Source organism: Citrus clementina, unplaced genomic scaffold (genome assembly GCF_000493195.1).
Source record: "Citrus clementina cultivar Clemenules unplaced genomic scaffold, Citrus_clementina_v1.0 scaffold_2, whole genome shotgun sequence".
NCBI classification, from domain to species: domain Eukaryota; kingdom Viridiplantae; phylum Streptophyta; class Magnoliopsida; order Sapindales; family Rutaceae; genus Citrus; species Citrus x clementina.
Genome location: NW_006262688.1, coordinates 27479379 through 27619582, shown reverse-complemented (window position 1 = coordinate 27619582; position 140204 = coordinate 27479379). Strand labels below are relative to the sequence as shown.

At 33.5% G+C, this 140204-nt stretch overlaps 18 protein-coding genes and 1 long non-coding RNA gene across 35 annotated transcripts; 10 read left to right on the top strand and 9 right to left on the bottom strand.

Moving 5' to 3' along the window:
• The first annotated feature begins 1832 nt into the window (after nt 1-1832).
• LOC18053499 (MLP-like protein 34) lies at nt 1833-2562 on the top strand. Its single transcript, XM_006448168.2, has 2 exons — nt 1833-2076; nt 2212-2562. The coding sequence occupies exons 1-2, from the start codon at nt 1890-1892 to the stop codon at nt 2484-2486; spliced, it is 462 nt and encodes a 153-aa protein (XP_006448231.1). The 5' UTR covers nt 1833-1889; the 3' UTR covers nt 2487-2562.
• A 3592-nt stretch (nt 2563-6154) lies between these two features.
• LOC18053498 (phosphomannomutase/phosphoglucomutase) lies at nt 6155-8947 on the bottom strand. Its single transcript, XM_024192045.1, has 6 exons — nt 8399-8947; nt 8038-8301; nt 6889-7405; nt 6588-6787; nt 6390-6502; nt 6155-6299 (listed from the first exon to the last, which is right to left on the bottom strand). The coding sequence occupies exons 1-6, from the start codon at nt 8945-8947 to the stop codon at nt 6155-6157; spliced, it is 1788 nt and encodes a 595-aa protein (XP_024047813.1).
• Nucleotides 8948-10723: 1776 nt separating this feature from the next.
• On the bottom strand, nt 10724-11819 carry LOC18053497 (protein C2-DOMAIN ABA-RELATED 7). The gene is made up of 3 exons (XM_006448165.2): nt 11686-11819; nt 11391-11486; nt 10724-11023 (listed from the first exon to the last, which is right to left on the bottom strand). Exons 1-3 carry the CDS (start codon nt 11806-11808, stop codon nt 10724-10726), a joined length of 519 nt encoding a protein of 172 aa, XP_006448228.2. The 5' UTR covers nt 11809-11819.
• A 6790-nt stretch (nt 11820-18609) lies between these two features.
• Nucleotides 18610-20217, top strand: LOC18053496 (uncharacterized protein At4g22758). Its single transcript, XM_006448164.2, has 2 exons — nt 18610-19444; nt 19814-20217. Exons 1-2 carry the CDS (start codon nt 19213-19215, stop codon nt 19999-20001), a joined length of 420 nt encoding a protein of 139 aa, XP_006448227.1. The 5' UTR covers nt 18610-19212; the 3' UTR covers nt 20002-20217.
• Nucleotides 20218-24011: 3794 nt separating this feature from the next.
• Nucleotides 24012-24810, bottom strand: LOC18053495 (MLP-like protein 34). Its single transcript, XM_006448163.1, has 2 exons — nt 24625-24810; nt 24012-24191 (listed from the first exon to the last, which is right to left on the bottom strand). The coding sequence occupies exons 1-2, from the start codon at nt 24808-24810 to the stop codon at nt 24012-24014; spliced, it is 366 nt and encodes a 121-aa protein (XP_006448226.1).
• A 3751-nt stretch (nt 24811-28561) lies between these two features.
• Nucleotides 28562-28902, top strand: LOC112100765. The gene is made up of 3 exons (XR_002907049.1): nt 28562-28587; nt 28679-28774; nt 28875-28902. It is a non-coding gene; the product is annotated as an uncharacterized LOC112100765 (long non-coding RNA).
• A 2956-nt stretch (nt 28903-31858) lies between these two features.
• Nucleotides 31859-32615, bottom strand: LOC18053494 (MLP-like protein 34). The gene is made up of 2 exons (XM_006448162.2): nt 32394-32615; nt 31859-32263 (listed from the first exon to the last, which is right to left on the bottom strand). Exons 1-2 carry the CDS (start codon nt 32578-32580, stop codon nt 31899-31901), a joined length of 552 nt encoding a protein of 183 aa, XP_006448225.2. The 5' UTR covers nt 32581-32615; the 3' UTR covers nt 31859-31898.
• Nucleotides 32616-38009: 5394 nt separating this feature from the next.
• LOC18053492 (DELLA protein GAIP-B) lies at nt 38010-40483 on the bottom strand. The gene has a single exon (XM_006448160.2). It carries the CDS (start codon nt 39998-40000, stop codon nt 38216-38218), a length of 1785 nt encoding a protein of 594 aa, XP_006448223.1. The 5' UTR covers nt 40001-40483; the 3' UTR covers nt 38010-38215.
• Nucleotides 40484-49871: 9388 nt separating this feature from the next.
• Nucleotides 49872-56906, bottom strand: LOC18053491 (protein BCCIP homolog). Of its 11 annotated transcripts, none has more exons than XM_024191266.1 (11): nt 56744-56901; nt 54271-54415; nt 52580-52663; nt 52383-52456; nt 52031-52255; nt 51418-51627; nt 51244-51309; nt 50988-51101; nt 50771-50827; nt 50163-50283; nt 49872-50089 (listed from the first exon to the last, which is right to left on the bottom strand). In XM_024191266.1, the coding sequence occupies exons 1-10, from the start codon at nt 56864-56866 to the stop codon at nt 50185-50187; spliced, it is 1197 nt and encodes a 398-aa protein (XP_024047034.1). In that variant the 5' UTR covers nt 56867-56901; the 3' UTR covers nt 49872-50089; nt 50163-50184. The 11 variants fall into 11 exon arrangements, 10 of the variants coding, with proteins under 10 accessions (XP_024047034.1, XP_024047035.1, XP_006448222.2 ...); XM_024191267.1 differs by having other exon boundaries at nt 49872-50062; XM_006448159.2 differs by having other exon boundaries at nt 50182-50283.
• Nucleotides 56907-63079: 6173 nt separating this feature from the next.
• LOC18053490 (tubulin-folding cofactor E) lies at nt 63080-68252 on the bottom strand. Of its 4 annotated transcripts, XR_002907290.1 has the most exons (17): nt 68065-68252; nt 67585-67948; nt 67342-67506; nt 67160-67206; nt 66330-66476; nt 66138-66212; nt 65947-66056; nt 65698-65840; nt 65552-65613; nt 65090-65197; nt 64965-64999; nt 64729-64794; nt 64429-64520; nt 64280-64356; nt 64109-64186; nt 63558-63718; nt 63080-63338 (listed from the first exon to the last, which is right to left on the bottom strand). XR_002907290.1 is itself a non-coding variant. In XM_006448158.2 (16 exons), exons 2-16 carry the CDS (start codon nt 67886-67888, stop codon nt 63620-63622), a joined length of 1608 nt encoding a protein of 535 aa, XP_006448221.1. In that variant the 5' UTR covers nt 67889-67948; nt 68065-68252; the 3' UTR covers nt 63080-63619. The 4 variants fall into 4 exon arrangements, 3 of the variants coding, with proteins under 3 accessions (XP_006448221.1, XP_024047636.1, XP_024047637.1); XM_006448158.2 differs by having other exon boundaries at nt 63080-63718; XM_024191868.1 differs by having other exon boundaries at nt 63080-63718; nt 67585-67908.
• A 248-nt stretch (nt 68253-68500) lies between these two features.
• On the top strand, nt 68501-69833 carry LOC18053489 (NAD(P)H-quinone oxidoreductase subunit L, chloroplastic). Of its 2 annotated transcripts, none has more exons than XM_006448157.2 (5): nt 68501-68720; nt 68844-68936; nt 69069-69179; nt 69266-69360; nt 69562-69833. In XM_006448157.2, the coding sequence occupies exons 1-5, from the start codon at nt 68586-68588 to the stop codon at nt 69707-69709; spliced, it is 582 nt and encodes a 193-aa protein (XP_006448220.1). In that variant the 5' UTR covers nt 68501-68585; the 3' UTR covers nt 69710-69833. The 2 variants fall into 2 exon arrangements, with proteins under 2 accessions (XP_006448220.1, XP_024047420.1); XM_024191652.1 differs by having other exon boundaries at nt 68841-68936.
• A 1636-nt stretch (nt 69834-71469) lies between these two features.
• On the bottom strand, nt 71470-75982 carry LOC18053488 (transmembrane protein 214-B). The gene is made up of 10 exons (XM_006448155.2): nt 75252-75982; nt 74907-75044; nt 74516-74704; nt 73419-73556; nt 73185-73303; nt 72971-73103; nt 72745-72874; nt 72561-72640; nt 72312-72446; nt 71470-72160 (listed from the first exon to the last, which is right to left on the bottom strand). Exons 1-10 carry the CDS (start codon nt 75738-75740, stop codon nt 71927-71929), a joined length of 1785 nt encoding a protein of 594 aa, XP_006448218.1. The 5' UTR covers nt 75741-75982; the 3' UTR covers nt 71470-71926.
• A 3430-nt stretch (nt 75983-79412) lies between these two features.
• LOC18052695 lies at nt 79413-86179 on the top strand. Its single transcript, XM_006448154.2, has 9 exons — nt 79413-79751; nt 80507-80857; nt 80947-81162; nt 82161-82810; nt 83229-83325; nt 83405-83458; nt 83538-83656; nt 84672-84865; nt 85423-86179. Exons 1-9 carry the CDS (start codon nt 79491-79493, stop codon nt 86055-86057), a joined length of 2577 nt encoding a protein of 858 aa, XP_006448217.1. The 5' UTR covers nt 79413-79490; the 3' UTR covers nt 86058-86179.
• A 311-nt stretch (nt 86180-86490) lies between these two features.
• Nucleotides 86491-88941, top strand: LOC18052694 (probable NAD(P)H dehydrogenase subunit CRR3, chloroplastic). Its single transcript, XM_006448152.2, has 3 exons — nt 86491-86830; nt 87344-87483; nt 88555-88941. The coding sequence occupies exons 1-3, from the start codon at nt 86577-86579 to the stop codon at nt 88677-88679; spliced, it is 519 nt and encodes a 172-aa protein (XP_006448215.1). The 5' UTR covers nt 86491-86576; the 3' UTR covers nt 88680-88941.
• A 3270-nt stretch (nt 88942-92211) lies between these two features.
• Nucleotides 92212-98352, top strand: LOC18052693 (putative clathrin assembly protein At2g01600). The gene is made up of 15 exons (XM_006448151.2): nt 92212-92525; nt 92620-92689; nt 92787-92884; nt 94199-94337; nt 94467-94594; nt 95017-95109; nt 95198-95248; nt 95545-95610; nt 95710-95775; nt 95893-95973; nt 96074-96154; nt 97054-97218; nt 97327-97408; nt 97514-97638; nt 97758-98352. Exons 1-15 carry the CDS (start codon nt 92436-92438, stop codon nt 98106-98108), a joined length of 1686 nt encoding a protein of 561 aa, XP_006448214.1. The 5' UTR covers nt 92212-92435; the 3' UTR covers nt 98109-98352.
• A 7018-nt stretch (nt 98353-105370) lies between these two features.
• LOC18052692 (myosin-binding protein 2) lies at nt 105371-109644 on the top strand. Its single transcript, XM_006448149.2, has 4 exons — nt 105371-107183; nt 107278-107463; nt 107562-108928; nt 109045-109644. The coding sequence occupies exons 1-3, from the start codon at nt 105611-105613 to the stop codon at nt 108914-108916; spliced, it is 3114 nt and encodes a 1037-aa protein (XP_006448212.1). The 5' UTR covers nt 105371-105610; the 3' UTR covers nt 108917-108928; nt 109045-109644.
• Nucleotides 109645-117963: 8319 nt separating this feature from the next.
• Nucleotides 117964-122545, top strand: LOC18052691 (putative receptor-like protein kinase At4g00960). Of its 2 annotated transcripts, XM_006448148.2 has the most exons (6): nt 117964-118277; nt 118424-118563; nt 119451-119661; nt 121219-121453; nt 121563-121713; nt 121990-122545. In XM_006448148.2, exons 1-6 carry the CDS (start codon nt 118214-118216, stop codon nt 122401-122403), a joined length of 1215 nt encoding a protein of 404 aa, XP_006448211.1. In that variant the 5' UTR covers nt 117964-118213; the 3' UTR covers nt 122404-122545. The 2 variants fall into 2 exon arrangements, with proteins under 2 accessions (XP_006448211.1, XP_024046381.1); XM_024190613.1 differs by lacking the exons at nt 117964-118277; nt 118424-118563 and adding an exon at nt 118916-119360 and having other exon boundaries at nt 119392-119661.
• A 4046-nt stretch (nt 122546-126591) lies between these two features.
• Nucleotides 126592-127621, bottom strand: LOC18052690 (HMG-Y-related protein B). Its single transcript, XM_024191259.1, has 2 exons — nt 127430-127621; nt 126592-127336 (listed from the first exon to the last, which is right to left on the bottom strand). Exons 1-2 carry the CDS (start codon nt 127538-127540, stop codon nt 126815-126817), a joined length of 633 nt encoding a protein of 210 aa, XP_024047027.1. The 5' UTR covers nt 127541-127621; the 3' UTR covers nt 126592-126814.
• Nucleotides 127622-132853: 5232 nt separating this feature from the next.
• LOC18052689 (phosphoglucomutase, cytoplasmic) lies at nt 132854-139675 on the top strand. 2 transcript variants are annotated; one of them, XM_006448146.2, is made up of 18 exons: nt 132854-133055; nt 133924-134005; nt 134407-134462; nt 134988-135101; nt 135256-135318; nt 135714-135833; nt 135953-136053; nt 136559-136618; nt 136720-136819; nt 136930-137087; nt 137173-137268; nt 137572-137635; nt 137756-137837; nt 137944-138119; nt 138193-138269; nt 138766-138898; nt 139038-139154; nt 139250-139675. In XM_006448146.2, the coding sequence occupies exons 1-18, from the start codon at nt 132975-132977 to the stop codon at nt 139319-139321; spliced, it is 1752 nt and encodes a 583-aa protein (XP_006448209.1). In that variant the 5' UTR covers nt 132854-132974; the 3' UTR covers nt 139322-139675. The 2 variants fall into 2 exon arrangements, with proteins under 2 accessions (XP_006448209.1, XP_024046826.1); XM_024191058.1 differs by lacking the exons at nt 133924-134005; nt 134407-134462.
• Nucleotides 139676-140204: the final 529 nt, after the last annotated feature.

The following is a 140204-nucleotide window of genomic DNA, read 5'->3' as shown; positions in this document are numbered from 1 at the left end:
AATGAAAATAGTAAAATCAGTCGGTTCGGTTTTCGGTTTTAAAAAAAAAAACCGAAATACCAAGCCGAATATCAAATAAACCGAATAAGCAATCCCTAAAGTCTAAACTAAACACCACTTCTGATCTTCAGCCGAAACCGAACTCGTGACCTTCAGCCGCTGGAATCTCGTCCCCATTGCTCATCGCTACAGCTGCTAGTCGCCGTCGCTGCTCGTCGCCGAGTCTCCGCCGCTACTATCACGTGCTGCAGCCGCTGTAATCTAAATTGGTAAGGGAGGACAGGTGGAAGCGTATCATTCTAGCTTGACTGTGAACATGACGAGACGGTTGCATCATAAGCTAACGCGTTCCCATGCAGAACGCAAAGGCCAATCTCCAGCGTTATGGCTTCAAAATGAACCGGATGAAATGTTATTTAATTTAATTTATACGCCTCAAAATTTGGATGGTTGAAAATAAAAATCGATTTCTTTTTTTAAAACAGAAATATGAAACTTTCAGCCACTCGGCGTTTGCCCAAGTAGTACGCCGTTGCAGAGATCAATAGCTGGAGTCCCGTATGTCTGAATTATTTTTCTTTTTTTCTCGATTCATAAATGTAATTTAGGATAATTTCAGTAGATAGAAAATGTATAATTATAAATAGGATTCTAATTATAATAATAAGTTAGTGTAAAAACAAAGAAAAGGAACTCTATAATTTTTTTCTTTTTTTTTTCTTTTTTTGGAATAAAATGAGGAAAATGCTTGTTAGTGTAAATAACAAGTAGCTGAGGAGCAATTGGGATTTGGAAGTTGATTGATGTTTATTGCTTTTGTAGTTTTGTTAAAGTTTAAAAGACTTTTTGCTTATTTATTTTGATTTGAACTTGTTATTTGAACATGTTATGTGTTCTTGAACATACTTTGAGACATATTTTGATTTTTTATTTGTTAATTTTTTATGTTTGTGGTAGATTTATTAATTTAAGGTTTTAAATTTAAAAAAGCCCAAAATAGGCCCAATAGGCCCATAATTAAAATAATCGAACTGAATCGAATCAAATTATTTCAATTAATCGAATATTTGATTATTTCGGTAATTTGATTAATCGCGATTATGATTTTAAAATAATCGTAATCGAACGATTATAAAAAATTTAGTAAAAAACCGAACCGAACTTAACCGCGCCCACCCCTACACCTAGTACCTTAACTAAACCACGTGCTCCAAATATTAAAAAAAACACACCTAAATGTAAATTTAGTGCAAACTCCCCTTAAATATAAATTTATTTGTTTGAATGAACAAATCATAGCATTTTCACATTGTTAGGACATATGTTTGTGGCGGGAACTGATGCTGCTGCGATAGTTCAGATAAACTACTGAAAAATCCAACTATTATGAAGAGAGCCGAGAAAGAGGTTAATTAATATTGAATTCAAATATAAGAGAATTAGTTTAATTAATATTGAATTAACTGGTTTCGCCTTTGCAAATATATTAAATTCATTACCCTGAAAATTAAAATTGAGAAGAAAGAAATTCTGAGGGGAAAAAAATGACTTGCTCACAATCTGTTTGGTGGTGGGGGAAAGGAATTCTCTTTTAGGGCCCCGATGTTTCCATCATAAGATGCTTTTGTATGCCCTCCTCATTAAGTTGATCTCCTTTATCAATGACATTTCGATATCTAACAGGACCAACACAGTGCAAGTTGTGTTTTCTTTGAACAATAATTAACAAAATGAGTCATTGATTTTGTCACGGCACGTGCACATACGTAGACTAACTTGTATATATAAAGGCAAGAAGCCAGTGTATTTCTTCATTGCATCCAACTGTTTTAATTTGATAGTCAATTAGTACTGCTAGCTGGTTCTTGAATATCATCAAGAAGCAAAAAATGTCTCTAACTGGTCAAGTGGAAGCTGGAGTAGAGATCAAAGCTCCAGCTTCTACGGTTCGTGAATATTTTTGCAGCAAGCTACATCACGTGTCCAGTGCTTGCCCTGATAAAGTACAGAGTGTTGATTTACTTGAAGGTGAATGGGGGAAAGCTGGCTCAGTCATCTTCGGTCGTTATGCCAACGGTAAGCCAACTGTATAAGTAATTCATAATTTGATCATGCATATATCATATGCACTTCATTCCAAATTACTATTTCAAATATCGTATTTGAGTGTGAATTGATCATGCATGCTTTCTTTATTGTGTAAATTGATAGAAGGGAAATCTGATCTAAGCTGCAAGGTGATAATGGAAGAGATAGACTATGAGAATAACAAAATAACTTTTAAGGTGATTGAAGGGAATCTATTGGATCAGTACAAGAGCTTCTGCTGCTTCTTCCAAGTCACCCCAAAAGGTGAAGGCAGCTTTGTTACCTGGACTTTAAAGTACGAGAAGCCCAATGAGAACGTTCCAGAGCCCGCGGCCATGCTTCAACTCTGTGTCGATGTCACCAAAGATGTTGCCGCCAAACTTATCCCCCAAGCATAAACCCATGAGTATGATCATAATTATTTACGTTCTGCTTTTTACAATAAAATGAACCTCGATGTTGATACATGTAATACCGGGAAATCTATGTCTATCGTGTGTGTTTTCGTGTTCCTATAATGTGTAGTACTGTATATATATATGAATAATAATAAAAACGTTGTGACGTTCGACCAGATTGTGTTTATGTTCTCCATTGTGGCTGACTTGTGCGTGGGTACGTAGCATAGCCTGAATGGTTATGAGAGAGGCAGAACGAAAATGTTCCTGACCAAAAAAACATTGCTTGCAGTTGATCCCCGCAAAGACACCGATGCTCACATAAAGCTTCCGAATGTGCAAGCTTTTATACTACCTATGATAAATGCTTGGAACTTGAGAATCTTTAAGAAATAAGTAAATACTTGTTTTCAGTTGTACCTCTTCAATTGCATAATAAATAAGTTCAGGAGTCTTCGTTTCTGAATTTTTTGGTACATGACGAGAAATAAGAGGTTTGTAAATTTAAAGAAAAATAATGATATATATCTCAAATTTTTTATTTTAAATGATGTGGCATTCTTTATTTGTTGATAATTTTTTATAAAATATAAGTGAGTTAATTGTATTATCTCACCAATTAATTAATGAATGTCATATCATTTGAGATAGTTATTTAGTATAAAAAAAATTAAAATGTGTAACAATACTCTTTAAAGAAATAATTATTTAGTATAAAAAAAATTTACATGTGTAACAATACTCTTTAAAGAAAGTGATTTTCGTATTCCATCTATGCATTTTGGTTCTCCATTCTTCTGTTCCTCTGTTTTCAAGCTTATAAAACGGTAGGGAATAACTGATAAAACCCAAAAATAATGGGGTAAAATGTCATTCTCCTAGCATTTTTACTTTCAATATAATAGAGTTGTCCATCGAAATAACTTTCAGTTAGTCACCAATCTTTGTAACATTCTTTTCGTTCTTCATTTCATTTTTACTTACTTCCCCCTTTCGCCCTTGTATAAACTCAATAGCTCCATCCAACTTTATGCAAAAAACTGAGAAGCAGAAAGGGAATATAAATTGATCTAAATATATTATACATAAACAACCATAAATACAATGGATTAACTTGGAAACTATATGATTGCGGACGGATCATGATTCTCTCCTGATCTAATCATGTTCTGAGTAAATAACTCAATTGTTGATTGGTTGTTAATGAATAAAAAAATAAAAGAAATTAAATCTTACCCATACACTACTATTAAAAGACACATGATAAAAGATTTTTAAAAGCTCAGTAGAGCTCAAATCAGCAGAAGATCATATTCCGATTGCTGACACCTTAACCTTTATCTGACAAAAAAAGGAGACTTCCCCTAATTTTCTATAAATATTAGATAGAAGCAATTAATAAGATCAAAAACTCATCACTGCGACTCTTTAACATGAGTAACTGGTCAAATATTTTTTACTTAAGACTAATTTCGAATGTATTTTCTGTGAATGGTCCGGGAGGAATATTTCTTCTCAACTGAAAAACAAGGGGTAAACTTAAAGAATCCTTCCTCCCACCATATTTTGAATATAATCTCCTTTTCGCTTTTGTTATAAAGGCAATAAGCTGATCAGCATCATGTCCTTCTCCAATAAAACTTTGGTTCAGTTTTGTCTGAATCGATCTTTTATTTCCTTTCAGGTTTGTTTCATTATCCCTTTTTTTGATATTATCCTTATCGGAAGAAGTGAGGGAAAGCCTCGCCTATGGAGCTAGTTTTAAAGATTGAGAGATACTCAATTGCCCTATTTAACTAACAGTGCTTGTGAATTTACGTACTTAACTTGTGCCCATTAGCCAAATTGAGATCTAAAATTTATATCGTAATTGATGTTTTGTCGTTTTACGTCTCACTCGTTGATCATTGCTATATCAAAGTCACATTAACGGTAGTATATAAAATCAAATATCTAACTTGTCACAGGTGGTAGTTATTGTTAGCCTGTGATTAATTATTGATTAGATTGTCATTGTTTTCTACTCCAGTTTCCACTTGAAATCGAAATATATATAACCGCATGCTAGTTCGCTTAGATTGTAATGCATTTCAATGCAACTTGGGATTTGTTTAAAATTAAATTAACTTGATGGTTTCGCCTTAGCAAAATAAATTCTTGCCCGGAGATTAAAATTGAGAAGAAAGGCTAAGAGGCAAATTAATGATTTTCCCACCATCCAATAAATATATTTTCTTGGAAGAAAGATTTTAAAACACTCCGTTATACTACATTCATTTAATGTATGTATAATATATGTGTATTTATTTTAAAAAATTATAATATAATTAATAATTATATTTAATTTATATTCACATGTCATATATACATTAAATTGGTATGATACGACAGAACTACTTTAGAATCTTTGCTCTGATTTATCATACTCTTGAAGGAAAAGAAGCCTAATAAGGCTCAAACTTGCGCACTCTGGAGGGCATGAATGAATGTCACTAGCCTACAATCCCAGTGAGACTTATCGATTGATTCACTTTACAGCAAAATGCAAATGGACTCGGATACTGCGATACCATTCCTTTCCCAATTTGGTAGGAAGAAAGTTCAAAAAATGTTCCAAAATTAGCTCTTTTCTTTCTTTCTTTCTTTTTTAAAAAAGCCAAAGTAATGGATGCATGAATCTGATTCCTTTGGTTCTTTGAGTGCTAAAGCTTGTCAAAGAATATACTTTTAATTATCTATTGTTGGGGATATATACAAGGGGAACGGCGATTGTGGATAATTGAATAGATGTTAGAAACTTTATTATAATAGAAATAATATGTATAGAATTGTGTAGGTGCAAGTATAATTGTAGTAAATAAACTGCAGAAAATTAATGTGTGTTTCAAGGCAAGTTTCCTTGAAATGTTATTTGTCCCTAATAATTTAATGATATACCTGAGTTCAGCAAATATGTATGTCTCCAGATATAATAAAGCAATTAGTTGTTTGTCTGTATTGTGCATTAAAAAACAAATAATGTTGCAAGTCTGTCAAGAATTGATATATTATTTCTACAGCTTGTACCGTGGGCATAAATTCATGGCTGAAATCATTTCATTTATGTTGTGTAGTGTGGGAGTCGCTGTGTTTATGTTGCAAAAAATCAAAATATTATACATACATAATTCGGTACTTGCTATATTATGTAGTATAGTAGTATTACTGAATTGCAATGACGAGCCAATTAGCGTTATGGCAGAAAATTAAAACAAGTCAACACAAGTTAATACCAAACCACAACGTCAATGTGGCGTGAGATTAATCACATCATTGAAGTCACCATTTATCCGTCATGGGAATTTTAGCTAGTACTAGTAATATGACAATCTATACAGATATTCTCTCAGAATACTTTTTTTTTTTTAACCTGCAATGATCATATAATGAACTCCTCCTGTACAGTATATGGAAATTGGAAGTACTGTTCAGAATCTGTATAGCCTAGGCATTAGCTACTTTCTGCGTACTTCTCGATCTGAGAAATGTCAAGCACTTTGTCCATTCCACTTGCTAAAAGAAACCTGATCGCAATTCACAAGAGTCAACAACCATATATATTACATCACTTAAATTAAAGCTTTGAAAAACAAAACAGGGTTAAAAAAAACAAAAAAAAAAAATTGATCCTACTTATCTCTGAGAGATTTTGTAATAGACCGGCAACCCCCAGGCACCATCGATTGGACGTTTACAGCAATATTTGGGTTGTGAATGCTCTGTCTAAGATGTATCCATCCATATTGTCCACGTTCTTCATCTGTAACTTTAGCCCTGATGAATTTGCAGAAATTTAGAATATTTAATATTGAAACCGAAACCTGCCTCAAATTGAAATTTCCTTTAGAGTTTTTATGTTTATACCTGTACATGCGAGCGTCAATGGCAGCTGGAGATTCATCTGAGTCCACAAGGCAGCCTTCACTCACCCAGCAGTCGCCGCAGGAATCTAATTCCCATCCTTGTAGCCTTCCTCCCTGCAAGTAATTAATCAAACGTTCGTACTATTAAACAAATTGTTTCACTAGCTGAATGTGAATTAGTTTTCTGCAGATCAAGTACCTCGATGTATTTCCGGAATTCTTCAATGGCTTCAGATCCTTTTGCCTTTGCATACCTAGGCTCAGAGATAATGTTCATTCTTAGTTCGATCGATTCTAGTGGCTCTTCAAGATCTTTTATGAGACTACCAATGCCTTCATCTGACCCTTCAAGCTTCATCCGTACCATCTGAATAATGATTTTTACAACCAAATAAGCTCCTGTAAAAGGGTAACAAAATCCAGGTGAGGAACAATGGGAAATCAGAAGCATTAATGACATTTTTCAGAAGACGTCCAATATATGTATATATATATATTACCGTCATCAAGGAAATAATTCTCTTTAAGAGCACCATGCCCTGATGTTTCCATCATAAGATGTGTTTCAATGCCATCTTCATTAAGATGAACTCCCTTATCAATCACATTTCGGTAACCAACACGATACAGGCAATGGTTTCCTCCTCTATCTGTAATAAACTTGGTAAGCGGCATGCTTGTCCGAGCATCAGTCACTATAGTAGTTCCAGGGTGTTCTTTCAACACAATGGCAGACATGAGAGCTATAAGCTTGTCACCATTGATTGGATTGCCTTTGTTATCAACAACCCCGCTGCGATCAACGTCAGTATCGAAAACAACTCCGAGATCAGCATTGTTTTCGAGCACAGCTGCTCTGGTTAGAGCCATTGCAGTTTTGTCCCCAGGATTCGGAATGTGGTTAGGGAACATCCCATCTGGGTTGAGGTGTAAAGAGCCAAATGTGTCTGCTCCCAGCTTGTCTAACACATCCCATGTGAAGAAGCCTCCTGATCCGTTTCCAGCATTCACAATTATCTACAATTGAGGTGCAATAGCAACATCATCATCTTAGACTTTGCTCAATAAACAATGTTAACATGTATCCTAGAAGTAAAACATATTTAGATTCATAATCTTAGATTTTAGTCTAAGAATTATTATTTTTATTATTATTTCTGTAATCGATCTAAGAACGAGATTTAAAACTTGTACATATTATATACTACCCAGTACCCCTAACCCCTTAACGGTAGCCAAATTCTGAAGAAAAAATTTTGGTTTCTTTTGGATGGGCCGAACTTTTGATTTTGGGCCCAAAAATGGAGCACTCCCGAGGAGGATTTTAGTTGATCGGATGCTGCGATACGCAAATCACAAATATCTCTAGATACACCTTTTCTTTGTCAAAATGTTAAAACTTCCAATGCGTGAATAAATAAAAGGGTGCATTTCAAAACTTAGGCCCAGACTGCAATGGAACAAAAGCCCAAATTATCAGTCAGCACCACAACAATGCACCATATCTCATTCTGCGTAGTTTGGACCTCAAAATCTTATGAGAAGCAAATTGTTGGAACGAGGATAACGCAAGATTTGGTGGCACATGCATGAATTGTGTGTACGGCCACAAGCTAATAAGATACAAACAAAGAAGTGAAGAAGGGAACCTGAAATCCTTTGATTGGTGTCTCATAATGCAGGGGATGATTCACTCTCTCCTTAATGATGTCTCTGAGGTGTTTTGCATAAGCACTCATGAAATCAACTCTCGTGGGAGGATTTCTCGGCACTGTAGACACTTTGGTCAGCCTATTGGCAAATTTCCGGGCAGCTTCGCCACATATCTCCTCCACCACGGGCGACGTTAGCCCCCCTTTCTTAGTGAAAAATTTCAGACCATTTCGAGTGTAAGGTAAGTGAGAAGCAGTCATCTGTAACACAACAATATCTTATCTCATATAAACTAATTCAAAATGCAAATTCCATGGCGATGCGATTAAAGTTATTCACTTTATACATATACCCTACCATTATTGATGCATCATAGGCAAATGGAGGCAGCAACGTGCTCATGAAACAAGCTGGAGTAGTAGCAAGTCCCATGTCAAACACCAAACAACCAGCACGAGCTAGGCCAGCAAACACTGCCACGCTCAATGAAGGACCTGACACTCGAGGGTCTTTGCCAAGCGATACTTTAACATCCTCAACAGGACGTCCGCGTTCATTTTCCAAGCTTCTGATTACCCATTCTCCAAAACTCTCCGCAATGGCTTCCACAGCTGACGGTGTAAGGTCAACTGTTCGACCTTTTTCGCCTTCCAAGGCAACGCCGCGAACATCGGACCCGTTTTGGAGCCTCCGAATCCTGTCCATTTCTTCATCAACCACAACTTCGTTATACTTGTCTGTAACAGAAGATTTTACGTGTGTAAATTTTATTGAATGCGACAGAAATGGAAGTTTAAGGCCAGTTATTTGAAATGGTTTTGGGCATTTTGGCCCTGGAGACGATAGAAAGCTTGTTCTCGAGCTGTTGCTTTGCAATGATATTGAGGGTGTTGTAGTGGAAGCCATGGAGTCTGTTAAAGTTGAAGCTGTGTTGGTTTGTTTGAAGTATCTGAATGGAGGATTTTTTTCAAGAAGGAAGCAAAGTTGAAAGATAAGAACAGCCACATGAATTAATTAATCACCCTACATTCTGGGTGAAGGAAAATATCTTTAAATAAAATTCCAAAAACAACGATATTTTTCTTGTATTATTCAGGCATTAAATCTTTTCGTTTTTTTGTCCAATCTTAATTTTCATGGGATAGATAAATGACATATTCTTTCAGGCTGCTGTAGTGCCGTAGGAATTAGGAAACGTGCCAGACAAGAATAATTGAAATGAGAAAATCTGAATTCTTAATTATCCAAAACCCTGGAGCATGAAAATTAAGATGAGGATAGTGTGTGTAAATATTTCACTTTGGACCAAAAATCCACTATTGTTTATAAGTTATAAATTATAACACACTCTTTTAAGGGCATTTTGGCACAACGTTCTTTTTTTTTTCAATTCATTATAAAAACAAAGTTGATTAAATTTATGCACAACCCTCATGATATGATTAAATTTTAAAATAGACCTCATGTTTTAACTATTTCGGTAAATCCCCCAATTTTTTTCGTGCTAGCTCGCTCGTGGATGGTTTTATACTTCTGTTATTGATGGTTCATCTAAAAACTCCAAATTGGCACAACCTATACCACGTCTGGCAATACATTTTATCTGGAAAATTCATAGTAAATCAAGATTTTTTGATTTAAAAAAAAAAAAAAAAAACCTGTGAAGAAATGACCATATAACAGAGATGCCTCTGGCATCTAACTTAGAAAAATTGAACAACAAATTGAATTTAAGTAGTATTTCAATGAAACATTAATCTTGATGCATGCTGACAAAGTAACAGATGAGTCTTTATACACACAACTGAATAATCTAGAATGCGTGCAGCCTAAGAAAATTTGGTTGTAATTCTCAGCTGAAGGCCATAAGATAAAAAGCGTCTCTCCATGTTCATCATTCAGTAGTAATTTGGTCTTTGGGAATTTGTTGAACTGCTGTAAGAGTACTGCTTAGCAATCTGCTCAAGGTCCTTTTCTTCTTCGTGGCAACTGGCATACACACAAGGTGACGTGTGTGTGGTCGCATGATTGTATCTGCGCTGGGCCTGGATCAGTGCACTGATGGTTGGGACTCATTGCGTTGGGCTCAAGTGGGTCACTAATCTTGACAATGTACAAAGTTCAATCTCACAAGTCACATATTCCTTTGTCAACATCTCATTCAATATTTGGCTTTGGCAAGAGACGCTGTAATTAATGAAATCTAAGGCTCAAAACCAAATTACTGCATACAAACATGGAAATATATAGGAAATAAAGAAGTGTTGAAAATATACATCTGATGCTCCAAAACAGAGAGAAGTTCAGAGGCAGAGTTGAGCATATGTAGAAAACCAAGGCTTCAAATAGATATATAAACTCCTCAAGTAACTATACAATGTAAGATCAGAATTTACATGGTGAAAAAAATATAGATATTTCATTAAAAATTCACATTAATTATAGCAAAACTGGAGGTTCTCCGTCCAACTTAATTGAGCTATATGACTCAAAGTGCCAAAGTGGCGCATAAGAGTACATACTAATTATAAATAGCGTAGTTTCAGACTCTCATATCCACATTTGTCTTAGACATAGAGAACAAATTAATCCATGCAAACGCAATATAAAAATAAGTTTGATTCTACAAATGAAAGTACATAACAATAAACTTTAACAAATTGACAAATTTAGAATTCAGGATTAGATGAATCCCAAACCCTTACAGCCCGGAACTTCAACCCAATCAAGCTGTATCTCCACTTCCCCACACTCTACGTTGTTCAATCTAAGACTCATATCTTGGGTTATTTTGCCGTTGTTCCAAATAATGCTGCTCTCATCGAGAAGGCAATTTGTCCTGGTTGGCTGAATTTTCTTGATTGCGCACCCGTTGGGGAGGTTTTCCAAGCCCATCTTTAGACATGCTATATAAGGTTTAATGTCTATGTTTGCTTCTCCCATCTTGTCATCCACACTAAAGGTGTCTTTATCGTAAACTGTCTGCACAAAAAGTTTTAGATCTCAATTATGAATCAACGGATTTACTTTTACTTGACTACTAATATTTTTTTACTTGAATTTGGATTAATGACTTATGTCTATTCGATTTTGTGCTGATTTTTATGTTGCATTAAGAATCACATTGTTATATACATGAATTTTGCTTGTTACAATGTCGTTAATTTTGTTGAGTTTTAGGAATATAGATTTAACTTATCATAGAAGAGGTTTGAAAATTTGAATTCCACTCACATTGTAATTTGGAAAGAATAAAAGGAACACTTAATTAAAAGTAATTACATGGGTCCCTTGCTGGGTAGAGTGGCTAACAATGGATCAAAAATATTCAAAAAAGGAGATCACTTACCAAATGAACTGGAAGATTGGGGTCTCTGATTGGAAGAGTCAAATCGCAATTCCAAACAGGGTTGCAGTTACTATTTATCACGTGAGTCTTCATTTTCTGCCATATTTTTCATACAAGAAAAGAAAGGAAGAAAGTAAACAAAAAATGCATGCATTTCATGTACAAGAATAGTACACGTCCCAGGTTTATGCGTAATTTTCTTTCATCTCATTTAACCATTTTGTAATTAAATCTCTCGGGCCATATTAACAAAATTAAATTGATTCTGGGCAAAGACGAATAGAAAATTACATGCCTGTTTTCCCATGGTAATGACAACATAAGGATCACTACTAAGAGCATCGCGCACGGCAAGATTAATGCCTCTTTTTACACGGATTTTTAGCAGGCCAAGCATGCTTTCGACTGAACGAGACATTTTGTAGACAAATTAATTAAAGATGATTCAATTAACAATAAACCTCTGGACTTTAATTTTTTTCCTTTATTGGCAGTTGAAATAACCCTAACCCCACTTTTGAGTAGTTCTGCTAAAAAAAACAAATCACGTATATATAAACAAATAAATAAAAACTCTACGGACATTAATGAATGGTCGCTCAATCATTGGACAGTTATACAAAGCATGCATGCCCACGTGGAATCTGTAACGGATGTGTCTATAATTAATAAAATTAAGCTGCCTACAGTTTTATCAAGATTAGAAATGTTAATAATAGTCAACATTGTTAATATTGGCTTTGTGTCCCCAGCGCTTTCATCGCTTTGCCCACATTTATTTTAGGCAAAAATGGAATAGATCAATGCTGAAACTACGGGTGCTCTTGAGGTTTTAGCCAACGGTTTTAAGGGCCAGATTGGTAATATTTTAGTTTTTAAAATAATTATTATTAGATGTGTTATAAAAATAAACAGTTGTGAAGATATTCAATTAAATGTCTGAAAAATTTATTTTTAAAAAGTATTGTGAATTTTAAAAACTGTCATATATATATTTTGGTAAATCTTATTATTAAATTATTGTAAGAATATAAATAACTGAATTAGACATAATATTAAATAATATTTATTTAAACAAAATGTATATAAAATATTTTTTACTATGTATTTATAATGATTGAAAACTAAAATAAATATTTTATATTATTAATTTTATTTTTTATTTTGTTATCTTAGTATAATTGTAAATAAAAATAATCTCTTTAAAAGTACTGATTTTATTTCTTAATTAATAAGGATAATTTTAGATTTTTATAATATATATGAGGATATATAGAATTGTGTTAAATACAAAACTGATTATCAAAATTAGATTTTGAAAAACTACTTTTTTATTTTTTTAAAATCTACTATAGAATGAGATGATTTTACCAAAAGAGAATTCTAAAAACATTTACCAAATAATAAAATTAAATTTCAACTTTTTAAAATTACTTTTATGGTGCGTTTACTTCATGGGAATGAGAATGAATTGAGAATGAGAATGAGCTAGAATGAGAATGAGATTTCAATGTTTACTTGACAAAAATAAATGAGAGTGGAAATGTACTGGAATGCCATTGATGTGTTAATCAATTTATCAAAATACTCATAGTATTAATAATTAATAAAAATAATTAATTTATCATTATTAACAATATTATCATTATTGTTTTTGTTGTTGTTGTTATTATTATTAAAATTTATTAATTTAGTTATTATTAATTATTGTTAATATTATTTTTATTAATATTATCATTATTAACATTTATTATTATTATTATTAAATTTTATTAACTTTATTATTTTAGTTATTATTAATTATTGTTATTTTTTTATTAATATTATCATTATTAACATTTATTATTATTATTATTATATTTTATTAAATTTATTATTTTAGTTATTATTAATCATTGTTATTTTTATTTTTATTAATATTATAATTATTAACATTTATTATTATTATAATTATTAAATTTTATTATTTAGTTATTATTAATTATTGTTAATACTATTTTTATTAATATTATCATTATTAACATTTATTATTATTATTATTAACTTTATTATTTTATTTATTATTAATTATTGTTATTACTATTTTTATTAATATTATCATTATTAACATTTATTATTATTATTATTAAAATTAAATTTTATTAATTTTATTATTTTAGTTATTATTAATTATTATTTTTAAATAATAATAATAATGATAAATGTTAATAATGATAATATTAATAAAAATAATGATAATATTAATAACAATAATTAATAATAACTAAAATAATAAAGTTAATAAAATTTAATAATAATAACAACAATAAGGATAATATTCTTAATAATGATAAATTAATTATTATTTTTATCATTATTTTTACTGTTAATAATGAAAATAATAATAATAATAATAATAATAATAATAACTAAAATAATAAAGTTAATAAAATTTAATAATATAATTATTATTATTAATAATGACATTTAAAATAATAAAATTATTTGTGATTTGAATAAGGGTAATTTAAGAAATATGAAAAAATTAGAAGGATAGAAAATTAAATTTATGTTTCATTCTCATTCCCACATTTTCATTTACAACCCCCCATGGGAATGGTTCCTTATTCTCATTCCCAAATTATATTTTGCTAAGTAAACATATGTTTCATTCTCATTCCTCAAACCCATAAGTAAACACACTATTAAAACTCTCAAAAATAATTTGAATCCGGTCTTGAGTATATCTTGTCCATCCAATTTTTTTGAAAGGGCAGAAATTCCCAAAAACAATCTGAATCATGCCTTTGTAAAAAGCCACCGAAATACCGAACTATGATGCGGTGAAGGTAGGTTATTTTATTTTATTTTATTTATTTTGGATAAGGGGTAAGGTAGATTGTTCCGGGTACATTTTTGGTTTCCCCTCATTCTAATTTTATTTTTTTAATACAGTCCAATTTAATTTGAAAAAAAAAAATAACAAGACAAGTTATGGTTCTGCATATTTCTCAATTATTGACTACTAGGCAACAAATATATTACCAATCGACTCCTGAGGGCCATTACGCCAAAGTCACTTATAGACGGTGATTAAACTGATTTCTCCTCACTGGATGTTACCAGAATTGTCCAACAGAAACGGGGACCAATGGGAATCTTGTCCTTTTCCATATTTTCATCATATAATCCAATTTCGGACCATTGATTATAAATGGTCATCAGAAATGTGACCGACTCGGCCCTTTCGCATCATATTGGATTCTTGCTGATTAATTGGCTGCGAGTATATGTGATTGTGTTCTTTCTTGGTGCCTTGCAGACTTGCAGTCACATATCTTCATATGCATGTGCAAAGATCTCAATTTTGCGCAGGAATCTTGTAGTTATTTCATGCACAATTAATTTGCAAGTTACCGGTAGTAAAAGCAGAACCGTGCAATGACCTCCCGCTGACCCATCGGGGTCAGTAAATTGGTCGGAAATACCAAAAAGTAGTAAGGACTGAAAAGATCTGCACCTACTTTATCAGCATTCAGCGACTTGTGGGCTAGGTCTAAATTTTTAATTTTTTTCACATTTTTGCTGATATATATATATATGTGTTTCATTTTTGGTCTTCCCTTCGCTAATTCAAGTGCAAGTGTTAGCTAATAATTTCACAACTTAAACCAACCCACTGTCACATGTGATTGTACTTCTACATCTAATTAATATACCAAAGGAAAAAAAAAAAGGTATGAGAACATTTTTGGAGGAATTATTACGGAGTGGTGTAGGATTAATTACTTACAATGACCAACTATATTAAAAAGAAAAAAAAAATAGTCTAGCCGTTAATCTTGATAGACTTTAGGTGAGATATGAGCTATATATTCATTGCACCTGATAACTCAGAGTTAGTCGCCTAACATGCATTTAGAATGTAAAACGCAGCAACAATTTTGTTGCATCGGTAAAAGCAGAAGCAAATAATGGGGATCCAATATTGAATATTGAATACTCCCAATCACTGTATATGATTTGAATGTCCTTATTTGTTGAACATAAAGCCGAATTTCTGATCAATTTGCAGCCCCTTTTCTTGACCATTGGCATCGGATGGGAATCTTATGGGAACAGAGAAGACAATTCGTGAACAAACAGCAAAAGATGCATATGGGTAAAGAGAAAAAATATGTTGCTAGAATTATCCTCCCTGAAAATAAATAATACATCATCGCTGCCCTAAACATCCGGCTACTTCTTCATTGTGATCACAGAAGAAATGCTACAAGAAGAAGTGTATACATACATTAATTGTTAGAAATATATGTGAATGATAAGAGTCATGCTTAAGTCCAGATGTGTCGATTGTAAAATTCAGGTCTTAATTAGAATTAGAATTTACAGCTAGCGCTATGCAACTCTGATTATACTAGTTTAAATTCAGATTTTGTAAAATCCGAGTGTCCGGGCTTAAGCACGTACCCGGGGAAATGACTTGCTTGAATACGGAACAGAGCGGCTCGGCCGCTAATAACACATCTGGAGCTGCGGACTAAAATACGGAACGGATTTCAAGGGCTGGGCTTAGAAGCCCAGATTGGTTGATGATTCCAAGAGTCGGTTACGGCTGCGTCTTTGAGTCATAAAAAGTGTGTTTGAAAATATCTCTTTTAGATAGTATTTTGAGGACCTACGACGTTAGGTAAATAGACAATAGAGGCTCAACGTTAGCATAAAAACAAATTGTTTGCCTCGTTAAACCGAGAAGCTGCACGAACCGACCCCTTTTCCTTTATTTTATTCGCTGTGATGCCTGTACCACACAACCACTGAGCGCGTTTCCATGTTGAATTTTTTATTTTTCTTTTAATGTGTACTTGATTGACCCATTTGAAAAGGGTCCTCTTCTGGAAGGAATACTAGAAAGTAGAAATTAATGGCATTCCCTTGTTGATTTAAAATAGCTTGAAGTGTATCTGACAGATTCTAGGAACCGAATCTGAAATAAAGCTGGCAATTGAAAATATATAAACGGAATCAAATGGATGGTTTAGCCTTGGACGCATGGCTTAAGCCCAGGGAACTGAGTATCTAATACTTGCTTAATTTTGCTGTGAGTTGGAATATCCTCCTCGTTTATGCTTCTTGAAGCCAAAGTAAACTTTGACTCGAAAATGAGTTGTGTGAACAAGATTTGAGATCTTTTCTCGGTGGTGGTGGAAAGGACAATGATTCCAATGCCCATGTGAAGAAAAGATTTCCAGATGGCTAAGCGGCCGTACTGGCGGCCAGTGGCCCAGTGCCATGATAATACTGGCTCAGAAATATCATATATACTTCATAAAAACATGTAAAAAAGGGTATCCTAGAATAAAATCTGGATAATATTAATTGTTAAAAAAAAAAGGCACTCACTGATTGCTTTTTTTTTTTCTCTCTCATTTAAGTAAGACAACAAAACAATAATTTACAATTTTGTGTGCAAAAATAGAAATAAAAAAAAAATTACTGTCTTTTAAGACATTTTACTAATTTTACATTAATGGAAAACAATCCCAAATCTGAATTCAAACACAAGTCATTTAATTTTCTCAACAACTTCATATTAATGTTGAGATCGACTACACCAAATTTCTGTTTTATTACCTCTTAGTCCTTGCAGATGTAACCTTGTACCAGACCATATTCAGTGTAAACAAACGCTCCATTAGTACATATTAATTGGGTTAAGAGTACAGCTTAATTATGTAGCTATTAATTAAATACACTAACTAAATTGGCTTTATTGTATGCTCTCGTCTTGCACTCCAAGGCGGTGTGGGGGTGAGAAGAGTAAATTAATTATATTTTGAGAATACTAATTATATAACACTCCTTGAGAGAAAAAATATCCAAATCCTTGTTCTCTTTTGCATGTGAAGTTGTGAACATTGAACATGGAAGTGTGTTTTTTTTAAAAAAAACACACTTATCTAGAGATCTCTTAACTACTATAGGAATAATTTATTTTTATTTTTACAGCTTCAAAAGGAATCCATTCTGAAACGTTGAAAGGTTTTAAAAATTTGCTAGTTTTTTTCGGTAAGAGCGTGAACCAAAAGTAATTCGTTAACACAATGAATCGATAGGTGATTATTCTTGTGCATATATTTCTGTTGACTTATACAAGAGTTATGATATTTTTATTATCAAAATAGTGATTTAAAAAAAAATCATCCGCTCAATAATCTAATCTTTTCATAAATAAAATTCAATAAATGATTGCGGTTAATAAGTTTAAAAATAAAAATAATTAAATCCTAATCAAAAGTGGACCTAACGAGTTTGACTCAATTAAAACATTATCTCATCATCTGAGTTCTGTTACATTTTTAAAGATCTTATATCACATGTCCATTAGCTCTAGTATGTAATTAGGATTTAATCATTTTTATTTTTTAATTTATTAATTACCAATCACTTAAATAAATTTTACTTAGGAGAAGATCAAATCACGAGAGGATTATTCAATTTAAATTTTAAACCAATAACCGATCTGAAATTACTCATTTCTTTCATAATTTCACTTCATAGTATTTGATAAATGTATAAATTAATAAACAATAATATTTAGCAACCATCTATTCATTTAATTAAACCATCCATAAAAAATTATAATTCAAATAAAGAAATTATCCTTGTCCATGAACATGAAAGAAGAATTAGTAAATATTGGGATTAGTGACGAATGTATATAAGATAAAAAATAGAGTAAATTTCGGCTGTTCAATTGAACACCCTACAAGCTTTAAAAGGAAAAAAAAAGGAAAAAACTCTTTGTGTTATTAAAAGAAATCCAAATTAACCCAAATTAGTAAAAGCCAAATATTAGCAACAAAAATAAAGGACCATCAATTCATTCAGGGAGCTCCTATGTTATAATTAATGTAACATACACACTCAATAACAACCACACAAATAATAAGTCCATACAATTTATGTGGTTATTATTGAATGTGTATATTACATTAATTATAACATAGCATTCGCCATTCATTAAACATCAAAACAATTGGGTATTATTCGAGGGAGATACTCGCGATGTAGGTTGCCTTTTCCTGGGCTGATTCGGTGGGATTTATGCGGAAGGTCGGCGTGATTTATTGCCAGTAAGGCCCTTGTTTTTTTTTTTTTTAATTAAACAAACAAAGCAAAAACGCATTTAAGCGAAAAAAAAAGAAAGGAAGAAGCCTTCTTTCAGGTCAAAATTACACGTATTCAAACCGTACACGCTGTCCCCCTCCAAGCCCTAACCCTAATTTTATCTCATCTCACCGGCCACTTGCCTCAATGTGATTTTATTTTATATTAATTTTTACTATAAATAGCCAACCAACGAAGAAAACTTCGATTGCCCACTTCAATTCTCTCCCGCAACATCAAAACCCATCTCTCAATTCCCTTCATTGAGTTTCTTTTTTCTTTTTTTTCCCCAAGATTCAATCTTGATTCAAGAACCCAAAAGGAAAAAAGACGACTCTTTCGGTTTATTATTATTCTTTTTCTGGAATTGATTTGTGAAGAAATTTTTTGTGAATGGTGGAAACAATTTTGAAGAGTAGTAATTTGATGCTCTCCCTTTGTGAATCAAGGGCGAGCTCACCTCTTGCTTTTGCTTTTGGATCTTGCAAGGAAGGCTGGTACTACCGCTGCCTCGGTCTCGACCCATAAACGCCATATTTTTTTTCTGTTTTGTACCCCTTTTTGAAGCCCGCCAATAAAAAGACGAAGAAGAGATAAAAATCAGATTTTTTTTAAAATAAAAAAAACCCCAATTCAAGAGTTTTTGTTTAGATCTTAATTAAATTTTGCGACAATGTTGTTGTACAAGCAAAAGAAGGCTCAAGCTGTCAAGGGAAACAGGATCTTGATCAGCATTACTGTGCTGGGAAGCGCTGGCCCGATCCGTTTTGTGGTGAATGAAGAAGAGCTTGTTGCTGCTGTTATTGATACCGCTTTGAAATCTTATGCTCGTGAAGGGAGGCTTCCCGTTCTCGGCTCTGATCTCAACGATTTCGTTCTCTATTGTTCAAATGCTGGGTCTGGTGGTAAGTTTATTCATTACTCTTCTCTTGGCTATTACAAAGATCTTATGATTGAGTGGCTTCTTATATATTTTTTTTCTTTTTTATTGGTTTATCTTTTGAATACCCATCTCTATTTTATTTTTATACAAATATCTGAAATTTTGCGGATTTTCGTGTGTGATTGTTTTCTTTTCCTTTGATTGTTTGTGTTCTTGTTGTAGAATAAATTATCGTTTGAAATTTTGAATGAGATATCTGTAACTGAACATATTTCAATGAATCTATTAATCGCTCTGTTATATAATGAAATATCTCTCAATTTAACTGGACTGATTGAAATTTTTTCTTGATTGAGAAACCTTTCTTTAATTGGTGTTGATCAATTTGCAGCACTGAGCCCTTGGGACACAATTGGAAGACATGGAATGCGTAACTTTTTGCTATGCAAGAAGCAGCAAACAGAGAAAACAGCAGAGAATGGAAGATTGGACAATGCCATTGCTCGTAGAGGAAGTGGAAGCGGGAGTTGGAAGGCATGGATTAATAAGTCCCTCATGTTTAAGATCCCTTCCCATTAAATTGCTTTTACTTAATTTAAGGAAAGATTCATCATTGCTAATGATCATGAATCCTCTCCTCAGTTTCATCTACTTCTGTGAAATTGAACTGTGTAATGTTGGATTATCAGTCACTTGTATTGGCTTTTTTGTGTTTTTGTTTTTTGTTTTGAGTAAACCTGAATGATCACTGAAAAATAAATTGCAAACTCTTTTGAGTTGCTGCTTTGGAATAAAGTTGAATTCTTTCAATCATTTCATTAATCCTTTGAATTGTCCTCAGTTTTGGTTGTTTTGGTGATTTTCTGGCACGTATGTGACATATGGCAACTTGGCAGTGTTTCTGCAAATTCTGTGATTTGAATTCATCAAAATTATGACGGTGATGTTTGTGATGTAAGCATTTCTTTTATTTTTGATGAATTTAGAAGCAGAGTCTAGGTTTTAATTGAACTGACTAGAAGATGAAGCATGTAGAATAATTTTTGTTAGTGATTCATAGTCTATGTGAGATGTTTGGTGAACAAAACTTCGACACTTGTAATGTTTGTGGTGAAGAACAATCTCTATTAGGTCTCTTATTGAGAATCTACTGTACCTTTACAGCTCCATCTGGCTTGCATAGGAGTGAAAGAGCCGGTGAAAATTTGTATTATTATCAAACAGTAGCAAATGATATGAAAATTTGTGTTATTATCAAACAGTAGCAAATGATACGCAAACATGAAAAGATATGTAAATATTTTACACTTGATATGTATGAATCTTTTTCATGACATTTGAGTTTCCTTGGATCCTGTCATGATCTCTACTTACCTAATTTTTTATTTTTTTACTTTTTTTCGGTAAATAGAGATTCTGTCATAGCATTCGCTTTGTGCAGTAAGGTAAATAGAGATCCTGTCATAGCATTCCCTTTGTGCAGTAAATCACTAAATTTTATCGTCCTCCAGCTTCCAGTTACTTGTATTTGTTCAGTTAAAAGATTGTATGGGGAAAAAATTTTGGTATATCATGTAGCATAATAAGAAATGTTGATGGGATATTTGAAATGAAATTCTAAGCATCTGTTTTTCAATACTTTACTCAAAATTGGAGCTGGATACCTAAACTCAGGCGCGGAGTTCAATTGTGAACTGGAAAATGGTTGGTGATATGTCATTTGTCAAGGGAGTTATTAACCTAAGAACAGTTGAATAGTTTAACATCAGGCTTCATATTGTTATGTCAAGTGCCTGGTAGCACATTTTTCATGTTATAAATTTTATATGGGTGACATGGTCTTTTGAATTTGCCGAACAGCTTTGATGCATTTTGATTTCACATCAGTGCGTTTGCATGCCGAATGAAACTTAAATTTGTGTATGGTTGGCAATAATCAAGTGTGGTTGCTATCAAAGTTCTTAATTTTATATGGGTGACATGGTCTTTTATGTTTGGGAAGCCATGGCTGGCTTCTTTCAATTCACAGCTGTTGTGGGATGAAATCCGGTATGTTTGATTGAGAGTAAATATTGCCTCAAAAGTAGAACATTTAACCTATTATACTCTAAAGTCGGCTAAAGCACAATATTTCTAGATATATTCGATATCACCCTGATGAAAAGGGATATATTTGAGATTTGAGGGGATATCCTTGGATTGTTGAGCAGTTATAGACAAATGCATTTTTGGAGTTCATGTTATGTAAGATGTGGATCCCCTCTTATTTCTCCTTTGTTTGGTCCTTTTCAACTGAACTTTCGTTATATCAATTCTCTAACAACCAAGTGTCTAACATGCATTGGGTCAGTGCCGTGTTAAAAATTCACAAGCCAAAACAACCAAAAAAACAACAAAAAAAATCCTGCTATGTGCCATCAACTTTCTGGTGGGGCCTTTAGGCTGAGGCGATATATTTCCCCCTTTGCCTTAGGCAAGTACCAGTGTGTTGTACGAATATAATTACTTATTTGTCATTATCATTTTCATAATTAGGCCCAAAAAGTTGCTTGTCGCGCTTTTATTTCTCTTCTTTCATTTATATATCTATTTTTATTTTACACACACACACACATAGAGAGATATATATATATATATTCTAGATTCATCCTCTATGCTATTTTTTGTGTAGGTTACATCAATCTTTGAAAACACACACTAGAAATGAGAATAATGTTTCTCTTTACTAACCAAGTATTGCTTGACATAGTTCTTGTAAAATTGGAAAAAAGAAAAATGAGGAAAAATAGTAGATTTTTGGGAGTAATAATTTTCAATTTCAGAAATTAATTAATTTTTTTTATTCATTTCATATAAAACAAAAATACTGAGATACGAATTCTTATGTTTCAACTATAATTACTTGCAACTATGTAAGTGTAACATGATTTCAATACTGATTTAACTCTATGTCTCTATCATAGTAAAGAAAATAAAAACAAGAAAAAAAATGGTTATTTCTTTCAAGCTAGCAACTTGCTCTATATGTAATCTTAAGTTGCTGATAAAGATCCTACTGAGTGTATTGTTGATATGGTGGAAGATTTGAGAGTGACAGTCACATAAATACAAGCTTAAAAGAGAGTGATGAGATTGTGGTGCGCCTAAGGTAGGCAAAAGATATTCCTAAAGATTTTTTTTTTGAATTATTATTATTTTTTTTTTCAACTTGTGCATAGTAGGTATGATATGGTTGAGAAGCAAAAAGGGGAAAAGAGAAGGGATTGACAAATTATAAAGCAAGTCTTTGGTTTGAAATTTGCTCACTTCAGTGTGATTAGGCTCAAAACGGATAGGTGGGTGTAAAGAGTTTGTTATGTATTCTACTTTAATCTGAAAAAGGGGTTTTTGAGAGATATTAGAAAGTTGTTAATGGAGTGGAGATATTTTAACCCCACAATTAATAGAGTGGTTGCATGGAACAAATTGCGCAACTTGAAAAGAAAAGAAATAATTATAAAAATTCACATTGTTTTTAATAATTTAAAAATAAAAAATATATTTAAACAATTAATCAATTAAGTCCTCAAAATTGTTTAAACTTATGGCACAAACTACACGTTTTAGATAATTTGATATTTCATGTTATAAGGTAAAATACTCAGACTAGGTTAAATAGCGTTAGTTTTCAATAATGTCCAAGAGGCATATGTAAAGGAAATGATTTAATGAATTAATTGTTTAAATTTTTTCTTTATTTTAAACTATAAAAAATAGTATGAATTTTTGGAATATAATTTTTTTAGAATGCAGTGGATTCACACTAATTGTAGAGTGGAAATATCTCCGCAAATGTTAATAGCTCAAATTATATCAAAAAAAAATTCTCAAATCATTTTATTGGCTCGATGGGCCGTAACCTGCATGCAATTTCCTTAACGAGTCTTAAATTATGTTCAACTCAAATGATTCACGATACGGCAGCTTTATTTACCCCCCAATTATTCTCTTAAAAGCCCCAATTTCCCATCTCAAAGTGGGCGCAAAAGAAATCAAAGTGAAAATCTAGCATATAATAACGGATGAATAAACATGCTAGACTCTATCTTATGTATAGTTGAATCTTCATACTTTCAGAGGAGACATAAAATCCAATAATAAGATTATACATTCAAAAGATTGAGATACAACCTTTGCAGATGCAACATTACTCCACATTAGAGTTTTTTTTCTTTCCCCAAAATTTTTAAACATTGGACAACAAATGCCATGTCATCATTCCTGAAAATAATCTTGAACATTTTTTGCACAACTGTGAGATATACATGTCAAGAGTAGCTTAGAAATCTAGTTTTATTACTATTTGAGAATATATCTGCCTAACCCACATTTATGGGATGAAAATATTCAGAGCCATAATGGGGGAACTCAAACTTGTGACCTCAGCTTTATTGGGGGAATAAGTACAAGTGCACCACTAAGTCAAGTGCTCAAGGCCTTGGTGGCCGATATCTAACACTTAATCAGACAAGAACCTAAAAGAGACGTGCATGATTATTATAAAACAAAAATATTATTGATTGCCAGATGAAGTGGTTTTGCTTTCAAGATCAGCTGGAACAATGAACATCTTCATTCTGCCTCTCATATTTGGAAGTCCAGTGCACCAAGCTTCCCTTGTCCTTCGGAGTCACTTTTAGCAATTGAATAGAAAGCTCTTGTGTTTCTCCAATATAATGGCATCTGAACAGCCTCACGGTGAAGGACCATGTTGTCCTCAAACCATAAAACTGATTAATTTTAGCCAAAGTAGTTGTCAATTAAGAAGCATGTGAAAGTGGAAATTAAGTGCGAAACACTGATCCTCACGGACAATGAAAAACTGATAACAACTTGAAAGGAAACTACTCCAACTAACAATCAATTTCATGCAAATCACTATTATGAGGAGACACAATATTTATTAAATGTTCTAAGCATGCTTGTCTAGCTAAATAAATGTGTTACCCGTTTAATAGCCATGTCGTATTATCACTATAGCAATTGATTAAGGAAACGTGAACAAACCCTGTAAACTAGCATGTCATAAAAAAAATATTCTTGGTTGGAATAACATGATTAATAATTAATAGTATACACATATATATATTCCCTCTTTTTGTGCTACTCCTAGGGCGGGAAGAAGATAAGAAAACGCGAAGCGTTGGTGTACTGTGGGCTTACCCCGCAAAATCTCCAGCAGATGACACAGCCAGGCTTCCCCCTTTCACCTTCAAGTAATTCACAACTTTCTACGCTTTCAGGGCTTCCAATGGTAACGATATGTGGCCTGCAGCTAAACACTTTATGAATTTTAGCAGCTGGAGCCTTTACTTCGACTATAGTTTCCAACTTACCAACTCGAGACATGTTACCAATAATTACTTTCAAAAACGAGATTAATCTTATAAATCATCGCGTTGGATTAACAGCTATAAGTTTGAGTCAGCTATAAGGTTCAAATAATCTAATTTAACAGCTGCCCTTGAGTTGGATTATTAGTTATATTAGTTAAATTTCCAGTCGGCCAATCACATTATGGAATATGGAGGCATAGTCTTCTTCTTCATCCTATTTTCCGAACTATATTTGTGATGATGTGAAAATATCTATATAATAGTAATGTTAGGGACTCTAACAATTAAGTTCCAATTAATATAGCAGTCATTTAATGGATGACAAGATATTTATTAATTATGAAATTTATCACATAAGAAAATAAATGACACATAATAGTTAAAACTAAAATCGAGACTCAACTATTGAGATCTCAATCTTATCTGCTTAAATTTATATAATTTTTAAAGTTTTTGATGTGTAGTGGGGAGTACTGCTCACCCAAGATTTTATGTCCCATGCAAGCATATCTTAGGCCAACATTCACAATCCTTTTAATCAATAACCTGAGGGGGGGGGGGGGGGGGGGGGGGGAGCAATTAAGAATCAATAAATTTAAAGGGTTGAACAGCCACGTCATTCTAGGAAATTTACAGTAATAATCATTAAAGTTTTGATTTTTTTCATCTTAACCCCCCAAAAATATTTCTATCAACATTAGCCATAAAACAACTTTTGAGACCAAAATACCCCTCCCTCATCTCTCCCCCAACACTCCCTTTCACTCATCTCTCCCAAACCGATCCAACTCCCATCATCGGCGGCGACATCAACCCTCGTTGGCGGCGGCTCCATCTCTCACCGGCATCCGATCTACGATCTACAACCTTCAACAAAACCTAGGATAGTCATTTTTCTTATTTTCATTAATTTAAAATGAGATTTTAGAATAATAATAGTTATACCTTGAGAATAATGGTGGTGGTGGTGATGTTTGTGGTGGTTGGTGGTGTTTGGGAGTATTGTTTTTCGATTTTGGAGTGTTGTGGCTTAATTTTGGGGGTGGGGAGGGAGGGGGGCAGGGCGTGCGCGCGCGCCCATCACTGGGCAGCAGCGGGCACTGTCGCACAAAAAATTAGAGTGTCCTTTTTTTTAACGAGTAATTTTTTTTTTCTGTAAATGTAATGTAATAATTTTATAAATATTACAGATACATGGCAAAATCAGAATCACCGAATATCGAAGTAGGCAAGATGTATTTTCGTTATGCCGATCACTTTCCTGGTCGAATTTTGAGCATGTGTAAGTTATCTTCGGTCGTAAAAGCCATCGAGGAAAAATTAACGAAGCGGCAGTTGAGTATGTTAAAAAAGGATATATTTGGGCATTTCTTGGAGTGTCGAAGTTTTCCATTTAGTGGGGTAATTTTGCACAATCTTTTACTGAGGCAAGTGGCCCATGAAGAAGATAGCTGTGAGGATCAGTTATGATTTCAAATTGGTGAGCATTTGATTCGCTTGTCAATTGTCGAATAGTGCTTGGTTACTGAATGAAGAAATATGTAAAAGAGTGTTTTGGCATAATCACTTCATACTTCTTCTCATTCTTTTTCATTAGTTTATTTTTCCTTGAGAAAGCGCCAAATCTTCTCTATCACAAAATCTAATATTGTTTATTAAGAAAACAATTAAGGGGTAAACAATGAGTAATAAAATTTTGAATATTGAAGGCCTTGATATGTAGTATTATATACAAATAAATTATGTGTAAAGCTCTTTTGTCTTGCAATCCAAAAATAGCTAAGCAACTTGAACTTATCTTCATGCCTTTGGTTATTGTTATTTTATGGAAGGTTATTATAAGGCCTGACACATGGGTGTTGTAGCCCTTAGGACTTAGGAGCATGTGGTTTCTTAAACTCTAAATTTGGTGTTGATACCAATCAAAAAAATAATGAAATGGAGTAGAGGCTACGGAATACGTATTTTGGTGGTGTACATCGTAAGATTAATGTGAACCAATTCGATGCAGTATTTAAGGAGTTGAAATTCGAGGAAATGGACGATATGGACGCATTAAAGATTGCGCTGTTTTATTTTGCGGACAAAGTACTAAATGCAAGAAAAAATCACTGTCAAATCAATTTCCTTTGGCTTGACCAAGTTGATGATATACAGTACTTCTGAAAGCGTCCATGGGGTCTATTGTCATGGGAAATGATTTACGAGAGTCTTGACAATGCACTGTTCGAGAAAGACGAGAAATTTAAGAAGACTCGGTTGAAAAATCCAGATCATAACATTGAAAAATACAATCTTTACGGCTTTACGTCTGAGCTTCAGGTGCGGTTTTTTTTGTTTATTAATAAGTTTTATAGTATTAAATATTTGATAGTTGTTTTATTTGATTTTTCACTTTGGTTGTTGTAGGCTTGGATTTACGAAGCAATCGGAGGGTTGCCATCAACATGGGTCGTCAAAACGAAGAATAAGATTCCCCGCATTCTGCAATGGAAGCCCATGGCATCTTCGAGAATCAACTTTGCGGAGGTTTATTCGTTCTTCAACGACGAATTTTGTCTTATAAGTAATATGTATTATTTATTTTTTTAACTTTACTAAATTTAAGTTTGTATACTTACTTAAAATTTTCAATTGAATTTATGGCAGGGGGACGTTTTACAAACTCTTGAGCCAAATTCAAAGGAGAGTAGTAGAAAATATTAGCTCTCTGTGAAGGATTACTTGTCAAGCATTCCAGACTGGGTTCATAAGGTCGGTATACTCTAAGCACTAAAAATTTTTTAATTTCAATTTTTGACTTTTCATTTACTAATTTTAAATGATACTTTATACAGCACCAACTCTCAATCAACGCGATGCCGTCGGTTACAAGGCAATCAGACGAGCATGACAATCATGACGACATACCAAACCCAATACTAGAGCAGTGTCATGACACTTCTGAGGATGAGGTGGTTGTTGATGACCACTAGCAGCAAACAGACAACTCTGATGACGCACGGGATTCTGAGGTTATAAATAATATACGATATTTTTCCTTTATAAATTATTAATTTTTTTATTGTTATTCTAAAGTTTTATTTTTTTCTTTTGTAATAGTCGAGGACAAAGCAGTTTAATGATTACATACAATGACGGTTGGATAAGATTGATCGTAACGTGTATGAAATAAAGTCAGAATTAAAAGATTTTAAAGAAACTGTTGTTGGCTTCATCGACACATTTTCTAAACGTCCAAATAAGGATTCTCCCACTGCACGCTCGTATGCGGTGAGCAAATTTAAATTTAATAATTATGTTCGTTTAACTTTTAAATTGATAGTTGTTTAATATGTTCTTCTTGGCGAATGGACAGGCCCTGGATGACTATGGAGTGTATACTGACGTGGGCAATGAAAATTTGTCTACGCCCACGTCATTGTATAGTTTCTACGTGGATGTTAGTGGGGAGAGTGTGCAGGTGTTCCCTGAGGTGCCTCTGGGCGTCAGTAAGTTCGGCCGCGTGTACATACCGTCGTATGTTTATAACAGTCCTTACATGATTCCTCCGGTCAAGCGAGGACAGAACGTCCGGCCTTTACCTCGACCCCAAATCATGGAGCATGCGATTGACATGAGTACGAGTGTGGATGTAAATCCACTGAGAGGATTGGAGGACTCTAGTCTGTTTGCTGAGTTTGATCGATGGTTCACTGGTGATAGCAGAGTCCGCCGAAAAGTCTCGCACCCGCGGTCATTCTTTCAAATAATTTTGGGTATAGCTTCGATGGGATGGCTAGGCGATGAGGTATTTATATTTTTGAAGTTCTGTATACTGTTGTGGATTTGTTTCACCAAAATTTTTCTTTTAAATCGTAATATAAACTGTTTCTCTACAGCATATTCACGAGTATCTCCGCTTGATTAGCGAGAAACAACGGCAGTATCCAAATGCCTTACTCCAACGTGTCACACATACTGACACATTTTTTTGGGTAACGTGCCTACAAAACGTAAAAATACTATTTAATTTTTTTTTAATTATTGCCTTTAAGTTTTGTTAATTTATGCATTTCTTGGTTATCTATGTACTAGGTGTTCTTGAATCAGTTATGGAATAACGGTTATTGTGCAGTCGATTCATTGGTATTGGACGACCGCTTGAATAGTTATCTTTGTGGCCGACAGCACACAATGTCCAAATCAATGACGGATGTCGATATGGTATGTATTTTATTGCATTTCACATGCTCCATAATGAAAATATTCGAGTTGTCGCTTTTTCTTTGTTGTATTTCAATTTCATATATAACGAACATGTTTTTCAATTGTTATATACAGTTACTCATCCCTGTTAACTTGGACGGCGCGCATTGGGTACTAGCACGAGTTGACTTTTGGAAAAACAAAGTCTGGATTTATGACTCATTACTCACATTTCGCGACGACAAAAGGTACAAGTTGAAATTCAAGTCACTTAAAGTTATATTCCCTCGATGGTTGGAATATGTTGGCTTCTACAACATCCGACCTGAGCTGCGGAGTGCAGACCCCTGGAAAGTTGTGGCAGTTAAGAGCGCGCCACAACAAGAGCCCAGAACTGGTGATTGCGGTGTTTTTGTATTGATGGTTACGATGTATTTAATGTTCGGACTTAGATTGGAGTTTAACGCTAGTCATGTCGAGTACTTTAGAAAGTAGATTGCGGTTGACATATTTAATGACGATATTGTATTGTAAACCTATTTAGTAATTTCAATGTTGAAATTTGATTTTTTATTTTAATTTGCGCACTTAAGTTTATATAATTTTAATGCTCGCATTTTAATATTTAAAATAAAATAAAATTTTATGACATATAAGTGTACAATACACAAAAAACAATAACAGTTTTAACCAACGAAATACAAAAAATAATAACAGTTTTAACCAACGAATAACACACAAAATACAACTAACTTCGAGTCGACGCAATGGGACTCTTACATCACTTACGATTGTGGCCCAGTTCATGACACCGAGGGTAACGTCCTCGCCAGCCGAGGGTATTCTGAGCTCTTTACGACGGCCAGGTGGTGGTGCTTCAACTGGTGGGTATACTTGCATCTCCTGAATTTCATCTGGAACTTCCCAATCTTGAAATCAAACTTATCTCTAAAGGCAACTTTGCGTAGTTGTAATATAAACTCATTCTTCTCAGCAAATAGCTTACCCACACTGATATCATCTGAATCACAACTGCTAACAAAGCTTGAAGCAACCATGTTCGAAGGCAAAGTTGGAGCAAGACTTTGAGCTCTTACAATCCGCCGGTTAACGTCCTCGCCAGCCGAGGGTATTCTGAGCTCTTTACGACGGCCAGGTGGTGGTGCTTCAACTGGTGGGTATACTTGCATCTCCTGAATTTCATCTGGAACTTCCCAATCTTGAAATCAAACTTATCTCTAAATGCAACTTTGCGTAGTTGTAATATAAACTCATTCTTCTCAGCAAATAGCTTACCCACACTGATATCATCTGAATCACAACTGCTAACAAAGCTTGAAGCAACCATGTTCGAAGGCAAAGTTGGAGCAAGACTTGTAAGGGGGTCAATTCGCCTTCTCGATCGAACCATAGAAGGACTAGGTCTATTGCCTCTGTTATTCACAGGAGTATTGTCTTCACACTCATCGTCGTGTTGAAACGACGGAACATTCGAAGGACCAGCTCCTCCATCATCACCATCATTATTGAAATGAGTGCCCCTCGTATTATTAGAAGGTTCTGCACAAACATTATCCCCCTCAGTCTCATGATGAAAATCATCATTGTCCCGAAAATCATTGTTGTGATACGGAGAATACCGTTGCTCCAACGACGTCGTTATTGGAAATACCGTTGCTCCAACATCCTCTAACGTAACGCCGTTATCATCAATGTTGTCATAATTGTTGTGGATTGGAGAGTAATATTGCTGCAGCGATATTGTCTTTGGCAACACCTCTTCATCATTATCGGGGTCATACATATTTGCCCTAAACGAAGTTTCTGTATCGACATGTGGCTCAATACCTTCGCTCGGAACTCGAGGTGATGTGGTCACGAATATAGGAATGCATCCAAAATTGGCTACGTCGGATGCCATATGCAATACAACCCTCACCATTTTATCATCAAATATATCCATGGGCAGTGCACATATACGATATAATGTGTTACTAGACTTTAAAGTTGTCTTCATTGTGATACTATATTCATTAGGGTTTATTTGTAACACCTCGTATACTCTTGCCAATAACTGATCAAACAGACAATTTTTCCCAACCAAAAAAGCTCAATTTTTACCATTCACATACTCCATACGGCCATCCTCTAATGTCTCCCACCAACCATCGTAACACAATTCAAGTACAACTGAATCCATTAAGCCTGAAATTATATAAAAAAAAATTATTTGGATCCGAATCAAATTAATACAGTTTTAATAAATCTCCAAGGCTTTGTGCGACAGGTGCCTGTCGCCAGATTCACCCACGACTCAGTTCAGCAAGTTCAGAAAATAACTCATACCACTAAGTGATGTCGATTAATGTTGGATTCGGATAAATTATGATCGGATTTCACTTTTACCGTTGTCTTTTGCCGTCGCCGTTGGTTGGTGATTCAAGAGTGGAAAACTGCGTTTGGTTTGACGATATGGGAGAAAGATTGTTGTTTTTGGTCTCTAAAAAAGAGTAATTTGGGGAGAAAGGTTTGTGTTTGGCTAATGTTGATAGAAAAAAGTTAAGAAGATTAGTTGTGACTTTGTACGATACAATCTTTGCACATATTCATTAACATTTGATACTTCTTTGTCACATTCACCCACCCTAACATTTGAGAGGGTTAGTTGTGAAAATATCAAAATATTTATGGCTATTTTCGTAAATTTCCCGCCAATCTAACCCACCCTAGTAAATACACACAACCACCAATTAAGAATCAATAAATTATAGCCACAAATTATTTATCACAAAAGGCATAATAGTATAGGTTGAATGAGGTTGAATAAAACATTAAATAGTCCGCCTCATTTATTTTCATTATGTAGTGTTTTTATTTAATCAATCCCATCATAGAAAGTTTGTGGCTCTAGCATTACTGAGATGGAGACTCGATCTCTTGACTATTTACGTTTACTAGCAGCACTTGATCAGTATCATCAGCTCGGGCCTCTTCGTGCTGGATAAGGTATGCATCAATGTTTTTAACAATATTGATCATCATTTCAAGAACCTTGCTTTCGAGATCTGGAACGTTTTCGTTTTTCCTCTCGTATTTGTAAGTGAAACGCACCAAGCTGCCGCCCTCGTGATCATCCTTCTGAGTGACTTTTGCTACGGAATAGAAGCTCTTGTATAACATCTCCAATACGTTTCCTTCAATCAACTTAAAAATGGTTATGTAGTTTTCATTATCTACGACTTCAATTAGCTCCTTCACAATTTGAGGATTCCCTGCATCTGATTTTCGCACAACAAATTCTATTACTAAAGTTATTCAACTCATAAATCATAATAATCATCATTATATATGTCACGAGCAAAATAAAATTAATTTATGAAGAAATTGGTGTATATAGTGTAGCCTTACAACGGGTAAAAGTCCAGCAGATGACAGCGCCTGGCCTCCCCCATTCGCCTTCAATTAACTCACAACTTTGAACGCTCTGAGGGCTGATACTTGTAACAATATGTGGCCTGCAGCTGAAGACTTCATGAACCTTATCAGCAGAAGCCTTGACCTCTATTACAGCTTCCAACTCACCAGCTAGAGACATTTTTGTTAATTCGAAATAAACACATGCAAATTCACTAAGAGATCAGAAGAGATCAAGCAAATTTAACTGGGAGGCCTTGAGCCTTTATATAGCAATACTAGGAGTCCGTCTGGATTCTTTCACTCTCGAGAAGCAAATTTAGTGGATTCCCATGTCATCATTTCACCTTCAAATTGATTTAAAACGTAACAGGAACAACATTCTTCTTAATATTTTATTTTCAGGTCAAAGGAGAAGAATTGCCAACGTTAGGAAGTGGACAGACAACTTTGCAAAAAGTGCAGGGCCAGAGAATACAAGATAAATGTTCATCACCAGTCACTACTTTGAAAAACAAAAGCAGTTAGGGCTGGCTATTATTATATATTCCAGTGGCATATATTCTATCTCACGTCAATCTAAATTATTTTTTGGTTTGTATAGAATACGTATGGTATATTTATTCATTTATTTATTTTTTTCCAGTGTTTACTAGACTGGTACTCGTAGCTAGTTTAAGTAGTAAAAGAGGGATGGGGTTCGGATGCTACCGAGGATTGGTTGCTGTCAAGCTATTAAAAATTATTTCTCATTTTTCGCCATAAACCTTGTTTTGCTGAGATACACGAAATCTTGAACACTGATACTACTTTTGGCACCTCTTCAATATTCTTATAAAGCCCCCTTTTTTTTTGGGCATTAATAGCATTTTTCACATGAAAAAATTACATAAAACTACAAATATAAAACGAATTAAACCCCAATCCATATATTTTCTTTTTGAAATTATCTCTTCACAGTTCACACCCACACATCATGAACTCCTTATTCCCAGTGTCTAATATATATTGGATTCAATTTTTTTTTTTTTCAGTTCCAAAATGATTTTGAAGTAATTAAAAGAAAATGTGCAAGTAGTTTATCAGATCTTTATTTAAAAAAATTAATAATAAACAATAAATTTTATCAAATTTATTGAATTTTCTTCACCAAGTGGGCAATTATCTTATCTCCAAGAAGATATAACCAGTAATTAAAGTCAAAATGATAAAAATCCCAATAAAGTAATTGATTGAGTGTGAAGAATTAGTAACAAAATGAAATTATGTTTGATTTTACTTAAATTTGTTTTTGTCCTTTTACGTAATTTTAAATAACAACAGAGCTATACACATGAAAATAGGGTGTCGGGTGAGTTTTCGGGAGCCCACCCAATCTTGATAGCATTTATAGCCCAAAAAAATGGTCGGTATTTTATTAATGGGCCTCAAATTTGGCCTACTCATCCAGTTTGTCGATACTCCCTCTCTCCGTTTTGTTTCTGAATGCTTTACGTACGATACTTGATCCTTTGAATTCAACACACGGACATGTACTTATAAATTTCGGGAAGAATGAAATTTTTGTATGGGAGTTCAAGAATTGGTTTTCATTTAACCATTAACTACTTACTATTAACTATTTGAGATTTACATAACCATACATTACCATGATCTGTAAGTAGTATCTTACTTAACATTATCCGCAAGTGAGATGGCATCCATTAATTAATAATAAGCCTCACTTGATATTAAAAGAATGAGAATTATTTGATAAAGGTAGTAGTTTCCTTTTTTTTTTTTTTTTTTTTTTTACAGGTTATAAATATAACTTAGTGGCAATCAAAATTCTTTTTTCTAACTATGTGATGATGAGTTTGAATCTTAAATCTTTTATACCACTTTTAATGATTTCACTAACTGAACAAATTAGTATTCTGCGACCTTATCTTATCTTAATTCTTTTTATCTTGCAGTAACTATCAAACATAAGGCCAATGTGAGTGCAGTGAAGTCAATAACAATTAACAAAGTCCCCGACATAAGAAAGAAAAAGTGTATCAGAATCACGAGCAATTCTTGGGTCTGACCAAATCACGCCTATCTCCCTATTCTATTATTTATGCAACTGTTAAAATTACAGCGCCCCCAGCCTCCCTTCTAAAACAAGCCTATCAACACTTGTCAGTTTTGACTTATCTTGCCTCATCCATTTTGTGTAAAATTAGTAGTTTCTTTCCATTATTAGAAAAAAAAAAAAAACTGCACCCTATTGTTATTGTTATTGTCATTGCCATTTTGCTTGCAATAATAATGATGCCCTATTACCAATGGGTCTTTGATTTAATGAGAGAAGTCTTGCACTTACAATGTTGAGTGTAAATATTCGAGCCTCCATAAGAGCATTATAGAGGTTAGTTTCAGTACTCCCTCAATTATTAACTAATTGAGTAAAGACAGTATTTCCCTTACGAAATTTAATTGGAATAAGCACTCCTCGAAGTAGGCACCTCTCGAATATTAGAGATGATTTTAAGTATTTGAACTATTTGGGCAAGTGCGTCAGTGAGTTAATATATGACGGTGGTCCCAGTTGTTTAGTACGATTATAAATATTATAAGTGTAACGTCTAATGTAATATCAGTAACAATCTCTGTATAACAGAACTAAGAAAATAATGATGCACTGTTGTATGGATTTGTTTAAGATGGATTACAAGTCATCAGTCGGTCGCAATCGCGAGCCATTATTTCTGATTTTTGTTAGTCTAAACATTCATCATGTTTTGATGTGTACATATATAAAGAAATTAATTTATTAATGCTTTCTTGTGGTCCATTGTGATATTATTAATTGTTTGTCATGAATGTCATAATCTTGACCTATAAAAAAATTCATTAACAATCCTCCTTTGACTTGGCTTCCCAATAACATCATCGTATAGGGATTTTAGAATCGCTGCCTTAATGCGCACCACCACACAATTATAATATTAATTTAACCCCAAAATTTCCCCTTTTTATTTTTTTAAATATAAAGTTATCAATTCACCAATTACCTCAATTTCATCACCTATATAAATCGTATACATCAATTAAGTTTGGGTTTAAATAAATTGTTAGTTCGCTTTACATTTATTTCTTACTATTTTTAAAAGTTTAAGGGAAAAAAAAAATTCCGAAAGAAAGGAAGAAAAACGATAGTATTTTTTTCCCATCTTTTGGAAAATTATTTTTTTGAATAAAGTGGAGGAAAAAGCTGATCTCTCAAAAGATTTAAAATGGAATGTGAATGTGATTATGAATGAAGTGGTGGGGGTCAGCTCAGAATTCCCAACCCATGCAAGTTGGCAAGCAAGTTGATATGTGTATGTGAATTTTCAGTCTCCATTGCCTTCCTTTTAAATAACCAATAACACATGCACAATTTTTTTTTTTAAATAATAATAACAATAATATAGTAATGGGTAAATGCAATGTTGTGTGTAAAATGAGAAGGTGCATGTTTTTTTTTTTGCTTTCATTCATTTTCTCATCTACTGGTCTATTTGCACTTATTAATGCCCCCTTATTTGTTGACAAATCCTGAGCCAACATCTTCTTCCTGTTGATTACTTATTTGATTTCATTATCTGTCTGCCTACAAGATTGAATAGGATGAACTGTCACCCCTCTCTCCTTTTTTTTTCTTTTTGTTATATAATTAGGTGGATTGGCGTCCCATGTTTCACCTTTTTTTTTTTTTTTTTTTTGCTCAATTTGTAATGAGATCCAGAGCTGATGGCAGAAGCGGGGGAAAAAAAGAAGATGTAATGTAATTAGTGGTGGATACTGCAATTTCATTTTATACCATGCATGCTTTCTCTTTTCATAAACTTTGGTTTCATTTCGTATAATATAACAGCACATGGGATCTCAACAATTGAGTTTCAATTTAAATTCTAACTATAATGTATCATTTGTTTATTGGATAATAAATTTCATAATCGATAAAATATTAATTTTACTGTCTAAATAGATTAATGTGATTTTTAGCAAGAACTTGCAGTTTAAATTTAAGAAAAATGAGTAGTATACTACATTTAGATGAGACAATTAAGCAAACAACGTCACTGATAGGTCCATCTAATACAATTTATTTTGGATTGGCCAATTATGAAGGCGAGAGAGAGAGAGAGAGAGAAAAAAAAAACTTGAATTTTATTTATTAAACACACATGCATGTTACATGAGATTCAAATCTAAGACTTAAGTCTTAATATAACTGTTCATTATCCAGTGAAGCTTAACCTTAATCTTGGAGAAAAAAAAAGAGTAAAAACACTTGGCATACATGTATTAAACGGTCTTATTTCTATTAAGAATACGTACATATAAGAATAACACTACACATTTCAAGTAATTTTTTAATATGTTCATCTATTATAACTTATAAAAATATTTATTTCTCAATATCATCGTTCAATTGATAAACTAGTAGACTACTTGAAAAACATAGTATTACTAAAAATATAAGTGAAAATTTCCTAATTTTGCATTAAGAAAATAGCAATACGCATGAATGCTTTAGTTTGGATAAAGAATCTCGATTGGTTGGTTGGTTTTTACCAGTCTACTACTTACTTAGATTAGATCACCTTTTATCTTGGGTCAAGAATTACCTTATTATGTATGTATGTGATCTTTTTAACTCTTTGAGGTTGATATAAACAAATAAAATATGTAAGTGAAAACTTTTTTTGATATTGTCAAATCTAAAAAAGAAAGGTTGGTTCGTTACTAATCGTCAAAAGTTGGAAGAAAACTATTAAAGCAAGGGGAGATTAGATTAAAGTCGTTCAAGAAATAATTAAAAACGAACCCTAGACAACTACATTACATTAATGTGATCGCGAATTAATTTGTTTTCATTGTTGCATGGCTGGCTGGCTCTCGAAAGAAAAAAGCAAGCTAATAATAAGGAGCAGAGCAGCACTCGAAAAGCGGCAAATTAAAAAAGCAAGCGGGCAAAAAGTGGTTTTTATAAGAGAGAGATCGATCAATCAATAAAAACACCTTTGCAAGTAAGCTGATGATGGTGATGATGATGATGACAATAACAATAAAAAGCATAACCTTTCCAAAGAAAGTGATCAGGGAAGTATCACACACACATAATAGTAACCATCAATAGGCGAACTCTGCTCTGAATAATTAGGACTCAGGAGGCAGCGTTTTTACTTTCTTTTGCTTTCACTGTTGTGTTCTTTGTTATTATTATTATTATTTGCATTTTTGTTAAATCTCGTCCAATATTTCTTGCTAAATGTTTTTTTTTCTCTTTTTTTAAACTTTAAAACAAGAAAGTTTATCGAACATAATTCGAAATAATATATCTTCCCAGTTTTTGAAATATAAAAAAAATTCTCCTAAAGAACATTAAGAACAACAACAACAATTTATAGAAAATTCTACTTTTTTTTATTACCACCAACCTACACACACACACATATGTATATATATATACTACACGTCAATCTTTTTTTTTTTTTTTTTTTTGATTCACCCCGGAAAATTACAAAAGACCCCGTTTTCATAATAGACAAAAATAAAAATCCTAGAAAAGAAAAGAAAAGAGAAGAAAATCTCTCTGGGAAAAAAAAAAAAAAAAGAAAAGAAAAGGAAACGGATGGACAAGAAAATAAAGAAAAAAGAGACAGACGGAGACGGGGCGGAGGTGGTGGGTCTATTCCCAGCTCACAATCGCACATTCACAACCATTTGATACCCCACTAACCAGTTTCTTTTCTCTCTCTTTGTTTTTGGTAACCTAACTCGTGAGTCAGCTCAGTGAGCAACTACCGCTTTGCAGCGAGTTTCCAAGCCGAGGTGGCAATGAGCGGGCGCGTGTACCAACCGAGAGTGAGACACCCATTATTCTCCTCAACTTTATAACCGTCTCCGCCGGCGAACAAGGCCAACAACATGCTAGCTTGCTTGTACGCATTCGACCCAATGTGGGCCGGAATGAATCCGGCCGAACCGAACCTCGTTCGCCACTGAGCCAGCGTCTCGTGTCTCTCGACCCGGTCCGCTCCTTCACAGGCCACCACATTACAAATCTGATTCCCCAAGTACGCCTCGGTCATAGCCTTATGATTCTCGGGACTGTTAACCGACCCCTCCAACGAGTCAAACATAGTCGAGTAGTAATGCAATGACTCTGTGAACCGGTCCAAGAAAACCGGACCGTTATGATTGGCTTCTTGCTCTGCAACGGTGAAAATATCCGCCTTGATGTTCTTAACAACAGAAAGCACTTTATCAATAGCACCCGGTTGGGCCAGCAGCTTATGCAGCTCGAACACCGTGTTGACAGCCACTGAGTCAACCTCACTTGGTTTGATTTCCAACATAGAAGCATCAAGATCGGCTAAGCTATTAGCAACGAAGCCCCTGTATTCAAACTCAACATGAATGCTTTCAGCCAGCTGAGCCAACTTCCAACCCACTTGCTGCAACTGGTCAGTGTTGTCAGCCGCCGGCGGTCCGATCCCGGTGAGACGAAAAGCCGGGGGGCCACCGGGTCGGAGAGCTAATGCTTGCATCAGAGCGGGCCACTGCATGCCCTGATTCATAGAGAAATCAATGACGTGGACTCGCCTTTTCCCGTCAAAAGCTTCAAGGATGGCTTGATTGGCAGTGAAGTGAGCGAATTTCAAATACGGGCACGTTTCGTAGAACTGCATCTCGAGAAGTTCCGAGAAGGAATGATCGATCGGGCTTTGAGGGTAAAGCCCGTAAATACGACGAGCTAGGGCTTCGGCGAAGTGAGTGGCTACTTTGCCCATGGCGCCGGCTTGGGAAACTGCCAGAAACCGAATCTGCTTGACAAATGCTTCTGCTAGAGTGAGGTTGTTCTGTTGAACGGCTTCAGCGCAAGCCATCAGGGCGTGGACGAGCCGGATTCCGTTCTCTTGGGAGTCAGCGAGGACGATCGGGCGGGTTGACTCGGGCGGGTAGAACTCAGAGGTTTTCAAGCGCTTGTTCTCTCTAGTAGTTGTTGAGGATGAGAGTGACGACGCTGATGCTGACGATAGACTCAGATAATTATTACTGCTGTTTTGAGAATTGTTAGCGCCATACATGGCCTTACCAGGAATCGCTTTCAGATCGTAGTCCGAGGTACTGGGTTCTTCCAAAACGCGCTGATGGCTAAAGTCAAGGGACGTGATTGTCGATGATTCGGCCGGAGCAATGAAGGAAGAGTCGTCAAAAACGGAAGGTGCGGGCACCGGATCTAAACCCAAACCCGCGGGCATGGTGGGATTGAATTCGGTGAGCATGCTTTCGAGCCAAGTACATAAATTAGAGGGATCGTAGTGGACGGTATCAGAAGCCAAATGGTTGATACCATCCGCCTGAAAAGCACCCATAGCTTCTTCAAGCTGTTCAATCTTTTGAGCAACTTCAACCATATCCGAAGATCTCACGTTGTATCCCAAAACGGCCAGAAGCTCATCCATCCCGCCATCCGTCTGCTCTTCTTCCCACATCTTGCCTTTGCCGGACGGCCTCGCCACGCAGGATGGCGGAGGAGGAGGTGGTGGCGGTGGGTCCAGTTGGCTGTGCTCCCTCTTCATGGCCTTTTTTTTCTTATTTGATTTGGTTCGATGTAATTTTGGTGGGTGTGAGTGGCGGAGCTCAGAAAACAAAGAGAAGGCTTTTAATCAAGGCTGCGAATGGGGAAGAATCTGAATTCTGAGCATTGGGGATTGGGGATTACTCCGTGCTAGCACTGCCACTTGAACATTACAACAGAACAAAATATAAAAAAATGTTAAAAATCCATAGACTCAGGTCAGTTGAGAGAGTGAAAATAATTAGAAGAGAGAAAGAAGAAGTAAAAAAAAAAAAAACGCTCGTGATGTGGCGCGAGGTCCAATGAAGAGAGGGAAAGAAAGAAAAAGACACTAAAGGGCTATATATTGCCTATTACCAAGCAGCAGCTGCAACTACAACTACCGCTCAAAGCTTTTTGCAGATAAGATGCTAAATATGCAATTTTTATTATGTTGTTGGTATATAAGACTAAAAACGAGTAAACGGCCACTTCCTTCTTTCTTCACTTTTTAAGGTAATAATAACTTTAAGGGTGTTTTTGGTACTATAACACTGTATTATTACATTGTATAATACTATGTTAACAGGAACGAGGCCGCTATTTATGTATGCAGTTGTAGTACAAACTGTTACTGTTATTTTTTTAAAAAAATTTATATGTTAATTTTATAATATAAAAAAATGATTTACTAACATACTACTCTTAAATGATAGAATATTACAATATCACGTTTTGTTATTTCAATAATATTATACTTTAGTATAATCATATTATAATATTTTAAAAATATAATATTATATGATTATATAATATAATATAAATTATATTTATATTCTAAAAAATATAATATTCAATTATGAATTTTTTTCTATTTATTAATGTCAAATATAACTTTTTAATTTAAAAATTAGTATTTTAGTAAATTATAAAAGATTAAAATAAATTAAAATGATTTTATGTAATGAAAGTGAAATAACGTATTATTATCTATTTATTAAATATTTAATTTAATTATTATCTTATATTATTATTTAAATTAAAATTTTTATTTGAATATGAATTAATATTTAATAAATTTAAATTTATTATGCTTTATTAAATAATAAAAGTTAAATGATTATAGGTTAAATGCAATAAAAAAATTATAACCAGACATAAGAATAATGTTTTAATGTAATGCAAATTACCAAAACGCGCCCTAAGTGCAGTATTTTTTTTTTTTTTAATATTTCAAGCTGAATTTAGTTTCAGTTCATGCCTCTTAAAAATATTCCCAATTCCCGTCTACGGCTCTTTGGTTTTTATTTTTTGTTTTTTTTTTTAAATTTTCTCGAGTAAATTGAGGTTGCAGGTATAGTCTTTATAGGTTAAATCTAGGATGTTATAGGTTAGGCTTCAGTTTCTGAAAAAAATAGGAGTATAAATTCCAGATTCATTGTGGCAGGAGTATGAACATGGATCGGTCATTAATTGGAGTAGGTTTTTGATTCATGGTTTCAAATTTCAACATCTAATCCTACTTTTGAGTTTTTTTTTTTTAAAGAAAAAATAAATCTAATTTTCAATTGAAAATAGAAATTCAATAATAACAAATAATAATAATGAACCGGTTGGTTCCTTTAATTTAATTTGTAGATAGGTCGGTCGGTCCACGAAAAATTTAAGAATGATGTTGCTGAGTCTAGGGATGACAATTTTTTCCGATGGGATGTAATTTATTTGGGACGGAATTGAGACATATTTTTGTCCCATAAAAAAATTTAGGGACGAAATTGAGACATTTTTTTATCCCAATTACATATGCAGGACGGGAGTGGGATTGAAAAATTCCGTCCCATCCCGTCTCATTACCGATTAAGAATAAAAATTTTATCTTTTGGGACGAGATTGAGACATATTTTTGTCCCAAAAAAAATATAGTGACGAGATTGGGACGTTTTTTCATCCCATTTGCATATACGGAATGTGACTGAGATTGGTAAATCTCATCCCATCCCGTCCCATTGCCAACCCTACTGCCTGAGTCGCAATTGCTATCGTCAAGCGTTGGTCAGTGACAAAGTAATTTTAATCATTGATCTACAATGAACGAAAATTTTTTGGTATGAGATATTTATAAATTTGAATAGATATGATAACAAATATTCTAACTGCTAATTTAACATAAAAGGATGCTGAAATTAAGTTGCCTTTAGGGGCTACATCGACCGCCCCGGACGGTTGACAATTAGAGGTTGCGGACGAGGGCTCGAGGTGGTCACTCGTGACTCGTGAGTATCTTTCTACTTTAATAGTTCAAAATAATAAATATTATGAGAACATTTATATATTGGGATGCTTTTTCAGACTTCAAAAAATGGGAAGAGTGAAAAATGGGCGTTACCATATCAAGTTTATGAAAGGCGAATTTAAATCATGATATGCCTTGGTGTTTAATTCAGAAATGAAATCATTGATTGTCACCGGAGGGAGAAGCACATTCAAAGAATCTGTTGTCCCAACATGGATTGGCAATTCATGAAGACTTGCCGTAATTGAATTTCCATATCAATAAATTCTACACATAATTGGAAGCCCAAGGCCCACAATAATTAAGAAAATTTCCCACAAGAGAAATAGGAATAAAAAGAAAAAAAGAAAATTAGATCATTATATTCATTAATCCATAGAAGAGTAATGATAGACATTTTAAATTTTGTTGTAAATGATATGATAAGTAATGTAATATTCATTTAAGCGGGTGATGATTTTTCACTATGAGAAATATATTTTTTTAAATATTACATTTGAAGAATTGAATAGAAACAAAAATCTTACCTATTTAACAAAATGGTTGTCCCTTGTTGTTATTCAAATTCGGTGATCATAATTTAAAAGTGTATATAAATTCTTGGTTCGTCATAATTTAAAAAGAGATTATCAATTTCTTTCATTAAATTTTATATATACTATCTACTACTTTATTGTTTTTATAATAGGCAATAATCTTTTAGTACCACAATTTTTAGATATTACCATTATTTTTAAATACATTTTTATCATTTTAAATACATTTTCATTCGTATTTATTATAAATTAAATATGTGAAAATTACACAACAAAGACTATTGAAAGAAACTCAAATCTAATTCCTAAAATTAGATAAAGGGAAACTGTGCATATACGACTTAAAATACAGAGATAATTCATGATATATATTCATTTCTATCATTTTCATTTTCCTTTTTTATTTTAAGAAAATTATCAATCATCCACAATTCCACATGAATTTTATCTCATTATAAAAAATACTATAAAGTTTGAATTCGTTAAATTATCTACTTAATATAAATAATTTGCATCAATCATCTACAAAAAGACAGAATTTTATTTTAATTAGTTTATTTTTATTTTGTCATTTTGAGTAGATAGTTAATACATATTTACATATTGTGAATAATAGGTGAACAATTTAAATTTTTATAACATTTTTTTCAACATGATAATATTTAAGTGGATGGCTGATAATTTTGTTAAATTTTATTTCAAAATACTATATATATATATATACACACACACACACAACTTTTAATATAATGATTAAAAGAAATAAAACTTCCATTTCATTTTAACGCGCTTTTTTTTTCTCGCTAAAATTAAAATGTTACAGAAATTGGCATGTGCACGTGGCGCGTGGATGCATCTTTGTAAAGGACTAATCAAAAGTCGGACCTGCCCTACATGAAGGAGACCAATTGACAAATACTACTCCGCCGTTAACGTCAGCCACTCCACAGGCCACAGCCATCCGTCCGTCAAATGGCCCCCCGGTAAAAACATAACGGCGTTAGTAACGGGCTTTTGCCTCCTGATGTTCCACCATTACAATTTACATGACTTTTTTCCCGCACAAAATTGGGGCCCACCTCGGATTTAGTTAATATTTCTTTATTGTTTTTCTCAGTGAACGAATAACTGTGATGATGAACAGGCAGCCAGGCATTAGGCCCCGCAGGTGAACTGACACCACCACGACGCCACGTGAACCGTACACGTGGTAACGGGCCCCGCTTCTGAGGAGATGAGTAAAGTTTTGCGTTAGCTGTTCACTACTGCCACCGGTGCTACTGCGTTTACTGAGTGGCTAGGGCAGAGTCGGACCCACCGTCCCACGTGATTGTTACACGTGTTGACGCGACCGTCTGGCGATGGGGTCCGCCCCCAAGGGAGATCATTCCCGATGTTTTGGGTCCTGCACTCCTGCTGAGACTTATTTTGAGAGCCGACTCTTGAGATTCTTGGGCGCCCCAATTAGGCGATTTCTGTGCTTTAATTTTGTTTTATTTTTATTTGAAAGGAGATTCGAGTGATTTATAAGAAAATAAATATTTTTACATTAAAACTCACACAAAATTATTACTTTTAAAACGCTGCTATTTGAATTACAGTAAGAAAGAAAGAAGATATAAATACAAGTAACGTGGGGAGGGCTAGCTACGTTACGGCTGCTGTAAGGTGACAGCCTCCAAAGTATAATTTATGCTACGATAATATAGAATACAAAAAGATAATATTATATATGTTACTGTATCAACCTTGCTGTCTTACTACTGTTTATATAACATTTTCTTTAATTTTATCGACAGATTCGTAATGTAATTTTTATATATTTTTTTTCAACATTAATTTACTAGTTTAAATTAAAAACAAATGGAATAAAATCAATCTCCAGTATTAAAGCACATTTGGGAACTTAGAGTCTTCCCCATTTGACAGCTAAATTATTCCAAAAAGATTGCAACTCTCGTATAATGTTTTGCTTAAAAAAATTGATGACATAGATACACATGCATTGTCATGTTACGTTTTAATTTTTTTAATCCTTTGTAAATTATATGCTTTTGTTCTTTAACTTATCATATTTGATCATTTATTTTCTTTAATTAACATGAATTTTCTTAATAATGTATTGAGAATTTGTCATCATAACAAAATAATTTGTTATTGATTGTTTTATTTATTTGGTTACATCACTCTCATGCACCACCATACAATTATTATTTTTTCAAGATAATTTGTCATTTGTCAAACTTGATCAATTATACTTTAAAACATTCATATAAAACAATCAACCAACAAACATGTAATAAAATAATTTTGGCACGTAATTTTCGTAAACATCGTTTGTTGAACATTTGACGTATACAATATATTGAGGACCAGCGCCGGGCGTGAACTGAGTGCATATACTACCAAACGATTATTACGAACACAGAAATTATCATCAAAATGAAAAATAAATATTCAAATAATTTGATGTAAACAAACTTATCTACGAACGATTAGGCGTAATGATAGGCTTACGTTTTGCTTTGAAAATGAAATTAAGAAGAAGAAAGGTGTTTAATACCTTCTTGGCTAGCTTGGTTGGCATGTCCCTGCAATTCGTCCGTCTCTTTCTCCAACATACATATATATAATTGCTGCCCAAACAAAGTTCCAATACATGATTGTTCTGATAAATGATAATTATATGATGCAACTCACTACGATCACAATTTCGAAGTAAGTGGATGTCACAAATATCTAAGTCAAATACGTACAGATATATCAACATTTCCAGCATTCTTATCATTATAATAATATCAGGTTTTCTTGTATTTCTCATCTTAGAGGCGAACGAATGGTGGATATCAAAAGGACAAAAAGGGAAAAATAATAATAACTTTGCATCCCTAATTTGTTGCCAAAAATAGGAATCTTTAGGTGGCTAGTAACTTTTGTATATTTAGACTATACGTGTGTTGTAAAAGTAAGAAGCCCTTTCGTTTTCAATCTTCACTTCAGTGGCCTCACTTAAAGTGTTCATGTTCCCCTGTAGGGTCAATAGTATTTACGAGACGATACATAATGTATAAGCTCATATCTGGGACGATTTTTTTTTTTTTTAAATTTTATTATACAAAGATTATTATTGATATTACGTCAGACATTATAATTATAATATTTATAATCATTCAGAAATTGTTATTGATTTTCTCAGGACACTAGAAAAGTAGAAATTCTTGAAGTGAGATTAGATGCTCGCAGTGGCACGCGCTCTCTGAGAGAGTGTTGGTTGGTTTTGTACCATCGAAGGCTACGGGACAGCCTGGCACTGCCAGTGAGGGTCGTACCAAGTAGGTGGGTGGCTTACTCGCCGACCGAAGCGTGCACCCGACGCGCTATGTGATCTGTCACTCTCCTGTCTGGAAACGGCGGGGTTCCTCCTGCGTGCTCGTGGGCCCCACTCGAAAGATCTTTTCCCCTCGCTGCTCCTCAGAGCTTAATCCCCAAATTTTGCGTCAGTAGCTAGTAGTCACCTAGCCTAGGCTAGCCCCCCCCCCCCCCCCATTGTTTTGGTGATTTCAAACTAAAAGTCAACACTATTTTTCTTTTTAACCTTACTTATTACTATCCCCCCTTTTTTTTTTTTTTTTCCTCCCTCCACACGAAATATCGATATATTGTTACAAATAAAGACCTACGAATAATCACAATTAAGAATTTTTATAAAAATATATTATTTAGTTATTTTCACTCTCACTAATATTATTAGGAGATATTTGTTATACTAGGGGAAAAGGATGAGGAGGGCTTCAGGTAGGTTAAATTGTGACCCCATCTAATCCTTAAAAAATATCTTTAAACCTTAGTAGTAATTTAACTATGTCTCATGTATCCTATTGGATAAACACTTTTGATATTAGTCCTCAACAATTTTTTTTTAATAATTTATAATATAATAAATAAGGTTCATAACAGTCCTTCAAAATAAAAGAAAAAAACTATACGTATAACAATAATTTATACTCGTTATTTTAACTTAACTGGAGTTAAAATAAGTTTATATAATTTTATCATTGATTCTAATCATATTTTTGTAGGATATGTACGTCTACTCCAAAATAATAATAATAATAAAGAGAAAATCAAATATCAACGCCCACATAATTGAAATTAAAGCTTGAATTCCTGCGCCCTAATCCCTACTAGAGTGGAGGCCAGTGATGGAGATGTTTGGGTTTAATCATAAATTAAGCGCATGCAAGAAAATTGAGTAGACAGCAATTACCGAAGGTTCTTGACTCGTAGAAAAACTAAAAGGCGAAACGTGTGATTCATTATGAAAAGCAAGCACTATTATATTAACCATAAAGCAGTAATAGTGTTTTTTTTTTTTAATAAATAAAAAAAGAAAAGAGAGAGAATTTGTATTCACTTTAATCATAATGTTAATGAACTTGGATCCGGCTGGGCTCTTTAATAAGGCCGATAATGATGGGGTTTTGACAATACTTAATTAACATTAACTCCACTGTCCCTCGTTTTTTCTAGATTAAGATCCTACCCATTTTTCTTTTCTTTTCTTTTCTTTTCTTTAATAAAGATTAAGTTCATAATTAACCACCAAACCTTCTTTTGTTCTTATCATGAAATATTTAAATAAGATGAGACCATTTTTGACCACTTTATTTTTACCACGTGCATGCGATTTTTTTTTTTTTTTTTTGTGTTGCAATTAATCCCAGTTACCAGACCTATTATTAATAGTGCATGTGAGATTTATGGATGGATCAAAATGAGCGAAAACGGTTTTAATAAATACCGGACTGCTAAAATCCATGGGATCCTTCTCTCTACACGTGTTTCAATCACAGCAAATTCCTTCTCTTTATGGTTAATAGTTCACATCATCCCCATCCCTATACCCTTAGAGCTCGTCTCTTCTTTACAAGCATCATTCATTTATTACGGGCCTTATCTCATTCATTGGATAAAGATAAGGGAGCTGCTACCCTTACATGTAACGTAAAAGGTAGCAGTCTCTCACAAATTGACTTGTGAAAAATTGTACCTTACATTACATGTAAGGTAACAAAATCTTAAAGATAAATCAACATTTCTTTCATTAAATATTAGTCTCGGAAATTACTAAGTTCCGGATGTACTCCTAGAATTGAATTTTTCATCGCTTGAAATCTAAGTTATAATATTATTAATATGTTTAGTTTATAATAATCTTGAGATTAGTAATTAAAATAAAGAAACACAAACCTTATCCTTAATCTCGAAAGATGCAGGAAGGAACGAACTCATGATGGTCCATCGCACGTGCTCATAATTTGTGCTTGGCCCCTTTCCTTATTTTTTTTTTATTAATTTTAATTTTAATTGTGATTCATGGATAGTTGAATATCCCAGCCCAGCCTGGTGGTGGGGAAGTAGCCAGGAAAGTTGTAAACCCCTAAAAGCCTTTACCAACCATGTGCATTGTGTTCCCCCCTTGAAACTTGAATAGTTTATGAATGTTGCTTTTTTTAAAAAAACAGGTTTTGTCTCATTTTTATTTAAATCTTAAAAAAATAAATAAAAAAAAGTTGGAACCTCCCCTCCTAGCTGTTGCTTCATCATATTTTGGGGCTGCTGAAGCAAAGCTCTCTCTATGTTTGATGTCTTCAAGACAGCTTTGCCTTTAAGAAAGGGCCAGTGCAGATAAAAGGGTGGGCAACGGTTCGACTGCGAATCGAATTGAACCATCAATTTTTTTAAATAATAATAATCTGATTTTTTTTTTTAAAAAAAAATAATAATTCAAATTGAATTGATTTGATTACTAATTCGATTTTTTTTTAATTTTCTTCGTATAAACCGTCCACTTTTTTTTTTATAATTTTAAAAATTAAACCGAACCTCTGGTTCGATTTGATTTTTTCTGAGTATCGATTTTTTTAGTCCACCCCTAGGAGATAAATTTGTTTTGACTAAATGAACAATCATACACATTTTTTTATCAAATGCTATAGGCTTTTATAGCCTTTCATGTTCCCACATGTATGCATGTGACAAGGGCCCCCTGCCTTATGCTTGCATTAGTCGGAGTTTGGATAATGCACATATGTGCCACAAGTACAGTAATCCAAAAGAGACCGTCTTTGCTTTTGCTACCCACAAGTAAATAAATATTTTTGGGAACAAAAATGATTTTTTTTTTTCATGTGAACCACGTTTGAGACTGACATAAAGGGGTGAAGATACATCTCCCTGAGGATTTTATTGTTCATTTTCTGGTCAAGACAAAGCATAAGTTTCACTCATTGCAGGTGCAAGTGCTGCAAACCATGGCGCCACGTGCCCAGAGGTCATCATTTTGGTACTAAGTATTTAACTATTCATGAACGACCATGGTGTATCTTTATCCACAAAGTTGACAAAAGGGATAAGGAATAGAATTAGGAACTAACAAAATTGCAGAACACTAATAGAATTTAGCTTTATCCACTATGACATGTAACCATCCTATTATATGATTTATGAAAAATAACTGAACAGACCTAACTAGGACAATGTCAGATTCTGAAAACGAAAGAGTATACTCATCTCCTAATGCGATAAAAACGTTTAAGGGGATCATATGATATAACATAGTCAGACTACAACTACATATATCCCCTCCATAAAAGTCCAACTCTAAAATCCCAAGCCTAACATGCCCACGCGTCCAAGCAAATTCTTCTTCACGAAGCGCGCACATATAAGATTTTCGTGGCTTACACAAATCCTGAAGTTTGTGGTACTATACATGCTCCATATAATTTTTCTAAGGCATGTAGATATAGTAGGCAAACTAATTCTGCCATGGAGAATAACTTTTGGACACAGATAAAAGATAGAACATAACCCATGGAGGTACATATTTTATGTTGATAATGAAGGCTTATAAGAACTAGATAAAGTGAAAAGAAAACGTAGTTAAATATGAATGACACGAAAATATAACAACAATACTCCCTGGTAAAACAAAGGTAGATATTCTTTTGATAATTTCAGCCAAATCAGTAGTAAACATATGAAAAAGTAAAAAGAGGGCATAACAAATAACATAATCGTGCTTTATATAAAAAAGAATTAACATATTTCAAATTGCTATAAATTGTCGACAGAAAGTAGTTTGACAGTTGCTGTGGTTACAAAATTGGTACCTATTGAAACAGATAGCTGTTCTAGTGTCTCCAGAAAAAAATATGGAAGAATCTGAAGTTCAAAGTTGGCAGCCAGACCCCTGCCAGTATCTCACGACCAAAAATACCTGCAAATAAGAAAAGCCAGCAAGTTTTAAAGCTGTTGCAGATGTCTTAGGAGGAGAAAAGTCAAAGCTTAACTGAAATGATGACCCTTTACATCTCAAGTTTCAACAATTAAAGATTGCAACTCCTGGCAGAATGTTGGAATTTTGGCTGCCTCTACGGCCATGACTAACCCCATCAAACGATAATTTTTTAGCTGCAAAATTAATTGAAAACATATATTATAATGTTCCGTTACAAAAGACATCAACGTCAAGAATAAAAAGTTAGTTAAAAACATATCAGGCCATCTACATAGAAATAGCAAACTGAAGTGAAGGTGTGCCAATGGGAAAAAGAGTTAAAAGTAAAATCAGTAAAGACAGTTTTAGGATGGGATGTGAAGTTGCTTGATAATGTGAGGCATAACTTTTCACGGTTTAAAAAGGTCAAAGACGCTGCCAACCAGTATTTACTGGAGCAATGGAATGTCAGGGGTTGATTTAGAGCACCAAAGGCAGAGCTAGATGGTTGGCATTCTCTTTTGTTTAAGACTTTGGTTTAGGCTTTGCTGAACAGGGCCATTGCAAACAAGAAGCATGTTTAAAAAGAAAAGAGGAATATTTGTTGATATTTCACTGCAAAATTCAAATGAGAGGAAATGGCCCCAAAAACCAAAAGAAGCAAACAACAATATTACTTGCCTCCTGAGTTTCAACCTGCTGGGTCTGCATGGGAAAACTAAAGGACCACAAGCTAAGCTGAAAAGCATTAGAAAGAGCAGTAATTTTAAATAAGGTAGAGAGCATAAGCAGGTGTGAAGATATAGAAATGGATACATTAATCATTTGGGGAAAAATTGTAAAAATAAAATGAAAACAGGCAATACAAAGAATGTTACATAGGTAAAAGAAGCAATACCTTGTGAAAAATTTCATCTTCTGGCTTGATGTACACTATTTCATCACCACTGTCACTAGCGGACCTCCTTTTCAGGTTTCTGTTATTTTTCTGGTTCGCATTCTTGTGCTTTAGCTTTGCATCCAAAGAAGAAATTTTCATACACAGAGAGAGAACGAGAGAGATTTAGAAAAGAATTATTGAAGCCAATCATCAATAGAAAGAAATTGATAGTCAAAATATAAGGAGCAGTGGTAAGGTGCCAAGACAGGAATACCTTGTAAATTTTACTGACTAGTAGATAACACTTAAAGCGGAAGAAATTCCTTAACTCTTCTGTCGGCTTCAAAAAGTGAAACAAAAAATGTAAATTCGGTCAAGAAACTCAATTTCAGCACGTAAAGAGAGATATCAAACAAGCTCACCGTCCATACTGTAATAGTCATCTAACCTCATCTTCCGTAGCCCATGAGACTTCATCAAAAAGCGCATCATAAAGAGGTGGCAAAAGCTGAGGAGGAAGATTGACCACACGCTGCGAGACCAATAGACCTACATCATTTGCTTGTTCTCCCATAAATAATCTCAAGTCCTTTATGACATCCTTCTCTAGGCATACTTTAAGGAGAAACTCCTTGAGCTCCTTGATACATTTATGATCCTGAGAATAATAAACCCGTGGCTCTTTATCTGATACAAATGATAACACATACGAAGATTTGCTCAATAGAGCTACTGGCAGTTACCCACCGGTTAGGGATTGCAAGGAAGATTACTTATTTGCATTAGAGAGACGAAAAACAAGCAACATATGGAAGGAAAGAACTGAGATGGCTAAATATGTAATTATCTTATTGACAGGATAAAAGAAAGATAAACGGGATGAGCTTTCCCCATCCACATATGTTGCTCAAACTGCAAACAATGTTCATATGAAATGCACATTAATGATGATGGTACACTTATTAATCCTCATTTCTTATTAGAGCTTGCATGATATTCGGGATATGATTTTGGCCATCAAAAACATGTAGAAAAAAGTATCAAGCGCACAAGTTGCTTGCCTTATATCTTCTCAAATTAAGAGCAGTAACGATGGAGAAAGGTGTATTGTCATCATCACCCTCTATTTTGACAACAGTACCTACAGTGGTCTGTGCTAATATCAAGTCTACAAAACCACTCAAATCCCATTGTGTATCATCAAGGTAAGTTTGAAGTAAAATCTTCACTCCATGGAAGTCATCCGATTTTGGATCAAAGAAGACAAAATCTGCTTGAACAACTCCCTTCAGCAAACAGACCAAGCTCATATAAGTCTCAGCAGAAAACGATATCATATGAAACCAAAGTCAAAAGTCATCACTTTGATAATAATTTCAGTAAGGGAAAAAAAATAAATAAATAGTTGCTTACTCCAGAACCTTCTTCTTCAGAAGACTCGGACAGATCATTCTTCCCTTCCAGAGTGTGTTTCCAAATTCCTTTATCTAGAGAGTGCTCAATGCAATGAGCTTATTTACTAACATGCCTAGGATTTCAAGAACACAACAACTGGAAAGACGGAACTGCCTTTCAATTACAAAAGAATGAGATCAGTTAGATGATAATACCTTTGGAGTTAAGTGGAGATCCTTTCTGGTCTTTCGATTTATGGGTTTGACATCTATCCACGTGAATGGAGGCAATTTGAGCGACTGAACGAGCAAAGGGAGAGAAAGTTAATGGCTGAGGATTCAACATCCTTCGACGCCTTGTTGGCCTTCGAGGCATCTTGTTATGTTACCTATTCCAACCAGAGAACTTTGCGAGAAATAAACGTCATTGTAAGGAAGGTGTGATGTGAACAAACTAAATCTGCTGTTTTCTTTTCTCATTAATAAAGCAAAGCAAAAACTAGGTAGCATTGGAACCTAAGGCTAAGATTGCTAAATCACGTGCGGAAGCTGGAAAATACCATCCTGACATTGAAATCAACTAAAAATGAGCAGAAAATGGATAAGAATTTAAGATGGAATAATGAAAATATTGTCATTTCACTTAAAATTAGATGAAAATAAAATTTGATTCTTGATTCTCTAAGGTTTTGTGTTCCAACAACATTGACCTATTACCAGATTGATCATAATACTAAATGTAACTCTTTGAATGGATGCTAGCCTGAGCCAAGGTGCAGATAAAACAAGAGTATCACATTTTCAAGTGAATAAGTAACCAAACCAATATTGATGGCAGAAAGAAAAGTATGGTGACACAAGTTCATTACCAATATTTAGTTACAAAATTACCAACTAAAATGTACAGATCTGAAAATTTTCCTTATAACAAACATCTGTGCTCCATTTAATCAACAACCATGCTACTAAGATTCTGTGCAAGTGTATCAGTACTAGTAATAACAATGCTAAAAAGGCTGATGATGATATTGAATTCCAAATGAACCTAATAAACCTACTTTACAGTAAAACAAAGACAAGAGGGAACCACTTTAATCAGTTGGCCCTATTAAGCAATTGAGATAATTGTAGAAATGAGTAAATCAAACATGCCAGTGTGGATTCGGAAGAAATTCCCTTTCTCTTGATTTCTTATGGTATTTCTAAACAGTCCAGTTAATAATGTGGTCCTCCTCACTCATTATTTTTCGTTTCTTTTTCATTTTAACAAAAAGGAAAGGAAAAAGAAGAAGAAATTGACTGCTAAAGAAATGCCCCAGTTCAGCTACAACTGGCTCTAAAGTAGACCACATTTGCCCTTCTAAGACGTAGCCAGGTATGGAAAAGAGTAATATTATTTCTACATCATCGTCACAGGAGATGAATTTCCTGATACAATTGATCAATCGCTGATGCATACTTTTCATGGCATCATTTACCAGACTTCAATTTTATGTTCCTTTACACGCAAATAACTTTTAAATGCTTCAAATGGAATTTTCTTAAAATATGCCTACTACTGCTTCTAGCATATATCATCATCATGAACAATGTAGCGATAATCATGCAAAGTCATATACCACAAATCAGATTCATCATCTATAAAATTCTAATTATTATGAATTAAGATATCAATTTGAGCCAGAAGATATTCAATTCAAATTCCAGCACCATTCTAACTCTATCTGAGAAAAGTTTGAAGAAGTTTTAAGTTCCGGTCGTTTTCGAAGGATCACGAATCCTTTCTCACAGTAACTAGAAAAATCGATGAAGCATAAAATAAACAATATTCGACATAGAAAATTGGAACTTAAAAAAGGGCAATAATATAGTTTTCAAGAGAACACCCAAAAAAAAAAGGAAAGTACCGTTTGCTGTTTGTTCCGAAAATCGAAGAGCTACTAGCAGCTTAAGAGATTGAACCGCGACTAAAAATGGAGAGGAATAGACGCAAGACTTCTCTTTTAGATTTCGGCTGAAGAAGACAAAAAAATTAAGACTGATGGAGGGAACGTGCCAATTGCGTCCGGTACACCTCCATACTTAAAAAATTATCTCAATACCCTAAAATTTATTTTTGCCAAAATTTTCATCAATACTCTTTAAAAATTGATAAAAAATTACTAAATTATCCTCATTTTAAAACATTTCAACTCAACGGACAGCACCTCTCCCTTCTCTACTGAAGCAAACAAACACTCATCTGCTGCAATTCCCTCACTGGCATCAACTCTACCGAAACAAACATTCATTCTCCATACATGGTAAATCGAACTTCAACACGAGCAAACTAAGCCTGAGAAGGGGAAGCTGCCACAACTGAGAAAATAAAGCATAGTTCGTCACTACATAATCGCCGGAGAGAGTTGATCATTTACTGCAAAATTATCAGAATGTAACTAGTTGAGACAAGTAATTCCATGTAATTAGTTTTCTTGTTAATATTCAAGGGAAAAAAACAAAAAAGTTAGGGTTTTATATTGAAAAAATAGATTAATTAGTTGTGGGTCTCTCATAACATGTTTGAAAACAAATTTCTAGTTGTTTTGCTGCATGCAAATTGTGAAAAATTAATAGATTGTGCTGATTATAATTTTGTTATGTAACACAAGATTTGGTCGTGTAAGGTTATGTAACATTCAAGGTTGTGTATTACACGACCTTCATGTATTGCACGATTACACGACCTTCATGTATTGCATGTTTATACGACCTTCATGTATTATACAATTACACGATCTTCTTGTATTACACAATTACACGACCTTCAATTCCACATTTTGTTTCTTGTCAATAGAATCTACACATTACATTTAGTTTAATTAGGCTCACAATAAATTGGAATGGTGCATATACCTTTACCTTGTGAAATGTCATTAGTTAGAGAGATTCTTCATTTTCAATTATAAGCCATGGTAAGTCATGATATGTCTAATATTACATTGGAAATATTTTATCACTGCGAATGGTGTTCTTATGTGTATAATATTACATTAATTTCCTATAGTTGATATTTTTTTTCTTAATTGATTTCATGGATTAATTATATGCAGGCATTCCTCATGTGCTTGTATGCTTGGCCAGAGGAAGAAAGCACTTTGAAGATTAAAAAAAAAAAACTTTTTAAATGGCTGTAATATGTTTAATTGTGACTTTAAAATTACACGAATTTTTCCATTAATCATTAGATTAATTTAGTTCTTTAAAGACTTAATTTGTGCTAAGAATTTATATTTACTGCTATGCACAAAATGTCAACGAAAATTATTAAAAAAAAGAAGTGAAATTAAATTGGAATCTAAAAAAATTCCACATCATCATTGGTTTGAATTGTAACTGGTGGCATAGGATCAAATGTCTTAAGTTTGAACTTCATTGTGATTTCGAATTCCGAAGTATCTATATCAATAACTTCAGCTATCTTCTCTACCAATTCGGCATATGTTGTCGATCGTGGTATCATTATCCCTTTAGCCTTTGAACCTTTGAACTTATACTCGTCATTTTGCTCAATCCATTCACCATTGAAGAGAATAGGCACACGTACCAAAATCATATCTGATGATACAATAAAAGCAATAATATTAAATTCAAATACAAGTAACTACACGACCTACATGACCTACACGACTATATTACTTACACGACTTACACGACTATATTACTTACACGACTTACACGACTATATTTCTTACATGACTTACATGGCTATATTTCTTACATGACCTACACGGCTATATTTCTTACATGACCTACACGACTTACACGACTATATTACTTACACGACCTACATGACTAACTATATGACGTACACGGTATCAAAAGAATGCACGACTTGAAACATTTTCGCCATTAATAAGTTATATTGCTGAAAAAAATAATTAAACAACCTACATTGCATATATTTTTACGTATAAGAAAAAATGGTGAAAATAAAACATTGTAATGTGAGGAAAATTTCTAAATTTTCCTAAAAATTAAAAAATTTAAAACCCAACAACATTAACATACCTTATTGGGTTGTTTAATAAGCAATGCACCTTTAAAGAAAGAGTGGGTGTTAAAGAAATGAATACATTATTGTATTTGTGTAAGAAATTATGAAAGATTTTGAGAGATTCTAAGAGATTTTGAAAGAATCGCCAGCAAAAATAGATTTTGGTGAAAGAAATGACGAAAGAAATATGAAGAGAATTCATTGAGTGAATTTGATGCATTCATTAAGGGTATTTCTGACTTTGCTCACATTTGTTAGGGTATCCATAAAAATCAAAAAAGGAGGAGGTATTTAAATAATTTTGAAACTATTAAAGGGTATTTAATTAAAAACCCGGAGGGACCAGAGCACACAACTGGGCATGGTTTGGGCTGAGTGTTTAGGGAATTCGAAAAGGTTAATTTCAAGCTGCCCCTCAATGTTTTAGGAAACATCAACATAATCATTAAAAAAAAAAATTTGTCCATGCTAACAAATATTATTCATCATGTTCTTAAGAGAATAACATTGGATTACATTGTTTAAAATAGTATTTACGCTCTCTTACTTCAAGATTTGTATATAATTAAATCATTCAAAGGTTCAAATTGTAATTGCGTATTAATAACAAATGAATTGACAAAAAAAAACCCTTCTAACACACACGAACAAAGCACACGCGCACACTGCACACACTTAACACACAAACCCCTAACACACTGTTTCCAGATCTTGACAAACCCTAAGATACACACTCACACTGTCTGCTAGAAGCTGCTGGAACTGCTCGTGCCTCAGGAAGCTGGCGCTGCTACTCGTGCGTCGTGCGCGCCGCCGGAAGCCACTGGAACTGCTCACGATCGAGACCGCGCTGGTGCTGCTGCTCGTGCGTCGGTGTTGCACGTGTGCCTGGTTGCAGCTTGTGCGTCTTCAATTCACGGTGGTTTTTATGTCTATTGGATATGCTATTTAGTACTATTAATTTTTAGTGATTATTGCTGTAACCAAATTTTTTTTTTTTTTATCATAAAAGTTTAAATGGTTGACATGGCTAGAATTCTTATTGTTAAGGCATTGATAACCATATTTATTTATTTATATTCTTGAGTAATGATTAAAATTATTTGATTTGAAGATAAAATTTGATAACAATTTAAATAGAAAAATTGGACAATAAGAGTTTGTTCGTAATTTTATTAACTAGATAAATTAGACAATCAACAATTATTTTTATATGACATGTTAAAGATCAATATCTTGACTTATGTGCTAAAAGGATATAACATTAATTACATATTAAAATTATAATTTCTGTTAAAAATAATTTCGTTAATAAATGAAGGTGTAAATATTTTTTTCAAAGCATTAAGAATTTTTTGTCCTTTTATTTAAACATCAAGGTGTATTAGACATTTTTCCTTATGAATATATAAAAAATAATAATGATCTAAGGACAAAGATAGAGATGAAAATGACATGTGACATTATTTAATTAATCCATGGTTTCCAACATTATTATTCAAAGTCACAGAATTCTAGAGCTCCACTAGATATTTTTTGTAAAAAAATAAGAAATAAAATAAAAGGCTCAATTAATTTTGAGAGATCAAAATCGAATATCTATAATAAAGAAGTATTAATGAGGCACTTTATTTTTTGTGGAAAGCTCAGAACTTATTACACTTTAAAAATCGTGAGCTTTCTTTGTCTCAATTAAAGGCTGTCATTTCTTCTCATATTATTTTACTGAGCTCTTTTTGTTCAGGACACGTAGCTACCCATGTTCCAATTTATGATATATTGGGCATAAAGAAACCGTTGCAACGTGCTCTAAAGGTAGTTTCAATCTTTTGGCATCCTCCTCTAATTCCTTGAGTTAAAATTAATATGGATGACCTTGTTAGAGGAAATTCGGGAGAGGTAACTTGTGGTGCTGTTTTCAGGGGATTTAATGGGGCCTTTAAAGGATGTTTCGCAATGTCTTTAGGCCTTCATTCTTCATTTTATGCTGAAATATTTGGTATCATTGTGGCTATTGAAGAAGTAGCTAATAGAGGGTGGCAATATGTTTGGTTAGAGAGCGACTCTATTGCTGCTCTGTCTTGTCTCCAAAATCCTAGATTTGCTCCTCCATGGTGCATCCATAATAGATGGATTAATTGTCGTAGCTTGATTAAAAATATGGTCTTTAGATGCTCCCATATTTTTCGAGAAGGAAATTTTTGTAGCGGATTGCTTGGCTAACTTGGGTTTATCTTGTTCCGTGTATACTTGGTGGGATGAACCACCAATGACTATTAGGAAAAAGTTATTTAACGATGCTTGGGGCTATCCTAAGTATTGTTTCATAACTTAATCTCTTGTTCATGTGAACTTTGTATCTCTTTCAATTTTTTATTTTTAAGATATTTCCAAATTTATAAAAAAAAAGTATTAACAAGGCATAGTACGTAAGCATCAACTAGAGAAACATAGTATACACGTTCATTGATATTGAGACAGAGTACCCAAGAGTATAGTATAACAAGAAAATGGGTAAAATAAGGGTACCTCTATGATGCTATAATTTTTTTTACAACATGAATAATGTTTAAATTGTGTACCATTGGATTAAATCTAATGGTATACAATATTTTTACTAAAGTAAAAAATAAAAATAATGGTAAGCACTTTGTTAACCGTTTAAGAGGTGGAGAAATTTTTGTAAAGTCACTGTGACCACCCTTAGAGTTTGAAGTAATTTCACTTAAATAACATATTTTATTTTAAATTACTTTTCAACTCTCCTTTAAATTTGTATTGTGATAATTTTTTATAAATAAATCTTCAAAAATCTATTACCATTAAGTATAAAATATAATATGAAGTAGGTTATTTAACACAAATCAAATAAATAAATTACAATTACAAAATTTATAAATGATATAATACTAATAAATAACACAACTAAGTACATATACTCAAGTAAACGTCATAGTTACATCAATAAACTCATTGGTGAGATTGCTTGTAACTTAAAAACTATTTAATCACTCATGTTTTAATAAAATTTAAAATCACATATTAAAATGCTCATTATTTTATATAATAATAAGACCATTGTATAATTGATCATAAAGTATATATTATTTTTGTTTATCTTATAATTAATATTCTTACATGATAGGAATTTCAATTTTGACAAGGCTATATATTTTCATTTTATTTTCAAATATCACTTTGTTAATTTCATAAAAGTTAAATATAATATATATTCCTAATGAGCTTTAGTTTATGAATCATGAAAGATTATTTTATTGACATCCTTTGATTGTAATTATAAAATTTTATGTTACTAAGAGTCATTATTTTTATTACGGTAATTACTAATGACAATGAATAAAATATTGCCTCTAATAATATTTACGTGGAAAAAAATAGGAAAGAAAATCTTTTTATATTTTTATTTACATGGTAGAAAATTATCCAAGCCTTATAAAATTTAACTTTAACAAGCTTGTTTTCATTTTATTTTCAAATGTCACTTAGTTAATTTCGTAAAAGTTTAATCTAACACATATTCCTAATTAACTTTAATTTATGAATCATGAAAAATTATTTTATTATTATTCTTTGATTGTAATTATAAAATTTTTATGTTACTAAGAGTCATTGCTTTTATTATGATAAGTAATAGTGATAATAAATAAAATATTACATCCAATAATATTTAATGACAAAATGAGAAAAAAATTCATTGCATGTTTTTATATTTCCATTTTAAAGACATGGATTGGGATACTTGAACTTAAAATTTTGACACAATAATTGAGCCATTAATGTCTTATAGTCTAGTGGTTAATAGTAAAAGTCAAAACAACATTTCATATTGTCATATCCTCCGCAATTGAATTGCATGAAATTAATAGTTTAATTTTTTGTTAAAATTTTAAATTAAAATATTTCTCACTATATATTTATATAGCCATATATATATTTTTTTCATTGGTGAATAAAATATTTCTCATTTGTTGGGACTCATAATATTACTAATAAAATATATAAAAAATATTTTATTACAATAACTTCTATTATCATTATTGTTTAGGTATTAATTGTTTGTAATTAAATTCAGACAATACAAATTATTATAAGACTTTATGTAATATCTTTATATAAAGTATTATTGAAATAACATTACTTATTAATTACATTTTTTTAATGCTATTAAATATATTTCTAATACTAAATGTAAAAGTGAAAAAAATGTAAAATTGTAAAGTAAGAGGATTAATACATAATAATTTTAATTCCAAAATTATTTGTATTTCTTTCATTTTTTGATGATTTAAAATATTTATCGATTGATTAGATAAAAAATAATTTAAAATATGAAGAAATATCACAACTTGCAGATTACTTGTTACATAATTACTTATCCATTAAAATTAAATTAAGGGTGAAGATTCTAATATTAAATCCAATGATCCCATTATTGATTGTGGGATTTTTATCCATTATAATATAAATTTTCTTTTATCAATTAATTAAAAATAAAAAATATATTTACTTGCAACATGAAGATTACATGTTATGATTTAAATAACTAATTTTTTATTCACTATGTCAAATGAATGGTAAACATGAAAACCCTAACATCTACGAGTCCACAACAATCCTATTATCAATGCTGTAAAAACTCATACAATATTATAGAGAAATCCTAAATAAAAAGCTTAGAGAATAGGTATATTAAATGGTGTTAAAAATAATATATACTTCATAGTCAATTATACAACGGTCCTTAATAATAAATAAAATAATGAATATTTTGATATAAGATATTAAATTTTATTAAAATATGTGATTAAGTATTTTTTAGATTACAAGCAATCTTACCAATGAGTTTATTGATGTACTTATGACATTTACTTAAGTATATGTATTTAGTTATGTTATTTACTAGTGTTATATTATATATAATTAATTTTACAATTGCAACTTATTTATTTGATTTGTGTTAAATAACATACTTCATATTATATTTTATACTTAATGGTAATAGATTGTGAAAGATTTATTAAAAAAAATTATCACAATACAAATTTAAAGGAGAGTTGAAAAGTAATTTTAAATAAAATATGTTATTTAAGTGAAATTGCTTCAAACTCTAAGGGTGGTCACAATTATTTTTCAAAATTTCTCCACCCCTTGAACGGTTAACAATCTGTTTACTATTATTTTTATTTTTTTTTCTTTAGTACAAATAGTATATACCATTAGATTTAATCTAATGGTACACAATTAAAACATTATTGATGCTGTAACAAAAATTTCAGCATCATAGAGAAATCCGTAAAATAAAGAATACATAGTATAAACGTAGTTAAGCAAATCCATGCACATGATTTATCTAAGAAACGATCCCATACAACTGAACTGAACGCTTTTAATAAAGAATACATAACAAAGTTGCACTATAAATGGGCAAAAACGCAGAGTCTCGTACATCCCCTGATGACTACATTAACAAAACGACATTGAATGCTTTTCAGAACAACAAACAGCAGACATTACACATAGAAAGATAATTACAGAACCATGCAAGACGACTGGATTAAGTGATCAAAATAAGAGAGGATGGTGGAGTTTTTTCAGTGCCCCTTTTTGTTATGCATTCTAAGAACATGAATCATTTTGTACCTCTATCAATACTAAGAGAAATTCATAGATAACGTGTCAACAGAACAAATATATAAGTCTGTTAAACTATTATCCATTCTAGGGTTTGGAACTGCTTAGGGAGGCAATCACCCTGGTTGAACAAGAAATTGGCGTGCAGAAGCATCTGCTTTCTCAAGAGTCGGATTTTTTATTTTTTTAAAAGAAGGATGATGTCCCCATTTTTTAAAGGGAAATTATCAGCCATATACCCTTAAATGACACCAGTATCAAACGTGCTACAATACTTTTCGCTTATATCACTCGTATACCCTAAGTTGACAAAAGAGTTCTGGCGTTCACCTTTCCGCTTATTACCGTTAAGAACTTAACAGAATTTGAGTAAAATGACTATTTTACCCTTTAAACTCAAAATGAGATAAAAAAATAATTTTACCTTGAAAATTAATGTAAATTTTCAATACACATTTTTTTTTATTTTGTTATTAACAATATATTTTTTTATTTAAAAAATATGAATTATTAATGGTATATATTATTAACAATTATCCATAAAAAATATTCATTTTATACCATAAAAAATTATTAACATATTATTTATAATTATACATATTATACCATAAAAAATTCAAGTTTGAGTTTGGAGGAATAAATCTTTAATAATTTAAGTTAAATTTTGGAGGAGTAGATTCGATCGTAAAGTAATTTTTTTTTAGTAATTATTAACAATTATCCAATAAATGGGATGACATATCATTTTTATCAAAATATATCATATGACATGTCATTTTTACTAAGTAAATAAGATGACATGTCGTTTTTTAAAAATGACTAGATTACCCTTATGATGTCAGCGCTCGCAAACGACAGTTAACAGATTGATGGACGGCAGAAATGTTTTGTCAACTTAAGATATACGAGTGATACACTTGAAAAGTGTTGTAGCACGTTTGATACTAGTGTCATTTAAGAGTATATGGCTAATAATTTCCCTTTTTTTTTAATTAAATCAATTATCTTAGTACTCTCTGATTTGCGCCGATCAAAATCCAATCGTGTAATTATCTCATAATACATGTACTTATACGTCAAAACAATTTAAGCATTTCAAACCCAGCCAGAAGAAAATGAACATTTGAAATTGAAGTCTCAATGGTCTCCTGTAATTGATGTTGTATGTGGGATAGAACAGAAGACTAGCAGTAATCACTATATTGATATACCATAACACCATACAGCTTTATTGTGGTGGAAATCCAAGATCTCGTATTATCTCAGAGAAATGGCAGCACAACCCACCTGCACTTTTTTCACAAATTGAATCGAATTCAAGTAATACGAAAATTGAACTGAATGCATTTGTGGTCCCCGCAAGCGAGGAACATCGATCACAAGAATTTGAATTAAAAAACATTGGATGAAAGCTTGATGAACAGCAGATAAAAATGTGCAATGCAAAACAACATGCAGGCCTTGGAGATACTGAAATGAAGAGAAATGGTAAACATCAAGTGGTACCGTGCCAACAATGAAAGCTTTTGCAACATTGGATGAAAGTAGAATTTTCTAGTAAAATCTCATCAACTCTCATCATCTACCAGAATTGTAGACTCATTGCCAATTCCAAGGTCCATTAAAGATGCCATTTCATCATCAAGCAATAATGGTAAAGGGGAACCCTGTAGATTGAAAGACAGAATTGCTTAATGACAACAAAGCAAATTGGTAGCATAGAAAATTTTTTAAGCATGAATATTCTAAGTTATAGAGTACTCAATTAAAGAGGAAGTATCCTTGGATAAGTTCACAATTTTCTATATCAAAATCTTTTTGCATTTAAACTTTAGACAGGTCTCGGGGGAAAATTTGAAATTGAAGAAAGCTGGAAAACACAATTCAGAAGAGCCCAAAAGTTCTAACCCAAGTAAATTCGCAAAATCAAAGTGAAAAACTTAGTAGAATGACCACAGAAAAAGTAGCAGACACCATCTACCAACATCTTCTTCTTCCTTACAATGCTAAGGCATTAATCATTGTCAAGATATTATTGAGGGATTATATAGACAAACCTCCTCCTGAAGAAATAATTTTGGCTTGATCGACTTCAACTTGAAAAAGCTCTCACAAAGAATTTTTAGCTTGCCAACCTAATATGAATGAATCATTTGAAAAATAAGTATTTAAAATATGCAAATATTGTGGCCAATATGTAGGTCTAGAGAAAAGGTAGGGAAAATAACTGTGGTACTGGCTGGCAATTTCTTTGTCAGCAGGGGCTTCTCGCCAATTGATGCAGCTACACATTTCAGAATGATAGCTGCATATTCATGCATACCAAATGAGTGCTAACACTACTAAAAAGAACAGAAATGAAATCTAAGATCCATACAAATAAGTCCTGAAGACATTTTCTGATCTCCTGCTGATCCTGTTGATGGCCTCTCATCCTCAATCCCATGGAATTCCTTAAGCTCACCAAACCTGTAAGCAAGTTCAACTTGATAATAAGCATGATGAACATCATTAATGGTTTAATGATGGATAGAAATTGCCATCAAGTTTGTGATAGAGTCTAGCGGTCATTTTAACCTAGATATGGGTTCAAGCCTTCTAAGTCACTCGGCTATCCCAAGCAAGGTTATGAACTGGCCATAATTAACTGGAGAAATGTTATACTGGAGTACACTACCTAGGATGTAGTCGCTTGATTTCTTCAGGATTATCATGTAACTTTGACATAACTAAGCGAACATACCTGCAAAAAAGATTCTTTATCATATCCTTTATTTCATTAAAAGACCTGCAACGAGCTCTTGTCATATAACATCGATATCCGAGTTTTCTGTTCACCCTATGATTTTGTGATCATAAATCATGTGAAATGCCATTCTACTAATGGAGTGGAACTGAACAGAGAATAATTACCGGATCTCAGATTCCTTCCTTTCACGAGGGCTAACCTGAAAAGTTTATTAGATAAGATTATCACATGCAAAAAGAATCTTGCAAAGGAGTAAAAATGTGGATCAGATCAAAGTTCAAGAGTTCACCTCACTCCCATTTAGTATGTTAATCTTTCCTAATCGTGCAATTATTGCAAATCTGGAGATACCACCCCTTCCTGGATCAGATACAGGGTTCTCAGAAAGCCTGATATCCTTCAATGTGAAAAACAGAAGAGGAATCAGAACATAAGTCATTCACAGACCTATGATTTTCTGCTTATGTATGCATGGAAGTATATATGTTCTTCTGAGCGTATTTGTGTGAGTGTGTGTGTGTGTGTGTGAGAGAGAGAGAGAGAGAGAGAGGTATTGCTTTAGAGCTCTAATCATTTAGCTTATGACCTAGGATTTAATCCAGATAAATGATCGACCATCTGTATAGATATTTTTACCCAAAGATCCCAAAAATTCATGGCTATCATAAATGTTGAGGTTACTGTTATTCACTCATGAGACAATATCAAGCAGGTTTGAAAATTTGAGGGAGGTTCACAGGATAAACTTTACCATCAACTTCGGAAAGGAATCCAGTGAGTCAATTGAAGCCAGATCTTCAATCATATTACTCCCTGAAGCATGTAATGAGAAAGCAAAAATCAGAAAATACACAACAAATGAAACATGAGAACTGGTAGGTAGTTTTTTTGAATTACCCAGAAGAAGGCAGCACAGATTCTGAAACGGCAAGTAGCTTTCTTCATGAGATTCATGTGCACTGACCAGCTCATGTATTGTATCATTATTCGGATAATAGATACGATTCAGATTGTTCTTGTTCAGATAAAGTTGCTCTAAACTGAAAGCAGAAACTGCGATATGATAGTTGCCAGCAGAATATAGCAACTCCAATTGAAAATATTATGCTATAAATTCCTGACGGAAGAGAAAAAGTACTTTCCAACCTTCTTATCTGACAAAGCTTAAGGATTTCACTCCATTCAGCTATACAGTTATCTTCTAAGTTCAAAAGTTGCAGATTATCAAATCCTTGCACAATAGGTGACGAAACTGGCTGCAAAGCAGAGAGCAAGATAACATTGTCTTTATGTAATAATTCTACAACCAAGAATTATCAATATTTGATGAGTATTACCGTAATTTCGCTTATGCTATTCCCCATAAGATGTAGCTCTTCAAGTGCCGGCAATGAATGCTTAAGTATTTCAACCTGCCATAATAAAAAGGTGGTATTCTACAAATGAAGTACAAGCCATTACCAAAAAAAACTATCCCAAAAAAAAAAAAAAGAAAAGAAAGGTGGGGAGGGACTGGGGAGATAACCCACCTGCATCCAGTTTACACCAGTACAGTTAAGAACTAAAATGCGGATGCTTTTTAGTTGTGGCAGCCCAGTCACCTCCTTTGACATTAAATTGTTAGATAGATTGAGAACTGCAAGAGCAGGCAACTGCTCACCAATGGCACCAATATCCTGCAACGAAAGATAAATTCAACATCTATGAACACTTCCCTGGGAATGCCCATAACTCTTCACAAAGGCAAATGAACCATTACCGATTCTGATGTATGATAGGAAGCAAGATCAAAGATTCAGAAAACCTCTGTTTTGTTTCTATTTTCCTTTTGTCATATAAATGTTAAGGCATTAAAGACTCAACATCCCTCGTTTAAATCAAGCCAATATGTCCAGTATTTATTTGGCATATAACGAAATTTCAACAAGCAGCAGAAAAGAGAAGACACCATCCATTTAAATAATACAAACCCAAATCATAAATCTATGATCTAGAGAACAAAAGCATATGCAAATGGAAAAAAGAATAGAAATAAATAAATAAAAGAAATGCGTTACTCAAACCATTACATCGAGTTCAAAACTAACTATTGCTTGTAAATAATGAACACTCCCCAAGCAATTGATTGTAATTGAAATTAGCACTTCCATCTATATCTCAAGATGAAAAAAAATACTCGTTTAACAATTTATACAACAATCATGAATTACTGGCATCTAGGAGAGTTGGTAAAGATGGCAAAAAAATAACTCACTGATTAAATGAGTACAAAATTTAATGCGAACAGAAAAGGGAAGAGAGCGATAACAATACATATTTGAAGCAAATCTTACACACAGATAAATGCAGGAACACCCACCTTCCAATCTGAAAGCAAATTTCCAGTCAAATCAAGCTCCTTCAAATCTACAACACAAGCATAGAAAAGCTAAGATCAGCAATCAGCATATCAGAGAACTCTGACAAACAAAACTTTGAACCAATTCACTCAGTAGTTCCATAAAGAAAAATCAAAGAATGAAAGATATTAGGACAACTTACTCGTCACAATAGTGCCAATGTTAGCTCCAGGAGAGCTAACACCCAAATAAGGTAATGCTGCACTTGTCAACTCTTCAAATTTACTAAACTTGTCCTGAATTTTGTCTTTACCCACAAGTTCAATCGACACATGTTTGTTACTGGCTGATAGAACATACATTTCATCTACAAAACAAAAACAGTTTTAACAAAATGCTTGCCTTCTCAAGATAAAAAGCATTACCAACTCAAGCAATCACTGACCTTCCTCTTCTTTACTAGATTCACCTCTGTATCTGACTCGAAGAGCTTCAGGCAACGAAATGCCTGGGCTCAAGTTATGGACACGAACAAAGGACCCGGATTTCTGAGATTTTGCCTGGAAGTATCGGACTCCATTGATGGAACCATCATGCTTGCCATTCCCATAATCCCAATCAACCCCGAGCCAAGTGCCGGAATAGCCCTGTACTTCACCAACGTACTTAACTGTCCCAATTCTACGGGCGTCATTGGCTGAGTGGACTCTCTGTCTGAGTTTGTACGACTCAGGATTACAATCGTTCATTTGAACCGCCACTGAGATGTCTATCAGATCAGTATGATCACCATTGAGAACTTTTTATTTCTATGTCAATAATAAGATAATTGCATTACTAAATAGAAAAATCAAATTCAATATCCTGTCTACAATTCCAGTAAGAGAACGAATCCAGAATGAATTGAAAGGCAAAATACACTTACACTGCCTTTACTGAAGTCCGTTGTCAGTTCATCTACTGATTTGATTGGACCGGTCCCTTGGGTTGGCTTGATGAATTGTACTTACAGGGCCACTAAAGCCGACGGCTATGGCATTAATCGGCAATATTTACCTTCAGAGGAGTGGTTATTTTAATTTAATTGACTTTAATTTTCAGCATAAATTTTGGTTTATTGATTTAATATAATTTAATAAAAAATATTAAATAAAAAGCAAAGTAGCATGGAAAATTTAAATTAAAATATCCTACCCTTCGTTTATTTTCTCTGATTTGCTATTCTGGCTTAAACCACCCCAAGCGTCATGGGCCCATCGTGAGAGCCCAAGCCCCAATAGTTGCGGATATATTGAGATTGTTTTATAATAATTTATTTTTTTCAATTTATTTTTTTCTAAATTAGATAGTTCCCATGCATCCTCTGCCATCAATCTGTAAACTCAAAGATAAGAAAAAGAAACAAAAAAGCAACACAAAAAATAAAAAAAATATAGAGCCGCTGAAATGAGCAGCTCTTTTAGCATCCATAGCCTCAAGGCTTTGCCTTCTCTTTCTTCAACTCGATGCGTAACAAAATCATCTCCTCTCTCCATTATTTGTAAACACAAACCAAACACGAAACCCGCGAAGCTAAATAAGGTGATTAAACTTCTTCTTCTTCCTCTGCTCTTTTTTTTTTTCCCCCCCTCTCTTTCCTTATTTAATATTTTCCCACCGTTGTTTTTAGCGTGAATGAATTTACAGACCTAATGTTCACAGCAGAAATTTACAGGCATTACCCAGAAAGCTATTGATTGCTTTGATGAGAAAAAGTCTAGCATAGGAATTCAAGCCGGAGCCGTACTCTTGGCCACGGTAAGAACATCATTGATCTTTTATAGGTTTTTTTTTTCTTTGGTTGAATTTACAGAACTTGATATTGAAGCTCAAATGGGAATTTTTTTTTTCTCTTTAATTAATTTATTACATATATAATGTGTATATCAGTTAGAGCAGCCAGCACTTGCAGTAACTGGAGAGAATAATCATGAGATAGACTTGACAGTGGCTTTAATAAAAGTGGGAATTATTGCCTTCTGGTACTTCCTCATCATGCCGGTGAGTACTTTTTTTTTTATTTAATTTTTGAAATGACATCGAATTTCATATGTGAATTATTTATACATATGTTTGGTGAATGGCAGCCAATCATAATGAACTGGCTTCGGGTAAGGTGGTACAAGAGAAAGCTATTCGAGATGTATGTGCAATTCATGTTTGTCTTCATGTTCTTTCCCGGGTAAAGTTTTCCTTTCCATTTTCTTTTGAAAACATACATACCAAGCTATAATTTTCTTTAACCTTTATTGGATTGGAGGTACGAATTACAATTTTCTTTATTTATTTATTTATCTTTTTTTTTTTTTTTAATGTATTGAAAGTTCCCAATCTAATGTTAATCTTTTTTTGTTTTTTTTTTCTTTTACTTTTGAATTTGCAGTCTACTGCTCTGGGCACCATTTCTGAACTTCAGAAAATTGCCGCGGGATCCATCAATGAAGGCTCCATGGGATACACCAGCAGATCCTTCAAAAGTTAAGAATGCATATTTGAAGTTTCCCTGGGCCCAAGTTGAAGATTACGAATAAATTTGCATCACATGTGCCCCGTTACATTGTCTCTCTATCTTCTCAAACTCAATGGCTCAAAACAGCCACCTTTTTCCAGGCCAGTTTGAATGAATGTAAAGATGTGTATGCTTAAGCTACCACACACTATTTTCGCTCAAAACATAATAATCAACATAATTCATTTTAGTGGAATTCATAATGTATTTGGAGAGCTGGAGTCTTCTCACTCTAATTTTTATATATTTATATAAAGATGAAAATGAGAATTTTATTCCGTATGTCGTATTTACATTTAGAGTGAACAGCGAGATTCCCACTTTTGTGATTGTTACTCCTACTTTTTTTTTCCTTTTCTTTTAAATATAACATAATTATATTTTTATTAAAATAAAATAATATTGTATTTATTTAAAAATAATAATATCATATTTATTTAAATAATATTTTTATATTATTTAATAATATTATATTTATTAAAAATATTAATTTACGTTGATTTAAGTTAAAATTATTTAAAATAATAATATTATTATATTCATAGAGAATTAATAATATTACTATATAATACCTTTATTTGAAAATATAATATAATATTAGTATATTATATTAATTTAATTTTAATTGTATTATATTTGTTTAATATTAATAATTAATAATAATAAATCATTTATTATAAGAAAAGATTAATTTTGCACTATATTATTAATAATCATGTTTCATTTGTATTGTTTTTGTCAATAATTTTTAATTTACATAATTAAAATTAAAACAAATAAAAAGTTTGTGATGTATATAATTAAGAAGAATAATGATATAGTTACAAACTCTTATAAAAATTTATTTTGTATAAATTGACGCGGCATAATAAAATTAGTTGAATTAAATATTACTTGACTTACCTGATTTATTTATATTATTTTATATTTTCATTCAATCAATAAATTAATGACATATCAGTTTGTACAAGATAAGTTTGTAGAAGAATTTGTGACTGTATCATCACTCAATTAAGAATATTAATAACAAGTTTTGACTTATATGATTAAAATAAATTATAAAATAAATCATTTATATTATAAATAAACACTAAACAGTGGTGGCGCAAATGCCACCCCAAAGGGCGGCGGCGACTTGACTCCGCCATATAAGGCGATGCGGTGAAGTGAACCGCCACTTGAATCGATGTTACTGGCATCCAAAGTAATTGATCGACATGGCGGTGCAAAGCACCACACCTTTGAGTGGCATTTGTGCCACCAAATATTATGTTTCCACTGACAAAATTAGTACCACTACATAGATCACGAAATAATGAGTCTGATGACACTAAATTCAACATACGACAGTTTTCATCGCCACCGGAGACAGCGCTAGTGCCGGAACAATGATGCCAATGACGGGACAATGTCACCGGTGAATGTTGTTAAATTTTATAAAATTAAAATATTTTCTATATTTTTTGTTGTAAGAATACATTTGAGAATAAATATTTTTGTTTAGGATATTTTTATATTTGTTCATTTTTAGTCTAAATATTAGAAAAATAAATTAGATATTAGATAATATCCATTAAATATTTTTAAAAATATTCATATCTATATCTAAAAATTTTGGATGAATATTATCTAACCTAATTAGACGAGACTGAATATATGAACATCCACCTTGGATGAACCAGTTTACCATTCCTCCAAGGGACCACTCGATCCAAAAGCTACTAGTATTTTTCGGTCAACTTTTATGGAGGACTAAAAAGAACAAATCTTTTAACACACAACTTGAACAGGTGAAGGTACAGCGGAAAACACTTGTACCAGAAGGATAAATGAAGATCTGTTGTAATTGTATCAGAAAACTCATTTCTTAAAAGATTCTAAATGTTTCCCGCCATTAACCTAATCATTCAATTTGATCAGGATCTACAAGTGAAAAAAAAAAAATCATCAAATAACGCTATTCTTTGTAGTACACCATCATGTAAACTAGAACCAATCACAATCTTTCCTCTTATTGTGTCCTAGGGGGGTGGCTGGATTCTTCAGAAACTTAAAAAGGCCTGTATTCTGATACCGTGTCAAAGTCATCAAATCATGTCCCCAAAAAAACTGTGTAAAATAAAAGATAAGCCCTTCGCCTTTCTTGGTCAGCAGCAGAAAGTTGGAGAGAAGATAAGTATTGATAAGAATAAAATGATGCTTTGCATCAATTCCTGCCAATAAATATAAACCATCACTTTCAAATAGATGGCTGGGAGGTAAAAAACACAGAAATTTTCTCCCAATCCAGGGACTCCACGTTCGGGGACATGAAGGCAGCACCGACGGCGATTGCAATAACAGCAAGGGCCACACTTTTCAGGCAACCATGACCACTTGACAGCTTGCCAGATACAAGCTTACAATACTTATCTGCATTCCGTAAGAGTGATTGACAAGCAGCATCTGCTGTGCCACCAATTCCTTTCTCATTCTACAAGGAGGGGAGAGAGAAAAAAAATCAAAAATTTAATCCAAAAATAACTAGCATTTCCTCATATAACCAAATAATATCTCATTAGTAAAGTAAAAGAGAAACTCGAGACAATATAGCAATTCAATATCCTAAAACAACAACAGGATACCTTCTGTCTGAAACTCTTCAGAGTTGCCCTAAACGGATCAAGAGGGGACAGTTTAGCAGAGTGCTCCTTCCATTCCTCAGAAAGTTTTTTCAAAACCTTAACACTACCTTCTAGATTGGCCTCATAAAGCTTGTCCTGTTCACATACAGGTAGAATGAGAAGACTATATAAATTCTACATGGCAGGCCACAAAGGGAAATGAAGAAACCATCTTGTATCAGCATAAAGGGTTTGGTGAGAATAGCTCACCCACTGCTTGTAACAATCAGCACTTTGGGTTAAACACCAGATGAAAATGCCAGCTGCCTCATTGGATAAATCGGGAGTGCCTGTAAGAAACAGCTTTACCTCAATCTCAACTTGAAATCCTATCATTTTCCAAAAGCAACTAAAGAAAATCGACTGAAATGAAAAGGCAATTCAAGTTTCATACTTTCTCCTGCAAATTTGATAGCAAAACTCAGTATCTGCAGTGAAACTTGTTTCATTGCTTTGCTTCCAGGTACACCAGCAAGAGCCACCTCTTTTAGGGTGGGATAAATAGCCTCAAACCTTTCAGTGGCCTATATTGATTATCATATACAAAGGAAAGTAAATAAGAGCACAAAATCTATATATAGCAAAACCAAACAGCAAATTTCCACCTAGACAATACATACCTTTACTCTAGCCGAAGATGTAGGGAACGTGAGTCGCAACAGAGTCTCAAGTGCAGAAGGTGGCACCAACCGCTCCCCCTTTCTAACTGCACCATTCACCAAAATAGTACGAGCTTTTGGGGAAGACAAGATTCTGCAACCAAAAAAAATAGAAGTCACAAACTAAAAGAACCTGAAGCAAGAAAAATAATGGCAAGCTTCAGAGCTTTCATACCTCTCCACAAGCTGCAAAATTATATCCCTGGACTGTGGATTGCAATTTTTGCCACCAACTATTGGCAAAAGATTGTGTGCCCACGAGTACAACCCAACAGCCAGCTCCCCTTGAGAGGCCTATAAAAGAAAATTTGGAAACTGAGATAAGCATATTTAATGGAGAAAAATAACAAGACACAGCCTTAGTATGTCAGATAGATCCATTAGTTGTGCTAAATTGTTTTCCACTCACCTGAGCAATCATCCAAACAATTACTGGAAGCTTATCTTGTCCCTGATACTTTGCATTTTCCCTCAATGCAGGTAAAACACCGATTAAGACATCAGGTTTCCGTCTCAATACCATAGCTAAAGCCACAAAAATTGCAACCTGCCAAGTCAACATGAAAATATTGTAGCATATATGAAACTGCGGCAGAAAATGTCTGTGCTAACATGCAAGAGACTCAAATTTCCAAAACAATCATTTGAATAAATATCATGGAATTAAAGAAATTCAAGCTGAATAAAGTCTTATATAATATTAATAAATATTTTATTAATAATGGTCTAAGTAAATCAAATAAAAGAAACTTAGTATGTGGTTTTATTCAAAAGACAACTTGGTATGTAAAGCTAGACAAGGAAGAGAATGAAGCAAATTCAAAAGAAAACAATAAAATTCTAAAAATTTTATACTAATGCCTTCCAAATAGGAGAGAAATAGATAGTTAATGATGCATAGGACTAAATAATAGAAAACTTCATGATTAACTAATTTTCAGAAATAGAAAAGCAAGGAGCTTAAATTCAGAGGATTCAGAAAGCCAATGAAACATCTATGAAAGCCAATGATTATTGACTGTTAATAGAAGAGCCAACTTTGGGATGATCAATTGATAACTATAACATTATAGGGTGGAAATTCTAAGTTGGCAAAGATATATGGCAACCGAAAGGCTTCAGAATGGTATCATCAGTACCTGCTAGTCTATTAGAAAATAAACTAAGCTTGGAGCTGCAGAACAACGGCGTAACAGTCTACTTAAGCCATAGCCCAGAGGTATCACAAGTAATATTCGTCTTCTTTTCTCTCACTCTCCCCTAGTTGAGTTCATATTCAAACCTGACAGACCCCACCAAGTGCAAACTCACAATTGATAGCATCTCACGCATTTCCCACATCACTAGGCATGACTAAGATTATATATAAAAAGGAGCTAATTGTCCAGCAACTCAATAACTAAAATATGGGCAGATAATCAAAATATATCACTAAAGAATCATCCACCAAATAATGCGTGAAAAAAGTGAAAAAGGAAAGTGTGCGCATTTTTATCAGCAGATTACCTGAGATTTGGATGATGCTTGTTGCACTACCTTTTTAGAGGCCTTTGAGCTAACATTATGGGTTTCCACATCAGCAAGAATGCTGTCCAAACACCATAATACAAAGGACCCCAGCACTTCAGGGGAGCATTGGTTGATCCAATCAATTGAAGTCTTATAAACAACATCCGGAATTTGAGAAAGGGGGATCTGTTATAGAATTTAATTGCTAAGTTAGAAATACAATAACTTAAGAAGATAGATTTAAGAAAAATAATAATAAAATAAAGCTTCTCTGATCTAATTATCATTCAACAAATAAATGTTAGTCACATTTCATCCTATCTCACCAAAATGGAAGCCTGATTAATCAGCAATAACCAGACAAATGAAACAACTCCAAAAAACTTACATCGGCCATCTTAGCCACTGTGCTTTCTCTAAAAATCTTCATCCACGGGAACTGGGATGCAGTCACTCCTGAAAATGCCCTCCCAAAGTAATCAGCAAATCTCATCATTTGTATATCTTGCTTGTCCTCATAAGTACCCTAATCAAAGATTTCAAAAAATAAATAAGTAAACAAACAGATCAGATCAAATCACACGCAAAAAAGCTTAATTTACACATAATTAAAGATTAAATTATCCACATTCCCAATAAAATTGCTTAATTTTTTTAAATTTAGTGATTAAATTAATATACACTCACACAAAATGCTAAATTTATCAGTGAATTTATGAATTTCAGCACTTACAGAAATATCAATGAGAAAAGCGCTGAGATCAGTGGCGTCCAGCTTGGCAGCGGCTTCAGCAACAGTAATCTTTGGCTTCTTCGGCTTCTTCTGCTTCGGCTTCTTAGGCTCCTCGGCTTTCCCATTCTCCGCCGCCGCAACATCCGCGTCGCTGTCCTCGTCATACTCGTCATCAGATCGGTGCTTCGATCTCGCCGGCGCGCTCTCACTCGCCGCCGCCGACAACGCCGCCTGCCGAGCTCCGATGATTCTAAGATGCCGTTCCTCGGCCTGCTGTTCGAGATTTCGGAAAACGTTATTTTTTTCGCCGCTACTCCCAGCTCCGCCGTTAGCAGCGACAAGAGCGTTGCTCGGGTCAGCGCCTGGTTTCGTCTTCCTCTGGCGCTTCGCGTAGGTCACCTTCTGCCACCCGTGATCGACATTTGCGTTGTTATTGTTGTGGACTTCGGAGGCTCCGTTAACGTTTGATTCGATGAGTACTGGTTCCATGACTTCTTCGATTCGAAAAGTCGTCGTTTTCAGAATTTTGTTTGTTTTAATTTTGGTTTTTTTTTTTTTTTTTTTTCTCTCGCTTATAGACGGAGAGGAGTAAAATGAAAGAGAGAGGGAAGCGAGGGGAAGTGGGGAAGAAAAGGCCGGTAGTAGATGGAGAGGATCATTTAAGGGAGTTGACTTCGAGGTTTGCCATTTGTTTTGTACGAAATCACAGGACTGCCACGATTTTTTTAATTTCTTAAAAAGTGGAATGAATTTTGAAATTAAAAAAATAAAAATCTTTGTGAGGAATGGATGTCAAATGTCTATTGAAAGAGATGCCAGCACGTTGCTTCTACTTCTGTACGGGATATTTCTTCATTATTATTTTTTCCAAAGTCAGTGGGATTTGAATTTTTTTTTTTTTTGAAATTATTTGGGTGGTGGGTTCTTAATTGAGATTTAAATTTGGTCACCGTCATTCAAAGGTCTAGTTTGGCGACCACCGTAGTATGACCAATGCTTTTTGTATACCTAACCTCAGTTGTTCTCCATTGAAAAAAAAATCCTAGTTAGTTTATATTAACCTATATTATTTGAATTTTACAGCATCAACATGCTAAATCCACATAATAGTTTCATTCACTTATACTGAATGTATGTCTTTTTTGCTTGATTATAATGAGCTTTCTACACCAGTATCATCGTTTTCAAGTGTCCTCAACAAAACATGGAAGAAAATGATAACTAAAAGGTAAACGAGTACAAAATCTACTTGGGGATATTATTAACTCAAAACAATCTCTTAATTGGTCATGTATTAGTCACTAAAGTTCTCAGTTAGTATCTAAGTATTTAGAGCCCAACTAATATAGTGTTGATTTGTAAATTTCCCATAACTCAATTCGTGAACAAAAATTAATGATTTAGGGGATATGATAATCACAAAGTAATAGCTGCATCACCTGGGATCATTAGGAACTTTCTAGCCCCCTTTATAGAACATAATACAGTGTAATTTATATAATAATTTTTTGTGCTCTCGATTTAGGGCAAAGGTTAAGTTAATAATTTTAATAAATTAATAAGATAATATTGTGGTTCTATTCACATCGTAAATTAATGATTTTCTGAAATTACAAATATAATAGTTATGATATTTTATTAAATAAAATATGACTTTATTTTTGCTTTTTTTTTTGAAATTTAAATATAACTGGATTTCATCTCTAATCTTGCTTATTGCTTCAAGAAAATCACGGGTTGAATTCTAAAATTGCAAGAATTTTATTTTCTTATTAATTTAATTTATATTTAGTAGATTAACTCACTTTTAATTGATTAGATTGGTAAAATACAATAGATTTTTAATTGATTAAGATGTATGTTCATTGAATTATATGTAAGCTTTATAAATTAATAAACTATAATTTATCAATTAATTAATACGTCTTTAAATTAATAAGTTTTGTACAACCCTAATATTATTAATTTATAAAAATTTTACTGTACTTGAAGAAATGCTTTTTATTTCAAGTAATGAAAGAAAGTCGTAGATGAGATAGATTATCACATTCACACCATATGTACGTGTATCCATAAAAAAAACTTTATCACATACCATATCAATTTAGAATATTGTTGATGAATTTAATAAATTCCTTCTTTTTTTTTTTTTAACGACTTTCGTGAAAGAAGACACAAGGCAAAAGAAATGGGTAAAACTTATAATTCTTAAGGGGGGGAAAACACTTAAAAAGTATTTGTTCACACTCAAGCACCAAAACCATTATTCATTTATTCATTCTTATCTTGCAGACAATATACAATAGTAATGAAATATAAAGTCCTTGTAAATGGTAAACTCTTAAGCTGCTGAGAATTTTTACAAAGTTAACAGCAACATTCTATTTCCTCTGCTCAATAGCAGCTTTCACTTTTGGCATGTAATGGTCTTGAACTAGTTTCCGCTGGGGAATGCGTTATGCTGTTTGAACAAATGACTCAACAAGAACCTCATCAAAATAATATATATTTTCTCATCCAGATCCAAAAGCAAAGTAGAATTTTAGAGAAGTTCTATTTAATCATTTGTAGTTCTTTCTTCATCGTTGTTGGTGCTTTGGTTATATGAAAAATAACCCAGAAAGAATAAAGAGTTGTATTTAACTGTTTATTCAATACAAGAATCATATTTAACATATTTTTATTCAGAGTTGGTCGAATTAAGCGATTGTTTAAATCCTCATATTTCATGAAGGTCTTGGTTTATGTAAAAAAATAAATTATATAGTAGGACATAACTGTATTTAACAGGGGTATTAAGGAGAAATAATATTAAAATTTTGCATTCATATAAAAGTTAGAATATATAACTTTTTTTCGTTCAAATCTAAATATCTCATAATCTGATATAGGTCATAGAAAAAAAAAATTAAAAACTCTAAATGTCTTAAAATAATTAAAACTCAGACTTTTGATTAAAAAATTAAAAAACCATATTTTATTACAAAGATATCCGTCATTTGAATTACTATGTAAGACAATTTATTATAAATCAATAATACATAATTGTCCAAATCTTCATTCTTTAGGAAGATCTGAATTTATATATAAAAAGATAAATTATATAGTAGGAAGTAAATGTACTTAATAGGGATATTAAGGAGAAATAATAGTAAAGTCATATTAAAATGTTTTATTATTCGTATAAGAGTCAGAATATTTAACTTTTTTCATTGAGACCTAAATATCTCATAATCCGACATAAGTCATAGCAAACAAAAAAAAAATTGAAAACTCCAAATGTCTTAAAATAATTAAAATTTAGACTTCAAATAAAAAATTAAAAAACCTCATGTTATTAAAAATTTTACTACGAGGATATTCATCGTTTGAATTACTGTTAAAGATAATTTATTATAAGTCAATATTATATAATTATTTTGAATACTCGTATAGTAAATTCATTATTCGATGTACATGATTTTCGTTTTTTAAATTTTAAAATTTTATTTCCGATATTTTAATCAACGCTTAAATGAACAACAATAAAATCAATATTTTTATTTTTCATTTTCATAAATTAAAAAAATTTGCATTCATCATTTGAAAAAAATAAAGTAAATAAAAAATTTTTTGGCCTCTTCTTTTTCTTCTACTTCTTCTCCTTCTTTTTTTCTTTAAGAATTTATGGAGTTTTTTATTATTATTTTTCTCATAGCAAGTTATTGTGGGTGTAAAAATTAATATTGAACATAAATAAATAGAAATTAATAATTATATTTTATTGAATAATTTGTTTACAATTTAACTGAATTATATTATTTTAAAAATTTATTAAATCTCTTGAAATTGAGTGTATTGAATAATTTTATTGACATTTTAAGTAAATAAAATTAATTAATTTAAATAATTTGAGTAAAGATCATTTTAAAATTTTAAAAAATATACAAATTAAATTTTAAAATATTTAAAAAAAATTTATAGTACAAATAACCTCATTAAAATATAATTAGTTAACAAAAACAATTAAACTTATTCTTTTTAAATTTTTAAATTTTATATATTAACATCTTAAATAATAACTCTTATCTTTCAATATTTTTTTTTAATCTAGCACTTTCCTGCTAGCCAAACAGAAAATTCCATGCACACCAGATATTCCAAAAATTTTATAAAAAAAAAAAAATCAATGAAACCTTTAGGAAATCGTAGAATTCCCGTAATTTCACCATTTCACTCAGCCCCCACAGCAAAAAAGAGATGTTGGCTGCTTCAACAATCCCATCAATTCACTACAACACCAAGCTTCCATATATTCACCACTTGGTTTTAAACACTACTTCCGAGCCCAGAACAAGAAAGCCCGCAGCAGCAGTCTCCTCATTTCGGTATAACTATAATAATCATCATCATGGTTTGTTTTTCTTTAAGCCCCATACATACGCTGTCGGTACTGTTCGTGCAAGAGCAGGGAATGATGACGGCGCCTCTGATGCCATTCCCCAACAATCTTCATCTGTTGTAAGTTTTTCTATCCGGTTCCTTCTTGTTTCCATTTCTAACGTTAGCAACACTTCTTGAATATGGTTTTGATGGGGAAGGGATTCTTTGGGCGATACTCTGCTTGTGGTAGCTCTCTTTATAGTGATAATGCGTTATTGGCAATGGGGCATTTGAATTACTTGTGAATCGAATGATGATTTTTTGTTGAAAACTTGGAGTGAGAGTAAGGATTGTCATTGTTAGTTTTCCAATAAATTGTCTGTATTTTGCTTTGCAATTAGAGTTGTTTATTTTATTCAGAGGCATTTTCAACTGTTTATAAAATATAAAGTCCTCCTTGCTAGTTGGAAAGAAAATCAAAAATTGAAAAGCTTGCCTGATGAACGTCCATATGCTTGCAAAAGGTCTCAACAAATAAGATTTTTGACTGCCTTGAGGAAAATTAAAAGTACTATGAACTCGTTCTTATTATTTTGATAACTCAGGTGGTGTCATTTTATTTCTGTGAAATTCTGTTTTGCATGCTGATTTTGGATATCACTATTGGACAATTGACGTGGTTTCTTGGCTCCTAGTCGATCCCATATTTACACTCAATTTGATCTGAAGGACATTTCCTTTTTGTCATGTTTTGAAGATCATTTGTTTTAGTCAAAGATTTTGGGCCTTATGCAATGTCATTATGCTTTTATTGATGGTGCTACGTCAACCAGCACGAATGTTGGTCATCAGTTGAGGCTACATATTGAGGCAGCTTGTCACTTTGATTTCAGGATATTAAAGAAATAAGCAGTAGCTCTTCGACTTTTGGTGACAGTTATGTCGCCCTGTTTGTCCAGATGCTTGGTCTGGACTATGACCCTCTTGACAGAGAACAAGCAGTAGAGGCGCTATGGAAATACTCACTAGGCGGCAAGAAGTGCATCGATTATATCATGCAATTCAGTGGCTGCATAAATCTCACCGTTAACCTTCTTAGGTCAGAGTCTAGTGCTGCATGTGAAGCAGCTGCAGGCCTTTTACGATCAATATCTTCAATCAATGTATACAGAGACTTGGTAGCAGAATGTGGAGCTATTGAAGAAATTACAGGACTGCTGACTCGACCATCCTTGACTTCTGAGGTATAGAAGAGATATCTCACCATTGGAATATCTTTCCTCATAGTTCATGGTTTAGAAAAATTGAGGCACATTTGTAACTTATGCCACAGGTGAAGGGGCAAAGTATGTGTACCTTGTGGAACTTATCTGTTGACAAGAAGCACAGATTGAAAATTGCAAATACTGATATTCTGCCATTACTAATCAAATCCCTGGAAGATGAGAACATGAAAGTAAAGGAAGCTGCAGGAGGGGTTTTGGCAAATTTGGCATTAAGCAAATCTAATCACAACATATTGGTTGAAGCAGGTGTTATACCCAAATTGGTAAGACTATATGCCCTTTGTTTAACAGTAAAGATTTGGTGTTAGAAATGAAATATACTTGTCATTTCTTTCGGTGGATTTTTTTGGGTTCAATGATGTTTAAATTACTATAAGTAAAAGGAAATGAAGTAAAATAAAATAAGATAAATTTGAGGTGATTTCTCATATGAAGCTTCTGTTATGTTTGCAATATATGAGAGATAGCATCTATAATGGGCTTAACATTATTACACTGACTTAATATCTCATAACTATACAAGCAATAGGAGTTTTAAATGGCAATTTTCAAATGTAGACGTTTTTAATTAATTAATGCATTCATAACAGTAGGCATGTTATTTAGACTTTTTAGTCATTCTCAATAGTTTCTCAAAGAGTAGCATAAGTTGATTTGAGAAACACCAAGGGGTGGATTGGACAGTGTGATTCTTCGTTTTCAATCATGAGGTCAGAGGCTCAAATCTCCATAGGGCGGCCTACTTTGAATATAGGCCATAACTTCTGTAACTACCAAGATTGGAGATTTTGGTAGTACTGCCCACTTTCAGACCTGCTGTATGGGTTATGCTGTTTCTGGGTTATTAGATAAAAGAATAAGATAATTGAAATCTTGCATGGGTGATATTTCAATTTTTGACTGGTAACAATTAGGTGATGTTGGAGTTTGATGTAGACAGAGAAAGAAGAATGTTTGGAGTTCTTTCTAAAATTGAGTTAATATCTAGACATTTCAAATTTTGAAGACCAAGTTGATGAATAAGTAGACAATTACAGCATGTCTGGACACCTTGTGGAAACTGAGTGGTGCATAGATTCATTTTCATGGCCCTTCATCTGCAGACTATAATAAAGTGTTATTGCTTGCAGCAGATTCAGTTGAGAGAAATTATCACATATAGACACAAATGGATAGTATCAGTTCCACTGGGATATCTTGAGGTGTCTTGAAGACATTAATCTTGATTAGAAAGTCTAATTATTTTCAGTACTTTCTGCAGGCAATGCTCTTAAAAGCTAATGTGGAAGGATCCAAAGTCATCCGAAAGGAAGCGAGAAATGCATTAATTGAACTTGCTAAGGATGATTATTATAGAATTCTCATTATAGAGGAAGGTCTGGTTCCTGTCCCCATGGTTGGTGCAGATGCATACAAGTCCTTCAGACCTGAATTGCATTCATGGCCTAGTTTACCGGATGGTACTGAGATTGAACGAACTTCACAAGGGCCTTCTAAGTTTGGTGCCAATGAATTACTTCTTGGATTAAATGTTAGCGACAAGAATGCAAACATTGATGAAGCAAAGATGAATGCAATGGTTGGACGCTCGAGGCAACACTTTCTTGTGCGTATTGGGGCTATAGAATCGGAAGATGGAAGGAAACCTCAATCTGAATTTCCCATAGATCGGCAGCTAACTCTCTTGCCATGGATTGATGGTGTGGCTCGGTTAGTTTTGATTCTTGGACTTGAAGATGAACGAGCCATAGCAAGAGCTGCAGAGTCAATTGCGGATATATCTATTAATGAGCATATGCGGATGTTGTTCAAGGAAGCTGGAGCTATCAAGTATTTGGTTCAGCTTTTAGACCATAGTAGTGATGCAGTCAGATTGGCAACAACACATGCTTTGGAGAGACTGTCTGTCAGGTTCTACATTTTCCTCTCCTTTTCTTTTTTTACCCCCTCAAATCTATCTTCAGTAGCTAGTGCTTTTAATGCATTTTTTGGTTGATAAATTGATAATTGCTAGTCAACAACTATGGCCTTTGTTTGTAGCAGATAAACTCTTTTGTCTGAGTGGTGGAACAATATGTTCTTAGCTTATTGATGGTGAAAACTGATACTCATTTTGTTTTCCAGATTTGCTTATCAGATTCTGCCTTTCTGCGCTCATATCCTTATATCACTGTCCTAACATATATCTCTAGTTCACAGCTGTATCATCTGAAAATTAAATCATCAAGTGCTCAAGAGCGTTTTAGGCTCAATTAAGCTCAATATAGTCTTATGTGTGTTTGACATGCCACACTTCATAATTAACATTTTCCATCACTTCTTGATGCAGTCGTGGTGTTTGCCAGATTATGGAAGCTGAAGGTGTTGTACATCCTTTGGTTAACACTCTAAAGAACTTGGACATCTCTGAAAGCTTGATGGAAAAGGTAATTGTAATTGTTTTTCTTGCCTAAAAACTTTCTTAAAATTGACTTGATGATTAGTTGAACTTTTGCCATGTTGCAGACATTGGATATACTTGGTCGTATCTTAGATCCAAGTAAAGAAATGAAATCAAAGGTTAGTCAGCTCTTTCTTGCAGCATGTTTTCCATGCTACAGTGTTCTACTGGCTTACCTACAATGATGATGCTTTCCAGTTTTATGATATACCCGTTAATGGATCAGAGAAAGGATTAGATGCTGCAGAAAGCCTTGATCCTTCGATAGAATTAACTGGAAATGTGATTGAGGCGGCCATATCAGAAACCACTACCAGGTTTTTCTCTTTCTTTTTACCCTTTTCATAGTCTTACATTTTTCAGACTGCTGTTTTCTGATCACCATTACCTTATCCTCATCTGCTCATAGTTATTGTTTATTACTGTTTGTTACTGCATGCTGCTGACTTTTCATGAGATAAGAATACAAAATAAATGAAGCAGAATTAAATACATTTATTATAGGTCTTAAGCTCCAGATCTGGTAAGTTTTGAGTTTTTGTCTAGAGACGGAGGGCAAGGTTAATGCTCAGCTGTTGCATGAAAAATAGTTATATCCTCTCATAATCTTTGTCTCGAATGCTCAATCCAAAATGGTTGCAAGATATAGGCTAAATTTTCTCTTTGTCATATTTCTATGCAAGCACAACACTAGCATTTTACAAGGAAAAATTACTTTTATGGACAGACATTCTGATATAATCTCTAGAAGCTGACTTGGATAATTAACAGCTATTTCACTGGTAGCATTTCTTTTCAGTAGTCATGGCTTCCTCTCTCTTACGGCTGGGCTGGAACTTCCAATTTGTAAAGCTTGGCTGGCCTTTAGCCTGCTCTGCTTATATCAACCCCTTAACAACATTACTACTGTGGTGTAAAAATTGAAACTTTATAGGTGAATTAGCAATGCCTAGAAATAAATATTCTACTGCACAGTGGAATCAAGGTTGGCCAAACCTAGACTTCTCTAACTTATAACCAGTTTGGAATGATTGAACTGGGGAATGATCCTGCTAAGAAACTTCAGCCTTGAATCTTATTAATTTGGTTTGCTGGTGGGGCTAGTAAGAAACTCGTAGATCCAGATTAATAGTAGGAATTTTGTATTTGTAAGAATCATCTAAGTGCAAGCTTTTGATTGGACTCATTTTCAACCGATATCTTATTTTGTACACACTCATTGAAGCAAGTTTTGTGCTTGAACTATGATCTGTTGATCTTTGAGTGCTTTATATATCCATGATTTCTGCATGGTGTAAGTTGTGCTAATCCCCTGCATATTTCCTAACCCAGTTATGGGAAAGTGCTGGACTCTGTCTTCATTGGTCGCATGATTGGCATTATGAAGACCTCATATCCAGATCTACAGAGAAAAGCAGCTTCTATCCTTGAGTTCATAACCATTATTGACCCAAGCATGGACACAATTATTTCAGCTGATATTGAATCTGGTTTGGATGCCATTTTCCAACAAAAAGCTTTGGAAGGTATGGGAACAATTTCCTTTGTTGTCAGACTAAGTTTGTCCTATATTGTAAAACCTTCAGATCTCAGTTAAACCATGTTTGTTCCTTGAAGGTACAGAGCAGGCATGGATGGCATGCTTGCTCTGTCCAGCAAGAACTGCCATTTGATAATAAAATATATTAGGTGATCTTTAATTTTGATCATTCTTATTTCTTCATCTGGCAAAAGATATTAATTCTTGTATTTGTTGCAAATACAGAAGGGGAGCTTGAGCAACACAATGAAATTTGAGTTCACTGTTATTAGTTTCAGTTGTTTTATAGCACAAATGTGAACTTTTGAAATAGGAGTCATTTATGGATTTTGTAGAAAATAGTATCATCCTCAAACATGGGTCCTTTTTCTACTACTTCGGTAATGCTACATTTGTTAACTGAGTAGAGACAGATTTATGCTTTAAGTTTAGTTTAATTGGTATCATTAGTGGTATGGAGCAATATATTCTCAATATGGGACTTCTCCAAGCTGTTTCGTGCTGTGATGTTTAATGTTCTAATATGTATTTGATACACTGCAGATACAGATTCTGATATTGAAGGTCTGCAGCCAGAAAAGTATGCTCTTGACATTGAAGAAGCTTCTCTCGCAATCTCTGCAGGAGCCCGGTTACTGACAAAATTGCTTGATTCTAAGCAGTTCTGCCAAACCATAAATTCTACTCATTTCATTAAATTGCTTAGGAAAATCCTCAAGTCAAATGTCCCTCTACACTATAAAGACTGGGTTGCTGCTTGCCTTGTTAAGTTGAGCTGCCTGTCTGGCCCTGACCAAGATTTTGAAAATCCAATCAACATGGAGGTTACTCTTTATGAGGCAATCCCAAGACTTATCGAGCAGATCAAGTCCTCCTCTTCTGAAGCACGAGAAGCTGCAGTTATTGAACTGAACAGAATAATCTCCGAAGGGGTGGTAGATTCTACTCAAGCTGTCGCTTCAGAGGGAGGAATCTTTCCATTGGTGAAGCTAATAGAAGAAGGAAGTAATAGGGCTGTTGAAGCAGGCTTGGCAATACTCTATAACCTGAGCATGGACAGCGAAAATCATTCGGCAATTATAGCTGCCGGAGCTGTGCCAGCTTTGAGGAGAATTGTTCTTTCACAGAGACCACAGTGGACAAGAGCGCTCCGTTTGCTGAGGAATTTACCTGTATGATGATACGTGCAAAATACTTGAATGATAAGACTACAAGAGGAGAAATCACTTGTTATATTTAGACAATGTGTCAATGATATAAGTCAAATTCACTTTGTTCTAGAGCCGTTATATCAGTTTGGACTTGGATACAGTAGAGTGATGTTATTTCTTCGACATTGTTCTTTTTCTATAAAAAAATTGTTCTGTTTCTGGAGATTAGATGCAACTTTTAATTTTCATTTGTCCTTTTATGACTCGTCTAATTACACAGGTCGAAAATCTTTCATGTGTGATGCTTCCACTAAACTTATATCTCTAGACAGGTGAAAGCTTTAATAGCTTGTACCCATTGCTACAAAAGGTTGTACATCGAAATTTTCTATTTGCCTTGTCCTCTTTATCTTAAAAATATCGTTGCATTTAGACGATATTTCCACTTGACTAGCTTCAGCTTGGCGGTTATCTGTTCTCTCCAAAATAAGCAAACGAAGTAGAATTAGAAGCTAGCAGAAGCAGCAGACACCCAGACACCACACCATGTCTTGCTTATCCTGCTGCCATTACATAACTCGAGCTTCTCTAACAGACAACACTACTCCTTCTTCTACTTCTCATCAAACAAGTAATTCTAACAAGCCTCCAGTACCAAAAACAAAACCCACAAAAATACCCAGAAAGAGCCAACAACAAATGCCCTTGCCCATGCAGAAGCAGGACAAGTCAAAACAGCACTCTGTTATGCAAATCGAACGTGCCATCAGCGCCGGCACCTTTCGTGATGCTGAACCCAAGTATGTTTTCTTACAGCCACTCTTGATGATTGTCAATTGGTAACAACACCATGTCGATCATTTTGGACGTTGTCTCTTTAATGGTGCTTAGGAGTGCTTTGTCAAAAGCACTTTGAAACTGCCAGCTTTGTCAAAAGCACTTTGAAACTGCCAAAAGCGCTTTTTTGCCTGATTGTAGTGTTTGTTGACATAGATAAAAGTGATTTTTGGGATAAAAAGAGCATTGGAAGTGCTTTTCCGGATAAGCTTGTGAAAATTTATTTTGGCCTTTGGCTCAATAGTTTTTCCGAGGAAGCACTCTGCAAGAAATAGCTTTTAGGAATTTCTTCTGGAAACTTCTTTACCAAAAGCACTTTCTTTAAAAGCACCAATGCTTTAGAAGTGACTGTTTGGTATTTTTTAATATTAATGGTTTTCAAATTATGTTCCACCCCCCCCCCCCCCCCCCTCCCTTTCTTTCATCTATAGATAGGATGATTTGTTGCCTGAAAATGTTAATTTGCTAATAAGCAGGGATTTGGATCAAGAAAAGATCACATATAATGGTATATTGCCAGATTTGAGTGGTATGTTTGAAGGACCAGTTGAGAAGCAGATTCGTGAGACAGGAGAATGGTTTGCCAAAAACTCCGAAGAAAGGCTTCGATCATCAAGTATTGACCTTCTTTTATTTCTTCCTTTTGGTTTAAGAGTACAAGTAATGATTAATGCTATTCTTTTTTTTTTTGTTTTTCACAATGTTCTTTAATTGTTGACTTAGATGACTTTCAAAATATTGATGCAAGAGTTGGTGTCTAAACGTGAATAATTTTGCTCATCGTAATGCGGAGTTTATTTGTCTCCTTAGTGCATGTGTTCGCGGGGCCATGTAAAACATAGCCATAGTTCTCAGAGCACTCATAAACAGATTGGGGAATTTTGTTATTATAATCTAGTTGGTTTTTTTTTTTTCATTTCCTTTGGCTTAATCCTTGAAACCTCTACAGTCTTTCCTTGTCAGTCTTGAGACATCCGGCACCTGGATAGCGCCTTCTTGAGTAGCTTACCCTTAATCCGTTTGTTCAATAACAACTATCAATACCGTATCAAATGTCAATAAGTAGCATATTGTGTGAGATGAATTCATGAACCAAAAAGAGGACTTTATTGCCTAGTTGCCAAGTTCTGCTGCTCAGTATGAGACTTTTGCCGCATTTTATGTTCTGTATCGCTGGACATTCAAGTGACTCATTTCAGTATTAACTAGTAGTATATTTTAGTTCCCTTCTCTTATGTTCCTTTCTCCAGTATATCTCCTCAGAAGACTCACGTTTCAGATTTTCTAAACTTTATTAGCTCATTTGATTGTCTAAGTATAACAAATCCAAAGGTGGAGATGAACAGATAAACCTTCATTTTTATAGTGGAAAAGCATTAAATATGGTTTAAGTTTGGCCCTTAATTAATCATAATTTGCTGGGGAACATACCAAGAAGTGATTTCCTTGACTACTTAAACGAGGCTTAATTGCCGAAATTATAAGGCATTGAAGCTTCAGAAGTTTGTTAGTGAATTAGAAAACGAACATAATAGATATTTACCATTTCATGTCCGATCCTAAAAGTCATTCACCTATGTTGCCCGGAAAATCTTTCTCTGTGTTTACTTCTATGCAAGTGCAACACCTAGATTTCCGTTCTTGTTGTCAGATTCTTTGTTGTTTTTATTCTCTTATAATTTTGCAGGAAAAGGAATTCTGATGGTGATCTTTAAATGGATTCTACCAATGTGGACCTTGTCACTCCTAGTTGCTTCAGGAGTCATAAAGCTACCATTCAGCATGCCATTTCTCGATGACCTGATCATGTAAGCATGTAATTCCAAGCCTACTGTCAATGTTATAGCACTTCGCTGGTTGATAACACTCAGATGTGAGCACAGACCATCCGGCTTTATGGCGCAAGATTTTTATGTCGAAATCCTCTAACAGCATGATCTCTCATTCTTCTGGGCATATTTTGTTGTTTACAAGTTGCTATATCCACGACCAAAACTCTGTACAGTTGCCTGTTTCGGGTTCCATCATTCAAGTGTAGCAAACCCCTCTTCTGCATTCTCTAATCCATGTCTTTCCTGATTGGTCATTTCTTTCTTCAAAAATGGTAATTTAATGATCTTAACTTAGTATTTCTTTGGTCTTTGGTACAGTTTACATTCAAGCATATCTTCATTGGGTAGATGTTTTAGTGATTGACTTCTGCAATTTACTGCAAAATTGGTTGACTTATACAGTTACAGTACAAACTAAAAGTATCATCCAACAACTAATTTTTAACATTACATTTTTCTTAAAGCATGGATGCTGAGCGTTGGGGATCTACTTAGGATTATGCAAATCTTGGTCGAAAAAATGCTCTTTCCGAAGAAAGTATATTTATATATAACTAAACTACCAAACTCTTGCAATTCTGACAGGCACACAGCACCCTAGCACACTAAAGCCAATGCTTCCAAACACAACCAACAAAAGCCTACAACAATGCAACTAATCCTTTTTCCCCAAAAAAAAAAAAAAAAAAAAAATCTAACTTGACTTGTAGCGCCAATTAAGCTCATCTGCCAGAATTTTCTTGTCTTGCCCATCATTTGCGGCAGTGAAATGACCAACCAAATTCCTCGTTATTGTTCAAAAATACACGGAGAGGGGGCAAGTAAGACGGTGGCCGATGGTCTTGCTCATAACTTAGGTTTGAGTTTGACATGACAGGTGCTTCGTATGTATGGCACAACTGCTTTGACTGATTTGATAAAAGCACGTCAATGCGTTTCTTTCTTTGACCACTCAAGATGCTCATATGTATAAGGTGGTTTTTGTGATTTTATTTTATTTTATTTTTTCAATCTTTTCTTAGCTTCCAATGTTTGGTGATGCTGAGTATTTGTTGAGTTGTTTACAGTTCCCCCACTTCCAAGTTTAAATATGAAGTAGTAAGTGGTCAGTTAATTTTGCTTCCTTCATTGCTCACCAGTTTCTTGCGGCTCCTTTTGTTTTCTTTTTCCCTTAAACAAATAATAGTAACAAAACGAATGGCTTCCTTTCTTTGAATGGAAGTCATTTTCTAACTTTCTGCATCATATTCTTTTGATTAAAAGTCAACTTTACTGCTGTCTAAAGCCAAAACAATATTAATTGAAGGGACAAAACTACGTTACAGAATCTGTAAGGTACAGACTGCAGCATCAGCCGTTGGATGTGGTTGGATGTGGAGTGAGAAACTAAACAAAAGAAAATCGGATGGTGGGATGACGGGAGATGTTTGTTACAGAATCTGTAACATAGACAGGTCCTTAATGAAGAATCATTTCTCTACCACCAAACCGTCCGTTTTATTTATTTTTAGATGCTCGATATATATATATATATATATATATATAAATAACTTTGTCCGTTTTATTTATTTTCAGGTTTTATTAAGGTTTTATAATTTTGAAATACAACTTTGTTCTTAACTCTTTCCCAACCGGCAGACAACAATTTGCCACCCAATCAAGGAATATTTTTAAAAAAAAAAATCTTTATTTTAATTAATTAATTAAAAAGAAAGTTACAAGACAATGAAACATTTTTCTGTCACCCTCCCGCGGCCCATGTAATTCCAGCTCGCAGATGTTAATCTTTGATTTTTTTCCTTTTTAATTTCACTTTGTGTTTTCTATTTTTTTTATTTATATATTTTTTAAAAACAATTATAGAGTCACATACACTCATATAAATAATTTTATATAAACTAATGAGGCATAACATAATCATTTGATAAAAATAACTAATGATAATATGCAGAGCATCCGGTTATCAACATTAGTTGAGAAATATATTTGTGGCTGTGGTGTTACTCATTCTTTTTTAAAATATTAAATCTTATAACTCGTGATATATTAGACATTTAATAAGAAAAATTCAAATTTGCACCCAAAAAAAAAAATTACAATTATGATTTCCTTGAATGCCAATTGATAATTAGAAACTGAACACTAAATTATTTACGGTGCGTTTGGAGCAACTGCGTTGTTAAAGACACCTTTAAACTCATATCTTATTTTTTTTTCTAACAATCTATACATTATAAATAAGTTTCTTATCTACAATGCAGAACTTTTAGATTGAATACTTAAAGACACCTTATACATATAAATCATATTATGCAGTGCATTGAACATTTTCTGGAAGTCAAATTAATCAGGCGAACTCATAAATTATCTTAAAGTTGATTAATTCAATTGTTTTCGTCAAAGCTAATGTTTGAAATGCTTAACTTTTAAAATTAATTATTCTGAGAATTGTACTTAAACCTCCATTTTCGTGCATGCCAAACACGCCCTTCTTTTTAATTTACATTGGATTAATAAATCCCTGACAGCAAGGCCAATTCTGCGCAGCAACCAATTCCGAAAGCAGCAATGATGATGACGCATATGAAAAGATTGGCCGCCAAAAGCCAACCAAATCGGCAGAAATGCAGAATCGGAGTATTAACATCAGAATCCCTAAATTCTTTTGTTATTTCTCAACGAATCACTTAATTTCATTAATTTATCTATTTGCGTCGTCTCTAACCTACTGCATTGAAATGATCCAAAATCTTTTTCTTGTAAATTACACCTTTCTTTTATTGTTCATTTCAATATAAATAACTTGGAGAAAAACAGTATTTTCTTAAATATATGAATAATTTAAAAATAGTGTACGTATCTATTCCGACGTTAATGATAAGATTCCAACCATTAACTATAGAGATAAAAAAATAATAAAACTAGTTGAGTAAAATTATTATTTTTTATTAGCACTTATAAGTTTTTTTAAAAAAATACTATATAAAGATTGAGAAACTTATAAGATTTTAATTTGAATAGTACTTTTTTTTTATTTTCACCAAAACTTTTTACTATTAACTAACTAGACGCTACTATTAAAACTAAAACTTTTGAAACAAAAGATTCAAATCGAAGTTGCATTCTTTAAAAATAATTGAGTTTTGTTGTGTTGGCTTACTAATGTTCAATTGTTTGTTTTAATTATGATAGTAATCACTAGACAATAAATTATGAAAATCTATTATAAATTAATTCAATAAGAGATTAGGCAAGTGATGCGAGTTCTCCAATCACATTCACTCGTTCTAGACAAGGACGAGCGCGAAGATCACCGGCTCTAGATCTGCTGAATGACATGCCATTCCTTCGATTTGGGGCCTGTTTAATAGAAATTAATACACTATATAATTATTTGAAATACATTAAATATTTAGGGACTGAAGTGTTAGTACTCACTGCAGTTTACATTTTTTAAGAAATAATAAATAAACTTTTCACAGAAATCAAAAACAAAAATAAATAATAAAAAATAGAAAATAGAAAACGAAAAACATAACATCTCGTTTCTGTCTCGGATCAGTTCCTCTTTTCTGGACTCTCAGAAAAACAGAGAGAACGCAGGCCTCAACACCACGTAATAAGCATAATAAATAAAATTTAAAATAAAAAATAATAGAAAAAAATAGAAATCAGAAACTGAGAGACAGAGAGAGAGCGATCTGAGCGGCGAAGAGCAACAGCAAGTTCCGTAGAAATGGGAACGCTTCAGACGTGGAGAAAGGCTTATGGCGCTCTCAAAGACACCACCAAAGTCGGCCTCGCTCATGTTAACAGCGACTATGCGGTGCCGTTTCGTTCTTAGCATCAGTATCACTCCTCTTTCCCTCTTGTAGATTCGATTTTGACTTTGATTAGTTTTTCGCTTTTGCTATTATTAGGATTTAGATGTGGCCATAGTCAAAGCAACTAATCACGTCGAGTGCCCTCCCAAAGAGCGACACCTAAGAAGTGAGCAATTTTTCATTTTTCGTTTTTTTTTATTTTTTTATTTATGGATCTATTTTTATTAGGGATTTGTTTGAACAAAATTGAAAATTTATTGCAGAAATCTTGATTGCCACATCATCAATTCGGCCTCGAGCAGATGTTGCTTATTGCATTCATGCTCTTGGTCGTAGATTGGCCAAAACGCGTAATTGGACGGTACAGATTTTAGTTGATCCATTTATTCCTTTGATTGCGTAGTAAATTTCTCATTTTTATTTTATTTTATTTTATGGTCTAGATTTTGCTTATGATCGATCATGTTGCAAGACTATGTGTACTTAGATCTATTACAAATGTTTTATGGCAGAATTTGGTCTCTGTTGATTGTCTGTTTATACCTTTTCACATTGCTAAGGCTAAATTTGCTTAATGTAAACTATAAAAAAAAAAAAAAAGACAAAAGTTTTTGCATAAAAAGCACGCTTAATTAGTCATACGAGTAATGGCCAGTTAGCAAGTTTAAGGTTTTAAATTATTTCATATGTAAATCAGAATTGTTACTGGAGCTTGTGTTATTAGTAACTTATTTCGTATTGACATTAAATCACTTAAGTTTTGTTGCACAAAGTTTTAATTTCCTGTATTTTCTTTTGGTTACAGCCGTAATTTTTTCTCCCCTTTCTTTTAATTACTAAGATAATGAATTTAAATTAATGAATTCTTGAAGTGATTGGAGCATAGCATTTGTTTTGGCACAAAATAATTAAACATCTGTGGTATTTGCAATGATTTATCATACTGAAGCTTTTTGTAATATTCCTTGTTAATCATTGTTCTTCATGTGTCTCTGCTGTAAAATTAGCTGTCTGCTAGACTCACTGGAGATGATTTCGGAAAGGATTATACTTACTGGGAAATGCTTAAAGGATTTTTTTTTTTTTTTTGGGTCTAAAGGTTACATAAAAGTACCCCTTTCAATGAAACAGCGTTAGATTATGTGAAATAAACTTGTTTTCGGTTGATACCTTGTTAACTGGTCTTCTTGGTGTGTTACGATATATTTGGCTATACCTGGATTAAGTTTGGTGTCATGTGGTTTTTTTAATATAAGTCCCCATTTTGGTTGATAGGGAATGTTAGCATATTAAAATTTGCGCTTACAAAATTAAATTTTCACTCTTTTCTTTTTTTTCCTATATTCTAAGGCAGTTGGCAATAATTGGGCTCAATGCTCAAAATTTGCTTATAAGGTCATGGAGATCCCTTCTCCTGTGCTTTCTTATGGTAGACATGTGGAAATCATTTAGCTGGCCTTTTGGTGGTCTTCTTGTCTACAGGGCACTTATGCCATTGGTGCATCTCAAATTCATGAACCTTGAACTCCATCAATTTTTTTTGTTGGTTGTGAAAATTAAATCATGGGCGCAATATCTATGCATTTATGGTTTAGTTATTTTCAGTTTCTGGCTAGTCTGTTTTAGCGTGAATAAGGAACATATTAATATTGGGACTTTATTTCTTGTTCAACAGGTTGCATTAAAAACACTAATAGTTATCCATAGGACATTGAGAGAGGGCGATCCTACTTTCAGAGAAGAACTTCTGAATTTCCAACTGAGAGGGCGCATTCTCCAACTTTCTAATTTCAAGGATGATTCAAGCCCTATTGGTGAATTTGATGCTCTTATCCCTATTCTCAAATATCTTGACTGTCATTAATATCCTTTGATTATTGCATGCTTATATACAAGAACAAGTAGTATAGTTAATGTTCATTATTTTTTATTTGTTCATTCAGCCTGGGATTGCTCTGCATGGGTACGTACATATGCATTATTTTTGGAGGAACGACTCGAATGTTTCAGGATTCTAAAGTATGATATAGAAGCTGAGCGTCTTCCAAGACCTGTCCAAGGGGAGGACAAGGTATGCACCCAAAATTACTAATTTTAACATTTCTGTTGTGCTGGGAAAATCACATGGAAATAATACTTGATGATTAGATGTGCCCAAGGAAGAACAAAAGACGAAGAGTATTCACAAATGAAATCAAGAAATGTTAGTTTGGCTAACTTGAAAATCGGTGACTTTATTTGGGGCGATGGTTAGTGTAGCTTGAGTGATAGAAACTCACATAGTTTTACCTAAATTGAATGCAATGTTGAACTTGAGTGATAGAAACTCGTATAATTTTACCTAAATTGAATGCAATGTTGAACTTCAATGAGTTTGTTGTCTATTCAGTATTTTTTATGTAATTTGGAACTGTATGTAATTATTTGGGCTTGATTGACTCTAATCTTTGTGCATTCATTACATTTTCCCATCTTTCTCCCTTCAATGGGCAGGGTTACAGCAGAACCAGGGATTTGGAAAGTGAAGAACTCTTGGAGCAGTTGCCTGCTTTGCAGCAGCTGCTGCATCGTCTGGTTGGCTGCCAGGTATTGTTTTTGGTCTTGTTTAATGTTAATTTTTTCCCTTGTTCAGTTAGTGATTTGTTCCCGTGACGATTCCCTTCTGTCTTTGCAGCCAGAAGGTGCAGCTGTTCATAATTATGTCATACAGTATGCTTTGGCTCTGGTATGTCTACCATCTTTTCCTCTTTTTTGGTGAATTATAGGGTAGTTAATGCCTTTTTTTGTGTGAAAAATAAAAAATTGCAGACAAAATTGTTGATTTACCTACTATTTGGTATGAAATTGTTATCAGAACATAGAATTGCAACCCTCCTTAATTTGTCTTGGTTTTCTCTCCTCTCTCTCCCCCATTCCACGCACACTTTCTCCCCTAGTTGGTTGTGTAATGTAAAGAAATTTTCTGCTGATTTAGAACTTTAAGTGGCTCATTTTGACCTTGTCAATGCGTACAATTTTCAGGTATTGAAAGAGAGCTTTAAAATATATTGTGCGATTAATGATGGAATCATCAATCTTGTCGATAAGGTAATTTGGACTGATGGGTCATGCAAGATCCTCTTGTTTTAGCTAGATGCTGTTACACTTTGTCTCTGTTTTTCTAATTAATTTTTCATTTCTTTGCAGTTCTTTGAGATGCCCAGACATGAAGCTATCAAAGCCCTTGAGATATACAAACGAGCTGGCCAGCAGGTGATGCCAGCCATATATCTCGTTAACTTAATTTTTAGTTGAATATATGATTGACAGCTATTATTTACGTACAAAATACCTCTGACACGACGTACTATCTTTGGTTTTTTAATGCAGGCAGGGAGCCTTTCTGATTTCTATGATGTTTGCAAAGGATTGGAACTTGCTAGGAATTTTCAGTTTCCTGTTCTGAGAGAGGTATTGAGGCTATGATGGTGATTGAATAGTTTAGTTGGTTCTAGGTCACTCTCTTTGCTCCATCAAACAAAATTTTTGTTAAGTTTTTGTTCTTTTTCAGCCACCACAATCCTTTCTTACAACAATGGAAGAGTATATAAGAGAGGCTCCCCGGGTGGTTACTGTTCCAAGTGAGCCACTGGTACGTACTCATTTGATAATCTGTGGTAAAGTACTGTTGCACAGAATTATGATCCAATATCTGTTGATTTTTTCCCCCCCAAATCTTTATGTAGAATAAGGTGACTGGTTATATTATTTTAACTGCAAACTAGAGTTACGAAGGTGGTAGAAACTTTGAGTCTAGGAAGAACTTATGCAGAATTTGAAATAAATTTTAGTAAAATTAGGGGCAAGATGGAGTCAATTGTGGTCAAGGACTCAGCAAGTGAACAGTTGTTTTTTTTTTTTTTCACCTAGTTTGACTATACATTTGGGAATAGAGAAAATTGAAATGTTGATATTGATGAATAGGGATATGGCTTTGAATCAAGAATGCCATTTAATTTTGAAGGGAAAGAATAAATACAACTCTACTAGCCAGTCACCTTTTTGTTGGATTCAATACAGTTCCTTAAGGAAACATTTTGAAAGATAAGCATGGCTGAAGAAAGATTGTTCATATGGACAAGGGTTCTTTTTGAAAGAGAGAGGTAGAGGGGAGTGAATTTATGTGAAATAAGATAGGACTGTAGGAGTAATAAATCAATTATATGATGACAGGAAATTGCCTAAGATAGTTTTGCTGCATTAAACAAACATCCAGGATATTGCCTTCGAGTAGTAATTTGATTTGAGTGTTCAGACGAAAAATCAGATGTAACAAGGGCAGTAAGCAATGATATGATAACTTTTTTAAGTCTTTTACTGATGTTATGGCCTGGCCACAGTGGATGGAAATGATTCATGTCTTACCATGAACTCAATCTAGTTCTCAATAGGTGTCATTGGATTTGATTGTTATTCATCATTGTTTTTTCTTCAAAATGAATATTGTTTTGAGGATAATCTTTTTTCTTTTTTTCCCCCAATTATAAACAGCTATTAACATACAGACCGGAAGAAGGTCCTTCTGAAGATGCTAATGTGCCTAACGATGAACCTGAAGCACCTTCTTCCGATATTGTTCCTGTTACTAATATTGAGGATGGACCACCTACTCCACCAGCTCCTCCTCAGAACAACATGGACACCGGTGATCTGCTGGTAATCAATTTTATTCATTCTTATTGTTGCACCTTTTGATTCTTAACCAGAACTTCCCCCTCTTTATTGTCTATCATTATGTTCATTTTTTTTTCGGTGTGGGTTCAGGGATTGAGTCATGCTGCTCCTGATGCATCTGCAATTGAGGAAAGTAATGCCTTAGCTCTAGCGATAGTACCATCCGAACCTGGTAATGTTGCTTTTCTTGTTTTTCTCATCTGAGTGTTCCCACATCCTATTTCTGTAAATTTTTGGTTGCTTATTATCCTTACCAAGTGCTGCCCTTTCGCTGCAGGTGCTACAGCTCCAACATTTAACTCTGGTGCTGGTCTAACAAAAGATTTTGATCCCACTGGATGGGAACTTGCACTGGTCAGCACCCCCAGTACCAATATTTCTTCAGCCAATGAGCGGCAATTGGTAGACTCTTTTTCTGTTTTATCTTGTGATCAACTTCATATGTTGCTAGGTTGCCACAAAATGGAAAGAGAAGTGCATGGCTCTTTTCTTAATGAAGCATTTCTGTTAATGAATGTTAGGCTGGTGGACTGGACTCCCTCACTCTGAACAGTTTGTATGATGAAGCTGCATATAGAGCCCAGCAGCCTGCCTATGGAGCAGCAGCCCCAAATCCATTTGAAGTACAAGATATATTTGCAATGTCCAACGGTGTTGCTCCCCCTCCTTCGGTTCAAATGGCGGCAATGGCCCAACAGCAGACCAACCCCTTTGGTCCATTCCAACCTACCTACCAGCAGCTGCCACAGCAGCAACATTTGATGATGAACCCATCAAATCCTTTCGGTGACACCGGGTTTGGAGCTTTCCCTTTGAATCCCGTTACACATCCCCAAGCAAACAATCCTTTCGGGACACCAGGTCTTTTGTAATGAAGTTCATGAACAATTGAAAAGCATACTTATGTTTGGAGCAGTTGATCTTGCTGTATTTTGGAAGTAAGTGAAAGGCATTGTGGGTTTGATGGGGGCATTTGGCCCTCAAAATTTGTTGGTTTTCAGCCCGAGTTGATATGTTTTTGGTTGTAAAAGTTGCTGAGTGAATAGTAAGTAAATGGTGTAATAGTTACCAGCAGGCACGGTTTAGAGGATCATAAATATACTGATTTCAGCTGAACTCTCTTTTCTTCTTTTGCCCCTATTACTATTACCCCATCCATTTCCATACATTCAGATCATTTGCATGCCTAAATCTACTCTGCTGCTGCTGATGATTGGCATGTTGTACTTGGAAGATTATTATTTAGTTATGAGAAGCAAATTGTTGTTCAGGAGAAACTGACAGACTATATGTAATTTGATTATTATTTTTTATTATTTTGGTATGTGGCATCTATCACCAAAGAATTAATTTAAGAATCTACAAACAATTATGCATTTTTGTCATGTTATATTTATAGAATGTAGATTTTTTGAATGAATGAGATTATTATCATACAAAATTTAAGAGTAGAGTTTTGAATGAATAATAATTATTTGAGAGTACGCCTCAATCTCCTTACATATGACTATGATTTTTTTTTTCCCCTCGGTATTTTCATGAAGACGTTGTTCATTTTTGTGTTTCGGTTCGAGTCTCACATTTTGTGGGAGTATCGTATGCCACTTTCAATAAAGAACAAAGAACATTGTTTGTATCAAATAAGTTATAACTAACGACCAATGTTTTAAATAAGAAAGAATATATCAAAAAATAAAAATAAAAATAATATGTTAAGAACTACTCGTGATTTGTTATATCCACTTTTCAGCTCTTTTAGTATTTGGTTGGATACCTAATCGTGTAATGTTCCTCTGAAGTTCTTTTGTATCCTCACTGTTTGTTATTTTTGACTCGTTCGATGTTTGGTAAGGACTGTTGATGTTGTGTGTTGGGTGTTGACCATATGTACATGAAGCTTATCAATCAATCCCCAATATAACCGATTATTTGGCATCACTTAAAGATTGATTGGGTCTAGGCTTCTCATTTACTGGCCCTACTCAACCCTTTTTTTTTTTAATTTCATTTATCAAGTTTCCCAATCTTTCATCTCATTGCCTATTCGTGATTGATGCGAGGGAATTCGAATATTGAACCTTTTTCTTTCGCAAAAGACCAACTCGGTTGTTTCTTGAAAACAAATTAATTACCAAGAAAAATTTTTACCGAACCACTTGTTCAAGAAGCAATCATATACTTTTCATAATACATTTGGCACGTTTATCATCTATACATATCATGTTACGTGCTGAGTCAAATTTATAACATTTTAAATTTGCAGTTCATTTGATAATCTTCAGCAAAATTTTTACTTCATCAAAAAAAAAGAAAATAGGTACTCACAATTACAATTCATAAAATTACCCCAAAGATATATAATTCATATGCATTTAAAGTATTCATTGGATCCAGAGCAGTGTGGCGTGCGTATCTTGGCTGTGCAACAACAACATGTGCTTTTTCTGCATGTTTGAAGGTTAAGGGTTTGATTATGTTGGAGTTGTTCTGAAGTAGAACACTCTTTCATAACCACACGATCAAAGTTATAATGAATTTTTTACTATTTATTATTTTGCGTGTGTGGTTGAGATTCGTACTCCACCGTAGATCTACTCCAACATAACCATAGCCAAAGATTAATCATGCAATGATTCTCATTCATGAAATCTCCTAACAGTACTTCTTATGTCATGCCTTCACTTCTACCCACGATTGCCTAATTTTTTTGTTTTTGTTTTGAGAGGGGGTCTATTGTTTGAAAAGAAAGAGAGAGTGCCCTGGTTTACTCAAAAGCCAAAGAAGGAGGCAAAAAGCTAAAGATGGGTAAGGGGGGGAGGGGTCAGTGCCCCCACACCACACCTCTTCAAATGCTCTCAAATCACCATCATTACACTCACACTCCTCATTCGTATTCGCTCTTTTGCTTGTACTTCTTTTTCTTTTTGATACATTATTTTTCCATTTTTTTCATCTTTATTAGTACTTCTTTTGTGGTTATATTACAGCTGGTTTTCATTATTAATTTGCTTTTTCATTGTTAATCATGGAATCCTAAGTTTTTTTTTTTCCCCAAAAAAGAATAAGCTGTGCCAAATTGCCAATTGTAATTTTTATAAGCCAGCTTTGGTTGTCAAATTGACGGTAATGTAAACAAAAGTTTTAGAGTCTTGAAAATTCTGTATTAAGATTATTTTCAAATTTATGTACATACATGGAGGGATCATAATTCATAAGAGCCATATTTCAAATTTGTTCACAAAACGAGATGATAGGTGATCAAGTTACCACCAATCTGCTTGATAAAGTTTAATTGGGAATCAATCTTTGAATCAAGATTGAGCAATGTGCATCATCATTTATTGCACGGGCACGGTTGGGAGTGCTCCTGTGACTTATGAGAAGCACTTTTCCACGACAGTGCTTTTTATAAAAAATGTCAAGTAGCTTTTCTGAACAGTTACAATGTTGCATAAAAATATCAAATATTTCTCTAACAATCGCTTTTAGATATTGTATTCAGATTTTGATTAATTCCTGTATGCCGTAAAATGGAAGTTGGGAGAAAATTTTAATTTTTTAGCTTCTAGAGACTTATCAAATAAAAACCTCCTTAAATCATTAATGTCTAGATGGAAGAATTTGGTTATTTGAATATTTTCTACTTGGTGCAATTTGCGTCAATTAATGTGCACATGAGAATTTTAAAAATTCATAGCTAAAATTTATGAGTAGAATATTGTTGATCTGTTTTCCTTTAATACGAAGATTAGTATAAAAAGAATATTTCTTTCTTACAAAGTAATTATATATATATATATATAAAAGCAAATGCAAACTAATTGCATCTTTAGCACAAATTGATTGTGAACCAAAATAAGGGAAATTGTTTTCAATTAACCTTTTGCATGCAATAACCCATTGTTGTGTCCCCAAAGACACCTGAAAATCTGAAGGCAAAAAGAAGTCTTCTATTTAGTTATACACTAAGAAGATAAAAAAATATCTTAACCATTTAACCACATTCTCTTACAAAATATATAATTAAGCATGGTTTAGTTTTACATTTTTATCCTCCTAGAAAGGGAAAAATTGTTGTGAATGTGTAACCTATTTGAGTTGATTGATCCAGACAAAAATAGTTCTCCTTTATATATATATATATATATCTAACATGTCCTATTTAACATTTTCATTTGAAGTAGATATCTAATCTAAAGCCTAGGAAAGGTCAGCACATGATGCCATAAGATTATTGTATCTTAGTGTATGACAAACATACATCAACTTTTTGGTGTCAACTCTTGATCTCCATTTCACCACACTTCTGGGAGGTTTTCCCTTGTTTTTTTCTTCTTAATTTTTAATAATAAAATCTTATATATTGCATAAATGTAAGTAGGAATTGAAATGAATTTCAAACCTTTCAACTTATCTGTAAGTAGGAACTGGAATCCAAAATTTACATCATGAGCTTTTGGGTTATGTTTTCTGTATTTATAATTTCTTGAAAATGCTATCCGAAACAGTCCTTTACGAGGAGCAAAAGCTGATGTTGTAGGCCAAGGTCTCATCGATTTGGACACTTGAACTATATTTCTTATGCTTATCCCAACTCAAAGTCATGAGAATCTTATCATTCTTCTTTTATACGACTTGTTGCTTGAGCTATCCCTCCTACGCATCATCTTTCATTATTTGTAACACTTACTTCCCCAAATTTTTAGCCATTAAACAAACCTAAACTCTATAGTTTGAGCCTTAACTCCTTTTCTTTTTCCCCATTTCTCTTATCATTAATGAGAAATTTCGATTACACCTTAAGTTTATAATATATCTTTACATTTTTGGATCTAAGATCGATGATTAAGGATATCATTTGAATATTATCAATCTTTCATTGTTATCGAGTCATTAATTTGTTTAGAACTATACCATTACATAAAACATAAATGATGGTTAGGTTAATTTTTAATCAAATGAGCGTGGCCCTTAAATGATATATAATACCAACGGATGCTTAAAAATAAGGTTTTAAAGTCTATCATTGGGAATGAAGAAGATAGGGTCCCTTGTTGTATATATATATATATATGATTATTATACAAGATTAAGCAAAAGAAACATTTGTTTATATTTCTCATTAATTTGTTGGAACATATCTTCATTACCACGCGAACCCTGCGGCCATGGCCAATGGTCCCTCTTATCGATTGAGACCATCACATGATCTTTTTATTCTTCAGTAGTCAAATTTGATCTTGTTTAATTTTATTAAAGATTCAAGACCCGTGTCGCTCTTAATTTTTGAACAATTTGTTTGTTAATTTAATTAATGATTAGGAGCTTTTATGGCGCATAATCTCGGACCATTCTACAGAGTGTGGATTATATTATGAATTTTTTTTTAATTAATAGTGCGTGAAATTAATTTTGATTAATATAAGATTGGGCTTTCCTTGAAGTAAAGAAATAGCTAGATTCGCCCTCGAGAACTTTTATATATGTTTTAATATTCTAGCATAATAAAAAAAATAATGGTAAAAAGATTCTTGATGATTAAGAACATTTTTTATTTGATTTAAGTACTCAGAAAAGGAAAAAAAATGGTTCTTAAGAGTGGTAGAGAAGTATGTGTAATATCATTATTTATTAATCAAAATATTATTTGCTCGAAATCAATATTATCTATTTCAACCAAATATTACAAAGGAATCAAGTGCAAATATAGAATTAGGAAAATTTGAGCTCTCTTTCTCTCTTCTTTTTTTTTTTTTTTGGGGGTAATTGCCTTTTGGGAAGAAGGATACATTACTGCCTTTTTGGTCAAAAATTTAAAGGCTAAAAGAGGGTTTTTCCAAATAATACAAGCCTTTAAATCAATTAAATCCCAATTATATATTTTTTTTGAGACATTAAAGTTAAAGATTCCCTTGCAATTCCCAAAAAGCGGTCATAAAATCCCAGCAAAAAGAGCAAAAAATTTCTCCCATTAATCTTTCATTTTCAATTTTCTGGTCATGTTAGTAAAGCAGCGGAAACAAAATTATCTTTAGAGGTTAACCTAATTAAGAACTTGGGATCCACAGATATAAAAGCTGGTGGGGGCAAAAATAAAACATTAAGGGGTTGATTGTTGTTAATTTTAACTAAAGCTAAAGTAACTTGGAGGGCCATGGCACAAATTGAGGTCCCTCCACAAAAGATGAAATCTGCAAAATACTAATGTAATTTGTTTAAATTTATCTATTTTAGTACTACTATTGCCTATGTGTTTCAAGATCAGCATAATTTTTTTTTTTTTCAAAAAAGAAAAAGAAAAAGAAATTCTGTGATCTCTTTGAAAGATCGACTAACGAAATTTATCAAATTTATTTTATGAATTTATTGTGGGCATGAAACATGCTAACATATCATACTTGTGAGATACTTCTAGAATTGCATAATGTGTACTTCAAAAATTAATAATATATATTAGTGAAATATGTCTGACAGTTCTATATAATTATTAGAAATGATTCACCCGTAACATCAATCGACATTCAAATTTCATCTTTAGAAAATTTTTAAAATCACACGATTGAATTTCTTCTTCAAATTAAACATCCAATCATTTAAGTATACCACACTTGAAATAAATATTAGGGGATAAAATAATTGGTCAAGTTTCGATATTTATCTTTGGGAACTAACTGCTTAAATCTAACTCGTGAATCAGATTAATTTTATTTTAGTTACTTGATTGCCTGCAAATCTATTTTTGTTATTTATAAAGTGGTGTTATAAAATGAAAGTGTATCATACATATGCTAATATTGATTTGATAATAGGAGGACGTGACAATGAAAGTGGATGCATGGCGGTGAAGCTCTGTCCTACCCAATTAGACCAATCCAATGACGACTGGTAAAGAGTTCTTCCTATCAGAAAAACTCAAAAAGGGTTGGCCAAAAATTGATTTGAAAGCAAGAAATTAATAAGAAATTAATAAGAAATTAAATGTGGTCATATCCAAACAATACAAAATTTCGAGTGCTGATTCATATGCTCCTTCAAAATACACACACGACATATAGACAAAAGAGCCACACAATTTGGCTCTTAAAATGATTTATCTATGAAGGGTTTTGATGGTACATAACCATAAGCCTCTTCTTAATCATATTTAAGATCTCTCTTAAACAAAATTATTTTACAGAGTAAATCCTAAAAAAAAAAAAATATTGAATCTTTTATTATGTGATATTTGATATTATCACACTTCAAGCGGATGCTCATTTCACAATTTCACAAACTACATGATGAATGCGCCTCCTCATATGACAAAAGTTGAAAATAGTAAATAATAAATTTGTTAGCCATATATATTTTTTGAGTTCATTAAGCGACTGATAACTATTAATAACTTAAATAACCTTAGTTTAACGCACAATTAGTACTTCTTTATTTCTTATTTGAACTTTTGAGGGGGGGGGAAGGGGGGGGGGGGAAGTCTGCCATATGAAATTGAAAAAACCGGAAAGCAAAGATGGCTGAGAAGCAGACTTGCATAATGAGGAGCATCTGGGCGTCCTAAAAGGGTCCCACACTTTATTTTGAGAGTGGTCCACCAACTCATTTTTGATGGTTTGTGGGCCCACCCACCTTATTTGTAACTTGTAAAACCAAAGCCAGACTGTTGCGTGGGCAGAAATGTCCAATATAATAAATTAGAATCCGAAAAACCCACACATCAAGCTGAGCCTTTAATATGAACATTCATTTTTCCTTTACTATATTTTTAAGAGAAATGCTATATTAAATATTAATGTACTAATGCAATGTTGTTACCCACAGTACACACTACATCACAGGTCACAAGAAATATGCTACCTTAATTGTTTATTTAAATTTTGATCTTAATATTAAATTTCCAAATAATGTTACAGGTTATGAGTGATGCTTCTAAATTTAAACATTAATAATTTTTAAAAGAAATATTCATTTCTTATAATAATAATAAGAGTTTGGTATAAGATTTCAAGTTGAAATATCTTCCCCTTAATCTACAATAATAATAGTGTGATCCATCACTTTGTTGAACTTCAATGGTTACTTGATCCTGTCAAAAGATTATATATTTAAAAAAAATATCCATAAAAAAAAAGTTCTTTTATTTACTCTGACTCAATAAGATTTCTAACATTCTTTTTAATCAGCAGCATTTATAAGTCTCATTTGGCTGTCATTCCCATTCAAACCGCCATTTTTCAGTCTGAAATTAAAACCAATTGCCTCTGTCTGCTCCTTCTCTGTTTCTCTGTTGTCTCTCCTTCTTCAATTTTCTCTTTTCGTCATTCTGCAGTTTCCTCTGTTTCAATCTCTTTGTACATACCTCAAAACAGAGAAATCACTAATGGCAGCCAACAAATTTGCAACGATGTTGCATAGAAACACCAACAAAATCACTCTTATTTTAGTCTATGCATTTCTTGAATGGATTCTCATCTTTTCCCTTCTCTTAAATTCTCTCTTTTCTTATCTCATCATCAAATATGCTGAATATTTTGGCCTTAAAAAGCCCTGTCTTTGGTGTTGTAGGCTTGATCACCTCATTGACTCTAAAAAGAACAAAAAATCTTATAGAGATCTTGTCTGTGATGCTCATGCCAAGGAGATTTCTAAACTGGGATTCTGTCCCAATCATCAGAAACTCTCAGAATCTCAGGATATGTGTGAGGATTGCTCGTCCTCGTCTCAGCAGCTTGAGTGTCCTGAATTTTCAAGAGATTATGCTTTCTTTCCCTGGATGAAGAAGATTGGTTTGGTTCAAGGTCCTGGTGAAGTTGCTGTTGAAAGTGGTGGATTGATTTCTAAATGTTCTTGTTGCGGTGTGAGCTCAGAGAGGAATTTTTATTCACCTTGTGTGTTAGTCAAGCCTCCTTGGGAAGTTTTGGATTTTACCCAGAAAGGAAATTTGATCAAAGAAGCTGTGGAAGGTGATGGAATCGATGATGGCGATCATTTTGATCAAAGCAGATCAGAGCTTGTGTCCAATCAGCTTGAAGATGAACAGAGGACTGAGGAAAACAGGGGAGTTTTTGTTGAAGGAACAGAGCTGGAGGCAGAGAAGAATTGTTCCGGTTCTGTTTCTAATGATGATCGCAAAGATATGGCAGCTAATGGAGATGAAAAATTTGATGTTCTTGTAGAGAAAGAGCAAGAGAGTATCAAGGAAGAAGAGTTGAATGCGTTGATGAATAATCCATCTTGTGATCAGAGTGCAATTCAAGTGAGTTATGGTAAAGAATCATCTCCTGAAATTGGAACTAAGCATTTGGAGTTTTACATTTATGGAGATGATTGTCATTTGATTCCGGTGGAATTTATTGATCCCGCTACACCTGAAAATAAAAATGCATATAAATTTAAGGAGGTAGATCAAGGGGATTCTGGAAATGAAGATGTTATATTGGATTTCACCATGCATGATGTTGCAACACAAGTTGAATTGGATGTGGAGAATAAGGCCAGTTATGGAGAGGCAGAGGCATTAGTTTCGGGTCATGCCAATGGAGAGGAAATTAGGGCTGCGGACGCTGAAGATGAGGAACTGAATGAGAGTGAATGGTCTGCATTCATACAAGCAGAGGTTGGACAAGTGAAGGAGAAAGAGGAGGAGGAGCATGAACAAGTTGCTGTCCATCAAATGGTTCAAATTCTATCTACTGCTGGCGAAGATGATGTTCGAGCAAGTGCTGCATCAAAACAAATGACTCAAATTCTGTCAAACGATGGAGAAGATTATGTTCAACTAAGTGCTGCAACAAAACAATCCTCTCAAGTTCTGTCTACTGATGGAGAAGATTATGTTCAAGAAAGTGATGCAACAGAACAAACGACTCAAATTCTGTCTACGGACGGAGAAGATTATGTTCAAGAAAGCGATGCAACAGCAGCACAAGATATGGAATCAGATGCTAATCAAGGTATATGTTTTAATTTTGTTTGTTACAATCTCTTTTTATGCTCTATGCTGAAATTATATCATGAATTATACGAGCAACTTGTTGATATATGCAGTGTGTGATGATGTGCTTCAAATGCAAAGTGATGAAACGGATGCCGAGATCTCAATAGGGACAGAGATCCCCGATCATGAACCAATTGACGATCTTCAAACTCAAGATGATCTTCCTTCATCTCCGTGCAAAGAAGAGGGTGTATTTGCTGGCTCTTCCGAATTTCAGGCGGACAATTATGATCATGGTAAGCCTCAATATCTATTTATCACTTTTATGAGCTTAAATGGCTTCTTTTTTTTTTCTTCTTTTTGATACCCTAATATGCGTTTTGTTTAATATTAGGCTTTAGGCAATCTGAAGATGATGTTGAATTTACGACCATAGTGATCGAAACAAGTGACAAAATGATACATAATCATTTATCCTCAACTTCAGAGCTTAATGAGAATGAGGAAGAGAAAGTTCCTGATACGCCGACTTCCACGGACAGTCTCCGTCAGTTGCACAAGAAATTGTTGCTGCTTGATAGAAGAGAATCTGGAACAGAAGAGTCTTTGGATGGAGGAAGTGTTATAAGTGACATTGATGCCGACGATGGAGCATTAACTGTTGACAAGTTGAAATCAGCATTGAAAGCTCAGCGGAAGGCTTTGAATGTTTTGTATGCAGAATTAGAAGAAGAGAGAAGTGCTTCAGCAATAGCTGCAAACCAAACAATGGCGATGATAAACAGGCTTCAAGAAGAGAAGGCAGCAATGCAAATGGAAGCTTTGCAGTATCAAAGAATGATGGATGAACAATCCGAGTATGACCAAGAAGCTCTGCAGCTGCTGAATGAGATTATGGTAAAGAGGGAGAAGGAGAAGGCTGAGGTAGAAAAAGAGCTGGAGATTTATCGCAAAAAGGTACAAGATTATGAGGCGAAAGAGAAAATGCAGATGTTGAGAAGAAGAAGCAGAACTCCATCAGCTTCTTATAGCAATGAGGATAGTGATGGCGTATCTGTTGACTTGAGTCATGAAGCAAAGGAAGACGAAAGTTTCGAGCACAATCAAGAAAGTGGTAATCAGCACACTCCCGCTGATGCAGTTTTGTATTTGGAGGAATCATTGGCTAGTTTTGAGGATGAAAGGATATCAATTCTTGAGCAGCTCAAGGTTTTGGAAGAGAAGCTGTTTACATTGAATGATGAAGAGGAGCACCATTATGAGGACATTAAATCAATTGATCATTTGCATCAACAGAATGGCAATGGTTACAATGAGGATCATGAACCTAATGGGGTTGCTGCAAATGGCCATTTCGAGCAAATGAATGGAAAGCATGATCAACAAGGTAGGAAATACATTGGTGCTAAGGCAAAGAGACTACTTCCTCTTTTCGATGAAATTGGTGCAGAAACTGAAAACGGGATCTTGAATGGAAATCATGAACTAGATTATGATTCTGTTGCCTCACAAAACTCAGTAGCCAAATTTGAACTAGATAACAAAAGGTTAGCCATTGAGGAGGAAGTTGATCACGTATACGAAAGGCTACAAGCACTTGAAGCTGATAGAGAGTTTCTAAAGCATTGCATGAGATCATTGAGAAAAGGAGATAAGGGCATTTATCTTCTCCAAGAAATTTTACAACATCTTCGCGATCTCAGAAACATTGAAATGAGAGCAAGGACTATGGCAGATGCTGCTTCATAATGCCATTACTAGGTACATTCTATTCCCCATTGCCTCTTAATTAGTCAAAAATTATTCCTACAATGTTCTATTTTTACTTGAAAATATGTTATGCAAAAAATTAAATTTTTCATGTTCGATAAAAGCAGATTGTGTCCACTGGAGTTCATCGGCAGCTACAAGTTTAATACAACAGAAGCACCGGCGTCTACATGTTTCATTGATTCAAGAGGCACCAAAGAAACTTGCACATCCACAAAGTTGCTACGGCAAGTCCCTCAAATGGAGAGGGAAGCCTAATGGCGGACATGAAAAATGTGAAGTCTACCAAATTTTTTTTTTTTTAGTTTTCTATTTTATTATCTGAGTTGAGGATTTTGTGCCCAAAATTTTTTTTTTCTTGGTGGGTTCAAGTCATCATCACCTTTTGAGGAAAAAAGGATGATGATGAGTGTATGTGTGTGTAGTAGGCTGGTGAGTTGATGAAGTGAAGCCAAGCTGTCATTTTGTATTATGTTCGTGACAAAGTAATTATTAGAAAGGGCAAAGGGCAAAGGGGCTGGCTTACAAATCTGGAGTGATCCAAAAAAGATTCCAGTGCCAGATACATTAGCATTAGTTTATTAGACTGAATTTTAGAGAATTAGATGACTCTCTTCTTCTTTTCATTTTTAATTTTAATCTTTTGGGGAAAGGGAAAGAGGGAGTAAGTAACTCCGTTTATCTTTTTCTCAGTCTATGCATCATTTCAATCACAAGGGGGGGGGGGGGTTTGTTTTTTGTTATTTTGAGGGGGCAAAAGTTGTATACTACTGCTACTACTACATCAGTACATCTATATGTATCCTTCTGTAAAGTATATATAAAGTGAGTGTTTGTTTATATTATTTGTTGTTTATTCTTCGTTTGTAAGCTCATATTATGACAAAGATATGGATCGGTTAACTGTTAGTATAACAAGTGAAGATTGATGTCGCAATGGATGTTTCTTTAAGCATCATAAAAGCTCTATTGGTTGGTAGAAACCAACAAAAGTTGAGCATAACCAAATAATTACTAAAAACAAAAATGTCGGTTGGCCCTTACAGCTAGGACTGGGAAGTGGGAACCCAAGTGGCTCAACACAGTATCATGCACTGTTGAAATAAGCTTGGAAACTTTCTCTCTCTCTCTTTTTTTTTTCTCGCCCCCTCCAGAAGCATGTTTTAGGGAGGATTTTTATTAACTCGTTGACAAAGTGACACAATTAATTATCTTTGATCACATTTAGTAATGAGTAGTTAACACTAGATGTCAAAAGAGGTGAGGGCTCGAACACAAGTCTTGATTCTAAGATCGCGCTACTTAATAAATATTTGAATTCAAAATTTTTAACGCTTCGGTAAAGCTTCAATAATATGTACTTTTATGTGAAATCTGAGTTCTTAAGCTACAAATTAAACACGTATACAAGTTGCTAATAAGACCCAGATAAACATAAACACAAGTTAATAATAAAAATAAATTTTAAAACTTAGATTATCGTACCACAAGCAAAACGATGTGGGGAATAGTTGAATATATACTACCAAGGCATGTGCTAAAGAGTCTAATATTGATTGTACTTGTAAAACGTACTTTTATTTCTTATTAAAGGCTATATTTTATATGTGGTGGCCGTAATTATGTTACACACAACCAAAAATAAATTAAAAGTAAATTTCGTCCTTCAATCTAATTTTTCACTCATCATATGATACCTTGAACACGCTCCATGTGATTAGAGTGCATGCACCAACACAAGATTGCCCTAATTTTTGTTCTTTCCACGTGTGTTGTCAAACACCGTATTGTTTCACAAGTTGATGAACCCGCAGCCTTTTGAATTCCTTGTAGAAATTTTATTCCTCATTTTTTGTTGGGCTGGAAGAGGCGGCTGCTCGGCTGGACTGTAATTATTATATCACCATGGCTTAATGACTTTCGGCGGAGCCTTAATTAATAGAGAATTAATCATCCTCTTTAAAAAAAAAATTAAGGTTAGGTAGCTAGGGTTTCAAAGATGTGATGTAAAGATTTTCCCATGTTCACGTACCAAAGTTTTTTTTTTTTTTTTCTTTCTTTCAAAACATTGACGGAACAAAGCTTTTGGAATTTGTCTAGGTGCCAACGAGCGGAAAATACTTCTAGTATCTATTACATTGATTAATTTTGAGTTATTAATTCATTAGCTTGAGAAGTTTCTTAACTTCCGCCTGAAGATTGACGTGGGAACATTTGACTCAGCCAAAAATAAAACTGCCTTTAAACTTTATTTGTTTAAAGAAAAGGGCACTTTTATAGTTTCTGAATGTTTCAGGAATCTCCTTCTAGACCTCCTGCGTAGGGATGACAATTTCCGGGTCCGGGTCTGGGTTTAGCCGTTCCGGATCCAGACCCGGACACCAAATTCTCATTATCGGACCCGCATTAAACCCGGTTTTTTCCATCCGGGTCCGGTCCGGGTTCAACCCAGAAAAATCCGGGTTTTGAACCCGGATTGCTTTCCTTCAATTGCTGGAAAAATGAAAAAAAAAAAACAGAATTACACAAACCAGAACCAAATTGCTTGCAGAATCCAGCTTGCTTTAGTTTAGTTCAACAAAATTTCAAATACAAAACATATAACTTCAAATCCAGGTTCTAAAACAAATACAACAACGGCGAAATCCACCCCCACAGGCCACAGAACACAGCCGCGAAATCCACCCCCACAGGCCGCGAAATCCACCACCACAGGCCAGAGAACACAGCCGCGAAATCCACCCCCACAGGCCGCGAAATCCACCCCCACAGGCCACAGACACAGCCGCGAAATCCACCCCCACAAGCCACGGAACACAGCCGCGAAATTCACCCCCTTTTGCTGGCCGCGACAGAGTGAGAGATGAGACAAGTGATGCTGATGCTGATGAGTGATGAAACAAACACAAGCGCACCGTGAAGGTGATGACAGCCACGCCGCAAAGAATCTGATTTGAAGAAGAGAAATTACAAGAGAGTTGAAGAGAGAGTGAGAGAGATTGAGTGAGAAACGGGTGAGAGAGATTGAGAGAGAAACGGGTGAGAGAGGAACAATCGAACAAATGAGAAATTGAGAGGAGAAGTTGAAGAGAGTGAGAGATCGAGAGAGGAATGAGTGCGAGAGATTGAGATTTGAGAGAGGAGTGAACAAATGAGAGATTGAGAGGGCTAGGGTTTCTTTTTTTTTATTTATATTTAATAATTTTTTAAAAAAATAATATTAAAATAAATAATATCCGGATCCAGGTTCTGGATTTGCGGGTTCACCTGAAACCGGATTCGGACCCGGAAATATACCGGTTCTGAAAATCCGATCCGAATTCCGCATAAAAATTGATTCGGTGCGGGTTGAACCCGGATCAGATTTTTTGGGTTCAGTCCGGGTCCGATCCGGGTCCGGGTTTGGTTGCCATCCCTACTCCTGCGTTATTATTATATTAGTAGGTTTTATTAATGGGTAATTTTTAAAAACCTCCCCTGAGGTTTGGGTTTGTTGCAAGTAGATGGCGAGAATTGATTTATTTGTAAAAAACCTCCTACCGTCAGTTAAGTTTAACATTGACCGTTAGTTGACCGTACAAAGACAATATTACCCTTAACAATAGTTTGTAAACGAAAATAACTAAAAAAAACCAAAATTATTGGTGCAAAAAACACAAATCCTATTTTTTGATAATTTTATCCTTGTCAATTCTAAAAATTTACAATATCATAGTTAAAGATTATGACTATTTCATTTTTAAATTTTTAATTTTATCTTTCTTGTAGGAATTTTAAGGAAATATCAATAATTTAAAGAGGATTTTTTAATTTTTTAATTTTAACTTTTTTATAGAAACTTTAAGAAAATATCAATAATTTAAAAAGTGTAAAATAGCTAATAATTTTGGTTTTTTTTTAGTTATTTTCATTTATAAACTATTGTTAAGGGTAATATTGTCTTTGCACGGTCAACTAACGGTCAATGTTAAACTTAACTGACGGTAGGGGGTTTTTTACAAATAAATCAATTCTCGCTATCTACTTGCAACAAACCCAAACCTCAGGGGAGGTTTTTAAAAATTACCCTTTTATTAATAGGTCACTTTGTGGCAATGGTAACAATCCGCGCGAGGTTCTAGACTTCTAGTTGGTGACACGAGTCAATGATAAGATTACAATTAAGTTTTAAACTATTGACTAATCCAAGTCTTAAATATTATTTAATTTTAAAGATATAATTTTAATGTCAAGCTAGGATCGGGGATAAATTAATGTCAAACGGATTAGGTTGAAAATTGCCTTGTTCACAAAGTCAGTGAAAACAACGGGTCTGTTACTATCTTGCAACTATACCCAATGAAATTTCAAGAGGTTTCTTCTCTTTATATTTTATTAAAAAAAATCATGTGGTATAGAGACCCCGGAATAATATTGAATTAAAAAAATCCTCAAAATTATGTAAAACAAATCAATATACACGATGAATCGTGTGTGGTAAAGCCCCTGCCCCTGCCCCTACGGAAAAAATCTAAATTATTGGAAGATTGAGATTTACAAGATTAATATCCGCAAATTAATATTTTGTTAAGAGGATTCTGAGTTTGGCTTATATGCTGCTAAAACAATCCAATCCTCTGCGACAGGCCAACATGCTTGACAATGACACAAGAAGGTCAAAACAGTATATGCGCAAATAATTTGAGACACAACATTGTTCAATAATCACACACACACACACACACACACACACACACACACACACACATATATATGATGTTGGTTTTCGAGAGCAAATTAAAGCAAGCATGCATCTGTAATATTGAAATTAGGTGTTACATATTACTCCGAGTTCCAATCAATGGATATTTCATAAACCCGTACACACATGTTTTAGAAATAATTACTGGGGTTATCCACATTAGTTATGGAAAGGGTCAGCGGTCTATTTATAAGTGTCCGAGAAAATTTTATTGTATTTATTTCTTATTTATTGTTGATTAGTATAAACTATTAGTACGTGATTAATGTCAAATGTTTAGAAGTAATTTTAATAGACTCATTTGTTATGTGATCAAATATTGTGTTAATAAATTTGATTTTTATGCACCTTATATAGTAATATATAATATATTATGGATAAGTATAACCTCTAACTTGTGTTATTAAATTAACTCATAATAGAATGGATAATATGGTAATTAAAATATGAAGGTCCCAATAGTCAACTAAAATATTTAAGGAAATTTGTCCCATTGAAGTTATTATTCCATCATTCTGATACCCTGGACAAGAGGATACAGAAGCCCTCATCTTTCTTTCTCGTTTAGTTTTATTTGTTTTGCTCTCGGCAGCTTCTTAGTTGATTCCTCAAAATTTTCAAGAAATCAAGTTTGGATCAAGTAAGGAAGGCCATTAGTTATGCAGCATCATAGAAGACTGGCAGCAACAGAACAATGACGGATCAAGATATGGACTTTTCTTCAGTGCCTTACACATGTGCTTGAAAGGAACTTGCAGGCCAACGGAATTATGATGTCATATTTTTCATCGAGTCTTTTTCATTGAGCTAACTTTTGTTGATAAAATCAAACATTTGGACGTCATGATAAGTAAATGATGACATAATATATATATATATATATATATATATATATATATATATATATATGTAAGGAGAATATTTCCATAATTCTTTGTATTTGTTCGTCTTAATTGTGCTCTCCTTGCTATAAGACAAAAAAAAAAAAACACGAGTATATATTTTGGAGGAGATTTTCTACTAAGACTCAATAGATAACTTGTCACATGATGACTTATAATTAGATTTTCTGTTATGAGATGTTTAAAAGTAAACAAGGGTTAATTTGGTAATGCTGTAACTTTTAAAATAACTACTGTTAATTGTGTTGTAGAAATAATTAACTATGAAGAGAATAAATTAAACATTTAGTAAAATTTATTTTAAAAAGGCTATAAATTTTAAAAGCAGACTTATGTGTTTGGTAGCTATTCTGCCTTGGCCGAGTGATTAGGGCTACTAATAGTTTGAACCGCCACAAAGGAATTATGGGGGTAATTATTTCCTTAATTATATTGTATAATTGAGTAGAGTTAGTAATATCTCATACAAAATGTGAGTAAAATAAATATCCATAGAATATTAGTGAGGGTAAAAGTCTGAATAGTGTTTCATAAGATTTAATGTAAATTAGTTATAATAATTATCTGATTGTGTACGTCAATAGTAATCTAATGTAATATGAGTTGTAACATGAGCAATAGTCTCATATAATTTTTTAAAAAAAGCCTTATGTATTTGGTAAATCTTATTTTTGAACTATTGTAAAAACACAAATGGCTGAATTGAATAAAATTTATTTAAACATTTATAAACATGTACATAAACTATTTTCTTATTGTATATATATAATAATTGATAACTAAAATAAATATTCTATATTATTAATTTTATTTTTGATTTGTTATATCTCAATATAATTGGTAATAATAGTAATTTTTTTAAAGTTAATGATTTTATTTCCTAATTAATAAGGATAATTTTGGATTTTTGTAATATATATATAAGGATTTATATAGAAATGTATTAAGTAGAAAAGTGATTGTCAAAATCAGGTTTTGATAATATACTCCTTCCCTGCTCAAAATCTGATGTAGAATGAGATGATTTTGCCAAAAGTAATTTCTAAAGAAATTTACCAAATACCAAAATTAGAGCCTCCAAAAAACAATCTCAAAGAGTAGACTCAGTTAAAATCATCCAACTGGTTTCCTCCGAAAAATTAGTAACGAGATCTTATCTTTTGACGGTCACTATATAAAGGGAGAAGAATTCTAACAAAATTCCTAGAAAATTCAAATAAAGGTAAGTTCAACTTTATATGTCTATTTTATTCTTATTTCTTATTCTTTTTATGATTATAGTTTTATTATGTTATTTTATATTTTTTTTAAAAATAAACTCATAAAATTGACTTAAGTATCAAAGGATTAATGCCAGAAGTTTAACCTTTGTGACTTCCTACTCACAAATCATTTGCTCACAGACCATTTGCTTGTAAGTTGTTCTTTAAAATCGATAAAACCATTTTCCCACATATAAATTTAATTATGGCATAGGAGCTTAGGATCCAACTACTAGACAAATGCGAAGTTATATTTAACTATAACTTACACAACTCACACACATTATGCGAGCTCCACAATAATGTTATTGTTGTGAGTGGTGTAAGTTACAGTTGAATATAACGTAGGACTCCCTCAACTATTAATGTACTCAATCGAATTTCAGTCTTAAACACTTGTAATTGAGAATAGAAGACCCCAAAAATATATAAATTAATCTTCAAAACATTCAATTATATGTAATTTGTAAACTTTGGGACAACCACACTATGCACATCATCTATCACGTCGCAAGTTGACTACGATGTCATTTCAATTAATGGTGATATCGGAATACATTATCGAAAACCCAATGTAAAAAGCAAACTAAATTGAAATGACTTTTCAAACCGTTTGAATTAAATTGTCAAACCCAAACGCGTTACAAATTGAGCCGAAACCTATACAAAAATTAAAAACCAAAACTGAAAGCCAAAACACCCACCTCTACTTCCAACCCACCCACCAAGGGACGCCATCTTTAATTTTATCATTTCTCTTCAGTGGGGTCAAATCGAGGATGCTCATAAGAAGCAATTATTATTTTTTCAACAAATCTACTGTTCTGTTTTAATTCTCACACAATTCAAAGTCCAGCCCTTATCTTGTGTCAACCTGATCAAATAACATAGCAGACTAATTTCGATTGACGACAGCAAATTTCTTCTCTAACAATGATCAATCTAATATATATATAATTAATGTAAAAAAAAAAGAAAAAAAAAAGGTAGATCAACCAAATATTTTTCATTTAGCTGAGAACATGAAAATTTTCTAGAGGTTGTTTTTTTAATTTATCTCATACATTTGATTGATTTAGTGTGTGACACGTATTAGACCCTATTTTTCAAACTCTCCTGTCACTTGACTCACTTTTTTCTTTCCAAGAGTGAAAGAGAATCGCCAAACGCCAGTGGCCCGTACATGTGATGATTTTCTTCATTGAGTCAAAAGTACAATGAATAAGTATAAAAATTGAACAGAAACACTTATAATTTTCTTTTTTCTTCTCTCTTTTTCTTTTCAATAGAATGCTTGTTTTGTTTTGACTTTTAATAATCATCAAATTTCATTCAACCAGCGTTTCATGTATATTTTAATACCTGCACTGCACTATACATTTCAAACTAAAAAAATTTAGCTAATCAAAGCTCCACCTGGACATTGATTAGGGGTATAAGAGCAAGTAAGCCACCCAACTCGACAGCCTTCCAAGTTTGAAACTGAGTACATATGAGAAAAGTAAAACACTTTTTCAAGAAAATCCATGTACTTTTAAAAAAAGGTGGTTTAGGTAAGAATTAACAATTAAAAGTGTTTTTTTTTTAAAGAAGCACTTAGCTTTTATTTTTCGTGTATACTGTTAAATTTTATTTTAAATATTTAAAAAATAAATGTAAGCTCATATATATATATATATATGTGTGTGTATTATTGATCCGGTTTAAAATCTTAAATTTTATTAAAATCTGTCGTGATTTAATATCTTTTATGAACATTACACAACTTTAACAAATTTAGGATGTTGGATTATATATATATATACACACACAAACACACTACAACATTCGAAAACTGATTTAAATGGATCTGACAGTAGGATTTAGAGCTGTTAACTATGGTTGTTTTTTAAAAGTTACATTAAAAAAAATAATTATATAAATACATTTGGTTGGTTGGTTAGTTGTTGTTTGTTTTGTAAAGCAAGGAATGCAAGATGGCGCCATTTGACTGTTTAATTGAGGTAAAATATTAAGGAGCAAAACTATGGCACTACAGGGGTACCACACCATAGCAGGATCTAACTGTTGTATGGTACCCCTACAGTACCAATATTAAGTTAACAAAAAAGAAATGCCAGTTAGTCAACACAACAGGGGGCCTGGGTCAACTCGCAAAATTTTATTCACATGGTTCGTTCGTATGCGTTCCCACATAACAAGGAAACAGAAGAAAAAGAAACCTCAACTTCATCAAATAGTCTACAAAATCCAAATATCAACATCCTCCTTCTCCCGTCACCACCATCTCCTAAACGCTCACAAATTTTCTCAATCTTTTTTCACAGACTTAATTGTTTGATTGGCAACTTTCCATGAGCAGAGGAAGGACATGACCAAACCCAAGAAATTCTTTGATGGTCTTTTGAAACACTTCAATCTTGGTTCTAGAAGAGGTAGTAAAATTTGAACTACCCAGATTGCTAAAGTTGTCTTTTTTTTTTTTCTTTTTGGGAAATAATTTATTTTAGCAGTATGTTATGATCTGCTACTTGACTGATCACATTATATGATGGTTTGTTGAATTTTGTGATTTGATCAGAGGGTGACAACGAAGAAGATTTGGAGAAGATTGCTGCTCGGGAACAGAAGCACTTTCCATTTGAAGCTTTAGTTTCTGCTACCAAAAATTTTCACCCTTCTAATAAGCTTGGTGAGGGAGGCTTTGGACCTGTCTACAAGGTAAGTTATCAATTCAACTGGGTTTGATTAGGAGTCTAAATTCTGTTTGGTGCCTGAGAAATATTTTGATCCAAAAGATTGATGAGTTCACCGTAATCTTTGCATTTCCTGCTTCTTCATTTTAATTTTCTTTGTTCATAACAAAGTTTTTTATTTTGTCGGTGTTGTTTATTTGATTTATTCTTTGGTATTGAAATTGCTATGTGATCAATAAATCTTTCTGTTAATTGGGGCTAAGAAGTTATTGAAGGGTCCACACACGCGGTTTTGAAGAAGAAGAAAGACGTGACCCAACATGCCAACTCAGCTGTTCAACAACTGCAAACCGACTTGTTCAAGAAAGGATTTTTCTTTTTTTTCCCCCCTCTTTTTTGTTTTCTCCCTATCAACAATGAAAATAGCTATATATAAGATAATGAATTTTATAACACTTGCAAGGGAAGTAACAAATTAAGGGTATACTTTTAACCATTGTGCTTTTGCTTAATTGTGGAAGCATGGCACCTAAATTCCTTGGCTGCTAATGTTGACCAACTGCCATTTATATATGTTTGACTGATGGTGATTCAGTCCCATAGCAGCTGTGAATTAAAAACAACAACACTTGATCCTAAAAATACCCTAATGAGTAATGAGTGAGTCTATTATGCCTGCAGTTACTATGTCCACGCATAATTTTGCTGCTGATATCCATATTTAAATTAGCAATGTCATGCTTATCTGCATTATTGTCATTAGAAGATTGTGTTTGTATTTATTACACTCCAGCGATGCATGCTGCACTAAATTACTTATTCTTTCTTCAGCTATGACCATACCTTTGAGATTTTTCTGTTATTTTGGTCATAAATCAAGGTTTTGAGGACTTCTGCGATGTTTCCTTGCAGGGGAAGTTGGATGATGGAAGAGAAATTGCAGTGAAGAAGCTGTCTCATAGTTCGAATCAAGGGAAGAAGGAATTTGAGAATGAGGCTAAGTTGTTGGCTCGTGTGCAGCACCGGAATGTTGTGAATCTGTTGGGGTATTGTGCTCATGGAGCGGAGAAGCTATTGATTTATGAGTATGTCATAAACGAGAGTCTGGACAAGGTTCTCTTCAGTAAGTGTCAGTAAATTCTTTTGAGTTTATGTAGAGGGTTTTGATTAATTGAACAGAGCGCAACCTAATAGTGCTTCCATATTTGTATTCCAAGTTCATATTAGAAGAGCTGCATAATAAAATATAGGTCTATAAGTCTGCAAATCATTTGAGTCTTACATTGAAATCATAACAATTTCAATATTCAAATCCTTTGCTAGTACATATCCATTTGCTAGGCCATGGGGACATTGTGTAGCATCGACGAGTAATCTTTATAGTTTGACAAGCATAGTTAGTGACTCTAGGCTTGCTGATCTTTTCAGAATCAGCTAATTATGGATAAATTAGCAGATAATCAATACCACAAAAAATAAACTTTTTAGTGTTTGGACAGTCAACCTTGAAATAATAACAATTTCATATCCAAATCCCTTTAGGTCTTATAAAAGATATCCAAATCCTTTTTAGGAAAAAGAAAACGTTGGGTAACGTTGAAGTGCTATCGACATGGGTATATGTCAAACTGCTATTGGATGGAATTTTGTTTAATTCATAATCGCAATCCCTGCAATTGGTCAAACTTTATTTCTATATTAAAAAATCTTACCGGCAATTGCTACATAATATTTGATCTCACTCTTTCTTGCAGCATAAATATTTCTTCAAACTTTATTCAATTTATGGAAGTCATAATGCAAACATGTAAAATTTGTGGATGAGCTATTACAGTAAAATCTGGAATAGATATTCAATGAAAGCCTTGAATATGCATAATCTGTTCAAACTTTTTGTGATGATGTTGCTCTAACACTGCAGCCGTTAAACTTGATATCGTTTTACTTATATAATATTGTGGAAAATGTAGAAAGTGCTTTCTTTTTTGTGTCAATATTCCATGGAGATTTTACCTCATTGCTGATCCCACATGGTAATTCAAATATTTCATTTTGAAGGCATAACACATCGATAAAAAAAAATATATGGTAAGTTAGGTGGTAGGAAGTTCAGCATATCTTTTGAAAGATGAACGCCAGCTGGTTTATGCTTATCAATCTCTTTCTCTCTCTCTCTTTATCTTTCTGGGTGTCTTTAAACTTTAATTGTCTGCTGTTTGTAAAATTAATGTCACAAGTTCCCATCAAAATGAATTAAATATTTCCTTTTACATCTAAAACGCGTTTTTCTTTCTTTAAACTTTGTGAGAGTGGCGATTAATGAGACTTTGAAAGATTCTCTTTGTATGGTTGAATATGAATTTGTATGCCCCAACTCCCAAGCAACCGAATATTCTAAATAATTCTGCTCTTTGACATTATTACAATGCAAATTTCCCAGACTGTTCCAGAGTGGAAAAAGCCATCAGTCCGCACCCATCTGTTTAACTACTAAGTTGATGGTCGTCAGAAAATAATTAAATCGCATGACAGTTGCTTCATTTGTTCCTTGTGTTGGGTCCAATGTAATGGACCAATTTGTTTTACAGTCACTTTATTTGTTACTTCTGTAGGCTTCAATATAATGGATCAATTCACTTTATACTCAATAGTGATTGCCATTGCTTTGATATCTGTACAGAATCGAGAAGAAATCATGAGCTTAATTGGAAGCAAAGGTATGACATTATCACTGGCATTGCTCGGGGATTGCTTTACCTTCATGAGGATTCACACAACTGCATCATCCACAGAGACATTAAGGCCAGCAATGTATTACTCGATGATAAGTGGATACCAAAGATAGCTGATTTTGGCATGGCCCGCCTTTTCCCAGAAGATCAAACACATGTTAACACCCGTGTAGCTGGTACCAAGTATGTTTTCTAGCATCCGCTATAATCTGTGATTATCCAGGTGCTTGAATGATAAAGCATTAAAGTAATGTAGGATTTTTTTTCCCCTCTTCAAATAATATGAAAACAGTGGATATATGGCACCGGAGTACGTAATGCACGGGCATCTATCAGTTAAGGCAGATGTATTTAGCTTTGGGGTTGTGATTTTAGAGCTCATCAGTGGACAGAGGAACTCAAGCTTCAATTTAGATGTAGATGCACAGAATCTACTTGATTGGGTAAGAAGATGATCAGAACCATTAATTTTGTCCAATATTGAAAATATAGCTTACGGTGAACTAGATTAGAAATGATCTGGGCCTTAAAAATGCCTCTGGTAACTTATGCAGGCCAAACCCTGGACACTGACTTAGGCAACTTATAAATTGAATTGGGCCTTCGGGTGTTAGAGATTATGAAACTAAGAAAGAAATTTTGTTAGAGATTATGAAACTAAGAAAGGCATCTACGGCACATAGGAGAGATTTCTAAGTTGCAATTTGACTATATTGCAGGCATATAAACTCTACAAGAAAGACAAAAGCTTGGAGATTGTAGACCCCAGTTTAGCAGCATCAGATTCTGGTGACCAAATAGCAATGTGTATCCAAATAGGATTGTTATGCACACAAGGTGACCCCCAGTTGCGGCCAACTATGAGACGTGTAGTCGTGATGCTATCAAAGAAACCTGGCCCTGGCAATCTAGAAGAGCCAACTAGGCCTGGCGTGCCAGGTTCAAGATACAGAAGAGCTAGAAGACCGGCAGCATTGTCATCATCAACTGCCGGAAGCTCCGGTGAATCCAATTCCCGTACATACACTTCAAGCTTAAATACAAATACTGGCACTGCTAGTGCCTCTACATCAGCTCTTGCAAGCCCAAGACAGGACAAGCGTGGGAAACGTCCGGTGGAGAGTTGGGATTAGATGTAGTGTAGAAAAATTTTGGTTATCCTTTTGTGATATTTCGTATATTATTTGATTGTGTATACCAAAGCCGAGTTGTAGCCTCACGTTATAAATGAAAAATGGCGTCATCATTGAAATTAATAATAAATCATTTGTGCTTCGTTCGTTTGTGTAACTTTTAACCCAAAATTTTGCTATTCGATGAGTCTTTTATACCAGGAAATTCACAAAATTGATATAAGATTTGACTGGTGAGCCGCGATCTTACCATTTACAATTTTATCTGAAAATAAGGAATTATCAGGTTCATACTTCATAGAACATCAACTTTGCTGGCATGATTCATCATTGTTGTGGCGGGATTCTGATCGTTACATTGTTCTGACGTATGTTGGGGCCATTTTATAGTGCTGGTATAAAATACAGTATCAATAACAGTGAAAAAAATTGAACCGATTCACAATACTGATTACTTAATGAAGATTAAGTGAAATTTTAATATTGACTGTCTTTTTAACGTGGTAATAAATCTTATAATATTTTAAATGAGATAAAGAGTTAAAAAAACAAAAAAAAAAAAATCTGATGATCTAATAATTTTTATTTTTATTTTGGTGGTAGTAATTTACCAAAACACAATTTTTTTTATTCGAGGCTCCACAATTAAAAGTAGTACAAATATGATGTTTTATAAGAATAAATCTAACTAGTTACACTTTGTATTGCAAAATTATATACCTATTATGTTGGAAATAAATTCAGTTGTACATATCATTGCATTAATGCATTCAGAATTTTGACCTAATAGTAAGTCTATAAATGACTGTATTTGCAAATAGACTAGACTGACACGGATTTTTATACATCCCTCGCTACCTGCGTCACGACTTATCTTTCGATTCATTTTTTTTTTTAAACGACATCTGAATATAAAGCAAAGTGTAGTGTTTTATTTATAGAAAAAGAAGTCTACTGTTCAATAAATTGAAGTTTACGCCCCGGGGGGGAGATGTATATCTAAGTAAAAATTGAAGATCACTTTAATTAGAACTTAATTTTTTTAAAAAAAAAAATCTTACATTTTAATTTATAAACAGTGTCTGCACTAGGGTTTTTATTTCAAAATTTTCTGTACTTACAATAAACATAAAGATAATTGATGCAAATAATTAAATGAATAACTTTTGAAAAAAACAAAAACAAAGATAGAAGCTAACTATCAATATGGTTTATTCATTTTTATTTTTTTCGCCAAAGTGGTTAGTTTAGATTTGTAAGAAATTAAGGAAGGAGATTTTCACTTTTTAATCAAATTGACGATAATAAAATTTACTATCATAAAATTTCTTATGGTATTGTAGAAATTATTAATAAGATTGAAAAATAAATAAATGATATTTCAGTCGGGTTTAACTAATGTCACAATTTGCTAGATAGTACATCACAATGTACTATAATGCAATGTTTACTGCAGCCAAACATAAGACTGCACAATGCAGTCTCATGTTGTGAGGAGTATCAAACACACCTTAACTGCTTTGAAAGAAAAAGCAGAGCAATATGCAACTCAAAATTAAAATTGAGTTGATTGAGTTGACAATAATACTAAATTTGAAAAATCAATTTATATTATCTAAACTTAGGATTGGTGTAACTGTTGTACCGTGTCACAGTTGCATCCAGTCTTTGGATGCACTTGAATTGATGGAATCCACTGATATCCAACGGTTAGATGCAACTATGGCACGGTACCACAGTTGTACCACAAGTTTCCCCTAAACTTATCGTGTAATATAATAAATATTGGAGAGTTAAAATGATATACAATAAAATAAATTTTGCTTTAAAAAAAAAAGAAATTATATTTTCTACCATACATACAACCAAAGTGATAGTATAAATGTACAATAAAAATCTAATATAACCCAAAATATAAAGTTCAATTGAAGCCCACAGAACCCACAAAGAAAAAAAAAAAAAGAATTCCACAACTCTCAAGGAGATTCGAACTTAGAATTACGATGACAAAATATCGACCTAAAGACTTTTGGTGTAAAATTAAAATTAAAGCCAGTGAAAACTAAATTACTACATAACCGGTAATAACAAAATTGAAAAATTAGAACAATAATGAAAGAAGTAAAATTGCCAATGTTTTCGAGTCTTCCCGAACACAATCACAACCCCAGAGTATCGCATATCTAAGCAGTAAATGAATATACGAAGTAAAACTGTAGCAGAAGGAAGAGATACAGTATATAACACCAAATTCCTCTGGCAGATGAAGACTGAAACAGAGTCTTCGTCGGCATCAAGACCACGTTTATGGTCGAATCTTCCGGATGATATCATATACTTGATCATGCATCGCATTCACTACGTAGGTCAGATACATTTCCGTGGCGTCTGCAAAACTTGGCCATGAGAAGCAAACGTTAGAGGCGTAAAACCTGCGCATAGACTGCCATGGATTCCTCACCAGCGAAAGTATACCATCGAAACTACTATCACTTTCACGGATACAAAGTCTCTTGCTTCTAAACATTCGCCACTTTTTCTACTAACTTACCATCCCTCTACAATCCCTTCAAGTAATCAAACCACTCAACTCAACAAGGGGGAGGTACAACATTCAGACATCTCTAGAGAAGCACGTGTAGACTCGGAGACAGAGTAGAGAGTTGCTGTCGGGGACATGGAATATGTGCTAGGAGTTGTCTTCTGTTCTGTGAGTCTTAAATTGGGTTTAAAAGTAGTAGTTGCTTTCCATGTTGCACAATAACAGCGTCACATAGTCTGTTATTGTTAGAATCCTATTTCGTATCTAATTATTTAACTCTTCTGGGTGTTATTACTTACCTTATTAATCACTTGGGTTTAGGTAATGTTCCTTTTCTTATTTTCTATAATTTAATTTCACACCTTTTAAAACTTTAGCTCTAAAATCACTTTTTCAACTCTTTAAAATCACTTATAACTATCAAAACGTATGACAATCTCGAATTGGTCTTAAAATTTCAGAGGTTCTTAAATTAAAAAATATATATATTAACCTATAAAACCCAACTGATGGATTAATTGTTGTTACAAAGTCGAATAATCCGTTTTAGTAATTAAGAGATTCCTATGAATATCAACGCGCATACGTTTAGAAATATAAGGAAATTTGAGGTAAATTTATGCTACATCTTATATTCCAAGTAGTTTACCATACAAGACTGCCTTAATTAAACTAAGCCAGGTGTCATTCATAAACCTACATGCCAAGTCAGATGATATATTGCCATTTGTCAAAATTTAAAAGTAGGATAAGACACCATTCCCCCTTTAGAAAAATACATAAAAAGAAAGAGATGAAAAGATAAATGAAAAATGGGTTGTCCATTTTCTTCACAATAAATGAAGTACAACTAAAATAATGGAAGAGAAACATGAGATATTTTAAGGTACTTTTCTTACACTATATTCACTTAATACAATGAATGACGTGTGTATGAATTAAATATAATTAATAATTACATAATAATTTTTTGAAATAAATGTATCATATGTCGTACATGCATTATGTAGGTGTAATACAATAAAAGTGTTTGAGAATCTCTCAAGTAATAAATATAGAGAGAAAATGATAAAGAAGCATAAAAAAAAAAGAACAAAAATTTGTTAAACTCATCAACAAAATTCTAAATTGAGATGGTATGTGTTAAAATTTTTATGGATGAATGTACATATGATATGGTAGTTTATATCACCTAAGATTTTCTCTCTTTTCAATGGGTAATGGAGATTAGGTATAAAGCATGGTGGGTAATGTTGTAAAGGCCACAAGGCCGGCCCTTTAAATAATAGCAACCAAATTAAATTTCAATAGAGAACCCGCCTAAATAATTTTAAAAAAGAAATGAAAAATTCATGGCCCACTGCCTTTGGTACAAAAAATAAAATAAAAAGAAATATTCCCCTATAAAAAAAAATGAGACTTGACAACAAAGCCAAGCGCAAGCATTCCATAAAGAAGAAGAAGGAACATGCTGGCATGCATATACTACTAGTAAACGCAATTAATACCTTATCTGTAAAGGCTCCACAGATTTTTATTTTATAAAGGGCAAAAAAAAAAGCAAAGAAAGCAAAGATTGAAAAAGTCGTCAGAATCAATGTAATTGTTTCGGAGATGGGCAAGGAAAAAGAGAAAAAGCCTAAACAGCCGCTGAACATAAAATTTACATTCAAATTACAGTCACATTAACCTCTCAACATTACAACTCCATTACCACAACACTCACTCCCTAACATTAATTTTAAAATAAAATAAAATAAAAATAAAACCATCAATTAGTAAAAACTAACACACCTAAAAAAGAACCTAATTTAATTAACTAAATCAACTCCCCTTCTCTTTCTTTCTTCTTCGTCAGCTTAATTTCAGTCAACCAGCTACCGGCGCAACAGCTGGCTTCACTTTAGGGGGCCGGCCCCTCCCTCTCGGCGCTCCGGTAGCTGGAGCCGAACCAGAAGAAGCTGCGGCTGAGGCGGGAGCCGGACCCGGACCGGGCGCAGTCTTAGCCTTCTTAGGAGGTCTGCCACGTGGCCTCCCACTCCCACCCGAACTCTTCTTCTTAGACGCAGCCGGCGGCGCGAATGGATCTCTCGGCTTCGGCGGACGTCCGCGCGGTCTCGGCGGCGACAACACTGTCCCGGGCGGCAACGGATCCTTCGGCTTCGGCGGCCGGCCACGTCCTCTCTTAGGCGGCGCGTTAGGGTCGGGCTTCATGTAGTTGTTTTTTACCATCACGAGCTCTCCGCTCTGCTTCATTTTGTTTAAGTGGTGAGCAAGTAAGGTAGTGTGAGCCGGCGGCAGATCCGGGTAAGCCGACTCCATTTGCTTCGAGATCTCCGCCTTAGACGACCCCGCCTTCTCGTTCAATGCTTCGATAGCCGCCATGATCATCTTTAAAAGAGAAAAAATAAGCAAATTAAAGAATTAAGAACACATTCAATAGAAACTGGAGTCAACAAAATAAAACAAACAACTCATAACTACCTCCGGATATTGCGGGAGAGTAGGAGGAAGCTGTTGATGTTGAGCCGTTTGATGTAGCTGTTGTTGTGCTTGCAGAGCTGGTTGCTGTATCGCAAACTCGGTGGAAGCCATTGTTGGTGAGGGAGCGGAAGTGAGGGGGGACTGTTGGAGTGCGAGAAGATGGTGAAGTGAGGGGATTTAAAAGAAGAAGAGAGAGTGGTTTTCTTGAGGTTCGGATTCAAGGCGAAGAGTGGTTTGGATGTTTGATCTGACGGCTGGGGGCTATGAGATTGTGTTCGGATCCGACGGTTATGGTTGATTTGAAGTATGATCACTCGGATTGATGACGTGGATTCGGACAGGGATGGGATTTCGGGGATTGTTCATGCGATTTGACTGTTTTGGACATTTTTTCCCGAATCGATCCCTTATCATCAACGTTTCGAAAATTTTAATTGGCAGTGTTTACATGTGGAGCGGCTGTTGTTCCTTATCCACGTGTTCCTTTGCCATTAGCTTTATGGGAAGAGAGAACAAAATATGGCTTTTCTTTGACCTACTAGGATCTCGACACCGCATCGGGAGCACGTGCGAGTGGATCATCTGATTTTCGAATTTGAGGACCCAGATTCAGCATCCAAGTGCGGAGAGGCGCAGGGCCCCACATTTTGGACACGATATGAGGAGGAACGAAGAGTTATTATCTTCTGTTTCGAAGGAGTACGTTATATCGTGGAGAACCGTGATGTGTGTCCGCAGTGTTTCGAGAATTTAAGGAAAAATAGTGACTTCGGCGTTGACTTCCTTCGTGGTACAGTACTCTTAGCCATAAGCCACAACAGCCCGCTCCTTAAAATTCAAAGTCTTTCTGACCGTACAAAATTATTTAAATCTGGACGATGTTTTGTACATCCATTGACTCCTGGGTCCCTTCGTCTTTCACAGTTACAGAGAGTATACCGTATTCATACAGCTTTCGCAATTACAATTAAAATTACGTAAATTAGCCACTTAATCACGATAAAGGTTTGCTTGTCTATATTATATTTATTTTTGGCCATGTGATGATGAATATATTTTATTATCTGCGCTGAAAAATTATAAAAAGAAGATGGTGTATTGGCGTTCTAATTCAAATCTAATCTAAAAATTTTTGTATTTGATTGTTTAGTTTCTTTTTTTAAAAAAGATAATTACAAAAGAGTCATATTATTATGTACGGGTGATATAATCTTCGCAATTAGTAGACAATCAAGAGTAAAACACACGGTACGTATTCACCTGCTTTCTTTTTACAACAAACATTGAGAAATGTTAATGAAATTGAAGCTCATAAATTCTGATGAAATTTATTAAAAGCTAGGTACTTAACTAACTAATACACTAAGGTGGCGTTTGTTTTTTAACTTAATGACTTAAAATGACTTAACTTAATTAATTAAGTTAATTAGAGGTGTTTTTTTTTATAACTTAATGAGATTTTTTAGATAATTTTGACTTAATAAAATAAATCGATTTTTTTGGCTTTTTACTTAATGGAAAAATCTAAATTAAGTCAATTACTTACTAATGTAAAAAATATCCCTACTTTATAATTTATTTTTCATGTCTATCCCAAAACTCACCCATAGACATTTATCCCACATAAAAATATCCATATTTTTTCTTTCTTATATTATATACGATAAAATTTAAAATTTATGGTATTTTATCTATTAAAATTCTAAAATAATTATGTATTCACTTTAATATAATTTTACTTATAAATGTTAAAATATTATGGTATTTAATATATTATTTATTTGACATTCAAATTTAATAAGGATACAAATATAAAAGTACATACTTTCAGCTTTTTAAGTTAAAAAAACAAACAACTTAATACTTATTTTTCAAGATTCAGACGAAAAAACAAACATATTATTCAGATTCAGACATTCAGATCTATTCAGAATTCAGACTAATTTAGGTCAATTCAGATTTCAGACAAAAAAACAAACGCCACCCAAATATGTATGGTAAAATGATGTTGTTCTTAAAATTAAAATTTAAAGAAATCTCGCTTATTTGAATTGTGATACAAATTTGGCCATACGATAATTTTGAAAGTTTTAGTGCACATTTTTCAAGAGTAATAATGTTATATAATTGAGAAACATTCTATGTGTCTTAAATAATGTGACATCTAATGTATTATTTGTTGACAGGTGGTATAAGATTATCAAATTAATGATAAAAAAAAGTCTACTAACATGTTGCATAAGGCAAAAAACAATTGGTAACACATCATTTGGAATATAAATTATGTATTTTGCAATGTATATGTCGACTAGTGAGGTAATATACCTTATTGGAAAAAAATATTTAAATTCAAGTTAATTTTTGGGATAATTATTTTTTAGTGGGTGGATTTTGTTAAGAAATACAATGAATCAATTTATAAATTGTCTTTTGTAGTAGAGACAAATTGTTATTTTCAAAATTAACTGAAAAATTAACAAAATAATTCTTCTCCTCTCTCAAATCTCAAGCACATGGTTCACACCACTCTTTTGCCAATTAAAAACGTAGATCCCTCTTAATTTAGCTCTCACTTCTCACCCTTGATCAACATAATCCTCTTTTACTTCATTAAAATTCTTCTTCTTTCTTTGCCCCCAACAAAATAATTTTCTATATACTCCCCTGTGTGTATCCAATTGAATAAGTAGAGTATTGTTGTTGTAAATTTTTGTTTGACATGTAATAACTAACTTTTTGTTTCAAATACCCTTCTATATTAAGCTTTGCGGACCATTTCTCCTTGATACGTGGATTTCCATTATTAAAAGTTTTGCAAAAGAAATGAAATTGTCAAATGATGCCAGAATTGCTAGCAATAACCCTTCTAAAAGTAAACTTAAATTTAAATTTCACAAAACATGCCTTCTAAAAGTTTATCCATAAATTCATTTTCTAGAACTAATTGATTAAGGTTCTTTGTCATATCTAAGAAAAGAAAAGACTACCAATTTTATGTCAATATCAATACTTTAACCATATCAAGAGTTAAAAGAACTTGTATATTGATCTAGTTTAGGCTAAGGTTTTCAATTTTTAATTTTTTTTAATTGTTTGGTCCTGGTGGTTTGGTTCAGTCTTAAACTGAATCAAACAAAACCCAATTAGTTTAGAAATTTATGAACCATTCGGTTTGGTTTGCTTCGAGTTGAACCCAACTAAATGCCCAACCCTATTGACTGCTAATGGTTTCAATTGTATTAGTTATAACTAATAACTTCAATAGGTGAGATTCTAGAGCACCTGGGTATTACACCCAATTAATGTATATACGTTATTTGTGCATTTATTTTGAAAAATCACCACGTAATTGGTAGTTATATTTAATTGAATTACATATCATACTTGTATTAATTGGGTATGGTATCTCTGATGTACTATAAAATTTCTCCCTCATCAGACAAGTAGTGATGGTTATTAGTAGTGGTTGCTTTAAAATTATGTAATATCTTAAAAATAAAAGAAATTGTTAAATTATTTATTAATTACAAGCACAATAATATAGGAAGAGAAAGAGAAAAAGCAAATAAGAGATACAATGTCTAGAGAGAAATTTTATTCAAAATCAAATATATACAAATAAAGAGTAAATGTCTTTTTGATACAATCATAAAATAGTAAGTAATATGTTATAATTATGTGAGATAATAATCTTTAAATTAGGGAGATAGTGAGAGTTATAAGAAGGTTAAAGGTTGCTTGTGGGAAGATAGAATGTTGCTTTAATAAACATCCACAAAAATTAAAATTATTCCATAATAGTTATAACATTTTATTTTATTGTTGTAGCATATATAAGTATTGATTTATAAAATTATTTTAGTAAAGTACTTAATTTTATTGGTATGAAGTCAAGTTTAATTTTTTCTAAAATAATTTGTTAGTTCAAATTTTTTTAATAATTTCTTAATAGGAACGTCTTTTGTAAAAGAGATGCCACGTACACAGATTCTTTCGTACATAAAATAATATGTCATTCAAGCGTTGATTAGATTGAAATAAAAAATTTAAATATAATTGATGAAAATAATCATGTGGGTCTGTGATACTCATATGGGCAACACTAAAAAAAATGAAAATTATGCTTTTACACACTTGGGGACTAATTTTTGTTTTGCTGGGTTTCCTTTTGGCTTGTCTAGAGAAGATGTAAAGTGCTTTAGATGACTTATGACTTCTAATTTCATTAAAAAATGGGACTTGACTATGTTGCAACTGTGGTACCGTGCCACAGTTGCAATATAGCCGGACCCCAAAAAATGACCTTTGAGGACTTGAGGTGTGTTCTAAATTTTTGCGTTTTTAAAATGAAGGATCTTTCATCATAATTTAGTGGTGAGCTTTTGCTTTCAAATTTTTACGGAGAATTCAAACATTTAAATGAATATCTCTTTAAATATTAATGGAAATTAATTTTTTAATTGGTTTTGATATATATATTATCAATAAACTTCAAATCATTTGAAAAAAAAAACAAATAAGTTTTTTAAAAAGGTAATTACTCTACACACACATGTTTGGTGCTTTTCTTTTTTTAAACCTATTTACATTCATTAAATTATTTGAAACTTCCTTTCAAAAAGTAATTTTAAAAATTAAAATATGTTAACCAAAATCAAGTAGATGATACATACAAGACGAGTAAATTTGTTAATTTTTCGCTAATTCTTGTAAATTTCATCGATTTGATTTTATTTTAATGATCTTGACGGATTGAATTGAATTTGTGAATCATAAATAAATAAATTAAATATTTTTAAAATATAAAACTATTTAAATTAACAATAATATTATAGATCCCAATATTTGATTCTCAATTTGATGTATTTCTCATCTATTGGAATGTATTTATTATTACTTGTAAAGTTACTTGATCACCATCTAATATATAAATGCCGTATATTTTAAAACTTAAATTAAGACTTAAATGTTAAAATAGCTATTCTCTATATAAGACTAATTACATAATTTTTCAAACAATTATGCATGTTTTCGAGTAAAATCCCGGCTCTCCTATGAAATAAGTTAGATTTCATTAACCTCGGGCCTTGACAAGTGATTTCGAAAACGCTTGTTTTGGCTGGCCAATCTGGGACGGATAACCGGGTAAGTTAAATTTAATGAACAATTTCAACAAATAATTTAGGACAAAATTAAATTATTAAAAAAAACGTTTTTAAATAATTTCGTTTTATCCAATGAAAAGCGGGCAACAAGAGAATCGATATGGTAACCGCGGGAACCGCTCTTTTCCCATCTTCTTACAATTACGTGAGGCTTTAAATTGCCCAATACCATGTACGTCATCCTATTCTCACTCATTCCGTAGAACAATAAAATGAAAAAAAAAGAAGCATAAATAGCATCGCACACGCGTCCCTTCCTTATTTCTCCAGCTGTCTTTTTTCCACATCCTATAAAAGGCAGTTAGCTCCACTGAGCTATTTTCCAAACCCGAATCCACTGGGAAGACAATCCAATTTCCGAAATCAATCGAATTCACGAAATGGTGATGTTCAACGTTACGCGAAAGGAAACCGCGCCTATCGACGGCCAGAAGCCTGGAACTTCTGGTCTCCGTAAGAAGGTTTACTCTTTTGATTGATTCCTGATTATTGATTTTGTGTCGGATCTATCGTTATTTTCTATGATTTCCGAAATTAATTTGTTAATCTAATCGAATCTGATCAACGGTTACGATCAGCTGATTTCATGCATATTGTTGTATTGAATCAGAGCTTAGTTGAGACTGATAATATTTTGTTAAAGGTTCGTGTAGATTCAACTGTCGCTGGAACTTTTACAGTGCTGAATTATTTGATCAATTGTTTTTTTTTTAATTAAAGTTGTCTTGGCTTTTGTACTTATTAATTACTATTCAGAAGAGCTAATGCATTATTATTCAGATTTTGTGTTTCCTTTAGATCTAATCTATACTTAATTTTTTTTTTGGCTTATAAATTTGATTATGTAATGAAGTATCTGCTGGCGCTGGTGTTTGATGACGCTTACCAGAAGATTGTTTTTGCATGATCTAATTATTTATTTATTTGTTTTATTTTTTCTATCATTCGTTGGACTAATTAATTAGCTTTGGCTAGTAAAATGGCCTGTTTGCAGATATGGTTGAAACTGCTTGACAAAGTCATATTTGAGTGTCCACAAAACACACTATTGTAGATGGCTTGTTCGGTTTGGTATTGGATCTGTTTGCCATACATTATCCATCATCTCTGAAATTGTTTTTTAATTTGAATGAGTTCATGTTATGAATTTTAAGGAGCCAATTTAATTGGATAATTAATGAAGATATCATTATTAGACACTACTCAATTAGAAATTGGATGATGTAAGATGTCTTTTTATCTTCCAAGAATATTCTCTTTCATAGCATGTGGTTGTGAAGGGGGCCTTTTTCTTTTTGATTTTAACTTATATTGGCTGAATCTTTTTAGGTGAAAGTGTTTACGCAACCAAATTACCTTCACAATTTTGTTCAGTCTACTTTCAATGCCCTGTCGGCAGAAAAAGTTAGAGGTAATAGTTCCGTGATTGTTGCTTTATCAATATCTTCCCTCTTTTTTTGGGAAAACCATTTTTCTTTCTTTTTCTTTTTTTGATTACATAGCTATGATGGTGATCTTTTGCTAAGGTTTATAACTGATATTCCTGGTATGATGTACTTTCTAAACTACGTAAATGTTTTTGTGACTTCTTTTGAGAATTTAGCTTAACATATATTTCCATTCATACACTTTATGAAGTAATTGGGAACTTTCAATGGAAAAAAAAAACTTAAATTCAATGTTTATTTTTTGGTATTTGGCAAAGAAATATTGGTCTTTATTTTTCTTGATGTTCTTGTTGAATAAAATTAGGTAGAATAAATTAACCACATGCTTACAGCTGAACAAGTAATTGTTTGTTCATGTGAGTAGGTGCTACACTTGTTGTTTCTGGTGATGGCCGGTACTACTCCAAGGATGCCATTCAGGTATCTGTACCTATTGTGTCAAAAGAGGCATTGCATGCCAACTTTCTTTTTCTTCGTTTGTATTTTTAAATTGTCTTGTAGCATATACTTTTTTTTTTTGCTTGGAAATGGGGTTTGTGTATTTTAATCCACAATATGAATACTTGAGGTAGTAGAGGGTATACAGAATCTAACAACTAAGATTGTCCATGGTGTTTTGTTCATAGAGCATGATAATTATTTTCTTACTAAGAGTGAGATGTATTATCTTCTTCTTTATGTTAAAGGGTGTTTAAAATCCACCATTATACAAAAGAGTTGATAGAACTGTTTTTTAATTTGATAGAACAGCCTCTGGGCCAGTGTATGACTTGGAGGATAACTGAAGCACCTCTGCTAATCAAAATCTAAGTTTATGATCTACGTTGATATTTTTGAAGACCTTCTGTGCCATGGTTTTGCTTATCCATTTCATTGTATTCATTAAATGCATGATGCTCAAGATTGACAAATTATTTGTTTCTAAAGCACTGTACTGTTCTGCAGATTATAACTAAAATGGCAGCTGCAAATGGAGTACGACGTGTATGGATTGGTCAAAACGGATTGCTTTCAACTCCTGCTGTATCAGCAGTAATTCGCGAAAGGGTTGGGTCTGATGTGAGTATTTTTTGCCAAAGTTCTTACATTAATCCACGATATGTCTTTACCTTCACAATATTCTTTGTGTTGGGAAGCTGGTTCAAAATCATAACGATATCCAAACATAAAAAGTTGTAATGACTACTTTTTGACCTATAAATATCCATTTCAGGGATCCAAGGCAACGGGGGCTTTTATATTGACTGCAAGCCACAATCCAGGTGGTCCTAATGAGGTAGGGTATGCTCATTTTTACAATTTCTGTCTTATTGTTGTTGGTGTTACTGATTTTATTGTTGTTGTTGTTTGTATTATTATTATTATTATATATATATATATATTCTTTTTTTTGTGGTTTCTTGTGTTTCTATATTGGTCATTACTTGCTACCAATTTTACGTCTGAATTGTTCCAGATGAAGGAAATGGAGTGAAGGCTTGATTAGCATGATAAATGGATATGTTATGTATCTTAATTCTTTATGCATTTGGTAAAGGGATGGAATAAGAGAAACTTATTTGGTATTTTATTTGAACAGCTGAAGTAGCCACAGTTGTCTCTCCAAATTGATTGAACATTTAAAATGTGACACCGAGCTTTAATTTTTTCATCTTTTGTTCTTTATGCCAGGATTTTGGTATTAAATACAACATGGATAATGGAGGACCTGCTCCGGAGGGAATCACCGATAAGATCTATGAGAACACAAAAACAATAAATGAGTACTCAATTGCAGAAGATCTACCAGATGTATATATCGCCTGCAGTCAAAATTGTTCCCTTTACTCCTTTTTATTGTTTTTATCAATCTATTGGTTGTGTAGTCCCCTAATTTCTTTCTTTGTTAAAATTCTTGTTATGTATTCCAGGTGGATATCTCTGCTGCAGGTGTAACCAGCTTTGGGGGGCCTGAGGGACAATTTGATGTTGAAGTTTTTGATTCAGCTAGTGACTATGTGAAATTGATGAAGTAAGCTCTTTTCATTACCCACACACTCTTTTTATCTTCATTTGATCCAGGAACTAGTTTTAATAATGTTTCTCTCTCTATCTTTCTCATTTTTTCTTACTTCTTGATATGAGGTGCCCGTTGTTGTGAGCTTTGCAAAATTAAGGGAATGGACTTTCTTTATGCAAACTTATTACTGTGCAAACTATATAAAACATTCTCTGTTAATAGAATATTGACCCTTTGCTAATGTACTATCATCTTTTAGTATGTGATAGATGGACGTATATGGTTATAGCCATATTTCTCACATGCTGCTTTATGTTGTAAGATATCCACAAGGTGTCGAGTGTTGCCTTGTAATGGGTAACGAGAAAAAAAGTCATTTGTATTTTCTGAGGGGTGGGGGGGGTGGAAAAAAATTGATTGCAGCATGCTTCTTTCTTTTATTGTAATCCTGATGATAAGTGTACAGTGTCCCTTTTTTTAAAAATGATTTTAATCTTTTTTGCTTGTGATTTGCCAGGTCAATTTTTGACTTTGAGGCGATCCGCAAGCTACTTTCATCTCCAAAATTCACATTCTGGTACGTTGACTCTCACGTCTCTATGGTGCATGATATTCTTTTCTGGAATATGTTTGAGTTTCTGCTGGATGCTGAAAATTCTTACATTATCTTTATTCAAGCTATGATGCACTACATGGAGTTGCCGGTGCATATGCCAAACGCATATTTGTAGAAGAGCTTGGTGCACAAGAAAGCTCGTTGTTAAACTGCACACCAAAGGTCTAGTTATTTTTTATCTGTTTATTGCTACAAAGGTTTGATCAATTTTCTTCTGCTTTACGATTCTAATGAGTTTACTTTTTCCTTTGTCCGTAAATAATACCAAACAGGAGGACTTTGGGGGAGGGCATCCAGATCCCAATTTGACTTATGCAAAAGAGTTGGTTGCTCGTATGGGATTGGGTAAATCAAACACTCAAGATGAACCGCCAGAGTTTGGTGCTGCTGCTGATGGTGATGCGGATCGTAACATGATCCTTGGCAAAAGGTAGCATTTTTCATTGGTTTTTTAGCAAGAGAAGGTTCGCATAAATGATAAATTTGGCACTTACAATTTTCTTTGGCATTGGTAGGTTTTTTGTTACTCCATCAGATTCAGTTGCCATCATTGCTGCAAATGCAGTTGAATCCATACCCTACTTTTCTGCTGGTTTGAAGGGAGTTGCCAGGTCTAACAATTTTCTGCTTTCGCTGCACTTACCACTTGCATAAATGCTGTCATAAATCATATGCAGTTAGAGCAGTAAGTTTCAATCAATGTAGTCTTTAGGAAATCATCTTGGACAAAAAAAAAAAAAAACACACACACACACATTGTGAATATGTTTGTAGTGTGTACCGGATGACATGTTTGGACTGTTTGGAGGTTGCTAGTCCTATGACGTGTTTGGTGCCATTTAAGATACTTCTTTAAGCTTTAACACTTCTTTCTATCAAAATTGAAAATCAATGTTTGATTTGCTATTTTGTAGGAGTATGCCAACCTCAGCTGCCCTAGATGTTGTAGCCAAGAACTTGAATTTGAAGTTCTTTGAGGTAATATCATTTACCAGACTTTCATTTGGTGGTAATATCATTTACCAGACTTTCATTTGGTGGTTGTCCTTTGCTGTTATGTCATGCCACATAATTTGGTTTCTTGCTTCAATGCACCAGGTACCAACAGGGTGGAAATTTTTTGGTAATTTGATGGATGATGGGTTATGTTCAATTTGTGGGGAAGAAAGTTTTGGAACTGGTTAGTATTTGGCATCTTTTAAATCAATGAGGCAATATGTTTTCAATATTAAGGATCAATGGATACTTGAACAAAGCTGTTTAGTAATAAAAACATCTGTGAACAGGCTCAGACCATATACGTGAGAAAGATGGAATCTGGGCTGTTCTGGCCTGGTTATCCATTCTTGCTCATAAAAATAAGGAAAACCTTGGTGGGGGAAAGCTTGTGACAGTTGAAGATATAGTTCGCAAGCATTGGGCTACTTATGGTCGCCACTACTACACTCGATATGACTATGAGGTATTTTGAAATTATTTTACTAACAATAAATATCTGAAGCAATATTTAATTTTGTTCAAATTGTTTCTTGAAGAATGTGGATGCAGGTGCAGCAAAGGAATTGATGGCAAATTTGGTCAAAATGCAGTCTTCACTTCCTGAAGTTAATGAGTATGTTTGTAAAACACTCTTAAAAAAATTTTGCAAGTTTTTTCAAGTTAATATTCTTCTCAAGAAGTGGTCAGCTTTTGTAATCTAGGTGCCGTTTAAATTTTGCTTGTGTATATTTCAAGTGCAAAAACCTTTATATTACTTCTGCATGGAAAGTCTTGAAGCTTCTAAATTGGTACTAACTTCTGGATACAGTATAAGTATTCCCTGACTCATTCATTTAAAAAGCAGGAAGCAAAAAAGTACTCTTCAATATGGAGCACTGGGAACAGCTTCTGTTAATTGTTTGGATTTAATGATGCATTAGTCAATCTCATGGATCTTCATGGCCAATTTATGTTGTTTTTTCAGGATTTTATTGAGTGTTAACCCTTTTGTCGTAAGGCCTGTGTTTGTCTTGTTCGTGGTTTCCTTTTTTCACAACCTTGAATTAGCTATCACAACTGGCATCAGAATAAACCAGATTTTCTGTACTTAACATGCCATTCTCATGCAGTATTGTGAAGGGGATCTGTTCAGATGTGTCGAAGGTTGTCAATGCAGACGAATTTGAATACAAAGATCCTGTTGATGGTTCCATCTCAAAACACCAGGGTATCCGATATTTGTTTGAGGACGGATCGCGATTGGTAAGTGGACTCTCATAAATTAGGTTCTGCATTTGATGGAATTTTGAGTGAATTACTTCCTCAGATTGTCTTTAGAGAATTGTTGAAACTTGACTGAAGTTGTTTTATTCTTCTTTCCCCTCTGTGGAAACTTCTACAGGTTTTCCGCCTCTCGGGGACTGGTTCTGAAGGTGCAACCATCCGTCTCTATATTGAGCAGTATGAGAAGGATCCTTCAAAAACTGGCAGAGATTCTCAGGAGGCGCTTGCTCCTCTTGTAAGAGAGCTTTGTCCGCACCCAGTTACGACTAAACCATCCATTTTTCTTATTAATCGTTTGGACTGACTTAAAACATGTATGTATCGTTTCAGGTGGAGGTTGCTCTAAAGCTTTCTAAAATGGAGCAGTTCACTGGCCGATCAGCGCCTACCGTCATTACATAAACACATAGTGCTGCTACACGTGAGCCATCCATGAGATGGAAAGTCCATTTTGGCAATAAACGGGGTTTTGTCTTGATGATGTCAGGCATTATACAACTGAACTGTCAGCTGAAACTTGCATACTCTGCCCTTGACCCAGTTACAAATGTTTTTTTATGTTTGTCATTCTGCCTACTTTGACATAAACACGAGAGTATCTGGAACAAAGAGTATCTGCAGTTTAAAATTTTTGATGTTCAAAATAATTTGGATGTTGTTAATTAACTAACAAACCATCTGTTTTGTCTATTAAATTTTCTAACGTTATGATATCTGAGACAAGCGTGTAAGGATGGGTTTAGCTTTCTGATGTTATATACGGTTTCTAGGCAGGGGATCTTGTTAAGCCTATAAATGCTGTAAATGCTGGGACTACTATATATATATATAATCATTCTGCAAGTGTCTTCATTTTTTTTGTTCGCATATATTATTAATTAAAATGATTTTATTAAATCACATGATTTAATAATATGTTTATATTTTTAAAAAATAAGAATGTCTGCATTGGAGAAGCATTCTCTCTCTCTCTCTCTCTCTATATATATATATATATATTCTTATGATTATTAGTTAATTAAATCTTAATAATGCGTTTACTAATCAGTAATTGGAATGGGATGGAATTGAAATGAAAATGAGAATTAGCATAAATTATTTACTTGTAAAAAGTGAAATCATAATGAGTTGTATTATTATTGATTATTATTAATGTGTTTATTTTGTCTTCAAATCATAATAGATTATTATAAGTTATTAAAATGACCTTAGTTGATTATTGTAATTATTTATTATTGTAATTGTAACTATGATTATTATTATTATTATTCAAAATAATTATTTT

Excerpts from the sequence above, each read along its gene's own strand:
- LOC18053499 (XM_006448168.2), top strand. The coding sequence starts at position 1,890 with ATGTCTCTAACTGGTCAAGTGGAAGCTGGAGTAGAGATCAAAGCTCCA. Across the intron at positions 2,077-2,211 it reads CTTCGGTCGTTATGCCAACG|AAGGGAAATCTGATCTAAGC; the intron begins GTAAGCCAACTG and ends GTAAATTGATAG.
- LOC18053498 (XM_024192045.1), bottom strand. The coding sequence starts at position 8,947 with ATGGCTTCCACTACAACACCCTCAATATCATTGCAAAGCAACAGCTCG. Across the intron at positions 8,302-8,398 it reads CCTATGATGCATCAATAATG|ATGACTGCTTCTCACTTACC; the intron begins GTAGGGTATATG and ends GTTGTGTTACAG. Across the intron at positions 6,503-6,587 it reads AATTCCGGAAATACATCGAG|GGAGGAAGGCTACAAGGATG; the intron begins GTACTTGATCTG and ends AATTACTTGCAG.
- LOC18053497 (XM_006448165.2), bottom strand. The coding sequence starts at position 11,808 with ATGTCTCGTTCAGTCGAAAGCATGCTTGGCCTGCTAAAAATCCGTGTA. Across the intron at positions 11,487-11,685 it reads TCATTACCATGGGAAAACAG|AAAATGAAGACTCACGTGAT; the intron begins GCATGTAATTTT and ends AAAATATGGCAG. Across the intron at positions 11,024-11,390 it reads CCAATCTTCCAGTTCATTTG|ACAGTTTACGATAAAGACAC; the intron begins GTAAGTGATCTC and ends CTTTTTGTGCAG.
- LOC18053496 (XM_006448164.2), top strand. The coding sequence starts at position 19,213 with ATGTTGTTGTACAAGCAAAAGAAGGCTCAAGCTGTCAAGGGAAACAGG. Across the intron at positions 19,445-19,813 it reads TTCAAATGCTGGGTCTGGTG|CACTGAGCCCTTGGGACACA; the intron begins GTAAGTTTATTC and ends ATCAATTTGCAG.
- LOC18053495 (XM_006448163.1), bottom strand. The coding sequence starts at position 24,810 with ATGTCTCGAGTTGGTAAGTTGGAAACTATAGTCGAAGTAAAGGCTCCA. Across the intron at positions 24,192-24,624 it reads TCTGCTGGAGATTTTGCGGG|TTTTATGGTTTGAGGACAAC; the intron begins GTAAGCCCACAG and ends AAAATTAATCAG.
- LOC18053494 (XM_006448162.2), bottom strand. The coding sequence starts at position 32,580 with ATGTCTCTAGCTGGTGAGTTGGAAGCTGTAATAGAGGTCAAGGCTTCT. Across the intron at positions 32,264-32,393 it reads CTGCTGGACTTTTACCCGTT|ATGCAGGGAATCCTCAAATT; the intron begins GTAAGGCTACAC and ends TGCGAAAATCAG.
- LOC18053492 (XM_006448160.2), bottom strand. The coding sequence starts at position 40,000 with ATGAAGAGGGAGCACAGCCAACTGGACCCACCGCCACCACCTCCTCCT.
- LOC18053491 (XM_024191265.1), bottom strand. The coding sequence starts at position 56,866 with ATGGACAAATTTTTTTTTTTAATGATTATGTTGATGTTTCCTAAAACA. Across the intron at positions 54,416-56,743 it reads CATGCCCAGTTGTGTGCTCT|GTTCCCTCCATCAGTCTTAA; the intron begins GGTCCCTCCGGG and ends CGCAATTGGCAC. Across the intron at positions 51,310-51,417 it reads CATGGGCTACGGAAGATGAG|CCGACAGAAGAGTTAAGGAA; the intron begins GTTAGATGACTA and ends CACTTTTTGAAG.
- LOC18053490 (XM_006448158.2), bottom strand. The coding sequence starts at position 67,888 with ATGAACGATTGTAATCCTGAGTCGTACAAACTCAGACAGAGAGTCCAC. Across the intron at positions 65,198-65,551 it reads ATTCCTTTCCGAAGTTGATG|GATATCAGGCTTTCTGAGAA; the intron begins GTAAAGTTTATC and ends TTCACATTGAAG. Across the intron at positions 64,795-64,964 it reads AGGAAGGAATCTGAGATCCG|GTATGTTCGCTTAGTTATGT; the intron begins GTAATTATTCTC and ends TCTTTTTTGCAG.
- LOC18053489 (XM_024191652.1), top strand. The coding sequence starts at position 68,586 with ATGAGCAGCTCTTTTAGCATCCATAGCCTCAAGGCTTTGCCTTCTCTT. Across the intron at positions 68,937-69,068 it reads GAGCCGTACTCTTGGCCACG|TTAGAGCAGCCAGCACTTGC; the intron begins GTAAGAACATCA and ends TGTGTATATCAG. Across the intron at positions 69,361-69,561 it reads GTCTTCATGTTCTTTCCCGG|TCTACTGCTCTGGGCACCAT; the intron begins GTAAAGTTTTCC and ends TTGAATTTGCAG.
- LOC18053488 (XM_006448155.2), bottom strand. The coding sequence starts at position 75,740 with ATGGAACCAGTACTCATCGAATCAAACGTTAACGGAGCCTCCGAAGTC. Across the intron at positions 73,557-74,515 it reads AAGCATCATCCAAATCTCAG|GTTGCAATTTTTGTGGCTTT; the intron begins GTAATCTGCTGA and ends TTGACTTGGCAG. Across the intron at positions 72,641-72,744 it reads TATCAAATTTGCAGGAGAAA|GCACTCCCGATTTATCCAAT; the intron begins GTATGAAACTTG and ends TGTTTCTTACAG.
- LOC18052695 (XM_006448154.2), top strand. The coding sequence starts at position 79,491 with ATGTTGGCTGCTTCAACAATCCCATCAATTCACTACAACACCAAGCTT. Across the intron at positions 80,858-80,946 it reads GACCATCCTTGACTTCTGAG|GTGAAGGGGCAAAGTATGTG; the intron begins GTATAGAAGAGA and ends CTTATGCCACAG. Across the intron at positions 83,657-84,671 it reads ATATCAGAAACCACTACCAG|TTATGGGAAAGTGCTGGACT; the intron begins GTTTTTCTCTTT and ends TTCCTAACCCAG.
- LOC18052694 (XM_006448152.2), top strand. The coding sequence starts at position 86,577 with ATGTCTTGCTTATCCTGCTGCCATTACATAACTCGAGCTTCTCTAACA. Across the intron at positions 86,831-87,343 it reads TTTCGTGATGCTGAACCCAA|GGATTTGGATCAAGAAAAGA; the intron begins GTATGTTTTCTT and ends GCTAATAAGCAG. Across the intron at positions 87,484-88,554 it reads AGAAAGGCTTCGATCATCAA|GAAAAGGAATTCTGATGGTG; the intron begins GTATTGACCTTC and ends ATAATTTTGCAG.
- LOC18052693 (XM_006448151.2), top strand. The coding sequence starts at position 92,436 with ATGGGAACGCTTCAGACGTGGAGAAAGGCTTATGGCGCTCTCAAAGAC. Across the intron at positions 92,690-92,786 it reads CAAAGAGCGACACCTAAGAA|AAATCTTGATTGCCACATCA; the intron begins GTGAGCAATTTT and ends AATTTATTGCAG. Across the intron at positions 95,974-96,073 it reads AGTTTCCTGTTCTGAGAGAG|CCACCACAATCCTTTCTTAC; the intron begins GTATTGAGGCTA and ends GTTCTTTTTCAG.
- LOC18052692 (XM_006448149.2), top strand. The coding sequence starts at position 105,611 with ATGGCAGCCAACAAATTTGCAACGATGTTGCATAGAAACACCAACAAA. Across the intron at positions 107,184-107,277 it reads GGAATCAGATGCTAATCAAG|TGTGTGATGATGTGCTTCAA; the intron begins GTATATGTTTTA and ends TGATATATGCAG. Across the intron at positions 107,464-107,561 it reads GGCGGACAATTATGATCATG|GCTTTAGGCAATCTGAAGAT; the intron begins GTAAGCCTCAAT and ends GTTTAATATTAG.
- LOC18052691 (XM_006448148.2), top strand. The coding sequence starts at position 118,214 with ATGACCAAACCCAAGAAATTCTTTGATGGTCTTTTGAAACACTTCAAT. Across the intron at positions 118,278-118,423 it reads CAATCTTGGTTCTAGAAGAG|AGGGTGACAACGAAGAAGAT; the intron begins GTAGTAAAATTT and ends TGATTTGATCAG. Across the intron at positions 118,564-119,450 it reads GCTTTGGACCTGTCTACAAG|GGGAAGTTGGATGATGGAAG; the intron begins GTAAGTTATCAA and ends GTTTCCTTGCAG.
- LOC18052690 (XM_024191259.1), bottom strand. The coding sequence starts at position 127,540 with ATGGCTTCCACCGAGTTTGCGATACAGCAACCAGCTCTGCAAGCACAA. Across the intron at positions 127,337-127,429 it reads CTCTCCCGCAATATCCGGAG|ATGATCATGGCGGCTATCGA; the intron begins GTAGTTATGAGT and ends TCTCTTTTAAAG.
- LOC18052689 (XM_006448146.2), top strand. The coding sequence starts at position 132,975 with ATGGTGATGTTCAACGTTACGCGAAAGGAAACCGCGCCTATCGACGGC. Across the intron at positions 135,319-135,713 it reads ATCCAGGTGGTCCTAATGAG|GATTTTGGTATTAAATACAA; the intron begins GTAGGGTATGCT and ends TCTTTATGCCAG. Across the intron at positions 136,619-136,719 it reads TCTCCAAAATTCACATTCTG|CTATGATGCACTACATGGAG; the intron begins GTACGTTGACTC and ends TCTTTATTCAAG.